Source organism: Haliotis rubra, unplaced genomic scaffold (genome assembly GCF_003918875.1).
Source record: "Haliotis rubra isolate DU_JTF1 unplaced genomic scaffold, ASM391887v1 Scf59, whole genome shotgun sequence".
Classification (NCBI taxonomy): domain Eukaryota; kingdom Metazoa; phylum Mollusca; class Gastropoda; order Lepetellida; family Haliotidae; genus Haliotis; species Haliotis rubra.
Window position 1 is genome coordinate 2,725,527 of NW_025767290.1, and position 134,026 is coordinate 2,859,552.

The window sequence follows — 134,026 nt, forward strand, 5'->3', positions numbered from 1 at the left end:
ATAATGCCATGCTTTGCCTCATGATGTATTTTGCGAGAACATTTTCAGGGATAGCCATTCCTAGACCCTAGACCATGTTGGGTGCCTCAGTTATTACAATATACCTGTTACAATGCATGCTGACCATGCTCATTGTAATACCACTGTCATTGCCATGTTATATGCATCGTATACTTGATATCATGCCATGATATGGTTCTAGGCAAACGTTGACAAGGGTTGTTTTGAGGAATACATTAGATTATGTCTGTTTTGAAATTGAAGAATTTGAAAATTGTATTATAGTGTGATATATCCACATCAGAAGAAAAAGAATTTTAAGTCGTTCATTTCAAGAATACCAGGTAAAAATAACGAAATATAGGCTCCTGAACCTTCTGTTCATATTTATCTATCTTACTGATGTTCAGAATTATCTCCCTTATGGAGAGTTATCTCCCTTTATCAGGTCCTGAATGTACCTTCAATGGCTTGAATTATTTTTGAAATCCTGAGTTATCCCCCTTTTTGATTTCAAGAATTATTTCCCTTTATGCAATACTGAATTATCTCCTTTTCTGATGTCCAAAATTGAATTGTTTGAGACTTACATCAGTGTAGGAATAGATGTAGAAAATCTAGCCTGTCCACAGGACTGGCAGGTCAAATTTTTTACCAGTCCTGCCAAAATCTAGCCTGTCCTCCAAATATAAATAAAACACCTTCGGCAGTAAATATTCAAAAAGGTTATAATCATTATATATATGTCATTGGTTTGCTAAAATTGACCCGACATGAGGATGGACTAGATATTTTTTTAACCCGTCCTCCGCAAAATTCACCCATCTCGGACATTGGGACGGGCTATCTTTCCTACACTGCTTACATGTATGTATGGTTGCTGGTCATGCTAGTTTGATCTGCATGCCGTTTTCAGTAGGACAACCAGATACAGTCCATTGACCTGATTTAAGGTTCATGATCATTTCTCAGATTTATAGAGGGTTTCAGATACACTGGAAATGACATGGGTCTGGAAATATTGATGTGAAAAAATGAGACATACACCCACCCAATAGTTACATTGGGAAATTGTGACAAAGGTTCTTTGGGCTTGTTTTCTTAGTGAGAATTTGATATTTTTGTTGTTGTTACCAAACACGTTGTTGTATGATGTATCATGTATTGTGATCTTTCGCTTGAGTAGGAGATAGGTTAGAGTGTTCATAAATAAAGTATAGCAATAAACGGCTGAGGGAATCAGTATATCATGAATCATGTTACAAGTCTGGGACCAACCATTCAATATTCTGAACACTGCCTGCAATGTTTGTAGGAAACACAGTGCTTATTTTTGGCAATTTTTTTGTTTCCTGAATGAAAACAATTATATTGTTTCACAGCATATACATTCAGGACATATGTCATATGCAGGTGACATTTTTCACAAAACATAAGCCAACATAATTTTCTGAAAAAAAATTTGGTTCAAAACGATCCCAGAATATCAAATGGTCGGATCCTTATCCTGCTGAATTCTAGCATTGGGTTAGTTGATGTGTCTAAATGATCTCATCTCATGGTGACAGATAAGTCGGTGTAAACTAACTGTGCAGGATTTGGTTTTTTGTTGCTAAACCAGCTTTGGAAACCCAAGCTGGAATATGACATACAGCACCATCCTTTAATTTCCACTCAGTTATGTGTGTATTCAGTTATAATACATTTCCTGACCCATTCAAATCTCTTATGTTGCTTTGAATCTAGCTCAGCTGACGTCAATTATGTTTATCTTTCTGGTTAGACTGCACTGTTTTGAAACGAACAAAATTACATGCCCTCGTCTGACCTCGCCATTTCGTCTAAAAAGCAACTGGGAACACCTGTTGCGCAGAGGGACTTCTCTTCCCAAGGCTTCACACCTAAGAAGCATCTGTTTCAGTGAAAGTTATTTGGTAAAGGTCAGGTTTAATTAAATATGACAAGCATTCGCCCTCACAGTGCTGAAATCTGTTAACGTCATTTGGATTGGTTATTGATTTCAATTCCATGAGTGATTGAGCTGATGATGGCACAAAGCTAGGGTTCAGAGAATTTATCATAACTGAATTGAAATCAATACAATGATTGAGAGAAAGAAAGCACCACTTACATTTGTTTGTGTTTCATATTTGATTAATCATCTCACTTGAGACAATGGAAGGAAGAAGTGTTACTTTGAATTGGATATCCGAGCAGAAAATAATGTTGATCAAACTTCATCTTGATGAATCTGGTTTCAAGTCATGAAGACGCAGATAATATTTTATGAAGACGAGCGGCTGTATCTTTAGTGCACAGGGACTTTGTAAACATAACGTGGTCCAAAAGACCTTTGAAATGTTTGAAAGGAAAATCCGGTGTAAGCATGTACGTCGAGGGGGCCATGTCGTAACACTGTTGTTAAATTTAGTGATTGGATACCCTAGATTGAAATACAATAGCCTCGAAGCATCCCGTTGATTATAAACATTATGTATAATTATATTTATCTATATACCCATGTAAATGGTGTTTGTAGTCAATAATTGGTGTAACACGTCGATCCAGCATCATTCTGGAATATTGACTTGATTTAATGTACACAAAATGTCTCACTTCTCAGTTTTGTTGGACAGTTACTGTGGGTCTTGAAAACTTGTGAAATGTGCAGGAATAGTGTTGTTTGATTGTGCACATAGTGTGTGTTAAAGAGTGAGTGAGTGAGAGAGAGAGAGTTTTAGATGTGATGACGTGTTTGTGAGGATGTTTCGCCCTGTCATCTGCGTTTTGTGTAGAGCCATGTAACAAGTGTTCGTATGTTGCTATGAGATTGTATGTTAGCAAGCATCTATGTTAGCATACACTGGTACTAATGTATTGTATATCACTTGACAGGTTACTCTGTAAGTGCAATATGCAGCCTATTACAGAGCTGTAACCGTGCAGTCCACACAGGGTCAGCTCAGCACATTACAACACTACCCGGAGACACCAGACCAATTCGTCTGGTACTATACCGTTTGATGACAGTCTGACAGACCTGGAGTCCTATGATATTCATTTGTGACATGTAATTATTTCCGAGACCTCAATCTGTGTATGATGGTTGCTATGGTGATGTTTCGTTACAGTCTTGTATTGTTGCACAGATATGGTATAATATGGCAATAACCTCCTTTATATCGCCCAGAAGGGCAAGGATATAGGTGACATTATTTTCAGTAGTTCTCACTGAGTGTTTTGACAATATTGTTCCATTGTTTCAATTGTTCGGGAAGAACCCACAGCTGTGTGATGTCATCCATTGTTCATGTAGTCAAGACAGTCAGATTTGATGTTGTTCCTGCTGTAGAGTAACCATGGTAACAGAGCTCATGTCTCCCGTTGAGTTCAGGAAGCGTATCCTTTAACCATTTCCTCAGAAAAAGACTGGGTAATATAGAAATACCCTGTTACATCAGGGAATAACTTAGTTTTAGTTTCAATGTGAAATAACTAAAAAGCTTCAAATTCCATTCACTCAGGACACAGAACCTGCCCCAGCAATGATATTTTCATGGCCAGAGTCACAGCTTGGGTAAACTCTTTTGCCGAGAAACACTATCTGTATATTATGTGATGAGGCGAGTAAAGCAAACACCTTGTGATTTGCAAGTGTTTTTGAGATTACTTGAAGTAAATGCGATATCATGCTTTATATCGATGTAGCTTTATCAGACGCAGCATTGCCAATTGATTCATGAATCGACACTCAATGGAGGTCAAGGCTGCTTGTGACATGTGACAACTCACTCACTCTGTGACAGTATTTGTTGAGTGAAGATGTTCATCAAGTTTAATGCTGACCTTGCAAGGGAAAGTCTGCAACATATATTTTTCCAGAGGTGAATGGAGTTATCTCCTTTTTGCATGGAAGCACATAAAATGTTTTTGTAATTTGAGGCATATGTCTCCATTTGGTAATCTGTTAGTGGGTAATCTGTTTGCCAGATTGGTTGAGATCATAACATTTGACTTTGAAAGTTAGAACATTTGACATAGGAGGTTCTAACACTTGTCTTTGAGATTGAGTAATCTGGCTAGTACCGCCATTTTGCTTACAATAAATCCTCCTTAAGCCAAAAGCAGAAGGAATATTGAGATGCTTCTTGGTGCTGCCTGGTTAAAGTACCGGTACTGGCTCTTACTTGTGGAACCAGCACTAGTGAGGACAAATGGTCTTGTATCCTTGGTAACACAGATCCATTTTTGTCCATTCTTGTCTAACAGAAAACAAAACTAATGAACTGTAAATGTGTAAAGTTTTGATACAATTGTATAGTGACAATCCTTGTGTATACGATTGCTGGTATTTTGTATATGTACATATATCCATTGTCGGGAGAAACTGTTGTTAAATGTAACATGTTCAGGGCATAAACAGTGATTGTCACCTTGTGATAATTACTTCCAGAGCTGTAGCACTGACATTGAAGATCCCACTTTATATATTTATCTAGAACTGAAATCAGTAGTCGAAATCTTAAATGACACATACTCACCTTGGAGTAATATGGTATGAATCTTTTAACTTTTGATTGAGACATTTTGTTTAAGTTTTTAGTGCATTCACTCCTGAAAGGAGGTCGCTGTCACAGAACAGGAAGTTCAGTGGGATGGCTTAATCATTGTTTCCTGGGACGCTTTGCACCGTTTTCAGCATGCCGTTAAAATTTACAATCTTTTCAAGTTATCCCATGTACCCTACATTCCTGAAGTGGCTGTCATGACTTATTGTGTCATAGATTCACACTGGTGAGGAAGTTCCATACTTTTGACCTGTTCTCAAAGTGACCAACTGTGTCAAGGTGTGTTAAAGATGAGAGTTATGGTTATCTTATTGCAAAGATCAGAGGCAGTGGGTTAGCATAGTGGTTAAAACGTTTGCTTGTCAGGCTGAAGACCCGGGTTCGTTAACCCTCATGGGTATAATGTGTGAAGCCCATTTCTGGCCATGTCCTGATATGCTGGGATATTGCTAGAAGCATGTAAAGCTAAACTCCCTGCTAAGGTCACTTTATGGAATGGGTCCTGGTCTTTCATCAAGGCTGACGCTTGTTGGCCTGTGGCTTTACTTTCAGACCTTGGTCCACTTACACCAAGCGATCTTAGTGCTGCGACCATCTTTAGGATATGTTAGAGCAAGGGAGTTACGATCATAGCGCTACGACCATCTTTAGGATATGTTAGAGCAAGGGAGTTACGATCATAGCGCTACGACCATCTTTAGGATATGTTAGAGCAAGGGAGTTACGATCATAGCGCTACGACCATCTTTAGGATATGTTAGAGCAAGGGAGTTACGATCATAGCGCTATGACCATCTTTAGGATATGTTAGAGCAAGGGAGTTACGATCATAGCGCTACGACCATCTTTAGGATATGTTAGAGCAAGGGAGTTACGATCATAGCGCTACGACCATCTTTAGGATATGTTAGAGCAAGGGAGTTACGATCATAGCGGTACGACCATCTTTAGGATATGTTAGAGTAAGGGAGTTACGATCATAGCGGTACGACCATCTTTAGGATATGTTAGAGCAAGGGAGTTATCATAGCGCTAAGATCGCCTTGTGTAAGTGGGACCTGGCCATTAATCACAGGGTGATGGTATATGGGATAAAATTAGTACTGGTCTTCACGTCATGGTTTGTGGACCTACCACCTATCCACATATGGAACAAACTTGTGGACCATTATGCTTTGTGCTAGAACTATTTGCATGTTTTGGTGAAATGATTTTTCTTCTGAAACAGATATCTGTCAGACTTTGTTAGCTCATACTTAGACAATCTCTGTGATTCACATGGTAACAGTACTTCTTTTGATGAATTATATGATTGAAACAGCATCTCCATTGATATAGGTGAGCTCCTGAACAAATGTATGTTCCAAATGTTTGTATGATATATTACTGGTCTGGAAATATGTACCATGTTTTGCTACGGGATGCCTCCTCGAAGTGTGAAGATTCATCCCTCAGTGATCATTTTCCGAAGAATTGATGTCAGATATTATTTTTGTCTTGTCAAGTCATCAACTTAATCTATCTGAGGATGTTCTAAGTGGTGATGATACAAACGTTTTGAGAAGGAACATGTCGATATTGAACATAGTGTATATTTTTAATGCACATTTTTTATTTTTAAATTTTTAAAGTATTAGATGTATTAGAAATTATTATCTTGTACAACTGTTCTGTAATGCTGAATTATATATGAGCATTAGGACACTATCCCTTAAAACATTTTTTGTTTCTTGTTATTTAAAATGAGAAGAAATAGTGCAATGGCTGTTTTTCTTTATGTGTGGTTAGAATGCAAATTTATGTTTATTTGTCCTAGATTAATGTGTAGCCCTGCCAGTGTAATGTGTACAGTCACATGCCCCAGTGTACAGAAGTAATTTTAATGAAGAAAAGTAGCCAGACCAGAAACGAGAAACCTTTTATGGGCCGGAGTACCATTATCACCTTTGCTTGACATAGCATGGTGGACTGCCATGTTGGTCGTAAGTCATACAGGTTACTTAGTTGAAGCTAGCTGCCATTGTTTCATGAAGCCTCCTGATAGGTTTGCAGGAGCAAGTCATGTGTTCTTGTATACAGTTATTTTAAGAGACATGATCAGTGTATGAGTGAGGATATCTGTTCTCTTTGCATAAATTAAAATTACTCTCATATTACATGGTTTCTTTGTCATCATTCATTAATTATAGAAAGCTGTTTATTTAGTGTTCTGGACAGAGTGTCTGCCTCGAGATCAGAAGGCAGATGGTCCTCGGCCTTGGCTTTGGCTTTGTGATGCTGAAACATGGTTCACGATAACCTTGTGGCATTCTGGAACTAGCCAACTGAACGGTGCCACAAGACTGAAACCGGTTAAAAGATGGCGTTTTATTGTTACCCTACATTGGACTCGGCATATAGCTGATCGAAGAAGTACTGGACAGCTTGAAGCCTACACTGAGTGGGGTATCTATGTTTAACTGTGTTTTGTGTGTTAGTAGGGCTGGGGCGGTGGGGTAGCGTAATGGCTAAAACGTTAGCTCGTCACTCTGAAGACCCCGGTTTGAATCCCCACATGGGTACAATGTCTGAAGCCCATTTCTGGTGTCCCCCGCTGTGATATTGCTAGAATATTTCTAAAAGCGGCGTAAAACCATATTTGCTCCCTCACTCTAAACAGGACTAGCAAACCAGGCATAGGTGTGCACTAGTACATAGCTAAACACACAGACACACACATTTTACTTCTGTGTGTGAGTGGCTCAGAATATAGAACTGTGAACGTGAGCGCTGCCAGCCTTACATTGTTTGCAGAATTTATGTCCTAAAATTAAAATATTGACACAGTTCACTATTTGTAACGAGGGAGGAGTGCATAGAAAGGGACAGCCAGTTGTTAGGGAAGCACATGCACAAGTGCCGACAACGTTATTGATTCATTAACCTGTTCTGTGCCGTCTCCATCCTTTCTCGCACACCTGGCTGTCCGTTTCTCTGCACTCCTCCCTCGTAACAAATAGTGAACTGTGCCAATATTTTAATGATAATTTGTTAAACAACTTTTTCATTTTTAGGACATAAATTCTGCAAAAAACCTCACAGAGTTGGTCTGACGTTTTCATTATGATCAGTGTTTCATTGAGTATTTATGTTTATTAGTTTTCGAGTTAGATTGCAATTCATCGGTCCGCTTTTGAGCCAAACGGACTTTAACTTTTACCAGAATCCCGTGCCCTAGATATCGCCCGATCTGGGATGTAGAATTGGTTCTAGAATGCAGTTATGGTTACCAGACGGACAGACAAACCATCGACAAAGAAACTAAACATACTGTTGAAGCTCACATCTGTAAATAATCGAGTCTGGACCAGACAATCTAGTGATCAACAGCATGAGCATCGATCTACGCAATTGGGATACGGTTACTCGTGTCAACCAAGTCAGCGAGCCTGACCACCCGATCCCGTTAGTCGCCTCTTACGACAAGCATGGGTTGCTGAAGGCCAATTCTAACCCGGATCTTCAAACCGGTGACTGGAAAAACACGCGAAGCGCTACATTTTGAATTAGAGATTTGAGTAACATTATGCTGTATTGCTTTGCGTTCGGATGCTTTTCAAATGCAACATCGTATGATGTCAGACAACATGTGATCCGGCAGAACGCTACAGTTCTCCAAGAAAAATTATGAGGGGGACCTCGAAAGTCATAGCACAGTATGCTTGACGTCTTCAGAAAATGTAACACGTCAAGGTTCAGGTTAGAATGAGCCCTCAGTAACCCATGCTTGTCGACTAATGGGATCGGGTGGTCAGGCTCGCTGACTTGGTTGACACATGTCATCGGTTCCCAATTGCACAGATCGATGCTCATGCTGTTGATCACTGGATTGTCCAGACTCGATTACTTACCGACCGCCGCCATATAGCTGGAATATTGCTGAGTGCGGCGTAAAACTAAACTCACTCACTTTAGAAAATGTAATATATATTGAGCTTAGGTTTACTACAACTCTCCAAGTAACATTGACGCTAACGAATGTAGGCCTCTACGTTTGTCAGATTGCACTGACTGAGGGGATGGTATTTCATAGAACGGTTCTGCCTTAAGTGTATATCAGACAATGCCTATGTTTACATTAATAACGGGGGTGGTGGGGCAGCCTAGTGGTAAAAGCGTTCGCGCGTCATGCGGCGTAAAACTAAAACTCACTTCATTAATAACGATTATAAACCATATTATGTAGTAACATGAAAATACTTTAAATGTATGCTAAAACACTGCATTGGAGATGGAGGTGTCTGAAGGAAAATAACCAAGTAGCTAAAATTCCAGACACATCTTTATGATGATCCTTGTTTCGTCAGCGTCCTGTTCGCGATCGTTGGTTACACAAAACGTCTAACACCAGTTGTGTCACAATGGAATATCTCCCACGTCAAGCTGACAGCAGCGAACAAGCCAAGAATTATGTGATAACATAAAAACAGAAAGCATGGTAACACGACACTACAAAATATTTGCCACAGGTTTATTGCACAAAATGTTATTGCAGTGGAGAGCTTTCTCTGTGCACAATACAGAGTGGTTGTCAGGGGTGACAGAAATCACCAAAAACAAAAGTTACAAGATGGCTGCCATCTTGTGCCATAACGAGGCTGACATCCTGTCATGCCCAACATTAGTTTTAAAATCGCTTCAAAGGGAGGCTTGGTAGGAAATTGAAAAGAACAGTGTTTTTTATAATAGTACTGAAAATAGGAGGATATGTGAAACTTAGCTTTGTTTTCATTAGATAACGACTAACTCTGGATAGAACAAGGTTTAGCCAATCTGGAAACGCATTTAAATACAATGTACTTTTTGGATGTTCTTGAAAAAAAAGATATATACATGTGTATGTGGATATATAAATATAGAATTTATTATCACAAGTATTTATTTAAATATTAGGGAATTATATAGATTCAAATTGATGCAAAAACAGAAGATGCAGAGGTCGGACTAGTAATATACACAATAATATTCTGGTCGCTACAGGTAGGAAGTGTTTGTCAAAGATTGATGTTTCGTGTTTCTATTGTCTTATTTTACATGCTGAAACAGAATTGGTAGACGTGGTAGAAATAGATGAGAATTATCACATTTGATCAACGATATGTACATGATAATAACAATTTCATCAGCAGCATTTGATCCTCTATAAAACTGTGTACAGCGGGTATCAAATATTTACATCTGTTTTAACAATTAAGACACGATTGATTATGCGGTTGCAATAAATAAGATATGAAACAATGATTAGGCAATTAAATTCCAACAATTCGTCATCATCATAAACTCAATAAAACGACAGACGTTTCACAAGCACTAAGACATAGAAAGTGTTTCAGTGAGTGCAGGTTGTCTCCCGATCTCATTACAATCAGATTTAAGACCCCGATTCGCTATCTCTCTGTGTGACAGGGATACTGTCTCCATAGAAGGTCGCGCCTCGTGAACCCTGAATGAACTGTGACTGTCCACTCTAAATGAAGGAAGCATACGATCCTGAGCCAATCACATAACAACGATTTGGCTTCATTTCTGTGCAATTTCGATAACAAATAGGAAAAAAACCATCCACACGAGACAACTATTCCTTTAATGTACCACCGTGTGGGTTGAGATGCCATGGCGCTCAGAAATGACAGGGTGTGTATCCATAACACAATTGTAAGGTCTTTATAATGCCCATTTGGGAATCGCTGTTTTCGCGATACAGAAATCAGATACGATGGTCTGAATATTTCGCCCACTCGTAAGGACCATTTAGAAGCCTGAAAACGACCAATCAGAAAACTCTCCAAACACAACCTCGTGGCAGGTATCCCAGGGTCTTCTTGCAGTGACACCTATCGGAGTTCAGAATTGAGTTTTGGGGTATGCACTTCGACTGCCAAACACTTTTCTGTCGCCACACTAGACTACTTTGGATGTCATGAAATGTTTATCTCTTACCCAGTTGCCAACATTCAGTGTTGCTGTCCTTGCTAAGCGATAAATGAATTACTAGCTCTGCCCTGAGCTTAAGATAAAGGAACGCCATGCACTCCAAGCGAAAATCCCAGTCTGATTTACATGCTCATGATGCTGTGTACACTGATACAAAGAGATCTTAGACTGAATACAAATTAACTGGTATTCCGGGTGCTTGCAGATTTTTGTAGTGCAGACATATTACGGCAGGTTATTCAAAAGATATCTTCGCCCAGATATGTAACTGGAGTCTGGATTCAGTGGGCGATATTAGCGCTAAGACGAGATTTATTAAAGCAACCAGTCAGTGTGACACAGACATAAACAAGATTTCCTTCAACTGTCAACATACTCGGACCTATTTCCCATTGTGGACATCTGTCCATGTTTGACACCCTACATACAGAGGTGAACCTTAGGCAATGACACTGGAACAAACATACTGAACACCAAAAGAAACGCAACTCTGGCTTTTTGTCAAGTTTTTAAACAGAAGACATAAACATGAACGCTTACTATTATGAGATTTCATTTTTTCGAAACTTGCGTTTCTTTCGCTGTTCAGTATAGGAGAAATGGTGCAATTTGGTTGCAGGGTTGAGATCTGATTTCATTCCTATTATGTGAAAGTGACAATTAGTATAGAAGAAGTCGTGCCTGTATGCTCCATGGCTATTGAATTTAATCGACATCGTGTGATATATTCTGATCCCAACTCAAGCCAATGTTTCAGATTAGTTTTGTCTAATAATAATGCTGATAAATATGTACAAGCGACATACTACAATGATGTGAGAGAAGCTACATCCCGTAAGAGAAAGGACTGGCTAAAACTTGAGGTAAACTTACATTCAATTACTTCCACTTGTGCGTCACTAAATTGTGGTAATTGTTGCTTGAAAGTAAAACAATGATGCACTAATAATTAGGATTAATGTAATGCCTGTATTATTTTATGCTTAATTCGAAACACAACGATAGCATTGCGATAAACAAACAGGCCTGTTAACTAAGAACAGAAGGGCGGATATCAGTCCAAAATCAGCTTGGACAAGAGAGTTAAGTCGACTTTATTATTTTGAAATAAATTAATTGCGTTCAAGTAACTACTTGTGAAACGAAGGTCAAGGACACATGAACACGGGAGATAACTCTCTTCAATAAAACAGGACGTAGATCTCTGGTGATCTCTGCAAGTTCAGTATTTCTACAAGAGTATTATGAAGGATTGTCAGTCTTACGTTTCATGTATCACATCAACACTGTAGAGAAGATAAATGCATAAAGACTGTTTTGATGGCCTTAGTCCGGACTCTGTCAAAATGTCAAAAATCTCTGCTAAAAAGTACCGGTGGTGTTTTCAGAATCGTTTTCAGTACGGAAGGAAATATGGACAAGTGATATTTAGGGTCTTCACCATCCAAATATTCCATTAGTCAGTCATAAGGGTTTTCTCAGGAATGCTTCTGTTCTGTAAGCATTAGCTTTCGTAGACTGACTAACTAGATTCACGCTCCGAATTGACCAGTGTCAATATTCCCGAACTCCACATGTTAGATCTAAATAGACATATTATATCATTATCTCATGAAAATGTATCGATCTTCTATATATACACAATAATATCACAGTTACTGATTATTTACAAACAATACATTATATACATAAAATCAATCAATCACGTATCAATAAATGCATATATGTATTGATTCTAGATTCGTAGTATTAGGCATCTTCGTTAGCAATGACAAAGTATTTCAATATAAGTGAATGTAGTAAATTATATAGTACACATTATTCTACATATATACAAAATGGTCAGCGAACCTAATTACAGAGTATGGGTAGATGTACATCAGTGTTGACATCTTCGTGGGTCCAGGGAATATTTATTGCCATGATTTTTACCTTTGATCTCAACAACGCCATGCTGGGAATAACAATGCCACTTTGAAAGTGTCAAATGTAATATTTGTTACATTTGGGATCACACTTTCTCAGTAAAGTACAGATTCTAGTCCGTTTTGGTTCAGACCCATCCGGGATTCGAACCAACACTCTCAGTGTCAGGCACCTAATCGTAAGCACAGAATGTCAACCATTCAACCCACTCAGCCATCGCAGCTTCCACTGTCGGTTAGTGCAGGTGTACTTAAGATACTGCCTATATGTGGAGGGTGTGTTGCTGCAAACGTGGATGTTTACATTACATGGCGGTCACGTGGTTGTCCCTGCTTACTGGGGCTACGGTTCACCCCAAAGTCTTTTTCGGCAGAACTGACCGTGAAAACCTCATGACTTTCTCAGACGTGAACAAAATGTATATTTGCCATTATATATAGTACCCAGGGCCTGTTTATCCAGACGATGCATATAGATACCAGTTCGGAAAAACGAGGATGTGTTAGGCTTGAACTTTTCTATACACTTGATAATATATGTCCATGTTGAACAGAACCAGTCTATTCAGGCCAAAAATATAAAAGACCACGTACCATTGTCAGACTGAAGGGTTGCATACATTCCTCACCACTCGCCCCTTTCCGTAACCTTCATTCGGCTTGTCCCGGAATAACACGAGTTGTCACGAATGGGGTTGCATACAGTTCTCAAAACGCAATACTATTGCAAACTTGAACAAGGTCATCGAGAAAAAAATAAATGGAAAACAATTGCATATATACAAATATATCTTAACTATGTGTAGTTTTTCTTGTTGCATATTAAGTATAGATATGTATAATTCACTCACAACTGCGACAAAATATGTTTTTTCGCCATAAAAATAATGTTGAAAAACACCCGCCATGCCCGGTAACTATTTTGATATGCCGTTCTTTTCCTTCTTCTCATTGTTAGCGGGTGGCTTGTTCTGCCCAGTGCTGTAGTCGTCTCCCTTGTCATCGCTCTTGGACATCTCGAGGTTGTTAACGAGGCCCTGCATAGAGAGATACTTCTGAACAACCATCTCCCAGTTGACGACGTCTTCGATCCCCTGCGGGCCGTGGGTACCGCCACCGCCAGCACGAAGAAACCCACCTGATGATGAAACAGGGTACGATAAAAAAAATCAGTACCATCTTATGATGGTTAAAGTTAATGGGGATTATTGTACAAGCATAGGTGCCATTCTTAGTTAACGAAACTAGTATCAGAATTCTTGACTCTATTTCAGGAGCATGGGCGGAAAATGAATGAATTTGTCCAAAAGTTTCATACGATCATTTTGACTTAACTACGAGTTTAATACAATACAAAACATATATAACATCATGGAAACGATAAGTGAGCAGACCAAAATGACAATCAATATCTGTGACTGGTCATACTGTACAACCCGAAACCAATAAGAGATTGGTTGGCAGTCCAATGACACTAGACGCCCGTTTCAAAGGAGTAGCGCAACTCACATAGTAAGACCATATTGAGTCACATACTTAAACACTGATTTATGACAGTTGTAGCGCTAAGATCACTTTGTTGAACGGACCCATGTACCACTACGCCGACCTGTACAGTATTTAGTGTGATGAGTGTGATTTGTTTTAAACTGTCGACCAACATAGACACATGTTACTTGGCTGAAAACAGTCCCCCAAACACAACTGCACTACCTGTATCACATACACCACCATCAAATTACCATTTTGTATTTGTTTCAGTTTTAGCACCATCAAACAGCAGTGTGTACTTTCCTTTGGTCCTGATATTTCGCTACCGCCGCCATATAGCTAGAATATTGCTGCGTTATAGTGAGGCGTTAAACAACAAAGAAACAGACACATCTTTGCCCTGCATTTCCCTAACTTATTTCCATGAGTATATGTAGGTAGACCACAGGGTTTCTGACCTTCAGGGGCGACTTGGGTGTTACGGCGGGCGATGTTGCGGAGCCAGTTGGCAGAGGATTGGGCCATGAGGTCAACGGAGCGGGCGTCGGCGTTGGCGTCCATATCTTCTTCTTCGTCGATGAAGTCGGACGCTTGTGAGGTACACATCTTGCCTGTAGCACAGAAAGGGGAGGTGTCACAACCTACACTCAATATTGCAGTTTCCAGGCCCATGATTGATAGTGATAATATTTTATGGCTAACATAGAAACATATTCGGGCCTAAAATTTAACAGGGTAAATCTGGGATTCGAACCAGATCATAGGTCTCTGGCACGTCTAAAGGGAGCAGAGATATATCTGTTGTTACTGTACAACGAATAGCGGTGGTTAAGTCAACTTCGACCCAAGCCTGTACTACGTGATGAAATAAGTTTGTTTTACAATCTTCACATCAATGGAAATGTGATAGACCCGCGTGAAGAAGAAGGAAAGTGGGCTTACTTCCATGCTTCACAGCCACCTTGATGTACGTGACCATTTTCGTCAGTAGATTCCAGGGCGATGGTGTGGCCGACGTCTTGTTCATGTTCCTGATCAGCTTGGCCCTCCCGAACTTCCACTCCGTATCCGACTGCTGCTGAATCCGCTGGTAGGTATCTGACATCATAGCAATGAGGAGATTGATGAGCACGATCAACGTCACCATCATGTACGTCCCGAACACAATCTTTACCAACGTCGTCACCCAAAACGGACTTCGATGAATAGGAGGCAAACTGTCGGGCTCCACCAGCCCGAACAGAGCAAAGAACAGATACTCGAAGGTGTCTAGAGGAGTCTGTATGACAGCCCCGGCGCTTCCATCTCCGTCGCCCAAAGACGAGTCGAGTTCCCGTGGAGCGTACACTGGTTGATACAAGGCTGCAAGGTGGAGCGTAAAGCCAATCATAAATATGAGGAGAATGACGAGGAAACGAGTCAGATCCTTCATCAAATCTCGGATGATGATTGCCCAAGGCCCAAACAGGTGGTGAAAAGATAAAAAGTCTAACAGCTGCACAAAACACAATAACAATGCCCATGCGAAGAAGTGGTTCCGCAGATATATACAAACGAACCGGTCATTGGTTCCAAAGGCAATCGCGATGAGATGACAGAAAATTCCTATTGCACATATTCCTATGACTACGACCCGGATCCAACCGAGCCCTGCACGATCTCCTGGGTTGGTCAGCTCTGACACCAGGAGCCCGCTCAGCCACGCCAGCAGCAGCCACTCGTACCAGTGCGGAATCAGAGAGCCTGACTGGTAGATGGGAACAAGGGGGGCAACTGTTGTCATGCAGAACAGAATCATCAGGTAGAAGTGAGACACGAGGTACGCCATGAATTTAATGATCGGGACCTTGTTAAAGCGATGCCTCAGTGGCATGCAGAAGATAAACCAGATTATAGGGATGAAGAGGAACGTGAAGAACAACATGATGATTTTCCATGTCGCCCATTGGAGGTTCCCCATCCACACGTCTGAGAGATATTTCTGGACGGATGGATGGGACACCACCTCCTTCTGTTCGTTTTCGATCAGCACATCAAGGAAGGGGACTCCATGAGAGTCAACTGACTTCAGCAGGTGCTCGGCGCTGTTGGAACTGGCTGCAACAGCCAGAAGGTCTGTTGCCATGGTTTCACAATAACTTCCCGCTGCTAACAAATCACGGGATCTCTCTTTTTCCTTGATTGCCAGAAGACGGAAGTTTTTGGACATTTTTGCAGCAGTGTCAACCGGCGCAGGCGACAGCAGTATAAACTCTTGTATACACACGTTGTCAATCAGCTTGCCGCACACCATCAGGTCGAACACAAACTGGAATGATGAAAGAAGAGACATTGTGAGTATGTATATATTATATATATTTAGAAATACATCAGGCGGTGGGGTAGCCTAGTGATTAAAGCGTTCGCTCGTCACGCCGAAGACACGTTTGATTCCCCACATAGGTACAATGTGTGAAGCCCATTTCTGGTGTCCCCCCGCCGTGATATTGCTGCAGGGGCGGATACAGTTTTTTGAGAAAGAAAGAGAGGGGGGGGGAAAAGAAGACACTTCATTTTCACGAGAATTTCAATGGTCATTTAATACAATTTCAGGACCCTATCCCTCCCCCCCCCCCCCCTCTGAATCCGCCTATTTGCTTGAATATACATGAAAGTGGCGTAGAATAATATTCACTCACTCTCATAAAAGTGCCTGTGTGAAAGACTGAATTCTCTAAAGTTGAGAAATGTGACGCTTTCATTGCAGTGAACATAGTTTTGATATTTCAATGCATATAACGCTGTTTTCTTATGAGAGTTACCTCCACGCAAATGATCTCCCCTTTATCGTTGGTCCATACGAAAAGCGACAGAATTTGCGTTAGTTCCACATTTGTTTCAGTGTAGATGCATGACCATCTGGCTTTAATCACAGATGGGCATACATCTTTGGTTATTTGGTGTATCTTCATACTAAGATTAATTTCCTTGAACTTCAATGCAACAGTTTGGTTAAAAGTCTTGATCATCAGACATGACAAAATAACCCTCCATTTAGAAGGTGCTAGAGAACCTGGATATTCCTCACAAGATGATCTGAGGTGAAGTGTGGCTTACCTTCTTGTCGTCCATGAGAGCCCTTGTATTGTGGTCCTGTTTCATCAAGTAGCTGAGGACGTCGCTGTGGTTGGCTGCAGCAGCGTAGCAGACAGGAACCTTCCCATCCTTCGTCTCGTTCATCGGGGTCGCCCCCGACTCCATGAGCAGCGTGACGACGTTTTTGTAGCCGGACTTGGCTGAGAAGTGCAACGCTGTCCAGGCGTTCTGCGGACACGTGAGTGAGTTAGTGAGTGAGCGAGTGACTGACTGTGCAGGTGGTTACTCCCTTCAACTCAACTGTGACTTCCGGTCAATGCGAGATACAAATCCCCTCCATAATGGTATATAATGGGCGTTCAACATTTATGTCGCGAAACTATGAAATGGGATCAAACAGAAAATGGTGTCCGATATTTTCTATCCGGCGCCACCCAGGACCACGCTCTTTCTCCTTTCATACCCGATCACAGACATTGATCCCTGTTCCTTAGCCTGACAGAAGCATTGACATATTGATGTCTACCGCTTACACTATCAGACATCAATGTCCGCCTCATATCCAGCTACAGACACAAATGTTCTATCCAGTTTCATACATTTATGTACACCTCAGTGTCTGCCCATTGCCCTAACAAAGACATTAAGGGACCGTTCAAAATTTATGTGTGTGTGTGTGTGTGATGATATGATTTTAAAAGGGGGCATCCATTTTGTTCTGGGGAGCTAGGGGTCAGCAATTTTGTACACACATACTTAGGGGTGGGGGGTGTTCAGCAATTTTGCATCAAAATATGTTTAAAATTATGCTTAGAAATTTTTGGGAAGGGGAGGGGGGTCATTGATTTTGTACATGACTTGCAGGGTGGTCACTTATTTTGTACTTAAATTTTAGGGGGGGGTCATCCACATTGTACATGCTTCTCCATAAAAATCATCATCCCCCCCCAAAAAAACCAACCAACAAAACAAAAAAAGCAACAAAAAAAAGCCATAAATTATGAACGGTCCCTAATGTTTGGCCCTGACCCTATCATACAAACGAATGTGCAGCCTGTAACCTATCACAGACAGACGCCTTACCTTATCACAGGCATTAATGTCTGCCCCCTGTCCCAAGAGCAGGGCGACCATCTCATAGTGTCCGTTTGCCGCCGCCAGGTGGAGCGCGGTACGGCCTCTCTTGTCCTTGATGTGGAGTTGGGAGGTGGACTTGCTGAGCAGCAGGCTTACCACGGAGGAGTGGCCACTCTGGGCCGCCATGTGCAGAGGGATGGAGCCCTGCACAACACAGAAAAGGAAGGTTACTTGAGAACGGATAACACTGTCGTATTGGTATTGGTTTGAGTGTGTGAGGTTGCCAACAAGATCCATCTATCTCAGCTCAATCACAAGTAGTTATAAACACATGTTTAAAAGATAATTGTAAAGTTGTAAAATTAACAAATATGAGTCGTTCCGTAATATATTGTATATACATGGCCTGAAAAACAGCATTCAGTCATTCATTTTGAGCAAATGAAGATATTCTCGCCCATGGGGTAACCTGTTTCGCCCATGAGCTAAATATGTTAATAACGCTCTAACTTAGCCTAATTAAGTCAAAATGAGTTAAATTTTGTGATCAGTAAATAGTTTAAGTTTTGAGTTTTCGAAAAAAAATATTGTTCATCCTTAGCATATATTCATGATAACTGCATGTTGAATTTTGTCAAATCCTTTGTCAGAAACTGGCCACAGAGCGGAGAGTGTCTGGACTTTGGGGTTTCCAGAATTACATTGTGACGTGTTATTGTCATGTCCTTGTTCTCTTCATCTGAGTTTGTCTCTTACCTGTATGTTCGTGGGCGTGTCCACCTGTACCCCTGGGCAATTGAGGAGCAGTCGCACGACCCCCCTCATGGCCGGACTGGGACGCCAGATGGAGAGGCGTCAAGCCGTACTAAAAATATCATAATACGTATTGTATATTACGTCCCAAGCTGGATGACCTGCTGAGCTCCACAGTAAACTCTGAACACTACCAGACTCAAATCTCCGGACGTTCACATGCAGCATGCAAGATAAATACCTGTTTCTCCTTTGCTACACTCCCATACTACCTAGAGTTACCTTAGCAGCCCTCATGCTTATCGAAACAAATCTACATACATCAAGATTTGTCATTAAACATATTCCGAAAAAGAGCTTCATGTTATAGATAATGTCCACACACGAAACACGTAGTTTCCGACAGGCATTTGGAAATGTGAAAAACATCATTGCATAAATACATTGTTCTATATATCAACTTCTATTTTTTTGTAAAATAGTTTGTATATAATCTGCCTGGCAAATATAAATATACATCCCTGTTTGGTTGATGTTAAAGGTGGCATAGATAAGGGGCTATATACATGGAACGGCTCTCAAACTTGTGTTTTGGACCTTAAGTTTGCAGTGATACGGCCACTCTGCAGTATGGTAACGTTTTCACAACGTTTTAATATTTTGGTCCAATTGTCAAGTATATAATTTCTTTTGAGCCCGGTAATTATTGATTGTATTACTACAGTCATTAACTAAAGGAGGCAACAAATAGCTCTGAAAACGTCATGATAATCGAAAAACATATTTTGGTAATCATAGTGGCTTCTGCAATTGATACGATTTGAAACTTTAATAAAACCGATCAATGTGTTAATAGTTACCAAAGTCAAAATTAATTAATTGAAATTAATTCAATTAAGATCGATATAAATGGGAAGGTTTCGATGATTACACTTCCATAAGACTGCAGTGACGTCATGCCGTATACAACATATACAACGCAATATAGACTGGTGTTTATTGTGATATATATGACTAGATAAACAGCTGAAAAGCCCAATGTCATATTTAACGATTCGAATATATAATACGTGTAGAATGCTAAGCACAAGTGATGGATATATTGATTATATCTGAGAGTGTTATGCAAGACGTATGAATACATGTGGGATTATATATGTGTGTGTGCTGAACAAACACTGAATATTCATTTGTGATATACATAAAAACAAACATCCTCTCTTAAATATACAGCTGAACATATTACTATAGTTATTCAGTTACGCAATGACGTAGTTGACAACGTTGGCATGAAGGTGTAACAGCTGACGCCGCCGAGAAAACACGACTTGCTGTGGGGTGTGAATCCGTTTATTTCAGAATCGTGTGGTCCTCAACAATGTGAGTACTTTAAGCCTGGAATAAAGCTTAATTACCCTGGTGTTAACCCACAAATTCGTTTTAGCGCAAAGATTACCTTCTGTAACACCGACATTCATAACCCTACGATCGCTTTGTGGACCCGTTAGCACAAAGCGATTGTAGCACAATGGCAAGTGCAAGTCAACGTTCACCAGATAAGCGTTGGTAGCTTTGTGAAAGAGGACCCTGGGGTTTCAGATGTGTATGTTGACTTCGGAACCGAAACCGGAACCGGAATTAAAGAGCACATTCACTAACATCAAGCATGTTTCTGTGCAAATTAAGCTAGCGTGGATGTCAAATGTTAATGGTTCATTTGTATACACCATACAAATGAAAGATGGCGATGCCATTTCAATAATGTTTGGTAAGCCAGTGCAATACTCTTACACTTCACCAATAAACGCATTCACTTCCGTACAATGCTTATAATAAACATTTTGTACATTTCTGGCATTCCACCCACACCGTGCCGTGATATTACTAAATACTGTTAAAAGCGGCGTAAACTAAATTCACTCCCCAACGCTTTCCAAAATAGCTTAGGTAGGGTAGCCAAATGGTTAGGGTGTTTGGCGGTCAATCGAGTTCGATTCCGACATTTGCTTCACGTGTACCCTCAGTGATACAGTTGACACTTAACTAACCAAAGTAAAACTACTGATGGGCAAAAGAAACTTTCTCCTCGTTCAATTTGATCTCACTTAAAAACAACAAGAAATCGAAGTTTGCAATTGATAATTTGTGAACAATGACATGGGCACGTGCTAAGTACAAACGTTCGATTTTTAACAAGGCTAGTGACTTATTGAACAGGTTATGGTCGACATGGGGTCAAACTAGAGAATTCACGATCACTGGGTCCATTCGGGAAACACAGCAAAACGTGAACAGAAGTCTCTAATAGCGAGTTTGTCCACCTCTGGATAGAATACATGCAAACACACGTCTTCTGACTGAAGTTGTGAGGTGTCTGATGACGTCAGCTGGGATTCGCCTCCATTCTTCGACAAGGGCTTGAGTCATTTGCTGTACTGTAACTGGTGGATTCTGTCTCCGTTGAATAACTCTATCAAGGTGGTCCCATACGTGCTCGATTGGCGACATGTCAGGAGAGCGTGCAGGCCATGGCTGGACGTTGACGTTGTTGGCGTGAAAGAAGTTCTGGACAACTCGAGCGACCATGTCTGTCTGTCAGCAGCGTCCCTCGGTACGGTCGGTAGGCCCTGATACCATAGGCCCGTAGTCTCCTTGACACTATCCTTCGACTCACTTGGTGACGGAGTGCTGTTGACGCTGTTGACGCTGATGACGTTACCGCCAGAAAGCGGTTTCTAAGGTGTAACGTCCTCACTTGGCGGTCTTCCTGCGCAGTTGTCACCCGGGGTTTGCCTGTCTGGGGCCTGTCAGAGGTCTGATAAGTCTGTTGGTAATGCCCCTATTCCACACCGACCACGAATCCCACGAATCGCCACGAATTTGAGGATTCGTGAGAATTCGTGCTGATTCGTGGAATTGTACAACTTTTCTGCTTCCATTCGTGATGCTCTACGATTCATTTACGATACAGGTAAGAATATTCGTGGGATTCGGCTGGAATCGCCAAGATTTTGTCAAGAATTCACTACGATTTACAAGAATCTATTACGAATACTGCCCGAATATTAGGAATCAGTTACGAATCAGTTAAGAATAGGCCGAATGCACGTACGAATCAGGTACGAATCAATGAATTCATGACTGCTCTTGACAATTCGTGGGAGATAGGTATAAAAGGGTCGTCACCCTTGTTTGGGTATCAGTTCCAGGTGGTGGGTTAGAAGACTAGAATATGGTCACTACTACAGACTGATGCAAGAGCTGAGGATGGAAGATGAGAATACATTTGCCAACTATGTGAGAATGCCAACCTACACGTTTGATGAGCTCCTCAGCAGGATTAGCCCAGTCATCCAGAGGAGGGACACCAGCCCTAGATGCCTAGATGCCGGAATGAAGCTAGCCATGACTCTCAGACACCAGGCTACAGGAGACCGGCATCACACCATCCGGTATGACTTCCGGTGTGGCTACAGCACAGTGGTATGGATTGTGCAGGAAGTCCGTCAGGCCATCATACAGGAGTTGAAGGATGAAGTCATGCCACTGCCAAGGACTCAGGAGGACCGGAAGGCCATTGCACAGCAGTTCCAAGACCCCTGGAATGTTCCTCATGCCCTGGGGGCCTTGGATGGCAAGCACATAGCCATCAGGAAACCACACAACTCAGGCAGTGTGTTCTTCAACTACAAAGGCTTTTTCTCCGTGGTGTTGTTGGCCCTGGTGGATGTGGACTGTAAATTCATCTGGATAGACACTGGTGGAGAAGGTCATCAATCCGTCGCACAGCTGTTTGGTGCTTCAGAACTGAAAGAGTGCATTGATGACAACACCATACACTCCCTGACAGCGATCCCCTGCCGAATGATGACAGAGACACACCCTACTACATCCTGGGGGATGATGCTTTTCCTCTGAGGACTTTTCTTATGAAACCCTATGGCAGGAGGGGTCTGGACAATGACATGCTGGTGGCCAACTACAGATTATCCAGGGGATGACGTGTGGTGGAGAATAGTTTCGGAATACTGGCCAACAGATGGAGATGCTTCCTGGGCACCCTGGAACAAGGACCGGATGTGGTGCGGCTACTGGAGGAGACAGGAGTCATCCTCCACAACTTACAGAGGATCAGATTCCCTGCCATTGGCAATGCAGATGTGGACCGGGAGGATGAGGACCACAACAATACCCCTGGTGCCTGCAGGGCAGACCAACAGGTGGTTCCAGGCACCCAACAGAGACAATCATGAGGGCAAAGTGATGAGAGACTATCTTAAGGCCTACTTTAACAGTGAAGCAGGTTCAGTTTCGTGGCAAGAAAGATAGGCAGGAGTGAATGTTAACTGAATGATAAATGTTGATATTTCATGTTAAAATTATGTTAATAGTGTTTATTAATGCTCATTGGCGCTAATAAAATGTTTATGAAAACAAGAGACCCAAGAGGGCTTGTATTGCTCTACTGACTACTGGCATAACAGCTCCCTCCTTCACTATGTTAGAATTTCTGCTTTATGTGATGAATTTTTTTTTGTTTTTGCAATCTTCACATTGCCCCAATCCATCTGTCAAAATTTTTGCTCGGACCACGCAAACAAAAGCAAACATTGTTCTTTTTTATATCTTTTATCAAGTTTTATTGGTATTATATAAAACTGAATGATAGAAATGTTTATCTAAGTACATTCATATCATAATCATATCATATCAAATAAAAACATAAACTCTTTGAGAGGCATTTTTAGACATAAACATATCACTAAGAGCACCCAGCTAAAAGCACACAGTCTAAGTTGCACACAGCTAAACACACAGTCTAAGGAGTGGAGAGGATGGACCTGCCAAGCTGAGTGGTTGCCGTCGAGGTCTGTGTGACCCGAGTGGCAACTGCTGTTTGGCTGATGTCCATCAGTATCTCAGACAGGTTGAATGATGCTTCCTGCTGATGCTCCGAGGCACTGGAGGACGACCGGGGCTGTTGGCTCTGGGCAGGATGCACCGGGTTGGTGTAAGTAGCTGTCTGTGATGACCTTTGACGGGGCAGTTCCTGTTGGCTTGGAGGCTGGCTGTATCCTGGGAACTGCCTGTCGACCCAGGTTGGCTCCTGTGAGTGCCACACCGACCGAGCTGGAGCCACCGGTCTGGACTACCACTGTGAGGGGTCTGGCTGCCACTGCTGGTACAGTTGAGGAGGTGCTGGTGCTGATCTTCCTGCTTCCAGATCTGCCTGCTTCTCAGCGTTGAACAGAAGGTCAAACATGGCCTTCTGTACGTCACGGTAGATTGACTTGGGCAGGTTCTGGAAAGCACGCCCAAGGTACTCCGCGAACTTTAACCTCTCTGGATGGGGGACCTCAGGCACAGCAGGCGCTTGCAGGATCTGTAACAGCTTCTCCTGGCGGTCCTTTCAGGTGTGCAGCTCCTGGTCTAGGGTTTTGGACCCCATTATTTTGCCTCTGGATCCCCTGGTGCTGGACACGGTCACACTCGTGCTCCCGGGAGTGGTGGTCACTGGATATTGTGGCTCCTCTTCCTGGAACTCATCACACTGGCTGGTGGTGGCGCCGCTCCGGAAGCTCTGGACTGTGCGTTGGGTGACATGTCCGATGTGGGGCATCAGGAACTGGAATCTGGTGCATATCCACTGTTGGCGGTCTGCCATCTCAACAGATGCCTGACCATTCTTCTTCCTCCTGAATTTCCCTATCTGGGCACGGATGCTCTCAAAAATGTAGTCAGTGCCTTCATCTCCTTCCCCTTATTGTTTTTAGAGGCACAGAGGTGGTCCAACCGCCTCTTGTTGTAGATGAAGCCATTCCTCTCAAGGAAGAGGGCCACATCCTCTTGTTTGTCCTCTGTGAGGTTAGACAAGAACCTGGCTTTCTTACTCTTATACTGGGAAGAAGCTGCTAGTTCATCATCACCAACATCACCAACATCACCAGCCACTGACTCAGCACCCACTGATTGAGCTGCTGAATCTGCCACATTGTTTTCCACTTCTGGACCCGGGTTCATCTTCCAGTGGAGGGGTAGCTACTCTTTGGGGGTTAGGGCTGAGGTGCTGCCTTCTTCTCCCTCTTCCCTGGTTCTCTTGCTTCTTTTCCCTCTCCTATTTTCCCTTACTTGCAGCTTTTCTTGGCATCTTGCTGATACGTGGATACGAGGCACAATCGTCAGCAGCTAATGACCGGAAGTGAATGTTAAACTCCTTATATACCCAATTTGCTGTCGTAGCTGATTCGTAGGTAGTTCTTACTTGCTTCGTACCTGCTTCGGCGTGTATTTGTCGGATTTCTGACAGATTCGTAGCCGATTCGTGGTCCATCCACGAGCTGACGAATACACGAATGAGTTAAGAATGCCTACGAATTGAGTACGATTTGGTTACGGTGCCTAAGAATGCACTACGAATTTGTTACGAATTAACTACGATTATTTTTAATCGGGAGTTCGTGGCTAAAATTTTGAACAGTTCAAAACTTTTGCCACGAATTCACGATTACTCAAGAAATGCAAGAACTGACTACGACTATATTACGAATTAGTTAAGAACTTCACGAATTGATTACGATTCAACTACGAATACTCTAATTTGTTAATTCGTGGCTATTCGTGGGATTCGCGGTCTATGGAATAGGGGCACAACGCCGACGAAGGTTCCCGACGGTCACGACGAAGCAATTGAAGGTTCGTGCAACGTGACCCGTTGTAGCGCCCATTTGCAGCATTCCGATGGCCCAATCTCGCTCTGCTGAAGTTAACCTCGTAATTGTAAAGTGGTTTTCTGCTGAAGTACGATCTGCTCTGTGCTGTGAGGTGGTTTTATACCATGCATGCACGTGCATTTTACCCTTACTTGTAAAGCACGTGCATTTTGCTGTTTTCGATGCAAAGTTGTCAAGAGGTGCGTTTGAGCGCTGATGTTGGTCAGAATCGAACCCTTGTTGTTGGCAATAACTATGGGGCAATTTGCATTTGATTATTTATTCTTATGTTAATATTATGAAATTTTTTGCAAGAGAAAGTTTCTTTTGCTCGTCAGTATATATTCTTTCCCAGAATTCGTAGAACAAAACGGTTCAAACTACTTTCCCCGAGACTACACTGACTGACTGAGTTTGGTTTTACGCCGCTTTGAGCAATATTCCAGCAACATCACGGCGGGGGACACCAGAAATGGGCTTCACACATTGTGACCATGTGGGGATTCGAACCCGGGTCTTCGGCTTGACGAGCCAACGCTTTAACCATTAGGCTAACACACACACACACACACACACACACACACACACACACACACACACACACAAGACTACAACCCTGAAATAGACATTGTTACGGTGACATACGTCGGTGAATAGAGAGATACACATGGATACAAGCGCGCAGTGATGAGCAACAAGGTGTCAAACACATGACGGATATATAATTGCACGTGGACGCCACGTTGTATATATATGCTGAAACAGGACAGAAAAAACATTGTCATTAGGCCACACCAAATTAATTTTTGTTCATTGAATAGCCATGAAACCTTTCAGCGGGTTTTGCTATCTCCTGATAAGATATCTTATCGTTAAACATTGCTGCGTTCGAAAAACATGCAACATATGAAATCTATGAAAGAGAGACGTGATGATGCCTCACCCGCGTGACACCCCCCGATCTTAAGGCCACGATATCTTCATGCCATTGCAAATAGGAATGAACTATCATGTTCAGCTTCACATTTTTCACATGATGTCTATGAAATGGCTTGTCGGTTTTTTGGGTACGAAATATATCCGCTTAAGCAGGGGTTAAAAAATCCCATTGCCCGACGCCCGGGACAAGTCAGTTTTCATTTCGGGCAATCAAATAATGGTATCTTGTCCGTGGGCTACTAGATAATTTCCACTTATGGTTTCAAACTGCAAATAAACTTGGATTTAATTTCATATCTGCTCAAAATGTAGCTATTAAATTTCGCAATGATAATAAAGCAGAGTTATCTTTCTTTCCTATTTATCACTTTTCAATAAATAGTCCAGTAAACATTAACATCAAATACTATGTTGATATTTTCTTTCATAATTACATCATCATGATTATGTCATAAAATCAGGGCAAGTGGAAAATTAGTCAGGACAAGTTACTTTCTTAAAGTCAGTTGCCCTGTGGCAAGTGGCTTTTAAAAAAAAATTTGAACCCCTGTTAAGGCTAAAACTATTGTCTGATATCCCATCATTTGAGGTAGCCATCGAACGCTCGCACTAAACGCTGCTTTAATAAAAAACGAGTGTTTTTTATATTGTTCCAGTCTTCGGTGGAATGTTCAACATAGACATTCCAACTGGTCATCAAAACCCAGGTTGTTATTTAGAAAAGTACTTTCACAATGAAATGTTCCCTTTTTTTAATCTATTTTGCGAACAATTCAAATAGAAAATATTCAAGAACAAACAATTAATTTGCAGTGGCATGTGTAACAGAGAACAATAAATTGGTTATATGCATATGGTATATTGGCATGAGCATTGGACAGGATTGACAAACATTTACACATGCTACTTGTCGACACATTTCTCACCTCACGACTGGTTGACAAGAAATTCAACCATTTCATGGCGAGCTGGAAAACGGGAGAGTCAATCTACAAGCATGCAGGGAGGAGAGGTCAGCATACACGGAACAGTCTACTTCACATACAGGTAATACTCTATCTACAGGGCTAAGGAGGCAATGACAAGGGTATTGAATACAGGAAGGTTATAGATCTATGTCTATTGTCTACAAGCCCCATGTCTATGTCCAATTGGAACTAAAGTATTCAGCTCTTCTTGAAAGTCGTTATGAAAATAATAGTATAAAGCTATAAAGTTACATGCTTCATGCTATTGGAAGTTGTAAAAATCAAGGCCTGCCACTACGATTTGAATAAATCTAACAGTTGGCATAATGATTGACAGATCTGATCAATAAAGGTGCACGTGCTTGCGCAGATTATTATGCAGTAAACGTTTTATTAGGAAATCACAAGACTCAGTGTGATATTAACAGCTTCAATGTTTATCTTGCGGCCCACAATACCGCGGCCCACAATACTTACAAATACATAGAATATACGAGTAATGCATATTAACATGTGAAGTTCACAGCTCTCAGCCAGTACTCGACCTGCATTTAACCCCAAATTATGCACTACAGGAGTATCTACACAGGAAACTATGCTCAGGTTCCAGATGTCTAAACTAAGCATGGCTACCATTTCTATCCAAGCTGAGGGATGCATGCAGACATATCAACAGCATTGACTAACGCACAACCCGTGACGGTCGCTCTGTGCCTTTGATAATGCATCCTCGATAATCTCCAGGGTATACGTTCCAATAAGTCTCCACTAGTACCCTGGATGCATCTGCGGCTCGGCACGATAATTATATTACCTCCCTTTGCTGGCTCCGCCTTCTCACAGTAGCCAATCAGATAAGCCGTTACAACCGAGCTTGCTAGTGTCAACAAAGATTGAAGCCGTAGCCGCGAAGGTTTGCTCGCTGTGCGACTCAGATTTAGGGAAACTGTCATATAAAGATATATGCAAGAACTCCTTCTGCCTCTTTCAGGGTACCTCTACAACAATTGTGTTGCCAAGTTTAAATTAGATAAAAGAAGAGGAAGTGAGTTATGATAGAAGCCTTGTGATTAGTACGCTCAACTTCCAAGCGTAGACACCTGCAGCTGATTGGATAAAAAGCTAGCAAAGGGAGGTAATATAATCATCGGGCCGAGCCGTAGATGCATCCAGGGTACTAGTGGAGATTTATCGGAACATGTACCCTGGAGATTATCGAGGATGGTAATGATGCGCGACCCTGAGTAACTAGCTGCGATCATCAGTGCATGTATCAGACTAGTTATGTGTTCTTGTTACCTCTGTGTCTTTAATTCCGCCTTCGCCGTTCGGAGGTTCACTCTTGACTGTTGCTGGCACCTTGGTCAGCATCTCGCGGACAAAGTCGATCTGGCCGAAGTGGGCAGCGACGTGGAGCGCCATCAGGCCGGTCTGTAGAGTAGACGTGAGTAGACGAGATTAGACGTGAATATACGAGAGTAGGTGAGAACTGCATGCCATATTTACGACGATGAAGATCATGCTTTTGCGGAGGAGGATGTCAAAATGTAACCATTAGTAGTACCAGGCTACAATGGTGGATATACGCTTATATCTCATCAAACTGACTTATTTGCAAGTGGAACTGTCACACGTTTTAAGAGAGTCAAAAACCAAGTCAGCATTATTCCAGCTATATTGAGGATCTGTGGAATAACAAGTCTTGTCAGGACAAACTAGCGGTTTATGGCTGGCATAAAATAGCACGCAGAGCAACCTCTTGATCCTTACCAGTTACCTGTACGTGCTCATGGCAGAGATTGCACTTGAATGCCACAGTACATCATGCATTACGCGTGAAAGTTAAATACCTAAATTATCAGTACGAACAATTGTTCTACTTTGCCATACCATAGCCATGAACTGTAAAAGATACTGAACTATACCAAATTTTCATCGGAAATACAAACATTTTCATTTAAACGTGTTTCTTTAACCTCGCATCAATATTCCTATATGAAGGAGGCTTGTAAGTAATTAAGTCTGTACCAGACAATTCAGTGATTGATACCATGAACACGTCCCCAAGCCAGACCATCCAATACACTAAATCGCCTATCACGACAAGCATTGTCTGTGGGCTCGTCACTAGTTTTAGTTGTAATTGTGATATTCTAGTTGTTTTACTGTCCTTTGTCGACAGGTTTTTATAATATACATCTATTCCATTTCAATGTCACATATGTTCTCGTCACGATATGGCTGAAATCTTGCCGATGTGACGTTAAATAATAACTCACTCACTCACTCACTGTGGGCTCGTATCCCAACAGTGGGCTTCATGTTGTTGGTAGCTCACCTTCTTGCTTGTTGTCTTGAAGGACACTCTGCCTTTGAGGACGTCCAGCACCGGAACGTGGCCGTGTTTGGCGGCGAGGTGAATAGCCGTCATCCCGTCCTGCAGAACAGAGTCAGCTTACAGAAGGTTACAGGAACAGCCATGTCATATCAACGCCCTCACTATTCCAAAGTGCTAATCACACGATGATTTAAACTTTCAATGGTCCTGACTAACCCTGACGATCCCGGGCCCTGTGTCCTCTACAACACTGATTCCATTCTAACATCTTTCGACTTCAGAATCACCAAAATAATATTATTTCCTTGCTTTGATGAGTGTATGTATTACACCATCACGTAAAAGGGACAATGTGTGTATCTTGTTTAGATTAAAGAGATACTCTTCTCATCCTTACCCCGTTCTCATCTGTGGGGGATGCACCCGCCTCCAGCAGGGCCTGCACCACCGCCTTGTGACCCCCTGCAGCAGCCAGATGGAGCGCCTGGGAGTCGTTGGTCTGTCAGGGAGAGACATGGCTATAGTAACACTATACATATAATGTGCTGTCTGGGTGGGTGGACACGTGTCTCACCACTATCAACACTGGTCATGAGATACGAATGGCTTTACTTAACATACGTCTTAAAAATGGAGGTGACGTGACTTCACACAACATAAGTCTTACTGGTGGATGGTACATGACTCACTCGAGATATGATCTAATAATGGCTATTACATGACCTCATTTCAGATATGATTTGATAATGGATATTACATGACCTCATTCGAGGTATGTTTTGATAATGGATATTACATGACCTCATTCGAGGTATGTTTTGATAATGGATATTACATGACTTCATTCGAGGTATGTTTTGATAAAAGGATATTACATGATCTCATCCGAGATATGTTTTGATAATGGAGTTTAGACGACTTTAGGAAAGATGTGTTGATAATGGGATGTGACAAAACTGCACGCAGACAAAGGCCTAAATAATTGATGCTACGTGACTTCACTCAACATACGGCTTAACACTGGATTTAACATGATGGCCATGAACATATATCTTCATAATGAGTGTTACATGACTTCGCCCAACATGTCTCTTAATGATGGATTCAGAAGTTTTTCTTGAAAGTGAATGTGGCATTACGTTCCACATTGGAAATCTTTATAATATATTTGATAAAAGCTGTGTATGAAATAAGGCCCGTCCGACAACCCGAGACGGTCTAGATTTCTGACGGACGGTCTACATTTACAGCTAGCCAGCCCGATGGTCTGGTAAAAATTGTAGATGTTCCATATATCTGAGTAAATTCACTATAGTTGGTCTGGTTAAATCCATTTTGGGCTGGTAACATTTTGAAGTTACCAGCCCTTATTTCTGGCTGGGTTTTAGGCTTATTTCATACACTGATAAAAGTACTCCCAGCTCTCCGCTACCTACCCTGTTCCTGGCCGTGGTGACGATGTGTTTGTTGAAGCGCATCAGCTCCTTCACGACGGCGACACTGCCCTTGGCTGCCGCGATGTGAGCACACGTCATGCCGTTCTGGAAGCAGAGGTCACGTGGTCAGAACAATACCCAATCAGAGAGCAAGCTGCACGGCCCCTGCGTCAGCCAGCACAGATAATACGGGAATAATTCTATATCATTTTCTTCTCGAAATTAAAAAATTTTGATGCTTCGGAAGAATCCAACTTTGTCACTATTTATCGGGTATCAACTTTGGCATTGGAATATATTGTTGAGGCTGAGATAAAGAATTAAAATGTTTCACTAATATTGAAATATTTGTCACTGATATTCAGCTATGGCGTGCAGGAAAAAAAATGCACTATGTTTAACCACTATGACAATATGAAACCCCAAACCCACAATAAACATATAGAGTAAAACCATGTACAGTCTCATTTGATTCCTTCGTTAAGATATTATAAACTGTTCACATATGGGGACACAATGCTATCACTTAAGTCGTTGTTACTATACAGTGTTCAGTTCCAGGACTGAAAAACAAACTTGACCCACACAAGATATGAATATCCATCATATCGATCGGTTGAAGGTAGATCAGAAATGTATTTCAAACCAAGAGGCTCATAGTAAAGACACTTGAGAAGTAAAGAGGGACTCGTCTCTTCGTAAAAGGATGGGCATGCTTCATAAATTTTCGTTGTGCGGTTACATGCATGGTTCAGTCTTGCAATACCTGTACATCCTATTACGTTTGAGACGAGACATTTTTAAGAAGGTAAGAAAAAGCGACAGTTCAATAAGGAACAGTAAAGAGTTACATACTCGATGAAAACATTGTAACGACACTTGAAATATGTTATGCCTTCAAATTATTTCATTGGAATTAATTCTGAAATAAATATATAGTGAGCATGTTATTATAAAACACGACATAAATAAACACATTTCTACACACAGATGCCACTACGATCTACCCCTCAAGCAGCAGCAATCTATCTACGGCTGTCTACTTCATCCTCGCCAGTCAGGGATATATTTATTACAGCTACAAAATCACAATGGATCTAATCACAACAGCATAACGATGAAAAACAACTCGAATCCCCTTGACGAAATGCTAACATTTGCATGCACAAGAGTTGTTTTGACTCTTCCATGCTGTGCCTTCCGGCTGCTTATCTCTCTTCAACCAGTTCCGTGGTGTTGCTATAGCAACGTCCTGTATAAATGAATGTGGTTGACGACCAGCTACTCTAGTGATACTGATAGAGGTTTCTACAGATACCAGCTAACCAATTCACATTCATATTTACCCACATCTGTCTACATACAGATTGAAGTACAGTTAAACGGTAAGTGTTTGATACTTAGATGAAAAGATAAAACGACGTTTAGTTTCCGATTCATCTCATGAGAAAAAAGTCATAACAAATATTTGTAAGATACACCCTAAGATCAATTGTTTGAAGGTGAAAGTCTTCATAGAACCGAAGCCCAGTCCTGTTGAAACTGCATCGGAGAGATGCAGAGCAAGACAGAGTGAAATAAGAAATGTATAGATGGAGGGAAGTTAATACTTTGAGGGTAAATTTTAATGTAGCATAAAAATCCATGTATGTAGGAAAATGATTTGAGAGAGCATAACTAGGCATGTGTGTAGATTTTATTTACATGTAGCATACATTGGCATGTATGTCGTTTAATATTTTGAGGTAGCATAACTCTGCATGTGGGTAGATTAATATGTACATATCATAAACTGGCGTGTATACAGGTAAATATTTGATTGCATCATAAATAGGCATTTACGTTGGAAAATTATTTGATGTAGCATGAACAGGCATGTACGTCGGTAAATAATTTGGTGTGGCATGAATAGGCATGTTCGTCGGTGAATAATTTGATGTAGTATGAAGAGGCATGTACGTCAGTAAATAATTTGATGTAGCATGAATAGGCATGTACGTCGGTAAAGTATTTGATATAGCATGAATAGGCATGTACGTCGGTAAATTATTTGATGTAGCATGAATATGCATGTACGTCGGTAACTTATTTGGTGTGTCATGAATAGGCTTGTACGTCGGTAACTTATTTGATGTAGCATGAATATGCATGTACGTCGGTAACTTATTTGATGTAGCATGAATATGCATGTACGTCGGTAAATTATTGGATGTAGCATGAATAGGCGTGAACGTCGGTAAATAATTTGATGTGTCATGAATAGGCATGTACATCGGTAACTTATTTGGTGTGTCATGAATAGGCATGTACGTCGGTAAATTATTTGATGTAGTATGAATAGGCGTGAACGTCGGTAAATTACTTGATGTAGCATGAATAGACATGTACATCGGTAAATGATTTCATGTAGTATGAATATGCATGTACGTCAGTAAATTATTTGATGTGGCATGAATAGGCATGTACATCGGTAAATGATTTGATGTAGCATAATTAGGCAATTACGTAAATATTTATATGTAGCATGAATAGGCATGTATGTAAATATTTTGGTGTAACATATCTAGGCATGGATATTGCTGACGTTTAAACAGGCATGTATGTTGGTAAATATTTAGATGTAGCGTGACTTGGCAGGCATGTGTGGTACATATTTTAAAAGAAATGATGCATGGAGAGACATATTGATTGGTGGATCGATGTCTAGATAGATGTCTAGATAGATAGATGTCTAGATGTCCAGATAGATAGATGTCTAGATAGATGTCTAGATACATAGACAGATAGATAGATAGATAGATGTCTAGATAGATAGACAGATAGATAGGTAGATGAAAGGCCACTGCAAACTTCATAAAACGTATAAACAGTTGGATTCGTAGGTCGATGATGAAGAAATCAATTAAAGCACGCGCGGCTATACGCTCGTCGTGTTTATTATGTCAAACAGCTTTCTGCAGGAAGAATCAATAGTTGTTATGAAACATAATAAACATCCCCCTTTATTACGAGTTTTCAGAACAACATACCCCAAATTTAGTACCCGAGAAAATGTTCAAAGGAGCTTTCATTCTACACAATATCTGGTGGTATACCGACCTCGTACATGTTTAAATACCACATTTAATACACATAAATACAATTCTAACACTCACTGGTAACACCTACCATCTAATACATGCGCACAAGATTAAAACATTAAAATAAGCACTCGGTACTACCGTTCACGGTCAGCTATGCACAACGCAGCATCATATATAAGTATATACTCACTTCATCCTGTGGGATTGGCACGTACAGTGAAAGGCATATATAGATTGAGGCACAACAACATGCTGGTGTTAGTGGTGTTAGTGCTATATATACGATAGATGGTTATATACTGATGAGCGGAAATCATGGCTATATATACAGAATTAGGAAACGGTTATATATTCAGCGATTGGCATGGTTACATATAGTAGAGATAGTTGCACGTAGGCCATACCCCATGTATTACTGAAACCATGTTCCTAAAGATACGCCTTTATCTCGGACAACAATTATAAAAATAGTTCTTACAAGACACCAAGAATTGTATGTAAAGATTTGTTATTCGGAATAAAACTGTATTTAATTTGTATTTGTATTTAAGACACAGTTTCGACTTCGACAGCTTAAGTATTCCACTTAACTTGGAGTCAACGAAAATGCTTTGTTGATATGTTTGTATTACCTAGCAACAACTGGTTTCAGATACACATGGGGTATGTTGTGAAGTTTACGGTTATACGAAAGTATATAGAGATGCCACATTGTATATTGTATTCCATCTGTATTTAGTTAGTATCAATGTACCTGCATTACAAAAAGCATAGCACACTTCAACACACAACTGGACTGCTGTATCGTTAGGAGCACAAACATTTGGATTTTTCTAACTGTTAATAACACAAAATAGGTAACTAACTGTCACTAAACGACAAAATACCTGGCATTTTGTAACTGATACTAGAACTAACTGTCGTTAAACGACAAAAAAACCCTGACATCTTTTAATGTAATAGTACAATCTCACGTATCTAACTGTCATTAAATAATACAATACTGGGTATTTGTAACTATTACAATAATGACAGAATGATTGATAAGTACAATGTAATGACAACATATCTGATATTTCTAACTGTAGCAAATACTGATACTGGCTATTATTAAATGACAAACTAACAGACATTCGAACAGTTAGTATTACAAAATGAATTGTTATTAAATAATAAAATAGCTGATCTAACTGTTAGTAGAACATATTACTACCAGGGTCAGTGTCTAAAGACGTCGACAGCAACTTACTACAGGACTTTCTCTGTTAGCGTTAGTATGGCTGGTACATATAAGCGTTATTGTTCACTAATAGCAGGTTAAGGGTTACCTGGATACCGACAAAACACTTCAGTAACATTACCAGGATGTGCTATATTCTAGTCAGTATGAGTGCGTCAGGGTAACCATTACTTACAGTGTTAGCCATTGTGACCAACTCGGGGCGATACTTGAGGAAGAGCTTCACAACGTCAGAGTGGTCACTTTCAGCCGCCAGGTGGAGCGGCGTTTGCCCTCGCTGGAATGTAATAGAGTGAGTGAGGTTGTACTATGAAGAGTTATTCCAGTTACATAGCTTGTCAGTTTGATATTTGTGAAACGTGATGCTTGTTTTAAGTAAAGTAGAAATCATGACAATCTGTTGATTCCGTGGCCGTAGTTAAACGTCAGAAACCGATTCTCTCCCCCCCCCCCCCGACTTTACTGTATATGTGATGATGGTTGCCTTTACCTTCCACGGGAGGATCAAACGGAATGGTACTTCATAACCCTCTATTTTCGCTAGCAGAACAAACCATATCTTATAGGTGTACTGCAAGGACTGTCTTTACAACCATACCTATTCTAGAAGTACATTTATTTAACTTAAAATGCTCCAGTTTTATGATTCTGTGGGACTATACCGTCCGATGCCGTTACCTCGTCTGTAGCGTTGGGGTCCGCCTTTATCTTGAGGAGTGTACTGCACACCTCCATCTGACCGCTCTGGGCCGCCATGTGCAGAGGTGTCTTCTTGGCCTGGGCACAGGGGAGATAAATGCTACAGCGCTGCTTTTTTTGGATTTATTCATAAAATTTAGCTGAATCTTCAGACTTAAATTAAACATTTAATGAAAAAATGTTATTCGTTATATATGTATTTCACATGTCTGCAACTGAATCAACTCATTTAAAATTTTTTTACACCATATGAGGTATTGTCTCATCTTAACTGATACTTTACATTTAAGGAATATTAGCAAAAATAATTTGCTTTTTTTTCAGATCCTTCCACATATCAAAGTAACATTACTACCTACCAGAGAGAGTGCGTCAATGGTGGCGTTGTGTGTCTCGATGAGGAGTTTCACCAGCTTGTTGTAGCCGTTCTGTGCCGCCAGGTGGAGTGGTGTGAAGCCCTGCTTGGATTTGGCGTTCACGAAAGCTTTGTGCCACAACAGAACATCAGCTACCTGGTCATGGCCGTTCTCCCCGGCCAGATGGAGCGCTGCCTTGCCGTGCTGGAGACGTGGATGGGTATAGGATGAACGGGTGAGTATTGCTTTACGCAGTAGAATTGTGACTCAATCATTGTACGCGTGTTGATACTCGATCGTCGGTATTTAAAATAGGCTACAGTTGATGATGGTTTTTCAGTGATGTTTCTTTAGCATATATGTATACACCATTGTAATTAAAATTGTTGTTAGAGTATTTGTAAAACTAATGGACGAATAACTTGCAAACGGCAAAAATCAAAACGCAGTATTAATGACCTTGGTCCATTCTTATAATTATTCTTAATTATAAATAGAGAAACTAAGGTATACATCGGTGACCATATGCTGTCATGCGTAATAGATGTTTACATACTTCCTGTTATGCGCAGTAGATGGTTGCATATACCCCGTTCACTGTCCTACCTCATCGAACACGTCCACCCTAGCATGGTTCTTCAACAGGATCTTGACTATCTCTAGGTGACCTTGCTCACTCGCCACTAGCAACGGGGACATGGAGTTCTGGAAGGAAGACAGATGTAGATGCATATATCCCCTCTCACGTACTCACACAAACATGCAAACAAGTTCATTCAGTACATTCATTTAGAGATCATATCATTTGTGTACCGGCTCATACAACTATACACCGCCGCCATAGAACTGGACTATTGCTGAGTGCGGCGTTAAACATCAAACAAACAAATATACAGCTATACAAAAAAATGGGTCACTACAATTCAGAAGGTGGATGAATTCATATTTGTTCGATGCCCATGGTTATTGGTACGATATTGTTGTCTTAACTTATATTAAGAAATTAAACATTTACAGTGATTTCAAATGTATTTTGCACATTTGATATACATTGAAAACTGCACAATACTATTGATTTGTCATAGTGAAAATACTATGTTTTAGGTTTACAGTTTCTGGTGGAGGCGACTTTGTGGCTGTCGTTTTCAGATGTGCGTATGCCTGTGCGAGTGCGTGTGCGTGTGCGTGTGCGTGTGTTACCTTGGCCTGTTTGTTGACTGCGACCTGTAGACTGCTGGCTTCGATGTGTTTGACGATCTCTAACATGACGTCATCGTTTCCGGCGCGGGCACAGTAGTGAAGTCCTGACTCGTGGGTCTGTGGGGAGAGGGGATAACTACTGTTATACACCATCATCAACAGTGTCAATTGGGAATAAAATTGACGTTCACTTTTTTATTTTAGTCAAGTCCATTTTAAATGTAACCTGAAACAGTTCATGTTTAACTATAATCCATCAACGCCTTTAAATCTGCATGTCATAAAATAAAACGTTTTCAACAACAATATCTGTATTCTGATATTTTTCAGTTGAAAAGGAATTTTTAACAAACGCATGATACAAAGCCATCATGTTCTCACCAGTTTGGTCTGGAGATTTGTGTCGCCATCAAACTCCAGCATCAGCTTCATCATGTCGGAGTCCTCGAACTCGTCGTGGGCCATGTTCTTGGTCAACTCTGCCGCGTAGTGTACCGGGGTCTCCCCCTCCTGGCGACACAACGACACACACCGTTAGCAAATCTACGCCACTTTCACAAATATGTCAGTTTCATGTCTATATTTCAAATAATACTCCCACATAACAACCCTATGTGATTTCTCAACCTTCAATATTTTACACATATATTTAACATTATAATTCCACTTTCGAGGATAAAGGCTCATTTATTGACAACCTCTATCTCATTTGGCTTCAATATGTTCTGTTTTCAATTGCTTCGTGTGTTTTATGCGTATGTGAATGATAATAAATCTCCAATAAAACATACATACTCCTCCTTTACATCGAGATGTCCATTATGTTGTGTTTTCGAAGTTTCTTCCATATGCTCAGGGTCATTAATGCTATTTTCACACAGTACGTTCACACGAAGAAGGACAACAGTATATGTTTCTGGTTAACATCCCCACAAAATAAGAACTGTAGTTTTCTGATTTTCTGAGTCTAGAGAAAGACCGCATTGGGTAAAGTGGTTTAGACATTTCCCAACACTGTACATACAAAGTTTTGCTGGTTGACCATCATGACGGCGTCTATCCGGGACTTCTCCTGGCAAACAAACCGGAGGATCTCGGCCGCCACAGACAGATGACAGTAGCGCACCGCCACATGGAGGGCAGTTTCCCCCGCCTGCAGCAGAGAGTGGGTATACATCGTAACACCAGTAACGTCATCAAGCAGTGAATACAAACATAAAGCTTAAGAGAAACAAATGACATGCTTAGGGTCCCATTGTAATTGAGATGCCCATGATCTCATGAGTAATTTTGCATTTAAATGTGTCATGCAAGAGATCGATGCAAACCGTGACCACCATGACTCACTGTGACTCAAATTGACCCACCTTGAAGACCTTGACTCACCATGGGTCACCTTGACCCACCTTACCCAAACAGTTACAGGTTGATCGGGTTGATCAAATATGCACACACACAACACACAAAACCACACACCCACACACACACATTCTGATGTACACTGATATTTCATGAGCAACAAGAGTTGTCTCCTTTTGGTCGTGTCACTATATATAGACGTATATATATATTTGGCTAGGTTTTGTAAAAGCTTTATATAGGACACTTTGATGAAAAACGTGAATGGCAGAAGACACTGGAGTTAAATATCACTCTATCCCTCGGTCACCCACTTACTCACTCACTCACTCACCTTAGAGTGTTGAAGGGGGTCTGAGCCTTCATCCAGAAGTGACGTCACCATCTTGATGTGGCCATATCGTGCAGCTATGTGGAGGGCCGTCTCGCCGTTCTGGCAATACAGAGACACATATAGTAATTCAACCACAAAATACTACAACTGACCTCAAATGGCTGTCTTGACCAGCATCTCCAGATGCAAATACTATACGTCTGATAGCTTTTTGGGGGCGCTGACATGTCTTTTATACATACTTAACTTTATATTACGTATACCATATCTGCTGCAAATTGGGAATTTCATTGTTACGTAATCTCGTCTCTGATTACTGTTGGTCTTCCAACATTGATGCCTTGAAAGGTATTATATTATTAACAGTTTAACTTGCATGACATGATAAACAAGATGGGAAAGGGCTGTCGTAGACGTAGATGTGACGTCATTACCTCTCTGGTGGCGTTGACGTTGGCCCCCGATCTGAGCAGCATCTCCCCACACTTCTCTCCCTCCACCGTCCTGGCAGCGATGTGCAGGGGGGTCTCGAAAGCCTGTAAGGGTAAGGAATAGGTGCGTTTTGAAGAGGCCAAGGCGAAGGACACTCTAACTTTGAAAGTACTGACATATGGATTTGTTTTTCTTAGTGTTAGTTTGGTAATTACGTCGGATAATTAAAGAGGCGCCGGCGTTAGAAATGAGAGTTGTTCCTCTTAAATTTGCCCAGTAGTGTTTCACATGGTGTTGCTAAACACATAATCCAGTTGGTTTAATTTGAGCCATCCCACAGTTACATCATGGTATGTCAGACGTGGCTTGAAAGTCCAACCTGATACAGTTTTTAAACTATTAATACATTGGTGAAACCTACTATCAGAAATATGATGCTGATAATATAGAAACATGCTCAAGGCAAAGAGAGATTCGAACCATGGTCATATATTTCTGACACGCCAAAGGGACGTAACTGTGAACTGTAGTCCCTCAGAAGACTGGGTCACCCTTGTCCCCATAATGCAATACAGTGTTGTGAAAAGCGACAAAGCACCAGCACCTGGACAGCTTCAGAGACGCCTTTACTCATGATAATGTACATTTAATGTTACAATTAAGCATATCCAGTATCTTAATACCTGAAAGGTCCTTTTGGAAAAACCATCACCAGCAACATACTGGCGATGTAGTTCACCTTAATACGTCAATGTACTTTATTGTACGTGAATGCACTTTAGCATACGTCAACGTACGTCGGCGTACGTCAATGTACGTCAAGGTATATCACTGCAGCCTACCTCTCCTCCCTTGAGCTCCACCTGCGCACCGTATCCTAGCAACGTCTGGACGACCTGAGGCTTGCAGTGTTCTACCGCCACGTGAAGCGCTGTGGATCCGTCCTGAAACGCACAAGGATGAGGTTGTTCTCGTTATTTACTGAAATTTTGATTTAACATTTTTCAAATTCATTTTGAACACAAAGATTTTTTTCGAGCAAAACGAATAAACCTTACGACGTCAAGGTGTGTTGTCTAGCAATGTTATACCCAGATCACACAACACTACACTCACAAGCGTGGGAGAGCTAAATTTTTTTTTCAATGACTGGCTTCCTTAAAAAGCCCTGTAAGCCTGTGGTTGTTGTTCCCTTCTAACGGGCGGTGGGGTAGCCTAGTGGTTAAAGCGTTGGCTCGTCACGCCGAAGACCCGTGTTCGAACCCCCACATGGGTACATTGTGTGAAGCCCATTTCTGGTGTCCCCCGCCGTGATGTTGCTGGAATATTGCTTAAAGCGGCGTGAAACCAAACTCAGTCAGTCAGTTCCTTCTGACCTTGGTTTTAGTGTCCACGGGCGCTCCTTTCTGCAGCAGGGCCTTCACCACGGCTGTGTGGCCCTTCGTGGCGGCCGCGTGGAGGCAGATAGCGCCGGACTGAAAACACATCAAACATTTTATTTTCGTTTGCACGGCATTTTACTACTTGATGGTTTTCAGAATCTTCTACCCTTAGAGGTTAGGTTCAGCTTCACGTTTCACTGAATAATAATTGTCTGAGCGTTACTGTCATCAGAGGCGTTCTATTGTTGTTTTGAATGGTGTCTTCACTGCGTACCTTATTTGGCATCTGTAGAGGCACGCCCTTCTTGAGGAAGGCCAGTGCTGTTTCTGGGTGTCCGAACTGGGAGGCTATGTGCATCAGGGTGCTGCCGTCCTTTGTGCGCGCGGACACAGACGACTTGAACTTGTCCACCAGCAGCTCCACGATGTGGGAGTTGCCCCTCTCTGCCGCGATGTGGAGCGGGGTCCTGTCGAACTGCAAAATACATGTCATGACAATCAGTGGAACGTGAAAACTATCATCCCTAAAAAGCATTTAAGACGGTATAATGTCATTGCCTGCTAATATTGGCTCTCCGTTTGTCTCAGATTGCATGAAACCAAATACATCTTTTCTAAAGTCTCATTGACATTGCGGTACCGTTTCTTCATTGTAGGTGCCTTAACTATCAAGCATGTCACATATCCATTCATTTCGATATATAGAGTTTAATCATCACCAAACCCTTTCCAAGTGTGATGTTCCATCTTCCCCTTCACCAAGTAAGCACTTTGTTCACTCTCATATATAATCACGATATCAATAAGTGAGTGAGTGAGTATGGTTTTACGCCGCTTTTAGCAATATTCCAGCAATATCACGGCGGGGGACACCAGAAATGGGCCGATATCAATTAGGATATAATCCTATTGTGTTTACATTTTGGAAGTGATTATAGTTGGTTGAACGCTGCTAAATGTCATTTAAAACCGAACGCGTTAAAGGTTGTAAATGAAACATTTAGCAGCGTTCAACCAACTATAATCACTTCCAAAATGTAAACACAATAGGATTATCTCCATTCTACCATGACATATGCACCATGAATAAAACGCGTTTTAAATATGCACTCATTACCCCTTGCGTAGTGTTTTGACACTACGCGCAGTGAACCGGCTCTCAGAAGTGGTTATTGACATTCTTTCACTTCTAATGGTTTAGTAACAGACAATCAAAAATGAACAATGTCATGGTAGAATAAGAAATCAACAAACGAGATGTTATTGTTTTTGGTTTTTTTGGGTTTTTTAATTTAATTGTTTGTTGTGTAACGCTGTGTTCAATCTTCTGGTGGAGTATTCTTTACACAGTGTTCAAAATGATTACACTGGATATATCTAATAGAACCAGCGGAAGTCACAATTGTACGTGTTAAAGCTGTGTTATGGTCATTACGGGTGGAGATAAATTACATCAGATAACATCGATTGTTCTATATATAAACACAATTCTCCACTTATTCTTTAGCCGTGGTTATAATTCGAGCACCGAGACACCATGCCGCAACTTAACACAGATTCCACACTGAGGTAAAATAACTCCAAGCCGACCAGTACTTGTTTTATACCCTTGATATGCCAGGGTAACAACAAGTACCATCTATTCACGTCGTTTAGTATGAAATGGGATCGAACTACGGTAGACAGTCTGTCCACTAGACCATGGAGGTCGGAGTATAGTTAACACGATATCATATTTATATATGATTACATCTCGAGAACATTGACAATGGCTGTCCGGCTCGAGAGGTGAAGAAATATGATTTATCAACTTTTACACTTCATGACAAATACTTCCAAATTATATTTCAAATGACATTAATGGGCATGTATTCTCAGGGTGACTGTTCTTGTATTAGAAGGAAGCTGATATTGCAGTATTTACGTTGTCGGGTGTGTTTGGGTTGGCCTTCATGTTGTAGAGGAACTTCACCAATGGTTCGTCTCCTTCCCAGGCCGCTAGGTGGAGCGCCGTGTGACCTTCAGTCTGGAAACAACATAACACACACAATATTGGTATATCTCAAATGTAAGAACAGGACTTACTTGTATTTCAACTGTGAGTGATGAGCTGTTAAAACGGTTTAGTATTCAGCTTTTAATGTTATAGGTAAACCGTGACTTATATAACTGTTGATAGTTTGCAAATATTAAGAATAACGTAATTGATGTGGTAATTACCAAGGTGCCGTTGTACAAAGAGATGTTAGCGCTAAGGTAACCGTAACTCCCACACCTTAACATAGACTTAAGGTAGTCTTGTTTTGTACAACAGCAACCCCATCAATACCACGAAGGCAGAGAGATACCCAACTGTAATGATTTTACATACTGTTATCGCTGTATTTTAAAATTAATTACCAATTACGAATGCTACATGTCTACATTTGGAGGCATCGCTAAAGAACTGTTATGCACGGAGCTAATACGTTATCTACACATGCTTATCTCGGCGAAGTGGTCCTCTTTAATCGATAAATACGAAGAAGATATACCTAGATGAAATATTGTGTTAACCTGAAAACATTGCGCAGAGAACTCAGAGTAAATACATAACACATTTTGCCGGTTTTGATTCCACTCCGGCTTTCATACTAAGACATATTGGATCAGTAAGAAAATTCGAGTTAGTGAGTGAGTGAGTATGCTTTTGCGCAGATTTTAGCAATATTCAAGCAATATCAAGTCAGGGGACACCAACAATGGGCCTCACCCATGAGGGAAATCGTGACGAAGGTAACCACTGGGATACCACACAAACACTTACAAAATAATCAAAACCATTTTTTGTTTGTTTATAAAAACATGTTTATAAATTCGAAATTCGTTTCTGATCCGAAAGAGCTGACATTTATATTCACGATGGCCAGTATATTAAAATACTTGTCGAAATCACTCGATGAGATGAACACGTTATTTAACAACAATTAACCTCTGTAATGTTTATAAATGTGACATTCTGTTAACCGTTAGGTTTTCAGAAAGCATCTGTTGACGTGGTACAGATGGTGGCGTTGTCTCACGTTTTGATATTCCACGGGAGTCTTGCTGTCCAGGAGCAGCTTGACCAGGTCAATGTCTCGCCGCCGTGCTGCGATGTGTATAGCAGAATCCCCCGTGTCCTGTAAACAACGAACGTCATCAACATTGACGGCAACATTAAAGCGTTTTCTAAGTATAACTTGTCACACAGGCCCTGAAACAAATATATCCAAAAAAGCCCATACAAGGCTGTACTATACGACAAATCTAGATCACTGTTCATTCTGAAAATTAAGAAGGTCTCTTGGCGACATTTTAGATAATTAATCTAAACAATTTATCTGTGAAATATGTTTTCTTTCCAGAGACTAGAGTTTGTGTGTTTGCTGTTTAACGCCGCACTCAGCATCCAGAGACTAGAGGTGAGTTAAGGTTCTTCATAAGAAAATTAAAAACCTTAATCTTTTATCTCAATATTGTACACATATTTGTCTCAGATACCCGTTCATCGGAACAGTACGTATCTACCATTTTGATGCATGTTCTTTTTAATGAATAGTTCGTAATCTGTTGCTGTTGTACCATCTTACAGAAAGCCTTGAAAGGTCTTGAATTTGGACATAATTGCAATGCCCTAAATTTGTCTCGAAAATGATTTAATCGTTGATTAAGGCCTAAAATGGCCACCGTGTTTACTCTGCTATTAGAAAAAGTATTTACACATTGTTTTATAAATAGAGAGTGGTGATATCACGAGCAATTGATTAGTCCGTGCCACGATCGTTACATTATATCGAAACGCTTATGTGTGAGGGCTTGGATGTATATGGATGGCACAGAATAAGCAGAGCAGCTCTGGCACTGACGTCAAACAGCTGGAAGAATGTCCTAGTTATGCAAACATTCTTGGGTCCTACTTTTAGTCCTGGAAAGTAGGCTTATGGCTTTTAAATGAAAGATATGTACAAAATGCCCTGAAATGAACATAAATCTTGTGTATTAAACCCTGTAGTGTTATGCATCACTCGTGCACCTTCTTACACATGCATATGCCCATCTGTGTTCACGGGTTCAATTGTAATTTGAATAGGGTCACGGGTCACGCTTGTCACCACATACGCTTTCACTGGCATGAACAACGGGTGATCAGATAGCTGGGACTTCTTCGGTCCAAACATACATGCTTTTTACTCTGATTTTTCACCCATACTGTACCCTGATAAAGACCAATGAATTAGCTGGTCTGTCTCAACTTCATATACTCGGCCGCCATTGTCACTGGCCGCCAATCACTCATCTCTGAGAGTATGATACAAAACCATTCTTGTATTGGGTTTTTTACACCGATTATACTTTATTACAAAACACATTGGGGGAGAGCGAACTTTACATCTTTTCTAAGATGCTAAATTTAATACTTTCTAAGGATAATTACGATTAATCTATGGCAGAAAACAAACGACGGTGTCGGTGACCTAAATTAGGAATCCTCGCACAGGGCTAACTGGTGCGCTCTTCTATTGATGTGTCTTCCCCCTCCGTTAAGACGAACGTTACCAGATAAAAACAAATGATAACAGTTTGATGACGGTTTACGTTCGGATTAAATATCTTCTCTGAATTATTTTAATTACATCTGTCATTAACGTAAACCATATGGGGCAATATGAACGTCGCATTTCTACTACCAACGTAAGTTTAGATCAGTACATCCAGATGAAGCTGAGTAGTCAAGCGACATTCCACGATTGCATTGTAGACAGATGTAGGAGGCCGTAGGAGGCGATGAAAACTGACATGCATCGTGACGTCACTTACATTGTGACATAATGTAAAATAATGCGATTACGAGGGGGCACACTAGAATAGCGCAGTGACGGGATAACGTCATTCAATTGTTACGTCATCAAAAAACTATACCTTTATTGTCTGATAATGTATATTTTTTTCGATTGTTCTAACCGCTAGGCATCTTAGAATATATGATACAAATCCATTCTTGTATTGGAGTTTTTACACCGATTATAGTATTATTCCAGCAACATTGAGTCGGTATACTACAGAAATGGACTTCACACATTGAAATGGACATAACCATTAGGCTAACCCACCGCCTTACTTGCAACATAAAATACTTCGTATTTTCTTTGTTATTTTGTTTACCTTTCTTTTATGAAGAACCTGTTGTTCCGTAGACAGCAACAACAGCTCTCTGCATACTGCCACGTTGCCCACCTCGGCTGCCAGGAACAGGGGGATTGACCCATCCTGTTGAAGAGAAATACAGAGTGATCGCACATACTCGATGATAAGAATAAAATAACAGTATCCATGATTCATAATCTCAATCTGACAGTATACGAACCAATATCAAATAGTAATGATGCAATTTGTTCACCCAAACGAGGACTTCCTACCCCACCATTGGCTGCCACAGATATAATCATAGTAATATGCATAAGAAATATCTGCTGGAAGCAGTGTAAATTGTAGAAATCTGATCATAAACGTTTGCTATTAAATCAATTGTTGATGATTCCAGGTTGTGCCCTATCCTGCCATACAGGTGGCACCCGTTACAAACACACGCAAAGACAAATCAATCATTCATCTTAAGAAACACGGGAAAGTGGGACACAAGTGAAAATAGGAACTGCTTCCGGCATAATCTTCGTTATTGATGTGTCAAGTTTGGAAATGCTATCCCATGTCGTCTTTATATAGAAGCAAAACATATATATCGCTTGTGAGAATGATTCCACTGGGTTGGTATTTATACCGTAGTGTCATTCGTATAGGGCTCAAAAGGAAACAAAGACAGCGAATGGGTCAATGGTATTTATTGTAATTGAACTGCGATACTGATAAGAGGGTGAATATCTGAAGGCAAATGTGAAACAATACGGACAAATTCTAACAAATACGGGAATTGACGATGGTGCCGTTTTAAGATCAAATACATTCACCAGTGTCGCAGTGTACCTGTGTCAGCATGTTGTATCATTTTGCCGATTTCATTTCTCCATGTCTGAACTTACTAGTTGAGATAGTGAGTCATTAGTCTCGATTAGGAATTGATAAGCATTGTCATCTATCTTATAAATAATCTCAATTTCAATCTCTCCTGCTCAGTTGTGGAATTTGAATGAAATCCTATTTTAATGTCATGCCAACGGGGGTTTACAACGGCTCTGAATAAGTCCAGGGTCTATATAACAATACGTTAAAAATATTACACCCTGCATACACGAAGATGTGCATGACCAAAAGAGGTGCATTTTAGAACGTATATATTGTGCTATTTCGCGGGTTGTGATTGTGCTAGTATAGTTGGGATCAGACAAAGGACACTGCTTTCAGATTATACTGAAAAGGGTTTTGTAATTTATATTTTCATCTCCTCGACTGGTTGGTCGAAAGAAATTCGTGTATTGCATTTATCTATATAAAGATCTGCATGCTTACATTTGATCGTTAAATGGACATATATGGCAAACAGTTGAAGTGTTTAGAAATTCTTTTAATATTTTTTCTAAGTTAAACAAAATGTTTTCACAACGTTGAACGTTGACACTCACTGAGAGCTACCAACGATCACTTTACAGATGACGTTTAAAAAGCTTCTTAGGTCTATTTGGCCTTTGAAACTTTCCCACTCTCGCAGTGCCCTTGGCTTTGTCCTGTCTAACGAGAAGATCAATATGCATCAAGTGCCTCTCTGTGTCCAGTCATTGAACGTTTTATGCTTCAAGAAACCTCTTTCAGTGATAAAAAAGTTGTCAAATTCTGTCATGTTCAAAATCCAGAAATCATGCAGTAAGAGACAATCAATGAATTGTATTTTCGAACATGACTTACAAACTTTAAAAGACTCCGAAAATCAATGAAGTGTTTTGTGAGAACATGACATAGCTGAAGAGCACTTCACCTCAACATTGATCGTTATGGTTGTCGCGGTTACACGAACTTCCTTTATAGATAACGCACACCCTATGAATATTCCGTTATGCTACAGACTTAGAATCAAGTGTGAAATCAATTTTAAGGACTTTCAGATCATTTCCCATCGATTACTTTTCTGTCATGTACGTCATTGTGCAATATCGAAAATAGCCGAACAAATACTCTCCTAAAGGTCTTTCAACATAGGATTGTTCCTTTGTAACCTTCCGATTGTTTGTATTTATGACAATATTAACGTCTCTCGGAAACTGGAGTTTATGCCATGGGATGGACCAGTTGGGGCAAGTCCAACTTCCGGGAATGTCAGCGTCTTAAAGTCTCTCATCGGTAGAACTTTGAAATTGTTTCATTGCAGAAATGTGGAGGATCAAAATTTGACGTATTCATTGCCATTTCCTATTTTGACTTTTACTAATTGTTCATGTGGTTGTTCAGATGAAAACTTGACATGCCTTTGCACGTGTTTATACGGCAGGAGACGAGAACACCCAGTATCATAACTAAATGAGGTGGAGATCTAAAAGTACATGTTTATGATAAAGTCAGAATCGTATAATGGATTTTGCTTTTCGCTGATTATGATGATTATTGGAAAGGTGTTGTCGCTTTTGTTTAAGATTGTATCCGTTATTTCGATACACGCTAGAGGTCAACACGTCATCGTCAGATATGTAACAGTCAATATGTAAATGATGATTTAAGCAATTCATAAAATGCCTAAATATACTAGGCACATAAAGAAACTGTGCATACAAAAATTAAAAATCTAAATTTATCAAACCTGTGTAGACACATAAGGATTTAAACTCAGAGATTAGTGACATGTATCCAACATGCATGCACGTGCCACGTTCCGTGACGTCAGTGGGTTCGTCCTTGAGACGTGCAATACGTTGTGATACGTGCATTCCGGGAAAGAGAAACAGAGCAAATGAATGCCACACAATACTGTCACTTTGGAAAGCTCAACCCCTGCCCTTGCGATCGTTCAAAAAATTGAACGGCTATTGAAACGCATAGCATGCCAAGGCTCACGTCTGCACAACGTCCTGAGGCCATTGGGATAGTCCGTGGGGGAATGTCTCAACGACAAGTGGCTGCACATTTCCACTGCCACCGGAACACCATTTCTGCACTGGTTACACGCTACCAGAACACAAATGACGTCATCGATCGGCCACGTTCTGGACGTCCACGTGTAACAACGCCAAGACAGGACAGATGGATAAGGGTGACCCATCTTCGCCACAGGTTTCAGACTGCAGTGATGACTGCCCGAACCATCCCAGGACTTCGCCGTATCCATCCCAACACAGTTCGACAACGTTTACGTCATCACGGGATCAGACCACGACGTCCCGCCATACGGCCTATACTGACACAACGTCATCGACAAGCTCGCCGAATGTGGTGCCGAAATCATGTCCGCAGACCCTTGTTTTGGTGGAGAAATGTTGTTTTTACAGATGAGTCCAGGTTTAACATTTCCCATAGTGATGGACGTCAACGTGCCTATAGACGCGTGGGAGAACGTTATGCACAGGCCTGTGTCTTGGAGAGGAATCGCTTTGGTGGTGGTTCCGTGATGACTTGGGGTTGAATAACAGCACGCCAAAGAACTCCTTTGGTGATTGTTCAGGGAAACTTACTACTGGTGTGGACTACAGGGATCAGATTCTTCGACCTGTGGCAATTCCTTTTCTGCAACGTCATGGCCCTGGGTGAACATTCCAAAAGGACAATGCCCGCCCTCGTACGGCAAGGGTTGCTATGGATTTCTTGCAACACCACAACGTTGACTTACTGCCTTGGCCTGCAAATTCACCGGATCTCTCCCCGATAGAGCATGTTTGGGACGAGATGGATCGACGTCTACGCCGTCTTCCTCATCCGCCAGAAAACGTCCTTGACCTTGCAACAGAACTTGAGAGAATTTAGCGTGACATCCCACAAGCCTTCCTTGCACGTTTGATAGGCTCTATGCGTCGTCGATGCACTGCTGTTCTCAATGCCGATGGTGGACATACCCGTTATTGAGCTTGTGACATGGTCGTTTGACCCCTGTCCCGCTTGTGGACTCGTGACGTCATTGTGATTGACTTTTCAGTTGAAATTCTCCCGACTTGTTATGGTCTCATGATCCCCCCATTAAAGTTTATATGTACCTTTGACATTGTTATCGTACTTATCAACTGGGATAATATTTTGACAATGCACAGTTTCTTTATGTGGCTAGTATATTATAATCATTCTAGACATTTAATGAAACATCTGTCCAGTTAGTTGAGTAACACTGAGTAAAAAGTATTAATAATTTCAAAAGGACTTAAAACATCAAATTAATTGAATAATTAATACTAGGACGAGAAACCCAAACAAATTGAAAAGTTTCGTTTCGTTTTTCTTAATGTCAGCATTTCAAAGACTGGGTGAGAAAGTTGTTGTCGATCAAAATTTGTTGTCATAATTAAATAAAAGGACCAAGTTTTCAGTCAATTTGCAAAATGAATAAAATATTTAGTTGTTTTGTAATTTGCCTATGTGACAGTTTCAGATGTACAGATTGTTGTAAGATATAGTATTGATGCAGCCTGTCCACTTTCCATTGTTATTTCTTGGCTACAGAGGCGTTGCCATAATTCTTAAATCATCAGCCTCTGATCTCAAGTCACGTTCCCTGCCTTCTACTTTGGCTTTATTTATATAACACGTGGGTAGTTCTTGGTTGTTGTCACAGATACATGTGTAAACATTTCATTACATCGTTGCAAATGTAATTTTTATATTTTTCATTGTACATCCTTCTCAGTTGCACAAAATGTCCACACACGATTAAAATAAAAACTTTCAGGAAATAGAATTGGAATTTCATTGTTTTTATTGCAAAAGATTGTTGGTATTGGTGGCCTATTAACGAGGTAAAAACACTATTCCTTTTGAATTCAGTAATTCAAAAACTAAAATCGAATTTAAAATGGCCGCCGGATATTGTTTTTGAAAATGAGTGTAGCCACGATAAATGCGTTCGTTCTAGATGACGTAAAGACGAAGAAGTCAACACATAGATGAATGATATTTTTAAAAAAAATGATTTTCTCTTCCATTAGCTATTCTGCAATAACAGTCTTGTATTTTTCGAGCAATAAGAACCGCCGGTATAGGCCGACTTTCTAAGGACAAACTTCGCGCATTTGAGTTCAGTTTTATTTTCACACAAGGTTTATTGATAGTGCAGGAATCACCAAAGAGCTGGAGGTATTTATTACTCGCATGTCAACTCTGCACAGTCAGTGATAACATTGACATACCGCATGGTATATTATTCAAACGTAAGTTTAAACTTGAAAATGATATTGATTAAAGAACAAGGGCAGGATGACCCCGTGAAAAGATACAAGATCCTTCAGAAGAAATCGATCAGCTACAATATTTAGTACTCGTCTAAAATGATTAGAAAGCTCCTTACTGAACCAATACATGTTGATTCACGAATAGACGGGATTACAAAACCATTGCAATTGGCCATGTTCATTGTGATGCAACACTCGCTTCATAAAGAAGTGCATTTTTATTGCAAAGCAAGAATTAATATTCCAAGACAAGAACCAGTCTGAGACACACCACATCCGGTACTGGATGTACCGAAATTACATTAGTCTTACTAACTGATATGTTATATTCCCTGATTCAATACCCGTGCTGATTCCAAAGAGAATGTGTCAATTATTGACAACCTAAAATCAAAATAATAGAAATAGATTGTTTATATCGATTTTATGCTATTGAACAAAACCGAAATGAATATTCGAAGACGGGATCGAGATGTGTATTTATGGTCGCAAGGGAATTAAAATGTATTTTGTAATAAATAACTAACGATCTGCCATAAGCAATAACTCGTGATCAATAGTTATACTAACATATTTTAACATGTTCTTGTCCCATCTATACGTATCCATGGTGACGTATGTACGAGCTGATTTGCAGGTCAACGTTTGTTTGGCGCTGTTTCTGTACCTTCTTCGTATCGACATTTTATTCTTATCCCATATATAGTCCTGTCACTGTCAGTATTGAAAGGAATATTTCCGTATTCGAAAAAACAATGTATCTGATTCAGGTTTTTTATCACATATTCCTACTGGTGACCCAGATTTTTTTGAAGTCCGTGACCACCGAATCCTCTAACTTCCTGTTTGTGACGGAAAGTACCGATGGACCAGGATCCTCTCACCTCACCTGGTATAGTCGGCATTTGGTTAGGATTCATTTACATGCTCAGAATATTATAGTCGACGTTGCTTTTAGGAGATATTTCATACGAAGATGGAAAGTTTTTGTTTGGTATTTTCATTGATATCTCTTTCTCATCAGTGTCGCCTGTGAATCAAGTCAAGTAAAATTGATTTCCGCCATTACGTGATGTTGGAATCTCGAATACAAATATTTCGTGTTTCGAGTCTGTTTGAACAAGGTTCTACGGGTGTATATTCTATTTAACGTTCTGTCAGTATGTGCCAAATGGATGTCTCAGACTTCTACCACTTTGGCAAACCCAGAATCATAATTGGGACGAACCGGGATCTGAACCCAACACCGTAGGTTCCTGGCATTCCCAAGGGACTTAACTCTGTAAGCGAACTCCGGCTCCTTAGGTGACTATTCAACTCGTGTCACCAGAAAATATAGGAAGAAGATGCCATTTCCAAGTATGCCAAGTATGGAGAACATGAAGATACGTTGACAAGTGAACTTGCTGGTAAGAGATAGTTCTTGGGAGACGTGGTTCACAGTGAAGACAGAAAACACCAAAACTGACAATCTGAGCAGGGACTATCTGGTAGAGAAAAATCATCCTCCTTGGAGGAACTGTATTCTCTCTTTTTTTAAACACTAACTGCGTGTTTATTCTAGGGGACGCTTATTAGAATATATATGTGCTGTCTCCATGTTGGCTCTAGTGGCGAGGCAAGGTGACTTGGCTGATTGCTATATTGCTGTCATAGAGTCAGTGAGTTTAGTTTTACGCCACTTTTAACAATATTCCAGCAATATCACGGCGGGGGACACCAGAAAATAGGCTTCACACCTGGTCTAATATCTAGACTTCATCGTCTAAAGGTCGCCATCATATGAAGTGTGTGGCGTGAAACAAGAAAGAAAGGACAAGATATGGTAAGGGTCATTTGGGGCCACAAAATAAGCATAATTAAAATGTAGCAAAACTTTTTGGAAACGCTGTGAAGGAAAGTAACACTTTTTCGCTGGAGCTTGCATGTTTTGCAATTGGAACACCCCAACAGCGCCTAAGGTATAGGGCATGCTTAAATGTGTTGAAAAAGCTGATTTCAGGAAGCTCATATTTCTAATGTTTGAATATGAGGTGGATTTGACCCAGGCAGTCGAGCTTTTGCAGAATCGTCTTCCTGGAATCAGAGGTTTCCTGACTTTGCGAAAAATATGGCGCTTTTGTTAATTTATGCTACTCTTGACATTGCAAGAAGTCCAAATCTTTTGAGCATAAGATGCTATTTCAGACGTTAATTATCTGTCCCTTCATTTAAACACATTGTCGTTAAATCTGCAGTTGTGAATGTGAAAGAGACGAACATCGTCTTGTGAGGAGAATCGTTACTGGGTCGTACCTTGTCCTGGGAGAGCCGTCCATCTTTCCCCGACGCCCTGAGAAGCAGCTGGACCGCGTGGACCGCCCCTGACGACCGGGCACACGCCATGTGGATGGGCAGCTGGTCACTCGGCTGAAACACACGGACAACAGATACAGTTACTATTGAAAAAAATCACACATCTCTCTGGGTATTGGCTGCAAAACAACTGAAACCACGCCATTGTGTTGAAAATGGTTTGATGGGAAGTACGCTTACTTGGTCTTAATCTTACATATTGATAGCAGAGTCCGGGTAAAAGAGGTTATATGTTAAGATACGTTAACATCGCCGAGATGAACGATGTATGGATATTCCCTTGCCTGATACTGATATATTTGGAAGATGATTCTGGAGAAAATCTTTTGCCTTTAAAATTAAAATATTTTAATCGTCAAACTTACACCATCCTTGCTATTGCAGGGTTTAATAGTTTCATTTATTGTGGTAAATACCATCGACATTTAACATCATAGCTTCGTTTCGGATGTGACGTCACCTCCCCTATCGCACCATCGCACAAATCTACTCTGGCCCGTGAGTGCGATTTGATTGGTCTGTTTTTCCAAGCGTCATTCGGATCGACACAAAACGGCGACTATGGTTTTACGCCGTATTTACCAATACTCCAGCAATATCAGGACAGGGGAAATCAGAATGGGCGTCACACATTGTCCCCATGAGGGGACTCGAACCAGGTCATTATAATACAAGGGATAATTGACATTATAATTAAATTACGCAACGAAGTCTTGTTTGTTTGTTGTTTAACGCCGTACTTTTCCAGCTATATTGCGGCGGTCTGCAAATAATCGAGTCTGGACCAGGCAATCCAGTGATTGACATACTAGTGTTGGGAATTGGTTGAAATCTCACTATTGATGATTGCTTCATTACCAACGAACAATCATCGAAAAAAATTGGTTAGCGTCATTTTTCAGATTTTCCTACCAAGGTTGTTATTGCAGATATGTATAACATGATGCAACTTGCTACTTTAAAGTGATGACTAATATATCATGAATATAAACTTCCTGGAGTCTTCAAGAAATATTCAGTCATGACTTTTCAGTTAGTGAAGTGAGTTTTCTAAGAATTAAACACGTTTTCAGGCCCTGACAACTTCTAAGATATGTTCCATCTTCAAGTGTTTCAAACACTAAAACAGCAGTTCCAAAATCGTTTGTGTTCGATTATGAGAAAATCTGATCGATTGCTTGGTCGTTTGGTCACTTCGACCAATCTTCGATTATTTCAACTAATGGGAACACCACTATGATATACTGACCCTCGATCTGCGCAATTGGGATACGATGACATGTTCAACCAAGACAGCGACCCTGACCACCTGATTCTGTTACTCGCCTCTTCCGACAAGTATGGGATGCTGAAGACCAATTCTAACCCGGATCTTCACGGGTAGATATAGTTATTTGGGTGCAATCAATATGTTATCAGTGGACATAAATTTAAAGTAATACAACGAATACACGACACATAATTTATATCACAGTCATGTTCATCTAGTACCTGGATCATTACCAATATTTATTCAACAACAGCGACGGGGACCAACATCAAGTACAGGACGCAGGCTTTGACGGTAACGACGAGTCTGCCTGACAACGTCAGGATTGGGTATTTTAACCCAACGTTCGCGCGGAGTAAGTATGATAAATAGCCCCCATAAATGATGAGAGTCCTCGACCCCCCAACCCTTGATTTCCGCTGTGACATTGTCAAGCGTCGACTAGCTCTGCGGTGAGACAGTTTATGGGTATATGACAGCAGTGATGGGGTGATGGAGGATATAGGATGCAGACACTGCTTTGAAGGGTAGCAACCACGGACACTGGAACGTTAGCCAAAGCTGGTTAATTGGAAAACGGTTTACTTAACGGTAAATCAACCCACTGGATAACTGGTAATAACCCATTGGCTGTAACTATAGCATATGAATGGCGGTATGAATTTTATCAACAAGATGTAACAGATTTTTTTTACATTGAGAGGTTCTGACAATCTCTGATAGCGATTGTCGCCAGGACAAACCATTAGTCATACACGGGACAATGGGACTAGGAATTTTGTCTGTGTATTTAGTCACTGCTGAATTAATAAAAATCGTAAAATTGGAAGTGCGGACGGTATGGATCGAATCCTTCAACTCTAAACAAACTGTTTTCATTATCGACATACGTACTGGTATGATTTTGAAAATGCAGAAATTAAATCAGTTGTAATAAGAAATATTCATATCTTTAGGCTTAAAATAATTTAGACAACAAAGTAACCATAAGTCTACGCAGTGAAGTTTTACGGCGCTTTTAGTACTTGTCAGTATAACGTGGTTTGACTGACAGACTGAGTTTTCGTTTTACGCCGCTTTAGCAATATTCCAGCAATATCACGGCGGGGGACACCAGAAATGGGCTTCACACATTGTACCCATGTCGGGATTCGAACCCGGGTCTTCGGCGTGACGAGCCAAGGCTTTAACCACTAGACTACCCCACCGCCCCTAACGCGGTTGGAAAACCCCGAAGTGATGCAGGTCTGTTTTTCCAGTTCCACCTTGGGACTGATAGCGACTGACTGCTTGGGTGAGTGAGTATTGTTTTACGCCGCCGTTAGCAACAACCCATTAATATCATGGCATGGTTAGCTGAAATATGCTCCACATAGCGTAACCTGATAAAGGGACTCGAACCTGGTTTTCGGCGTCACTATGCTACCCCATTGTCCCCGACTACATGGAAATGTCACCTGAGTGAGTGAGTGTAGTTTTACGCCGCACTCAGCAATATTCCAGCTATATGGCGGCGGTCTGTAAATGATCGAGTCTTAACCAGACAATCCAGTGATCAACAGCATGAGAACCTATGACATGTGTCAACCAAGTCAGCGAGCCTGACCACCCGATCCCGTTAGTCGCCTCTTACAAGCATGGGTTACTTAAGATCAATATTGTACCCGGATCTAACGGGTAATATGTCACCTGAATAGTATTGCGATGAAAACATTGTCCTTAGTTTCCTGGCACTATGGAATACATATCCCTATGTAATGCTGAGTAGTATACATACTTTCCATACTTTCCAATGGTCCAAGGGTGTTGGAATGGGACAGAGTCCTCATCCCCAGTAATGGTTTGTGAAACGTAATTATCAAATCTTTATTTTGTGCAAATGCAACCGCGGTGATGTATATTAAAATAGTTGTTCTCCGATGAAATGCGTCTTCCAAACAACCCCCACACACACACACACAACCAACCAAACCCCAACCCCACCCCAAACACACAAAGATTCTTCTTGTCCTACACAGCTGAACAGACATTGTTATGCATGAGACATTTAACCCGCTCTAGTCTCAAAACAACCATCACAAACATCACAATGCCAACGCTCTATGTGTGACAATGCATACCAATCTCTATGCATGATGATGCACTTAAAGCATCAGTGTACGGCATCATTCGTGTCTGTCCTTGCAGTACCATTGTTATTCTGAATCATGATACCCTTGTTCCATAAGTTGAAAAAAATATCACCAATCTATCATGAATATTTAAATCAAGTACATTGTTACAAGACTGGGAAACATATCACACAACCTCTTATGAATATAAATCAATCAGCTATATTTTATTCAGTATATCACATAACGAGTAAATGCGGATTTAATTGCAAACTGTGTATGCCTGAATAGTCAACTACCTGCGCGTCCGTCCTATTCCCCTCGTCATCCAATCCAGCTACCACAACGAGGCGTGACGCCATGATGGCGATTAACGTTATGTAATTAAATAAACGCCGAATGTCAATAGACGTTGCAGCGTCGTTCACAAAGAGAAATTGAAAACCCATAAAACTCTTCTGTATATTTCCTGCCAATTTCCGTACAATTAAAGCAAAATTGAAACAACTTGTTTCGTTCAACCGGGAAAATTCTACCGAGTTTGTCACTGCTGCGGAGTTGGAGTCCTGTTGCCCCCATTTTCGTTCACCCTGCTCGAAGATTAAGGCCTACGCTCGTGGTGGAAGAAATTAATTGCACAATAAGTGCAGTTTTATCGAGCCTTCATTTACATTAATATGACCAGTGAAGCGAACGTTAAGTGTGAATATACGTAAACGCTGCCTTGTTCACTTGGGTATCAGCTACAAAGGCAATTGATCTTGGAATACATGTTATGCATCCACAGCAGACTCGGTCTGTTCACATCACACCCAGCCTACCCAGAGAACAATCCTTGGAAATAATCAATTTCTTAGAAACCATTGAGAAGGGCCGTGCTCGAGTTAATGCATGTAAATCCGAACACACTCACGTCTCGGGACGCTGTTGATAAACACTTCTCTGTAGTAGATAAAACAGAATGCTTAAGGACCTGTCAATGGTGACTATTTTTGAAATTGCGACAGGATGTAACAAATCTAGACGAATACTTTTGTCATTTATCACAAGTGTCGGACTCCGTGCGGCTTTAACTGCGTTTCAGAAATCTTTTGAATGAAGAACCGCATTTGTTTTGTTAGACGGAGTATCCAACATAACGACATTAGCTTACTCCTAATTACAGAATGTTTTATTATACTCCAGATCTGAAATGGTGTAATTAAACATTTTCGGGTTATATCCATACATCGATAACTGGGTTATACATTGTGATAAATACCCTCGACCCATTTGCCAGGTCAGTGACGTCATAACTCCATCTACACTGACGGACAAAGGAAAGTACACCTCCATGCTTGAAGGAAGTTAAATATGGAACAAACAAGAAATGGTTGTTTGATTGTGATGTATTGATACAGGATATCACTCTTATGTTTTGGACATTAAGTCTGCAGTGTTTTGGCAACTGAATAGTATCTATTTAGACATTTGTAATGTTTTCGTCAAAGCTATACTCATCAGCTAAAAACTCCGTCAGTACGAATTCAAAATTAGATGGGCACTGTAATCAAATCATTACAGAAATGGAAATAATAAGTGGATCAACAACAGTTTTGTGTACAATATCTTGACACATCAATGAATAACTCAGCACAATTTCAAGACATTACGTGAACGTTTGCAGTCCATTCAGACTCTTGACTTCAGTATCTAGTGTGACCACCACGAGCGGCAATAACTGCAACACAGCGTCTATGCATGGAGTGCACCAATCGATTGATGAAGGCCATTGACACCTGGAACCACACTCTGAGAAAGGCCTGGCGCAATAAATCGGCTGTGTTCGGCCTTGGTATGACATTATTCAGTCTCCTCTCATTTTCATCCCAAAGATGTTCAATTGGGTTTAAATCACGACTAAGGTCTGGCCACTGCATAATGTTGACAACGTTCTGCTGTGGGAAGTCCCCTGTAGCTCTGGCAGCATGGGCCCGGGCGTTATCATGCTGGAAAATGTTGTTCCGGTGACGTGCGAAATGTGGTATTACGTGGGGTCTGAGAGCTTGGTCGATGTAGCGCACCGCTGTGATGCCGCCTCCTCTCCCTGGACCAAGGCTCTGGAACACCACAGGACCCACTCTCAGGTTCAGGCCTATTCCACCCCATACCCTGATGCTTGCACCTCCCCATGAGTCTCTTTCCATAACACATTGGTCTGAGTAACGCTGGCCACGTTATCGCCATATTCTTGTTCTGTCATCTGCAGTTGATACGCAGTACCGACTCTCATATGTGAACAGAACAGTTCTCCATTGCCTGTATCGCCAGTTTTTGTGTTGGAGGGCAAACTGTAGACGTTCACGCCGATGACGAGGGGTGAGGATAGGTCCACGGTAAGGTCTACGGCAATGGAGGTTCCCACTGTTAAGACGTCGGCGTACTGTATCAGTACTGATTGGTCTTCCGTGTGTTCCCACTGTCTGGCGTGCTGTTTCGGATGCCTGTATGAAGGGATTCTGTAAATGCTGTCGCACAACTTGGCAGTCTTGTCGTCTTGTCACCCTTGGTCTGCCAGTACGGGAGTGATCATTTGTGCTGTTGGTGGCACGGAAACCTTGCTGCAGCCTGTAGATGGTCCGAACGTTTACCTGGAAGTGATTGGCAACGTTTTGTGCAGTATGGCCAGCTTCAAGTCTTTCTAGCGCCTGGTTCCTCTGAACTGTCGTGAGTCGTGGCATCCTGCTGACGTTGTAATGTGAATGTTTCAACCAGGTTTGGGGGTGCATTTTATAGGGCTTGTGAACAGCACGTGCAGCATGAGTTGCATGAAAAACATGGAGAACACCGTACCATCTCCGAGATCAGGTTGCGTTTTTGAAACCATTTCCTGGGTTCAAATCTCTGAGTTTGGCAAATAATGTTTTTGCTCAGGTAAAGTTGGAGATGTTGTCAAAAATATACAATCAAAACATGAAATGAGTTTACAGTCATCCGTTTCTGCGAAAGAAAATTCCAAAATTTTCAAGTATATATAGTTAACTTTATCAAAAACTTAGCACATTATTCCTTCCGCTCATCAGAGAAATTTGATTGGGTGGATGCATATAGCGTCCTGTTCTACATAGTCATGGAGGTGACCAGGTCTAGGGCGTTAATGTAATAGAATCAGATATAGTTTCTTGGATAAAAGAGGTAATTGATAGTTTGTGAATACTCCACCAAGGATCTGGTTCAGTGGGACTCTCATTAGGCAACCTAGCAAAGGGAGGTAACTCCCATCATCTCCTTTCAAACGAAAAGAGAAAAAGAGCAGAAAAGATACATTCATGTGCATTATTGCTTAGCTAGTTCTCAGAAAAAGACAAATGTCAATCGTGTGCTATATTAGTGTTAAGACGCTTCTTCTCTTTCTGCTTTTGAGAAACGTGTACATTTTGTAACCGGTCAAAGAACTAGCCTCTTTAGGAGACAGTGGCCCAGTGGTATAAGATCCAGCAATTTCCTGTACAAAGTTGCGTCCCTATGGGTTCGACTCCAATTTCATCCCGAAAACACATAACAGCTTCCCCCCAAAAAACATATGTTGTATATTCTGTGTAAACATATCCAGATATTTGTAAAACATCTGACCAAATTTAAGGGCCCCCAAACCTCGTTCATTTTGTCCTCAACTAAAACTAGTATGGTCCATAGGCGGATCCAGAGGGGGGGTGCAGGGGTGCGCATCCCCCCTTTTGACCTGAAAGTTTATTAAATGACAATTGAAACTCGGGTGAAAATGAAGTGTGCACCCTCCCTTTTCTCAATAGTGTGCATCCCCCCTTTCTCAAAAAGCTGTATCCGCCCCTGTGGTCTGCACCTCCTCCACCCTGAAGTTTGTTCTGCAAAACTGGGATACACCTACACATAGCCGTGGTAACAACAGCGCACATTTCTCAGCACCCACCGCCATTTAACCAGTCAAACCTATCCTCGATAATCTGACCTTGAATGGCTCGCCTTCAGCTTCCGGTCTCTTAGAATATCCCCAGAATGAGAAAGGGTCGTCTTTGTTAATGCGGGGTCCGTGGACAATGACAAAAACTAATGCGATTTGGATTTACATATATTATCAAGCTCGAGTTTGATTAGATTCTTGTTATTCCATTGATAATAAAGACCTGCTTTGTCATTTGTTGTGTCCAAATAGCTTAGGTGTAAATATCGTGTAGTCAACACTAGTATCCAATCTGTATATCAATAATTTAGGATAAAACCAGCTGAACAAATAGCCGCCATATTTTCACACATACAGTTTGCCATTACCTATTAAGGCTAACGTTTGTATCAGAATCGATTACATAGGGTTTATGTGTGATTGAAGTGGTTCAGTTCGGTTCTATTTCGGTTCAGATAACATCAAAGTAAACTAATTTCATCGCTTTTGATTACACATGATTAGGGCAACTCTGTTGCTGGACGGTAGCGTGGGTAGTGCAAGTACGTACAGTAATACACTACCGGACGAAAGAAAGTACACCTTTGAAAATAAGACTTGAACAAAACATTTACAAAATTTAACAAAACTTTACTAGTCTGAAAAGGATGTCAGGTCCAGACTCCCCAATTACAGTTTATCTTCAAACAGAACTACCCCCGCAAACTCTACAGAGACGTATTTTCATACCGACATCAGATCGTGTGACCTTGACCAAAGACAAAAACTTTCAATCAGATTTGATGACATATTTCTCGGCATATCCATAAAAGTATCTAAACATAAAGTAAGACAACTAGGTGTCAAATATATTCCACTTTTATATTCATGACCACATTTCTTTGATCCGGATATTTAAGTAATATGTAATGTGGCAATAGCTTCTTAACATAACAATAAAGAACTTTCACCCCTGATACCGTCTTAACTTGCAGGAACGCCTCTTCTAACTGGTAATCTCCATGACTAACTTGGAACTACTTAATTTACGATTCTGATCGATCAAATTACAATAACACGATCTGACGACTACACCACCGCGGATTCTGATAATTGCTTGAAAACATTTATCTTTAATCATTGCCAGAAGATCCTTTGAAAAAAAGATACTTACTATAAGTTCGAAATATGTAGTACCTAAAATATTCTTTTAATTAAGTGTTAGGTGACTATATCGCTGTCAGCTATGTTGTTCTTGGTATTTAACAACTTTTATTGACTACATGTATCTATAAACAGTGAAAATATGTTGAAGTAAAACATTGTTTTTTTGTATACTGAACAACATTTGAAACGCACCACACTAAAATGCACCGACGATGCTCAGATATCATGGGTACATTTCAGTCTGACGGGGATATTTCGTATTATATGGGTGGTGCGTTTCTAATGTTGTTTAGTATATTATACGGTTATCGGTGTTTTTTTATATATCAACCTGCTGAACACATTCAACCCGATCACATATTTGACGCATATCGCCCTTTACATCATAACTATATCAAGATCTACAGTAAGATACTGTATACATAGTGTTTTACCACCCAATTAAACACCCTCAATTTTCATTTCTTTGAGGTTCCAAGATGCATCTTCTCCTCCTTGTTACAAACTGATAAACTCTTTTCGTAGAAAAAGGCATGATATATTTGTATAACGTCATCACCCTTTGTCTTAGCTGACGTCTCAAGCATTCGTGAGACGTCATGGTGACCTTAACGTATGCTCAGTATAGTTTGGAATAACAGTATCTAAACCAAGCACCCATGACGACCAGTGTGTCTGCTGGATATACCGGAACTTATTATGTGGAAAAACTTACCCCTCCGGGTATGCTGGGATCAGACTTCCGGTTGAGCAGCAGTTTGATGATGTCATCTTTGGCGTAAGAGGCAGCGTAGTGAAGCGCCGTGCGACCGTCCTGTATGGGCGATACAGACATTAAAGGTTAGGTACACCATTTAATACAAAACGCCAAACCCTGAGAATAATCAATCTGGTACATACGCCGAAACAGATTCAATTCGGCGTAAAAGGCAAATTGTGTTGAAAATTATATTAAAATGGAGAATCAGGATTGAGAAGTGTCCTGAACTTACCATTCACCTTGTCCATTAAGAAAGTTAGTAAACATATATGAAGACTGTGTAAAGGTCAAAGCAAGAAATGCATTGCTACACTGTGTGTTGGTTTTGTTGTATAACGCCGCAATCAGCAATATTCCAGCTATATGGCGGCAGTCTGTAATGAACTGAGTCTGGACAAGACATTGATTGATTGACACAAGATCCTCGATCGACGCAAATGGTGACAGGTATCAAACGAATCAACGAGCCTGAGCAACTCGAAATCAATTAGAAATTTTGGGGGATGTTGATATGTTGAAATTTCAAAATAATCTAAAGACGAACTTCCATAGTTGCCTCCCTTCCATGGGTCAGCTGGAAGTACGTCACTGTGCTCACAACAGATCTCTTCGAGCATCAAATCCGTCAAGACCCAGTCACATAACTGACATAATCACTTAATTGAGTTGGGGTAGGTCACTTTGAAAAAAGACCAAGGTTAGAATATTCACGACCTAAGTAAAGCTTTCCAAAAGGTTTATGGTAGACATGTTGAGGCCATTTCTAAATTTCATGCATCATTGCTGCCCGATGCAACGATCTGTTTTGACATTCCCGGTTTTATTCGGGTCAGCAGTTGACGAGCCTTTGCATGTGTCTATGACAGGTGCCGCCGGTGGGGCAGGATTCAGTGGTCGAAATAGCCACTGGCTCGCTAGCCCGTGGCTAGTAAAAATCCAGTCGGGCCAGTAAATCACCACTGTCATTGGCTCGAATCCCTAGTGAATTTTCATGGGGTCATTTTGTAAATACGTGTATATCACTCTCTCCGACGTACAATACAATACGAAGTTACAATACACTTTTAAATCATAGAAGATTATGACCTGATAAAAATGTTAGCATCATATTAGCAGCTTAATGACGAAACCCGTGTCCACATTCAAATTTCGGGCCAGTGAATAATTTTGTGGGCTTGTAACTTTCAGGCAAAGCTAGCCCGTATGGCTAGCAACATGTGGAAACTATTTCGCACACTGAGCAGGATAAGCTATTTTCGCGAACACCTGGTATCATCACTATTTCATAGTGATTCATAACACATGCTCGTCGTATCTCATGGTGTCAATCACTTGAATGTCTGGTCCTGTCTGGTCTGTTCACAGACCGCCTGACCGCCTCCGTGGTGTAGTGGTGAGAGCGTCCGCCCGGAGAGCGGAAGGTCGCGGGTTCGATCCCCGACCGCGTCATACCAAAAGACGTTAAAATATGGTACTTGTTGGTCCCTGCCTGTATCTCGGCATTAATGGGTACAACAAGGACTGATCGGCTCGGAGTCAGTATGATGTGTCTGAGTGGGGTATTCATGCTTCACTGCGGCATGGCATCTCAGTGAACTAGCACTATAAAACCAGCTTCAGTCTGGGCTAGTTCAAGCTGCCGCACATACACATACACACGCATGCACGTCGTCATATGAGTGACATATTCTCAAGTACGACGCTAAACCCAATTTCACCTCACCTCACCTTACCTCACCTCACCTCACCTCACCTCACAGACCGCCTCATACAGCTGTAATACTACTGAATGCAGCGTCAGTCGTATCTCATGATATAGTCAGATCGACTCTGCTCTTAGCAAACATTTCTTACGGATAGGGAAAGGGTTTCGTCGTTCCTATTTTGAGACAGCATATGTTTCGAACAAGGAATTCATCTTTTCAGTGTAATTTGAAATCTAGTCTTCCCGTGTGAAACAAAAGTCAACTTTAGAAACGTTTAACTCGTTGTGTAATGAAATCTTGTCAAAGGTAGTGTTATAGTATCGGACACGCCAGTTCTATGGTGCATCCACTTCAGGCGCATCACAAACGCAAGGCCACACAAAAGATACATCAAACCGTGACACCTAAAGGATAATCGCACGGTTTTATATCACAGCCCTGTTTATCACTTTCCGCAAGTAAAAAAATAAACCCAAATTGAATGAGTGAGTGGGTAAGGTTTTACGCCGCTTTTAGGAATATTCCAGCAATATCAAGGCGGGGGACACAAGAAATGGGCTTCACACACTGTACCCATGTGGGGAATCGAACCGGAGTCTTCCGTGTGACGAACGGACGCTTTAACCATTAAGCTATCCCACCTCCCATCCCAGATTGAATAACGAGGGGTTTGTTTGATGAGCAAGGGACGACAATTTGTTTATGGTTACAAACTGACTGACTGACTGAGTTTGGTTTTACGCCGCTTTTAGCAATATTCCAGCTACATCACGGCGGGGGACACCAGAAATGGGCTTCACAAATAGTACCCATGTGGGGATTCGAACCCGGGTCTTCGGCGTGACGAGCCAACGTTTTAACAACTAGACTACCCCACCGCCCTATGGTTACAAACATTAATGTTGATACATACATTGCGTTTTCACCGTAGGGAACAGTAGGATAGGAAAACCTATCCCAGTTCATATGAAACGATCAAATTCGACAGGTTGTTTTTGTTTGTGTTATAGAAGAATGATTACATAAACGCACTTGTAGACTGTCAGTAAATCCCCTGAGGTCAAGCCGTGACAGTCATATCATATTTACACAAACTGCCCACCAGGGTGAAGCGAGTATCGATGAACAGAGCGATAATTTCAGTTTTCGATGACAAAATTGCACACACGTAAAAGAACAGCACAGGATATGAACAAATGAGAAACAAGTGCCAATATTTGTGCACACAACAAATCACTTAAGTCCAAAAAATATTTTAATAAAAATTCAAAGTTTCGTTCTCTAAAAGTTTGAAACTTTACATGGGACAAGATAGCATTGAATCGTTGCTAGGGACGTTTAGCAAGTGTTATTGTCAACGGTGTTTCGTCAATATGAAATCATATCTTCTCGCTATGTATAATTAATAATCCATTCCCTGAGCTTCGTCTTTTTGATTGCTCATCACCTTGCAACAATATGTCGTAAAAGTACAACGTTCAAACGAGTGAGCTAATTGAAAACTCATGTCGAAGCCAGAAGCACTGCTCACTGAATCCGAGCTGAACCGCCAAGTGCTGCTTTCAGAGGAACACACACCTTCTGAACAATCATCAACACAAATACGTTCTGCTGAATTTCACCCGCGGCTCTGTTTACCAAAAAGTGGTTTGTTTCGTATTTCCGGAACGAAAAATCCGGGAAAGGTGTTACACTTTTGGGAACAGTGTTGGTGTATTTGCTTGGAATCTTATTCCTGTGTTTCCATGGAATTCTTCAAACACTACGATCTCTGTGTAAGGAACGCTATGAAAGACGATAGTGTTTGATCAATAACCTGCTGATGGCGACTCCCGCCGACTACCGCACGTGGGGTGTCAGTTTTCACTTGATGTTAACTACGTAATTATCATCGATGGTGGTTGATTGTATTTAATGTCTTCTGAGTTTATTTTGGCTGCAGTGTCACCTAGCTCACTAAACCGTGGAGTTTGATTATTGCTTTAGTTGTAAACGTTTATAGCAAAATCATTCTGTAATTGGCGTTGTTTGCGTAAAAAAACTTGAAATAAATATATTTTGGCTTGAATTTCACCCTGAGTACTGAAACGGGCGTCGTGATTATTTAGACAGTGCTCAACATTTATAGCAAAGGGTAACTGCACTTGTTTGTAATTTGTATAACAAAAACTTATTTCAACAAATGATGGCAGTTGTGAAGAAGTTGTTTGAGCTGGCAGTACAAGTTTAACAGGCCTATTCTTTGACGGTGTTTGTTAATGAAAGGATACAAGTGGTGTTATGAGGCTTGGTGGTGGTGGTGAAATTGGGTTTAACGTCGTGCTTTGAGAATATTTCGATCATATGACGACCTGCATGCGTGTGTATGTGTATGTGCGGCTGCTTGTACTAGCCCAGACTGAAGCTGGTTTTATAGTGCTAGCTCACTGAGATACCATGCCGCAGTGCCAACTCAGACACATTATACTGACTCCGAGCCGACCAGTCCTTGTTGTACCCATTAATGCCGAGCGCCAGACAGGGACCAACAAGTACCATATTTTAACGTCTTTTGGTATGACGCGGTCAGGGATCAAACCCGCGACCTTCCACTCTCCGGGCGGACGCTCTAACCACTACACCACGGAGGCGGTTAGATGCTAGATGATGACGAAACATACTGACATGTTTCTTAAGACATCAAACAAGCCCACAGACGGACACAAATGCACAGTTCGTATTACTAAGACACAAGCCTTGGACTATTAGTATCCCAATGACGTTTACAAACAACACACACACAAAAAAACAAAGCAAATTCCATATCATATGTCTTCTGAACGCAGAGTGTATTGTATGAGTCCTACCATGTCATGTGCATGTCAACCAATATCTAAACCTAATCACCCCCCCCCCCTGATAAAACCACACGTACGTACGTACGCACGTACGCACGCACGCACACACACCATGCAACCATGCCCGTACTAGGATGTAGACCAATGAATGTGATCGTCTCATAGAACAATCATAATCGTTTTCCGGATCATGTTGGAGATTTTATCCCTTGCGAAGGAAACCAACGCATTTGGTTAACACCATTCCTGCACAGGAGTGAGTGTTATTTTACGCCGATTTTTACCAATATTCCAGCAGAGGATTCACACATTGTGAATATGATGGGATTCGAACCTGGGCGTGACGAGCGAACACGTTAACCACATGGCTAACCCAAACGCTATACTTCAGACAGATAATCGAAGAAAGCGGATAAATAAATCTATAACCGCGTGAAAACAATCAAAGACGAATGTCGGAATCTTAGACCAATATCATGGATTAAATAGAGCGTTGAGATAGATTTTCATACACCCTGATACAGACGGGTCCAAAAAGGTGGAAAAACTTTACCTCGTCGTCAAGGTAACACTCATTTTGTCAGTCTCTGTTGTTAATGAAATTCAAACTCCTTACAGCGAAACGGCGTCGCGTAAAGTGTATTAACTCTGAATTCAGATGTACGCGTCGCACAGAGCCTTAACATGGCCAAACCGCCGTCTCGAGTTCACTCGGCAATATGGCGACAAACAAAGCTTCGCATCACATTCTGATGGGAAAATACCCCGTGTAAAACAATTCAGATGGAACTTTTCAGATTGACTGACTTTACTGTAAGCACACTGGAGAATCGTTTGCCTCAAATTCTGCTTTATTCCGGCTCAGTAAAAATATCAACCTAGTTGGTCCAGTATATCAAGCATTGTTTGCAGAACGAGTATCAAACTTGTCTGCGAGCCTAGAGCATATCCAGATCACTGGACAGTGACTAATGTCAGTAGAAAACTACATCAGCTCTTCACGGGTTGCTGATTACATACCGATATTCATATATCTTCACCGATCATTACTCAAGTTTTTAAACATATGTGTTATGAAGCACATCTGCCCAGGACTATGTCAATAATGAAGAAAACCTGTTCAGGCGTTATGAGGCACACCTGACAAGGCGTAATGAGGCACACCTGACAAGGCGTAATGAGGCACACCTGACAAGGCGTAATGAGGCACACCTGACAAGGCGTTATGAGGCACACCTGACAAGGTGTAATGAGGCACACCTGACAAGGCGTAATGAGGCACACCTGACAAGGCGTAATGAGGCACACCTGACAAGGCGTAATGAGGCACACCTGACAAGGCGTTATGAGGCACACCTGACAAGGCGTTATGAAACAAAAATGGTAAGGCGTTATGAAGCACTCATGTTAAAGCGTTATGAAGCACACCTGACAAGGCGTTATGAGGCACACCTGACAAGGCGTTATGAAACACAAATGGCAAGGCGTTATGAAGCACTCATGTTGAGGCGTTATGAAGCACTCCTCGAAAGGCGTTATGAAGCACTCATGATAAGGCGTTATAAAGCACTTATGTTAAGGCGTTATGAAGCACACCTGACAAGGCGTTATGAAGCACTCATGTTAAAGCGTTATGAAGCACACCTGACAAGGCGTTATGAGGCATACCTGACAAGGCGTTATGAAACACAAATGGCAAGGCGTTATGAAGCACTCATGTTGAGGCGTTATGAAGCACTCCTCGAAAGGCGTTATGAAGCACTCATGATAAGGCGTTATAAAGCACTTATGTTAAGGCGTTATGAAGCACACCTGACAAGGCGTTATGAGGCATACCTGACAAGGCGTTATGAAACACAAATGGCAAGGCGTTATGAAGCACTCATGTTGAGGCGTTATGAAGCACTCCTCGAAAGGCGTTATGAAGCACTCATGATAAGGCGTTATAAAGCACTTATGTTAAGGCGTTATGAAGCACACCTGACAAGGCGTTATGAAGCACTCATGTTAAAGCGTTATGAAGCACTCCTGACAAGGCGTTATCAAGCACTCATGTTAAGGCGTTATCAAGCACTCATGTTAAGGCGTTATGAAGCACACCTGACAAGGCGTTATGAAGCACACCTGACAGGGGTTATGAAGCACTCATGTTAAGGCGTTATGAAGCACACCTGACAAGGCGTTAAGAAGCACACCTGACAAGGCGTTATGAGGCACTCATGTTAAGGCGTAATGAAGCACTAATGTTAAGGTGTTATGAAGCACTCCTCGAAAGGCGTTATGAAGCACTCATGATAAGGCGTTATAAAGCACTTATGTTAAGGCGTTATGAAGCACACCTGACAAGGCGTTATGAAGCACTCATGTTAAGGCGTAATGAAGCACTAATGTTAAGGTGTTATGAAGCACACCTGTTCAGGCGTTATGACGCACGCATTGTTATCCATGTGAACTGAGTTCACCTGATGAAGGGACCTGGAATGGTTCCGAAACGTCATGAGGGAAATAAAAAAAGACGTTTAATCCATAAAAATATCTTGGACATCTATGTACAACTTCTAAATGCCATTGAAAGACATCACGCATGGTCAGTCGGTATGAAGCACACCCGGAAACAAAGATGAAGCAAACGGGAAATAAAGACTCGGAAACAACGCGTTGTCAGTGCCGTGTTGCCTACAGAATCGTATGACAAGACTTGATTACATTGTGTTTGTGCCTCCTCCATGTTGTGTTGCCATGTAATGACAGAACCTCTGATGGACCAGAGTTGACATGTTGTTCTATTCAAGTGATTGTTGAACGTGCAGTAATTCGATTGATCTATGTGAGATATGCTCTCCCATTGTCGAGTCCATCAAAAACAATATTGCTATCACACACAGCTGCACATAACGACTAGGTATCTTTATTGCCATTGCACACTGTCGACTATATTTTGGGTCATTCGTATGGAAACAACCTGCTGGACATTTGTATCTTGCGGGAAAAAAATACAATTTATTGTCATGGCTCAAGACTTCCTCTGATAAGATACTTCGTAACTCCTCTAAATGAGTGAGTGTAGTTTTACGCCACTTTTAGCAATATACTCATTGTAACCATGTGGGGAATCGAACCCGGGTCTTCGACGTGACGGATGAACGCTTTAACCACTAGGCTACCCCATCGCCCCAACTCCTCTAAAAGTAGTAGTTGCAGTAGTAGTTATAGTAGTAGCAGTAGTAGCAGCAGCAGTGATAGTGGGGGTAAGAGTCGTAGTAGCAGTAGTAATTCCCGTCGTCGTCGTCGTCGTCGTCGTCGTAGAAGAAGAAGAAGAAGAGCCCTCAGTTCGACCACAAGCGAGGTATATACTATATTGCATTGAAATCCCTCCACTGGTCAAGAATCAGAGAAAGAATAGAGTTTAAGATTTTAACTCTAACTTATCAAGCACTAAATGGAACTGCTCCACTCTATCTTCAAGCCCTTGTCTCACCGTACGTCCCACCGAGGAATCTCAGATCTGCCCATCAATCACTTCTTGTTGTGCCTCCATATAAACTCAAAACTTTCGGACATAGATCCTTCAAACATTCAGCTGCTTTCTTGTGGAACTATCTCCCTACAGACATTAAATCTGCTCCAACTCTCTCAAGTTTTAAATCTCATCTAAAGACATTTCTTTTTCTTCGCTATTGACTGTCTTGTGTTTGCGCTTAGAGCATGGCCTAGTGATGTTGAGTCAAGCGCATTACAAATGATCTATATTATAATTATTATTATATTATTACCCACTGTACGGGGCACACCCTCAGTTTCAGCTAAACTTGGAGCCGACAATGCTCCCTTCACCGTACGTGACTGACATACAACGGTCCAAGTCGATCCATATTTGGGGATTTCACCTGTTTGAAGCCCCTAAACTCCATGACATCCATGAAACCCAAGAAATCCATGGAACTCATGCTTGTATACATATTAGTTTCATCAATGTACATGAAACAAGTTGTTATTGAAAGTGATACTAGTATTACTTATTAATAATATGGCATGTAAAAGATGGTAGACAAAGATATAAGAGACGTATAATTTGATATACTGGGATTATTGGCCAAGAAGCGCCCGAAGACGTATACTTTAACTTTGGTATATGATACCGAATCTTTTTTGGGACTAACTACAGTGTTTTGTAACATCACCCCATATCCCAAACCCTACAGCCTCTCCCTCCCATCTTCCCCCGAGGAGAGGAATGCGACACAAACAGATATCTATGAATAATTGATGTTTAAACATTTCTTTCGAACACTCGCTGTCATCACTTTTTCCATTGATTCTTTTACATCTTATCATCGTTATTTTGGCTTTTACGCCCAAATGGAATCTGTTTTGTACGATAATCATGACTACTTATTCTTTGGACATTAGTAATCGGCATCCCGTATTAGCGAACATCCAAGACGATAAGGCGATTTGTAACGCCTACAGTGGGTTAGTGCATATCAAAATGCGGGTATAAATATGCTTGTGTATGAACACTGCAGGAACTGTTAGTCTAGCATGCATTCACCATGTTGCTGCATTGTACTACAGTTTATTTAGTCCTGACGAGTTTCGCTACAAGCCCGCTCCATAGCAACACCACTCAGCGGTACATTGGCTGCTCTCATATTACACTTCTTTAATAGAGAATAATCGATTTTACCAACAAAATCGTTGAAGTAGAGATGATGGTAAATTGTGAAAACTATTTGAAAATGTCGTTGTGAAAACATAAAATCTATATTTTCTTGGACAAATATTAACTTGAGGAAAATATTCTTTGTGAGAAGAAAACCGCGACTTATTTAAACAGAATCGTAATTTCAGATAAATTTGTATGTGCTTGATAGTCACTGTGATGTATTGAACGGGGCTAGGCACTGTGAACCTGTCATGCAACACGCTCTGAACATTCAACACAAGCAACAAAGACACTTTGTAATGTAGAGATGGATATAACAGAGAAAACCAGTGTATTGATTGTTGAAGTGCAGGTATCCGACATGCTGAAAAAACAAACAGTGCCTAATACACGGGCAAACAGCGGACAATGAGAAATTAACAGATTTACCTGCCTAAACAGACGAGATGATGACGTCGGCACGAACTCTGTTGTTGCAGTCAAATGGATGTTTATATCAGTCGATCCGCGGTGGTACGCACAATAATGTACACATATTTTCAGATAACATGACTTGATGAAGAATTAATAAAGTATTTTTATTGAAAAAGTAAGTTTATACTTCCAGCAGTGTGGAAGTAATTGCCTTCAGTTCAGCTGATTTAGAAGCAGGATCGGGATTGGCTACGTGGGTTAGATGGGTAGTGGAATCAATATTGTCCAAGCAGGTATTCAATATGGGTTGGTATTCTGTTATGCGACGAGTACGTTTCATTAAACACATGTGACATCGTGGGGAAAAAGCGACAAAACCCTTATCTATAATCATAAGAAAATTGAATTCATTGTACGATTCTCAATATATCGAGAGAACGTGTTTATTAATCACTGTCAAAGAGTGACGATACAGAGAGTCGGAGAAAAGAGGCGCATATCGTGCAAAACACGCTAGGGCAAGTTAAAACTTTGGTTCACTGATTTTATGTTTTTTAAAATTTAGAAACATTTACCATGAAATATTGGGGAAGTTTTGCTTAGGCGTAATATGTATGGCATTCTGTGTAAGTTCACTTAATGTGTATGACAATCTGCCTAAGTTCACTCAATACGTATGATATTCTGTCTACGTTCACGCAATACGTATGACATTCTGTCTGAATTGACTTAATGCATGTGGCAATCTGAATACGTTCACAAAATACATGTTACATTCCGTGTAAAATCAGTTAATACGTATGACATTCTGTTAAAGTTCACTTAATTCATCTGATATTTTGCCTTAGTATGTCTTTCTGTGTGATTCATTTATGTATATGACATTCTGTGTAGATTCACGTAATATGTATGACATTCTGTGTAGATTCACGTAATATGTATGACATTCTGTGTAGATTCACGTAATATGTATGTCATGCTGTGTAGATTCACGTAATATGTATGACATTCTGTGTAGATTCACGTAATATGTATGACATTCTGTGTAGATTCACGTAATATGTATGACATTCTGTGTAGATTCACGTAATATGTATGACATTCTGTGTAGATTCACGTAATATGTATGAAATACTGTGTAGATTCACGTAATATGTATGCCATTCTGTGTAGATTCACGTAATATGTATGACATTCTGTGTAGATTCACGTAATATGTATGTCATTCTGTGTAGATTCACTTAATATGTATGACATTCTGTGTAGATTCACGTAATATGTATGTCATTCTGTGTAGATTCACGTAATATGTATGACATTCTGTGTAGATTCACGTAATATGTATGTCATTCTGTGTAGATTCACGTAATATGTATGACATTCTGTGTAGATTCACGTAATATGTATGACATTCTGTGTAGATTCACGTAATATGTATGTCATTCTGTGTAGATTCACTTAATCTGTATGACATTCTGTGTAGATTCACGTAATATGTATGTCATTCTGTGTAGATTCACGTAATATGTATGACATTCTGTGTAGATTCACGTAATATGTATGTCATTCTGTGTAGATTCACGTAATATGTATGACATTCTGTGTAGATTCACGTAATATGTATGTCATGCTGTGTAGATTCACGTAATATGTATGAAATACTGTGTAGATTCACGTAATATGTATGCCATTCTGTGTAGATTCACGTAATATGTATGACATTCTGTGTAGATTCACGTAATATGTATGTCATTCTGTGTAGATTCACTTAATCTGTATGACATTCTGTGTAGATTCACGTAATATGTATGTCATTCTGTGTAGATTCACGTAATATGTATGACATTCTGTGTAGATTCACGTAATATGTATGTCATTCTGTGTAGATTCACGTAATATGTATGACATTCTGTGTAGATTCACGTAATATGTATGACATTCTGTGTAGATTCACGTAATATGTATGTCATTCTGTGTAGTTCAATTAACACTAGAGTTGCAACAGGTCATCGGTGCACGGTAATAATTACCATTTGTTCAGTTTTCCATTCTGTTGTTATTTTCAGTTCAGTCTGGAATTAGCACAACGAATAACCTGATAATACCACGAGCCTCTTGACTTGTCAATTCTTTAGGATCTGACAATCGTTATTTATCTTATTTAACAGTTGATCGTTGACTTATTGTTACCAAATATAGATATTTGTGAGCCAAAATATTGTGTTTCTCTTGTCTGTAGGTGCTTGTGTATTGAATCGAAATATACGGAACCGAAATGTCTCTGCCATTATTGTATCGAAACGATGGTGTATGATTGGAACTCTACTTTCTGACATACTAATTGATTTCACTTAATACGAATGACATTATGTGTAAGTTCGCTTAATGTGAATGCTATGCCTAATACGTATGGCATTCTATGTTAATGAGCTTAATATGTATCACATTCTGTGTTAGTTCTCTTAATACGTATCATGATATCCAGTATATGCTACCCATAATACGTATCCTGTGTAAACTTTATTAGACAAATGTTCAGTAAGAACATATTCAATAAGTAGACCAGGAACGTGAAAATATCAAAATATTATTATCAACATTGCAATACAATATACCTAAAACAGTTTCTTGTGTATTTCTTGAGGAACCATGCTCTATAACCTAACACATTTAGAACACACGCCTTACTGAAACGACCGCCTCCGTGGTGTAGTGGTTAGAGCGTCCGCCCGGAGAGCGGAAGGTCGCGGGTTCGATGCCCGACCGCGTCATACCAAAAGACGTTAAAATATGGTACTTGTTGGTCCCTGCCTGGTGCTCGGCATTATTGGGTACAACAAGGACTGGTCGGATCGGAGTCAGTATACTGTGTCTGAGTGGGGTATTCATGCTTCACTGCGGCATGGTATCTCAGTGAGCTAGCACTACAAAACCAGCTTAAGTCTGGGCTAGTACAAGCAGCCGCACCTACACATACACACGCATGCACGTCGTCATATGAGCGAAATATTCTCAAGCACGACGTAAAACCCAATTTCACCTCACCTCACCTCACTGAAACCAGAATAGTGATGACACCATTAAGATGGATTATTGATGCTGTGTACCAAAAACACTAAAATCATAGCGTTTATCTTTCGCTGTCATTGAAACTGCGCTCCTCACATGTATGTGTATATGTGACACACAATATCATGTTACTACTGACATGTATAGTTTGAGACTTTCGAGTAATATGCCTTGAAGAAAGACAGGTATCTACCTAGCTGCGTAAAGGTAACATACTGGTGGCGCTGTGTATTGAAATCAGCTTCGTATGTAACGCTGACACTGTCAAAGCCAACACTGCAAGGGAGAGCTATAGCTATTTTACGACATGGTCATCTTAGTTTCGAGGGTAATGTGTTGAAGAACCTGATTAGTGGTTGAAGTACATACAATTTGTGAAGGAGGCGACAGGATTTATTTTACTCGATTTAACATTTTTGGCATTATATTTTATATTACTTACGATAAAGAAAAATTAATAAGGTCTTTAATATTTTCAAAATGTTAGGTCTTTATCGGTTCCTTGCTCATGTGAATGCTTACATTTAAAGATATAATAACATTCATCTCCGATATCATCCATGATGCGACATGTATATTTCCTCTCACATTGTGTCTTTTATTCCACGTTTTCGACAGGCGGTCAGTGGCATTATGTATGAAAAATACTAATTGCATTGCCAAACTGAATGGTAACAGTGCCAGACAGAGAACGATGGGATTTTGTCTAATTCTACTGACAGAATAATTGTCGTTGAACAAAGTTTCAATCAACCTTTTTTAACGGTTGGATCTGTGGAATGTTGTTTGCAGTAAAGTACTGATACGAGTGAGTGAGTGAGTGAGTTTAGGCTTAGTGTTACGCCGCTTTTAGCTATATTCCGGCAGTATCACGGTCGGGAACACCACAAATGGGCTTCACACATTGTGCCCATGTGGGGATTCGAACCCGGGTCTTCGGCGTGACGAGCCAACGCTATAACCATTAGGCTACCCCACCGCCCTGTCAACGCTAAATAATGACATTGCTTTCAAGTATCGAACTGAGAAAGTGACTCGGTAAGAAGAACGTGTGGTGAAATAGACAAATGAAATTATATAAACAGTTTATTTACTGTCATAACATATAAAAAGCTCGCGCCTGTGAGATATCAACAAAACATTATGAAAATAGCTCACACCAAAGCCTTCACCGAGTATTCACCAGACAGCCCGCTTCCAAGTTGCGCGAACCTATTTCACTGCGCACGTGCTATGAGCGCAGCTCAGCTGTTGAAACCCGTATTCCCCAGAAAAGTCTGGGGAAAATTAGTGAAACGTTTGAACTCCGATTTCGCGCGTTTTTTTTCATTGCGTTAATTTTCAACTTTATAAGTTGAATTTGCATTTTTGAAGCTTTGTTTCGGTAAGTCCATACCGAAAGGTATCAGAATCTGCAAAGTTGTGTTTTACGTTGCATGTGATCTTTAACTATTTCCACATACATGACGCCGGATTGTAAATAATCGACTCTGGGCCTCACAATCCAGTGATTGGCATCATGAGTATCGATCTATGCAATTGGGATTCGATGATATGCATGAACCAAATCGGCGAGTCAGACTACCCGATCCCGTTAGCCGCCTCTTACAAGCATCGGTCAACTGAAGATCAATTCTAACCCCGATATTCACGAGTTCTTGGTTACAAGAACACTAATTATGACATGTGACTGTAGATGGGATGGGAGAGTTGTATTTATCAACTTCACAATAAGGAGAAAATGTACTATAATGGTAAATAATCCGGGAAGAACGTTAAGATTCCCAGATTCTCCTTTGAGACAACTTATACTCTATTATCACATATGTCATTTTGCCTTTAGCGGATTCCCTTGAGATAGAACTATCACACATAGGGCCTGTAAGTCTCGCGAGGCGCTACTTCCGGTAGTTCCGTGCGCGCCAACTTGCGATATGCGAGACGGAGCCAAGCTAACTGCCGATAACAGATTTCCGGTGACAAGCGTATATTCAAGAACCAGTTCTGGTTCCAAATTGCGCGACCGCCAAATATGACTTTACAAGACCAGCCCATGTTTGGCTCGTAATAGTTGGCTAATTTGGGGATAGTTAGATTGGAAATTTGTTATACCTGCAAGGATTATCGGTTCCTTACAATCATGATCTCATTAGAAAAGGTATGAAACGTTGTTTGTCACCGGAAGTACGAAGGTCTCGCGAAGTGCCGTGACCTACTTACGGGCCCTATGACTTAAAGTGACAAACCTCTTTCATAAAATAACCCGGACTTGATTCCCTACATGGTACGAAGTGTAAACCCATTTCTGGTGTATCCACACTGATATTGCTGGAATATTGCAAAAACGGCGTAAAACTATACTCACGCGCTCACATTTCATGAAACAATTCAATCCAAACAAAGAACTGCATATATTACCTTTATCTGGAACCTCAAACCAAAAGCCGACTTTTGTAGAAACAACATGTTATTTTTTTACTGGTTTCGAAAAATCGTTTAGAATATTACCCATTTGGGATGTTCCCTGCCGTGATATTGCAGAAATGTTGTTATGTGTCGCGCAACACCATACTCGCTCAATCAAAATATATTTGAAATGTCAGCATCTCTTTGACAAACTTCTTTCCTTTCATAGTTCACAGCACTACAGAAGACTTATCAGACCGTTCCAGAGCACCTTTGAAATAACAATACTAATTGAGTAAAATCGATACTAAATTATACCGGAATCAGTTGTTGACATCATTTTGTGGAGGATAACGGTCGATGATTTCGTTGTGTTGCAACAAACTTCAAATTCAGACATTGTCGTCGCTAGCTCGTTATTTTGACCCCCCAACAATGAAATACAAACGTCTAGAGGTCTCCCACAAACAACTAAATATCGTTTGAAATTGTCGTTTGCAAGCTTGATTTCCAGTAATCATACTCGAAGTTTGGTCGATTATTAATGTTGCATAAGTGAAAATCAATCAGCATTTTTATCGATCGTAGAGAGCGGCGTCTCTACCTGTATGTTGCATGTGTCAATAACTCCCTAGGCTAAGTGAGGTCTTTTCCTCAAGTCAATAAAATGAACCTACTCATCTCTCGGGTATGTTAAACACTGAACACCGATATGTAAGCGGTGGGAAAGTGTTTTCAAGGAGTCTCCTCCCACGTATTGAAACGCTCAGATGGTTATCCTCACATCGTCAGTTTCCGTCGGAGAAATTAAAATGCTTTTAGTTCCATTGAAGACGTTGTCCCATTTTAGATCTCTTGGAGATCCAACTTTGTCATCGATACCGCAATTGCATTATATATCATTGGACCGATCAGCTAAATTTTTATAATGATGCTGGTTAATTATTCACATAATCATTAAAACGTACCATGGCTATGAATTCATTCTTTGGCGTTACCTTGACAAAAACTCACCTTGGCCTTAGCATTGACGTTGACCCCAAGGTCAATGAGACGTTCGGCAATTACAAGCTTGTTCTCTCGTACAGCAACCATAAGAGGGGTCACACCCGTTTCCTGGAACAATAGAGGGGATTCTATAGCACCATGAGCATCATATACACCATACTACTCAATTTCTGGTAGGGATAGTCACATAATGCAATGATCAATCAAACGAAATTCGCATTATTTGGATGTTACAGTCTTTGACGTGGCTGGAAGGTTAATATATATCCCTATCAATTTGAGTAGTGTGCGTCTTACCTACTCAGCACATGATGCTATCATAGATAAAACGATAATGTAGAAATGAGAAAACTTGCTTATACGATCTATAAAGTTTGTGGGGAATTACAGCCCCTTGCTTAACGCAAGGTAGGTTTTACTACTACTTCGATATATAAATACAACACTAGATAAGAGCTCAGTACGAAATACGACAGTTGAGGCATTAACAACCAACAATAGATCAAAGTATAATTGCGTACATTTCTGTGGATGAAATTACTGTACAAATAATTTAGACCGCCTCCGTGGCGTAGTGGTTAGAGCGTCCGCCCGGAGAGCGGAAGGTCGCGGGTTCGATCCCCGACTGCGTCATACCAAAAGACGTTAAAATATGGTACTTGTTGGTCCCTGTCTGGCGCTCGGCATTAATGGGTACAACAAGGACTGGTTGGCTCGGAGTCAGTATAATGTGTCTGAGTGAGGTATTCATTCTTCACTGCGGCATGGTATCTCAGTGGGCTAGCACTATAACACCAGCTTAAGTCTGGGCTAGTACAAGCAGCCGCACATACACATACACACGCATGCACGTCGTCATATGATCGAAATATTCTCAAGCACGACGTTAAACCCAATTTCACCTCACCTCACCTCACAAATAGTTTAGATATGTCGTTGATGAAATGACCGCATATTGCAACACGGTGACCGTAAAATACAGAGAGAAATCTGCCGTGGTATTGTACTTTATCTCTATGTTTCTTATAGCACCGTTAGAATCCAATAGGAATCAACGGTAGGTGGTATTGAAAAGCGGATACAATGTATGTATTATTGTACCAAAATACAGATGCTGTTATATGACAATCTTAGCCTGTCATTATATATGATATCTTTATCAGTCATATTTCTATCCCAGATATATAATAAATGAACGCAGACATTGACATAAGATGGTGGTGAAAGCGTTCGCTCTTCACGCAAATAACCGGGTTTGATCTTCCGTAGGCGCAAAACCATACTCATTAAAACATATTTTTGCAAGTCAATATTGAAATTATGAATATCATTAATACTGTCCTGTACCTAAAGCAATGTCAGGCGTGAAGGTGAAGGTCACGAGCCACATGTCTGCAGCAGCCATAATTAATTTTGTCATTTTGTGTTATAACATCGAACGTTGCCCTCTCAGTTATGATCAGAATAGTTGTGTATTTGGTGATCATATAAGCAAAATAATGAATAGTAATCTATGACAGGGAGTCCTCGTCAGTTACGCTTTTAACGAAGGTATCGGCATTTTTTTTGTGACAGCAACATTATAGAGAAAAGACAAAGGGATAGGATGGACCCTTGCTGTATACCGTCTGTCGGGATTGCTTGTATACGTGTGTGCTGCCCTTAATCCCACAATGGTCTTAAGTCCACATCGACTGCTGGTTGAGGTGGTTCCGGAATGCCAAGGTCGTAAGTAATACAAGTGTACTCACAGAGCTACACTGCCAATATCGACATGTAATCCCAAGTATTTTGTCTATATTTTCAGAGCAAACAGACTCCAATAATAATAAAGTTCAATTCTAACGTACATAGACAAATATACCTAGCTCATATGTGGTGTTGGTAAATATAACGGATGTGTAAATATTGGTTGTATTGACCGAGATGTCCAGATACATATACAAAAGGTCAATACAAATGGTCAGTCACATGATAGGGGATGAAACAATGCTGCAATCAATTGTACAATTCAGCAGCTCTGCTTCAAGGATGTACATGAGGATGTTCCTTTGTGTACTGATCAGTATATCACGTTGACAGGAAATCTTTATGGATGTGCTTGACCGTTTCTTCTGGGATTAACAGAGGCGATTCTTCGATAGGTCTTGTATTTCTGAATGACCATAACGGTCGATATTGGATCAAGCTTACAGCACGAGCACGAAACTATCGAATAATGATGTGACTATTTCTTATAGATTGGTAGGTTCAATATCAGAGAGCGGATGGAGAGAACTGTAAGTTCAATGACACAACTGAGTCAAAAAATCAAAATGAAAAAAAAAATACAGTGATAAGATTGCACGGGAAGCTGTGAAGTTGTTTGAAGTTATTTCAGATAATGTTCACTAAGAAAACTGTCCGTAATTCCTAGATTATCTGCAGTACATCAACGCACCAGGAAGGACGTCTGTACCGAATACGATTTCTTTCATGGAAATATATCTGTTTCCCATTTCATGAAAGCTAAGAACGGTGTTAGATTAATGGCGTATTTATAAGTATGACAGTAAGAAGAAAATACAGGTATGGTTTTAACTTAATCGTTGTGGAGCGTAGTGGATCAAAGGTTCATCTCAAGACACTGGAGCGATAACAAATATCATTTTCGTCAATGGTCTTTCGTCGTTGCCTGTTAAAACGGTGTCCAATGAACAAATACTAATGTAACTATCTTATCAGTGCCAGGTGGCAAAGTCGTCAAATGCTCAGGTATCTACTATACAGGGTTGCGTCTCTTGGGCACATCAAAGCCTTTGCTTGTGGGTTCGAATCCTAGTTGCCAATGTTTCTAGGTCTGTAAGCAACACATCCTGGTTCGTGGGTTTGACCAAAGACGTTAATGTCTGATACCTGCAATACTTCGTGATTTTCTCCCACATTAAGCTGACACACAGTGATATAACTGGAATACTATTATATACGGCGTTGAACCAAACTTACTCTGTAAATACCTGTCAGTACTAGGACAGATAGTCGCATACAACAGTGAAATCTAAGGTTTCGGGCAATACAAGTTTAAAATGTTCCACCAAAGTGTTGAATTTATTGCAAGGCCAGAATGTGTCACCAAGTGACGTCATTTCATTGTGACGTCACGATCAGAACTCGTTACCTGTAGATTTAACCGCGCTAAACTGATCGTACGGATTTATGTGATTGCACAAACAGATCCCGACAATGACTGAAAAATAACAGCGACATTGCACGTGTTCATAATCATTGTGCTACATAACAGGAATGCACAGCGAATTTCACTCTTTGATGTCAAGTATTTCAACTAAGGTCACAGATGATAATGAGTCTTTGGACAACTATCAAAGAAAAATAATATCAGATGCACACGAAAAGAAATTATCTAAATATTTGTTTCTTTGGAAATGTAACCTTTAAATCAGATATTTAAAAAAGGTAGTTATTCTGATCTGCAAACGCTGATTTGTCAAATAGAATAATATACATTCAATATTTGATCACGTTGTGCATGTTCTATACATCCGATAGAAGCAGAGCACGTTTCATGATAATATTTCTTTATGAATAAATATATATATACTCTCCCCCCCAAAAAACGCATCATGAAAATAGTAATTTCATGTAGCAATGAATTAAAATGTGATTCATTTTACAAAAGGTTTTGCTCTGTTTATGAGTCATATGGTGTTTACGTTTTGAAACATCACAACAAAACGCACCATCCGTAAAATACCCGTATTTAACATCATAATTTTCAATTTCGGCGTGTAGTGTCACAGAATACACAATTCACATACAATGCACGTGAAAGTTGGGGATCAGATAGTGTCAATGATGGGTATAAAAGGTTGATCGCTGTCTGTCGATTATTCACTGTATTTAGAATATTGTTGACGAACGCAAAATGCCACGTCTAAGTGAAGCCAACAGTCATATCGCCATTGGTATGCTTGAAACTGGCCAGTCTCAACGTGCAGTTGCCCGACGCATGAATGTTCACCAAAGCACCATTTCACGGCTCTGGGAGATATATCGCCGGCAGAATGCGGTAGCAGATGCCCCTCGTAGTGGGCGACCTCGAGCGACCACTGCGGCGCAGGACCGCTACATCCGGGTACATCACCTGCGTCATCGAACAGCTACGGCGACCAGTACCGCTCGACAAATACCCGGATTGAGGAGGCTTTCTGCACAGACCGTCAGGAACAAGTTGAGAGAGGCTGGTTTACGTGCCAGAAGACCTTATTTTGGCCCTGTGCTTCGACAACAACATCGTCGACATCGAGTTCAATGGTGCACCAACGTTCAGGCCTGGAACCTACCGAATTGGCGTAGAATCTGGTTCAGTGATGAATCACGATTTCTATTGGAACGACGCGATGGAAGAATGCGGGTGTACAGACGTCGACGTGAACGTTTCGCCGACGCTTGCGTTCCCCAGGTGGACAGATTCGGCCGGGGCCGTGTTATGATGTGGGGAACGATCACCTGCCGTAGGAGAAGTGATTTGGTGATGATCCAGGGCAATCTGACAGCTCAACGGTACTGTGACGAAACCCTACGCCCACACCTCCTTCCAATCATTGATCGCCAGAGGGAGTTGTTTCAACAGGACAATGCCAGGCCCCACACAGCACGTCACACTAGAGACTTCCTCCAGAACCACAACATCAATGTGCTCCCCTGGCCCTCAAGATCACCGGATTTAAACCCGATCGAACATCTGTGGGATGCCCTGGACAGACGGGTGCGACGCCGTAACCCTCAGCCCCAGACGATTCAGCAACTCACACAGGCACTACAGGCAGAGTGGGCTGCGATTGGGCAACACGAGATTCTGAGACTTATTCGTTCGATGCCGAGGCGATGCCGTGCAGTTCTGGATGCCCACGGTGGTCACACGAGGTATTGACTTCAGCGCCACCACACGTCTCCATGTGACACTCAAACTGACTTTCCTCGAGTTGGTGCCAAAGACGGATAAGTCTGCATTCCCAGTGTGCAGTTTCGCTATATTTCATTTACTCATAAAGCCTACAAGATGTTTCAAAATAAACATAAAAATACAGTTGAAATTCCTATGTGCGTTTCTTTTTTGGGAGAGTATATATTATGGGCCGGATGATATTATCTTTGGTGTGATGTTCCATATCTATTTCAAATGAACCATCGACTTGATTTGAAACATTATCACACTCAATTCTGGAAAAGCGAATAAATCTCTTAAAAGAGAAACCAATTACACGTATATTTAAAGGAATCAGTTTAACGCCTGTTTTCCCTTGAATCATCTCGTTCCTGCACTGGTCATTATATTGCACTGGAGATGATGAATGATTATCATTTGATGGCTTTGTCTCACTAATATATCAAATCATGGAGACGAATAAAGGAACACACGAAAGTGCACGTGTTCCTGTAAGCTACTGATTTTCGGGTTTCTTGTCATGCACAGTGGCTGAAAATCTGGAAATAATAAAGGAAAACTTGTACTTTCATGTTTCCCGTATTCGTTTCCAAGAGTACATATATGACCTTTGGCAACCGCCATGAATTACTGAGGCCATTGACTCATTGTATCACAAATGTATCTTGGTAAATATTTCGGACACCTTCGTCGCCATCGGCCCTATCAGGTAACCTAGAGTTGTCTCCCCGGAAAACCCTCCAGTACCTTCGAACAAGAATGAACAAGACGGTAGATGATTGCGTGACACCTTCTAATGGATGTCGGCTACTTAATTCTTTGTATCGACATGATGCCTTCATCGGTTTATCCACACTGAGCGAATACATATACATGCTGATATGTTTCTATATGGTAGGATAACTAAATAAGAACATAATGACAGGGGTTGTTCTGATATATGGTCTCTTATAATGACCAACCACGATATTTCTTGGCTTCGAATCGAAATTCCAACCACGATATTTCGAAATCACATGCAGTATACAGTATATCAAGTGCAATATACTGTATACCACATACACAATATACTGTGTGCCACGCGCAGTGTGCGCCGGGCGAATTCCCGGCTGGGTCGTAACACCGATAGTCTCCCCTCTCCCCTTAGCTAACACCGCATGGGGATGTAACGAGGTCACAGGTCAAGCATGTACTGGTCAGCTGTTTGGCCGCTGGCCTGATAATGGGTGCATGATTTAAACATACTCTTGAAATTCTGAGACTGTGGCTTTCTGCTATGGTCTTATTAGGTCAAGAGTAGGATGATCCAGATGACCACTGCACGAGAGGCATGTGGGTTGTGGACGAGGTTCCACATGGTCTTGCCATAATACCATTTTAGGAAGACAGATTATCAGATCTGAGATATAGTCAAATTAATGAGCGTTGGTTAGTTAGTTTGGAACTGGGAGCTGAGCACTAAGCTCCTAGTTAAACACAGCTCACAATAAAACGTTGTGGACCCGCAGACGGACTTGTGTTGTCACTTTGAGGAATATCCGCCAACACACAACAACAACCAACACCTACAACAACATAGTAGTAGACAGCCTGAAACGTCTACGGACTGGTCCTGCTACGGCGGATATATTGGTGGAGACAAGATCTTCGGTACCTCCAAGCACCAAGCACAAAAATAGAAGTTATAACAAGACAAAGTCTTCGTCTCGGCCCACAACAACAGCAACAACAGTGTAAACACAGAACAACAGCCACAACAACACGCAACAAGGCATTCTCAAGGTATTCTGTGTGATCTGTGCTCGTCATTGTATTTTCATCATTATCATCCGTCCTCGAAGCTATTGTGATTACCCTAGTGATCATCACATGACCACCCCCATTGCCGTTTGTTGGACCTGGAAACCCGAACGTATACCAAACAAACTGCAAGGGGAACGGAGGATCCGAAAGCTACTTCGGCCTGCACCAAGCCCCTGTGTACAGTTTTCACAAATAACTTCGGAACGGATCAGCAACAACTCTGTGACAGGGATCGACGACCACGTCATTACCTGAACTTTTAGAACTCTCTGCTCCACTCCTTACTGTGTGTTGGCAGAATAACCTACCCGAACACTTCTCAGGACAATAGTGACATTTGTTTTCAAACAGTGTGTTTGTTATTTAATTCTTTGGAACACTGTTGGTAAGAAATCTTTTCTGTTACCATTTTGTTTGCATTAAACATGGATGTTCTTTATGACCCATGGGGCTACCCATACAGCCCGATAACATCAGAATTTAACTCCTGCTCTTCAAGAGCGCCTGCTGGACGTCAACCGACCCCACATCCACCCACATCCAATACACACCAGCCCTGCGTCACATCCATATTGCATTTTCTTTTGCTATTGTGCATATGGACATACTTCACAATTATTGTACACAGTTAACCACCTTCTTTTAACATCTCACATATACACAATGCATCACCTCCGTTCACCGCCTCGGTACATTAATATTAATTAGAGTTGATTGTATAACCTTAAAGATATGTTTCCATATCTGAGCTGTTATTCCTTGATGATTTTTATGCAAATAAAGTTTAGATTTCTTTAGGAGATACTCATCGCACGATCGTGTATTACATTAATGTTATCTCTTTTGAGTTTGAATGTTAGTAAATGAATGGGAACGAGTGTAAGGTGATTTGATCGATTATGATGATTGGCCGTATGTACGATATCCTCCTCTGTGAATTATAGTTGTGATATTGATATTGATTTGCCCAAGTATAATATGATATGTTATTTTCAATTAAGTTGTATTTATAATGGCGGACACTGCGTGTGAGAGGATGGAGAAGAGAGAGAGCAAAGAAGAGAGAAAGAGAGAATGGAGAAATACGTTTGTGAGCAAGAGAGATACACATATTTTTAATCAAGCTACAAACAAATGCTTTTTTCTAATGGTCAGCGTTGCACTCATCAAAATATAACTTGAGTACGAAAGTAGGCAATAAGTAAATTAACCAAAGAAAAGACTCAGACTTAAGACATAATATATTGCACACCTTAGTTCACCTACACACAAATACATGACACATGAAACTTTGTTAGTATGTACTTGTTTCTTGGGTCGTGGTAATTGTAATTCCATGTTTGTTTGTTTGTATGTAATGTATTTGTATTATAATTTGAAAACATTGTAATTATGTTTATGTACGTATGTGAAAGTTACAACCATATTTACAGCCTCGAATAATGAACAACAATGTACCAAAAACCTATAAGCCATCAATAATTTGACATGAAATTAGATATAATACCCAAAAATGTCATTTAGTTCGGTTATATGTACTATATCTATATTCAAGTATGAAAGTTAGACGGCTGAAAGATTAGCGCAGTTTTGTGTCTCGTCCGGGTGTTATATTTATGAGTAGTACAGTGAAGAAAAATAATAATGATGAAGTTATCGCCATGGTAAATGTTAATGTTTTGTAGTGTTATTGTGTGTTACTCACAAGGCTGCGCTAAGGAAGGCGAATGAATGCTAATCATTTGTTTTAAGCACAATGTGAATGCCGAGCGTGGTTGGGTGGATGCAAGAGTGACGTGAGTGAGTGTACTTTCATTAAGAGGGTGTGTTTTGTTAAAACACAAGATGACTGATATACTATATAGGTCACATAAACACTAAAACAAAACAGGTTCAACATTTGGCATTTTCCTCGCTAGCGGTACCCAAATAGTTGTAAAATCAGCATTAACAGATAAATCTGTATATATTTATTTGAAAGACTGTATATCTTGGCTGTTTATGTATGTAAGTCAACGTCCTTCGTGTTTTATATATTATTAATGAAAAAAAAGTGGTCCACGGCAAAACATTGTACATTACATTAAATCTGATTATAAATCCATGTCCATTTCTAATAATGTCTGCTTTACCATTAGATTATTTTTATGTATGATTCATTTTGATGTGGTATATCGGCAAACCATGGTACCTCATTCACAACCCTCAATAAGGACGTGAGGACACGTCCTTTGTCACGATAGGATCGTATATCACATGCAGTATACAGTATATCGAGTGCAATATACTGTATACCACATACACTATACTGTGTGCCACGCGCAGTGTGCGCCGGGCGAATTCCCGGCTGGGTCGTAACACCGATAGTCTCCCCCTCTCCCCTTAGCTAACATCGCATGGGGGATGTAACGAGGTCACAGGTCAAGCATGTACTGGTCAGCTGTTTGGCCGCTGGCCTGATAATGGGTGCATGATTTAAACATACTCTTGAAATTCTGAGACTGTGGCTTTCTGCTATGGTCTTATTAGGTCAAGAGTAGGATGATCCTGATGACCACTGCACGAGAGGCATGTGGGTTGTGGACGAGGTTCCACATGGTCTTGCCATAATACCATTTTAGGAAGACAGATTATCAGATCTGAGATATAGTCAAATTAATGAGCGTTGGTTAGTTAGTTTGGAACTGGGAGCTGAGCACTAAGCTCCTAGTTAAACACAGCTCACAATAAAACGTTGTGGACCCGCAGACGGACTTGTGTTGTCACTTTGAGGAATATCCGCCAACACACAACAACAACCAACACCTACAACAACATAGTAGTAGACAGCCTGAAACGTCTACGGACTGGTCCTGCTACAGCGGCTACAGCGGATACTAATATTGAAATATTTTTCTCATCACCAATATATTTGACACTGAAAGGCACACTACTATAAAACCAAAGATGTTTAGCGCAGGATTCTTTTCAATTACTTAATCGAATTCTTTGTAAATAATTCTCATCCTAATGCCGAAGTGGACACTCCTAAATATGTACATATCGTGCATAGGCGGATCCAGTGGGATGGGCTTTGGATGCACAGCCCTCTTTTGTCCTGAAAGTTTATCAAATGACCATTGGAATGTGGGCTGCAGTATCAAAATCAGGGAAATGCATTTTGCCTAGTTATTTTAGACAACTCGCCATGTTCAATGGTAATAAATATTTCGTTGAACATAACAGACGCAGATCAACAATAACAATGATAAATATGATGGAGCAAAAGTGAAATATTATCCTTTGAAGGACAAACATGTTTCACAGGATGAAAGTAGTGGGACACGGTAGTTCAGACAATCCAAGGTGAGGTGAGATGAAATTGGGTTTAACGTCGTGCTTGAGAATATTTCGCTCATATGACGTGCATCCGTGTGTATGTGTATGTGCGGCTGCTTGTACTAGCCCAGACTGAAGCTGGTTTTATAGTGCTAGCCCACTGAGATACCATGCTGCAGTGAAGCATGAATACCTCACTCAGACACATTATACTGACTCCGAGCCGACCAGTCCTTGTTGTACCCATTAATGCCGAGCGCCAGGCAGGGACCAGCAAGTACCATATTTTAACGTCTTTTGGTATGACGCAGTCGGGGATCGAACCCGCGACTTTCCACTCTCCGGGCGGACGCTCTAACCACTACACCGCGGACAGTCCAAGGTATCTCAGTGGAAAGGATTATGTTAAATGAAGAACATAGCTTCGTTTTGAGCTCAGTTTTAAAGAGAAGGCGCTAAAAATAACCACCCTATCAAATTACGCAAAGTGAATACAAAGGGAGGCAACTGGTATGGGGGATAGGGATGGTGACACTTCCCAAAAGACGACTCGGTTGCGCGCTGGTGTGGGATATATTTCAAAACGAAAGGTGATATAGTGCTTCGGGTAATAGAAAGTGCTTCTTATGTTTATTAATTATGTTGCTCTTTCATTTGTATATGCCGTATATTGTTTAAACAATACAGAGTATATTATAATAGTTCCCAAGGGAAGATAACTCTAAACAAGAACCCGTGGTCCCTGACAAGCAACTCGAGCATGGGAGGCAACTGGGATTTGGGGTGAACAGTCATAGTCCAGACCTCTTCTCACCATTGTTTAAATGGTTGTGTCATAAATATTTAACCGTCCATCTCAAAGTAAAACGTTCTGAGTTATAATGACCGACCAGTACAGGAACAATCTGTCTAAATTTTTAAAATTATTTTTATTATTATAGGATATTTATATAGCGCACATATCCACGCACTAGTGCATGCTCAAGGCGCTGGTATTTTTTATTATTTTTCTTTTCGGTAATATTGCAGTAAAACTGTCCTTATGTTCGTCTTAAGAATCGGTCTTCCGCAACCCATGCTTGTCTTAAGAGGCGATTAAGGGATTGGGTGGTCAGGCTCGCTGACTAGATTCATACATGCCATCGTATCCAAGTTGCGTAGATTGATGCTCATAATGTCAATCACTGAGTTGTTTCTTCCAGACTCAATTATTTAGTGACCCGTTCATTTAACTGGAAAATTGCTGAGAGGGGCGTCAAACAACGGGCATTCAATCCATTGACCGTATACTTTTGGATAGCTTCAGCGAATCTTCAAATTTAGCCTTAAGACGTGTTCAGTACGTATTTATTTGTGATCGACACGGTGGTTTTGTTTAGTTAATTCAGTCATTGCTTTGGATGTTTATGGGATGTAGTTCAAGGTGAGAAATTGAGACTCGGGTCAGTAACATAGATGATATCAGGCATTCTGGGTGAAAACATTAGACTGATATTGATAACTGAGATGATATCAGGCATTCAGTGGGAAATAGAGAATCGGATCAATGACATAGATGATATCAGGCTTTCAGGGTACAAAATTGAGACTGATATTAATAGCAAAGATGATATCAGTCATTCAGGGTGGGAAATTGAGACAGTAGTAAAATAGGTGGAAATCGGGATTCAGGGTTAGAGAGGGTAATAAAAAAGATGGTATGGTCGATTCAGCAGAGGGGTTGCTACCATTAATGTTCAGAGTTTAATGGATAAAACACCTGAAAGTTTTGATTGGGAGGATGCATTTGGTCCGTGAACGAAATCAGCCAAATTCGTGAGCAGGTGAATATTATTTTCTCCGCAATGTCACCAACCCAGCTACATCACTGCAGTCTGTAAATAGTCGATGTATTGACTGAGTTGAGATCAAAGGCGCAGTTCCACCCCGATAAATACCTTCACATAGTGGTGAACACTGGATATTCTTACGTGGGATGCGATGGCATGCATGTTTACGTTATAATTTCGGGTATATATTCTTTTACTTCAAATATTGGCGGAGCGGGGCATCCTACTTCAGAATTAGGCAGTATCAACGCAAGCTGATTATTTCCTGTAGAATTTCTGAATATTGGCTAAAGTGGATTTGGTTTGTGCTTGAAGTTGCATTCTATGACAATTTTATGTCGGACCAGTCAACACACAGTCCGCAATTTTACATGTCAGAACCAACCAATCCACAGTTCACGTTGTTCTGACATCAAAACTGGATCTGTGGACTTCCTGGAATCGCCATCGTTGACTATTGATTGGACGAGAGGTCTGTGATGTGCTTACCATTACTGGTTCCTGGTTTGTGAGGTGACGTGTTAGTGGAGATGTTCCATGTGAACCAACGACTGACTGAATACATGCAGGTGTGCTATTGTATCGAGTAAATCGGCTGTTGTAATCAGAGGCATGTTATTGTAATTTGATACCGGTTGGTTGGTCGCCACAACGTGGCTGCGACAGAACGGTCGTTTAAAGTTGATGAAACATCGCTACAACACTGGTTTATGTTCCTGCCCACAATGTCTTGCTCGGAGAACACGTTTAAAGCAATATGAAAATTATTGGGTCACTGAATGTAGAATTATTAACGCTTCTGATGACGAACGGATAACAGTGCTTTAAAACTCGCAATAACCTCGGGAACTGCCCACAAACTACAAAAGATTACGGATTATCCCGACTGAAATATTGAAGCACTTTTGGGCCTTTATACACAAAGAAAAGACACACCATACCTTCAAGAGTAGGGTATTCATAAGATAAATTCTAAAACATTTTTCATATTACCTGTTGTATTTTTAGTTACCCGAACTCAACATAAAACAGTCTGTGACGTCATGAAAATTCGATGACATCATCTCCAAGTTTATGCGACAAAGCGTTCATCTATTGTCACATGGCTATGCGCCTCGGCGCAATCGATGAAACAATTGGAACGAACTAGCCAATCAGGGTAGAGAAAAAAATATACACTTAGAATCACTAAAAAAGTTTTAAATAATGATGATTATGATGCGAAATGGAATAATGTGAGCATCGAACGTAAATTTCGCGAGAACAAATCGACATTTCAACAACTGTGTAGCATTTGCGTACAATATATTTGCTGATCTTTCTTTTATTGCGAGACATTTGAAACACAAACAGATTGATTCCCTTTTGTCAATAGTCTTCCCGTATTAAAAGTCAATTCTAAGTTTATCGAACTCTCACAAAACGCAATAACTCACAGAACAAATATGCTTTATTTCCGAATATATTTACGATGCAGCGAGCGTTTTAAGTTTCCGTGACATCTATTGGGGAACAATATTGTGATTGTTCAAGAACCGACGAGCATGTGCATCAGAAACACGTGATGGTGCACATCAAGGGACACAATTACCATCTTATCTAGTAGGTAAACAACTCTGCTATCGACCTATTGATGGTCACAGTATTTTCGAGGTTCTTTAAACCGTTCATATTGGATATGTATGTAAAGAGCAGAGATCAGATGCTGAGAACATAAACTGACGTACAAAACAAAGTATACACTCGGGGCTTTGGTATTATTTTCCGAAAAACTAAATATTTTGAAAAGTGTTTTGATTGTGACTTACAAGTCACAAACATTGTGTACCTATTGGCAAAACATCACATCTATAGTGCTCAATTGCGACGTTGCCAGCGTCTCGCGTTCCTCGCCCAACTGAGACGATTCAGCCGATGTGGATGGCTTCATAATTGATCTCTGTCTGGTCTGTAGTCCCGGATGCCAACATCACGTTGTTGTCTCGTCACTGCCTTCCTACTCATGCAGATCCGTGAGGATTAGAATTGGTCTTCAGTAACCCATACTAATCTGGTCGTTAAAGGCGACTAACGGGATCGAGTGGTCAGTCTTGCTGACTTGGTTGACATGTCATCGTATCCCAATTGCGTAGATCGACGCTCATTTTGTTGATCACTGGATTGTCTAGTCCAGACTCGATTATTTATAGACCGCCGCCATATAGCTGGAATATTGCTGAGTGCGGCGTTAAACAACAACCAACCAACAAACCTACTGATGCGGTGAAATAACCCCTCTCAAATCTGGGACCGTCAGATGTCAGGACTGTCTGGTTGACGCGTCTCCGCCATCGGTGAGACTGACGATGGTCTGCCTTGTACAGCCGAACGTTCTGGCAATATGGTTTTTTGAAGTCCCCATCTGCGACATTCCAAAGGCTGGTTTCCACTGATGACAATCTTGGCATTTTGACATGTGCCTGGTACTAGGGGTGAAACGGTATACCGCGGTATTTTGCCTTCGGTTCGGTATACCGTAATGCAATCCACAAAATCGGTATTTTCGGTTCTCGTACCGTTTTATGAACCTTTTTAAACCTTTTTCAAAATGTCTAGAAATTGTCAAAATTTATGCGTTTCTTTTCATTTCTTATGATCATATCTCATATACCGAACCGAAACAGACCGAACCGAAGGTCTTGTACCGCAATACGTACCGTACCGTGGTAAGAGCGTACCGTTTAACCCCTACGAGGTACGTCGCTAACTTTCTCAATCGACAGTGCGTAGGCCTATAGCATGCACGTATCCTTCAACACATTCATGATGTTCATGAAATCTCACGCCAACTCTCTAAAGGATATCTGTGGGGTTTCGGCAATAGGGACAAAATGTTTGTGACTTGCAAATCAAAATAAAATACTTTTCAAAAGTTAACGTTGTTTTCTTAAAAATTAATCCTAAAACACTAAGTGTGTACTTCTTTCAGGTATTTAATCAAGGAGAAAGAGATTACAATACCGAATTCAAACATTTAAAAATAAACATCAACCGGTACAAAAACGCTTCTAACCTTGGAGTAACACGTGGCTTTTACAGGTGGACATTTTCTTTGCACAGGGCACCAAAATTGAAAGCAGTATTTACATCAACGTTACAAGGGCTTGAAATTCGATTTAATTTACTATTCTTAACGTAACGTTCAATAACAGCTCACACAAAACACGAACGACGGGGAAAAAGTGAACATAGTGCATCACATTAATCGAAATGTTCGGCTAACAGTAATGATTTTTCATTGAATTTTGTTTAACAAGTTGAAAAGGTTCTCCGATTCCAATATTTGTGTTGTTCGTCCCCAGCTAGGTACTGATCATGATATAGTTGCGCAGTAAGTTAGATTGTTACTGTGTGGATATGGTAACGATTCGTTCAGGGCCCCGTTCCTCAAAGCGATCGTAGCGCTAAGATGATCGTAACTCCCATACTTTAACAGAGACTTACGACTGTCGTAGCGCTACGATCGCTTTGAGGAACGGGGCCCTGGTGTTTGTGAACACACCATTACTACAGCGTATTACATATAGGTGTTGGTCCTGTGCCCTTCATGTCCTAGACGTACTCAACAACAGGCAAGGCTGAGACCTGAAACACACTTAAGCATGCCCTGAGATACACTTAAACATGCCCTGAGACACTTTAAATATGCCCTGAGATACACTTAAACATGCCCTGACATACACTTAAACATGCCCTGAGACACACTTAAACATGCCATGAGATACCCATTATTATGCCCGTAAGTTGCACTTAAACGCGCCCTGAAATAAACTTAAACATGCCCTGAGACACACTTATACATGCCCTGAGATACCCATTATTATGCCCGTAAGTTGCACTTAAACGCGCCCTGAAATAAACTTAAACATGCCCTGAGACACACTTATACATGCCCTGAGACACACTTAAAAGTGCCCTGAGATACACATAAACAAGACATGACATACACTTAAACGTGCCCTGAGATGCACTTAAACATGCCCTGAGATATACTTAAACATGCCCTGAGATACACTTAAACATGCCCTGGGATACACTTAAACATGCCCTGAATACACTAAAACATGCCTTGATAATACTCTGATATACACAAACACATACCCTGATATACACACAAACATACCCTGATAATACTCTGAGATACACATACACATACCCTGATATACACACAAACATACCCTGATATACACACAAACATACCCCGCTATACACACAAACACACCTTGAGATCCACACAAACATACTCCGATATACACAAAAACCTTGAGATTCACACAAACATACCCCGATATACACAAAAACCTTAAGATTCACACAAACATACCCCGATATACACCAAAAAACCTTGAGATTCACACAAACATACCCCGATATACACAAAAACCTTGAGATCCACACAAACATCCCCTGGTGTATACACAAACATATCCTAGTAGCTACATAAACATACCCTGATATACACACAAACATATCCTAGTAGCTACATAAACATACCCCGATATACACACAAACATATCCTAGTAGCTACATAAACATACACCGATATACACAAACAAAACATACCCTTGATATACACACCTTGAGATCCACAACAAACATACCCTGATATTCCCTGGTGTATACACACAAACACATAAACATACCCCGATATACACATAAACATACCCCGATATACACATAAACATACCCCGATATACACACAAACATACCCCGATATACACATAAACATACCCCGATATACACATAAACATACCCCGATATACACACAAACATACCCCGATATACACATAAACATACCCCGATATACACACAAACATACCCCGATATACACACAAACATACCTTGACAGACACACAAACATACCCTGATATACGATCAAATATACCCCGAGACGTAGATAAACAGACCCCATCATTCACATATTCATACACCCAGTTAACATCATATGATGATACAGTATCACAAACATTCCTGAGATAGACCCCAACATACGTCAGAATATATTCTTGAGCTATTGTCCCTCACAAACAAAGCGAGACATTTGCCCTCAGGACAAGCACGTCCACGAGTAGGCTGAAGGAACCAGAAAAACAAGCACCATTGATTTCTAATGTGTGTGCTTACTGCCTTGGGCCCCCATGGGATCGAGATCCCGGCAGGAGAGTACTGGACACCTGGTTTCTATCGGTACATCACGGAAATTACCTTCACACTAACAATAAAAAGATGCTACATATAAACGCATTGTTATTTTATTGAATTGCATAAGCAAGATCTTGTAGGTTTGAAAAGAGTTCATCAGTTATAAGTGTGTTGGTCTGATACTGAAATCCGGTCCTGTGATCACCGGTGCATGCTTAGACCATCGAACATCTTAGTAAGGCACTTGTGTGAAGTGTAGGTGTTTTTCGGTGAAGCCCAAATATTTGTCTAACTAATCGTAAACATACGAGTTTATATTTTCTATGGATTTTTTTTCCTTTTGTTTTGACAAACGAAAACCTTATATTTTGCTTTCGAAGTTACCATTATTACATTTATGAATACAAAAACTGCCTGTTAAATTTCATCATGAGTTTCAATTGAAAACCACTTAGCGATAGCAATTATTGACATTGAATGACAAGAATAAACTCTAAGCACTCAAAGAAAAACTCTGCATATATTTTAAAATATAATTTAATTAATAGTTTTTAAAATTTACAATAGTCGCATAATACTCATAAAAGAATTTGTCTTGTCGGCATAAATTTACATTTCAACATGGCGGTTGTCAAGTGGTTGCAAATGTATCTCTTGCCTCTGTTTTCATTTAACCGTTTTGTTTGAAAAAATACCCTGGCAGGGTTACTTTTTGCAAACTGTTGCAGGAATGAGGGCAAAATAGGCATAATCAAATTTACCAAATGATAAAAAGACAACGTCGGTATATTCTTTATCCCCTCAGTTAACGTTGCTAAAAGCGACAAATGCATTTCCATGGCTGTTAGATAAGCTCAGGGAAAAGCAGACCCCCTTGTAAGAATACGAGTGTATCTGTGGCGTGTGTTAATTAAAGATTCACAATCAAACAATGAAGTTTTGAATCCAGGATTATTAATATGAACAAATACACAGATAATCTCACCCGATTGTATTTTGCTATCAAATATATAAACACGATATATATAATTATATCAACACGAGAAGACATATGTTTGAAACTCTGAGGCTTGGGGAGGAATTTTAAACTTACATTGATTACTCGTTTTATCGTGGTATCAATAGAGACAAGGGTGAGTTTCTGTCGACAATCACAGACATTCTTATTAACAAAATTCAGTTACTAAATAATAAGTGCCTAGAGAGTAAAAGTAGACATAACCAGCTCCACAAGCACAGAGGTAACTGATGCCATTAGACTGTGACGTTAAGGTTACAGGTGATGTTGCATAGCTTTACCAACTTGTATATCTATATTCAGCTTACAGATCGTGTGACAGGATGGATCTTAACAGCCGGAAAAAGCCAGTTTAATATCTTAATATATATGTTTATCATTAACATAATTTCGTCATTCAGTTACAAATTCATTCTTGATCAACGTCCTTTAGACTTTGTTCAGCTTTAGACTTTGTTCAGAAACCAGTGGGTTCGAAGGGTGGTTCGACCTGATTACGGTTCGAGGTTCGCCTCCACGGTACCCGTTCTCGTAGATGTTTACTTACGTAGTATACGTCTTGGACCTACATTATTTCGGGTTTTACTCCCACAATAAACTGACCGCTATTACATAACTGTTAAACGCGGTGTTAAACCAAACTCATTCTCTTATTCTTCTTCGACATATACTCATGCCAATAATGGTTGTCACCCCCTTCAATGTATTTTATTGGAGAGGGGATGTGGTGTGGGGATGTGTGGGTGTGTGTGTGTGTGTGGGTGGGTGGTGTGTCAACCATTATTGGCATGAGTATATTTCATTGAGAATACATTCTGACCTTTATATTTTATTGTTTGCAAGCATTTTTCTATCACGTTTTCGATGTGATTGTCGTTAGCGTTGTTGCGGCGTTAAATACATTGCAGTCCATGTCGGGAGGCCGTGTCTTATTTTCCCCGTCTTGGGGTCTAAACAAGACGCACCCAAAGACGTGTTATCACAAAAATGCACTCGCTGTCCCCTTGGGGCCCCGTTTGCATGGTAACTAAAGAATGTTCAGCGACAGTGGGTGTTTTAAACCACCTAGGCTAGTCGTGAACAAATATATGGGTCACCCACGGATAGAAAACATGCGTGAACTTTTCCCTGTGAACACATAACCGATAATGGTTCATTTGTACTGCGGATCTGACACTGAAACATGAAAACACGGAAATGGAACTTTCTTAATACCGTTAATAAACCCCACACCCGTTCTCACTTTTAAGGGGCAACAATATGATATCTGTAACATGACTTGCTTAATGTGTGATTTAAAGGTTGGCATTCGACAGAACTACAATCCTATGAAACAACGCCGTACTCGTCTCCTAGATTAGTTGTCTTTATCATTCATTCATCACGGTAGTAAAGAACAGCATGTAGAGATGTCATGTTGTTAAACCAGCATAATCCACTTCGCGCGAGGAAGGCTTTGTAACAATATGTTTTGGTTCAATTTGCGTCTGACCCAATTATCTCAGGGATATCTTAGTTACACCACTTCCTTCATTTGATAGTGTAACACGTAGTCTTCTTTATATCAAAACTCTTCTGTTCTGGTATAAAACGATCTTGATGAATTTCTGCATTCTGATGATTTGTTTCGAACAGAAACATTCTCGTTGTAATGAACTTGTTAAGGCCGTGCCGTTCTCGTGGGTTCAATACGATGTCAACTTAAGAAGAGTTGAGTACAACTTAAGTGGATATGTTTAGATGCATACAGCTTGTCCCATCCACTCGAAGCAGCGGTAATTTGTCTCTCGGAATACTTATAAAACCAATCAAAGGTCGATGGTGTGACAGTTAACAAACTGGCCGTTGACGTTTCATGGGGGATTTGATTCTATCCATATCAAGCATCGCCGAAACACTTATTACTATTACTGTTGGACTGGTGGTTTATTTCAGAAAAGTAATAGGTCATAGGCCCAGGTTAGACATTGAGAATTACGGAGTGAGAAAGTATATATATGCTTATAAATATTTTAAAATGTCCATACGTTTTGGTCATGAGACTATGAGTTACTATGGTTATTTAAACATAAAACCCAAACCAACAAAACAGAAGTTAGTGAGTGAGTGAGTTTAGTTTTACGCCGCTTTTAGCAATATTCCAGCAATATCACGGCGGGGGACACCAGAAATGGGCTTCACACACAAAACAAAAGAACTGTCTTACGTTTTAACGCTCTAACAACAATATACTTCATAGCATGACGCTAACATACATACATGAGTTTGTAACTAGGACACCGTTTTGGATTAGAAGTCTCAATTAATGTTTAACATTAAAAACAAAAACTGATAACAAGTTCAGTGAACTCATCATAGCTCGTCCATTTCTGATATTGTTCTATCTTTGTTGTCCTATTGTTGAAAATGTTTAAATGGTTTCAAATGTATATATTTAACGATGTAGTTATTTGATGACTAATGTTAGTTATGTGACAGATTGCTTAGAAACTGTAAGAATGTTTTTTGACATTTACCTCATCCGTAGCCAACAGCTGCGGGTTGGCCTTGTCCATGTTTCTTAACGTCTGTTCTAGTATCATCCATTCACCTCGGTTACACAACCCGAGCAGACGATCAGAAGTACCGGAAGTCGTCTGCTGGTAGACACCCCCTGAACTGAGGGACGCCGTGTCCGACCCCGACTCTGACCCCTTGCTCGAAGTCCCACTTCCGATCCCACTAGAAGTGGCACTTGTTCTTCCGGCATTGTCAGTTTTAGGGTCTGCCTCCCTAATTTTGTAATCATTGTTGTTCATGGTGGATTCCGGACATCAAACGCTGCCCCCCTCATCACTAATCATAGTCAACATCTACACACACTCTCTCCCCAACGTTGTTGACATTGCTGCAAGTCGTCCAAGACTTGAAAGAAGTCGTTAGGATAAACTCAACGGTCTTCACAAAACAAATCGACAACCAACTCCCTTTGGGAATTCAGCAGGTACCTTCCACTCCGGAAAGAAGGGATTCGAATTTCAAACAGTTTTGGATTTCAACGAATTACTCCCTCGGAGTCACACAGAGATTATTCCTCCTCATCAGCCAGCCATTAACTTATCCTAGCAATTTTCTTCAGCCTTTCTGATTTGGTCACATGTGACAATAGATCTGTCAGAGAACCAACAGCACCATGGAAACACCAAGCGAATTCCTCTACTGATGGATGACGGACAAGTCCATTTTATCAGAGGGGCAAGGAGCATAACTGTTCAAATACCCGAATATCCGAACAAATACCCGCCACCCGTCTTGTACGTGCAGTTAGTAGAACGCCTAATGTAGCCGCACTTCACGTCTGTTTATTATAGGATAAGGAAATAATTCAAATCCGACGGTAGGAATTATTGAGCGGCTCCCTCCCGCTCTGAAGTCGATTGTCCCGCAGTAAATAACACCACAGTCTTCGTCAGTAGCTAAGAGGCCCCGTATCCTGTGCTGGCGGTTCCAATAACGAGATTGGAAGATGGTCGAATAATTGGAAAATTACTCTGTAACTATCGCGTTGTTTTGACGTTTAACTGCGAAAATAGTTAGCGAAAATTACACCACTCTTCCTTCTCATAATCATTTTCAACTATTTACCCATGTCTTGCTGCAAATGTTGTTTCACGTCATAAATACACCCATTGAGGGTAATTGGCGCTGGTTCATATCACACTTGTCACCAAGAAGTCGATTATCGATTAGGCTTGCTATTGATACTGCAGAGAACTATTCCTTAGACCACACTCCACTCAGTCTCCTATGGTCAGCAAGTAACGCTAAAAGGATAGCTAGATTTGTTACGAATAACGGAGGCGTGTTTACAAAACCGCGTCTTTACTCCTGTTTGTGAACGCAGGTAGACCATGACGGTTTCAGGACGCCATTTCTGCATCCTGTTAACCAGGCCCGTGGAATTCATCATAAACAATCATAAAATTATATCACAGATCGATAAGCTCTATAACTCGCAGTGGCCGATAGACATAAGAGTTAAATGATGTCACGTGGCTTAATCAATGACAACAATGGAGTGTAAGGAACCGCGACTTTGTTCCGAAATCAGTCGATAAAGCATACGATAATATAAATTTCATTCCTGGATGACTCCCTATTAAAGATTAATACACATCGTAGCTGGTGAGAAAGCTTTGTGCTGCAGGCGACAGAAGATGCCCATATTGTTGATGTGTCATCGCTGAATAAACGTACGTTTGCAACCGCAACTAATTTACTTTTACGAGGTTACAATGTACACAAACACCAACTCGATGGGGTGTTATGAAATATTAATTCATACTTATAATATGCGTCCAGTTAGACCTTAGTTCGTTGATGGGAGGTAATTCGTCTTGGTCTTCATAATGACTGCAATTGCTGAACGATAAAAGGGTAGGCTGATACGTAATGTCGCATGAGCTATTTAGTTGTGTTATTCAGATGATTAATATTAAGGCGTGTTGCTGATCAGAATAAAAAGCACAATGACAGGTGTACGCCAGATATTAAAAATAAACTTGATGAAGGAAATGACAACACACTTGGCATTCTGTGTGGGCTCATTTCTGGGAGTGTTTTTTTGTGGGCTTAGCGTATTGCTTTAATGAAGTTGTCATGCAATGCTCTTATTGATATATCATAAAATGCACAATGGAGAGTTGACAAAGAGAAATCTGGTTATTTGCAGTACAGATTCGCCGGGGAGGAAGGCTTTACACATGGGAAACTAAAAAATGGAAACCTTTGATAGCGTTCTGTGCATTGCTTTGAGTTGGGACGTCCCTGGACATGTATGGGTTGGCAAAAAGCGAAACGCTCTTTGTCTGACATCGATTTTTGTTGTGGGTCTGATACGTGTGTGTAACTTGTACTGTCTCTGTGTGTGTGTGTGTGTGTGTGTGTGTGTTTGTACAGTGTACATGTGTGTGTGTGGTTTGCACAGTGTGCACATGTGTGTGTGGTTTTTACAGTGTGCCTGTGTGTGTGCTTTGTACAGTATGCATGTGTGTGTGGTTTGTACAGTGTGCATGTGTGTGTGCTTTGTACAGTGTGCACATGTGTGTGTGGTTTTTACTGTGTGCCTGTGTGTGTGGTTTGTACAGTGTGCACATGTGTGTGTGGTTTGTACAGTGTGCACATGTATGTGTGGATTGTACAGTGTGCACATATGTGTGTGGTTTGTACAGTGTGCATATGTGTGTGCTTTGTACAGTGTGCACATGTGTGTGTGTGTTTCTTACTGTGTGCCTGTGTGTGTGTGCTTTGTACAGTGTGCATGTGTGTGTGTGTTTTACAGGGTGCATGAGTGTGGTTTGTAGAGTGTGCATGTGTGTGTGGTTTGTTCAGTGTGCATGTGTAGGTGCTGTGTACAGTGTGCATGTGTGTGTGCTTTGTAGAGTGTGCACATGTGTGTGTGGTTTTTACAGTGTGCACATGTGTGTGTGCTTTGTACAGTGTGCACATGTGTGTGTGGTTTTTACAGTGTGCCTGTGTGTGTGTTTTGTACAGTATGCATGTGTGTGTGGATTTTACAGTGTGCCCGTGTGTGTGGTTTGTAGAGTGTGCATGTGTGTGTGTGTGCTTGTAGAGTGTGCATGTGTGTGTGCTGTGTACAGTGTGCGTGTGTGTGTGTGCTGTGTACAGTGTGCACGTGTTAATGTTATATTTATACTCTTCGCCGCTAAGTCACCACACCCTTATTTAGAACTTCACACTTGTTAGTTAATGCTGTCGATCACTGGGTTGTCTGGTCCAGATTCGAGTGTTTACAGACCGCCGCCATATAGCTGGAATATTGCTGAGTGCGGCGTAAAACAACAACTAACCATCACACTCGTTATTCTTGACAGTACACCAAACCTGTCTCTAAGGTCTATACTGCCGACTCTTAAGTCGCGAGGGACACGGCGAGCGTTGTAGAACACCGCATTGTTCCATCACGACAGTCTGTAAACAATCGCACCTGGACCAGGGCCCCGTTTCACAAAGCTATCGTAGCTTTACGACTGTCGTAAGTCTATGTTACAGTACAGGAGGTACGACAGTCGTAGCGCTGCGGTAGCTTTGAGGAACGGGGCCCAGGAGGTACGACAGTCGTAGCGCTACGATCGCTTTGAGGAACGGGGCCCAGGAGGTACGACAGTCGTAGCGCTACGATCGCTTTGTGAAACGGGGCCCAGGAGGTACGACAGTCGTAGCGCTACGATAGCTTTGAGGAACGGGGCCCAGGAGGTACGACAGTCGTAGCGCTACGATAGCTTTGAGGAACGGGGCCCAGGAGGTACGACAGTCGTAGCGCTACGATAGCTTTGAGGAACGGGGCCCAGGAGGTACGACAGTCGTAGCGCTACGATCGCTTTGAGGAACGGGGCCCAGGAGGTACGACAGTCGTAGCGCTACGATCGCTTTGAGGAACGGGGCCCAGGAGGTACGACAGTCGTAGCGCTACGATCGCTTTGAGGAACGGGGCCCAGGAGGTACGACAGTCGTAGCGCTACGATCGCTTTGAGGAACGGGGCCCAGGAGGTACGACAGTCGTAGCGCTACGATCGCTTTGTGAAACGGGGCCCAGGCCAATGGTTGACAGTGTGATCACTGCCCCACCTTTCATTTATTCATTAGCCTATACAAACACCAATAAGGAGCTGAGAACTGATACTAATCCTGCTCCCACTGGTTTGAATACGGATTGTTTTGGAATGTGTTTGTGATAAAACATTATTTATTGATACAGGGCTTTGATGTCATGCACCTATAAGCGCCAGTACATTGAGAAGCTAACTGAGTCACGTGACAACACAACGGCTGCTCCCAAGGGGCGAGCCTCGTTATCAATGTTTAACCACACAACAATAAGCTCTAAGAATCAATCTCTTTGCCAACAGGAACAGTCTGTTTATGGTTACAATAGCAACATAAATAAATGAAGTAAACTTTGATATTTACGCCAAGAAATGTGATGGTATAAATGCATTAACACGGATCAATAGTTTGAACCTAAGTATTTATTTTTGATGAAGTGTTGCATCAAGTTTAATGCAGCCATTATACTCATTGTAAATATCAATCGCACACGTTTTTGACAATAAAATCAGTTTAGTCATTGTAAATGTTATTTTTTATACGTTAAGTAACATTGTATTAGTATATTATATATGAAAAACTACATTTGTCCTTAAAAATACCGATATTTTATGTGAAATAATACTTTATTCAGGAACTACTTTCAACCCGTTGGGATTTTTTCACACCATAAACACACAAGTTATATATAATAGATAAAATGTTTCCTTTTCCTTGTCCAATATGTCTGTCAGTTCCCGTCACCAGACACAATGACATTGTCGGTTTTGTTAGGTCACCAAATGAGATAGCGCTCTTTAAAAAATGAAATATCTTCTAAGCCTTTCATTACTTTTAAGTCAATGTATTTGTTAAGATACAGAGGATAAAAGGATGTAAGGCATTTGGGATATAACATTTCCGTTACATTGTTATTGGTTGCAACGAATCATTGTAGATCCTTAAAATGCAGAAACGCTGAGAGTCATCGGAAGCTTTGATCACCAGTACAGTTTGGTCGTCGCTATGCGAAGGTTCACACTTCATTGAATTCACAAAGTGGAATAAAAATCTTAATTAGCGTTATTGCATGCAGGAAGGGCTTTGATCTTCCTCTGTTTCATAATCCTTTTTTTGCGTGTTCGAGTTGGATCTTCATCAAGTACATACAACTAGTGCTGTGGCTGGTATGATTTTGTTTCCATGTTATCATCATTGTGGAGAAGAGGTATGCCTCTAGCCCATACCATGTATTTGAGCATTTTAGATGGCAGTTGATCATAATTATTGAATATATCATAAATATGTGTGCCAAAACAACGATTGTTTGATCTAAACTGTGTCATATATAATAAATATATCTGTAAGCTATTGTTTGATCAAACCTTTATCATACATAATAGATATATCTGTAAGCGGTTGTTTGACAAAAGGGCGGTGGGGAAGCCTAGTGGTTAAAGCGTTCGCTCGTCACGCCGAAGACCCGGGTTCGATTCCCCAAATGGGTACAATTTGTGAAGCCCATTTCTGGTGTCCTCCGCCGTGATATTGCTGGAATATTGCTAAACACGGCGTAAAACCATACTCAGTCAGTCAGTGTTTGATAAAACCTCTGTCAAAAATCATAAATATATTTGTAAGCGGTTGTTTGAAGAAACCTACGTCATAGATCATAAATATAATCAGCTGTTGTTTAATAAAACCTGTATTGAAGGTCATAAATATATCTGTCTATAAGGGGGAGTTTGTACAAACTATATTACAGATCATAGCTCTCCTTTATTAGGTGTTTGAATCAAACTACAGTATATAGTAGTCCGTACATTTCTGTGCCTATTAGTGTGTTTGATCAAACTATATTATGGTTCATGAATATATCTGTCTGAATGCAAGTGTTTGATCGAATGTGTATTACATATTTTATAATTGTTTGATGTTGCTGTTCCAGAGAAGTATAGAACACGGATTACAACGTAAACATCTGAACTGGACTGAGATACAGTTCATCTGGCTAGTCATCACACTGAGTGTTGTTCTTGATTATCCTTCTGGTTGTTGTTGCAACTGCCTGTCTCCCTGGGTGCTGCTGTTCAAAGCGATCTTAGAGCTAAGGTGGCCGTAACTCCCATACCTTAACATAGACTTAAAGTAGGCTTAGTGCTAAGGTTGTTTTGTACAAAGGCATCCTGGACGTGGCATCCCGGGGGTAAACTGTCGAGTAATACGCAATCAATAAAAGAAAGTTTGTTGCACAGCAAAAAAAACACCTCACCTCAACTCCAGGTAAATATTGAACTTGAAACAAAGACTCATGATGAGTAAACACGGTCGCTCTCCCGACAACACTGCCGTGGTCGATGGCAGTTGTGTCAGCCCTGCGAGTGAGTGAGTGAGTGAGTGAGTATGGAGCGGTCGGGTGAGTCAGCGAGTGAGTGGGTGGGTGAGTGAGTGAGTGAGTGAGTGAGTGAGTGGTCGGGTGGGTGAGTGAGTGAGTGAGTGAGTGAGTGAGTGAGTGAGTGAGTGAGTGAGTGAGTGAGTGAGTGAGTGAGCGAGCGAGCGGGCGGGCGGGTGGGTGGGTGGGTGGGTGAGTGAGTGAGTGAGTGAGTGAGTGAGGGGTCGGATGGGTGGGCTGGTAAGTGTATAAGTGAGTGGTTGGGTCTGTGAGTGAGTGATTACGTGAATATCGAGTGGGTGGGTGAGTGAGTTGGCTTTAGATCTGAGTTGCAGAGTGTTGAAGCTTTATAACGGCGTAAGAATGGTCACTTGTAGTGGGGTAAACCAAACAAATACATAAACAGTCATATGACGTATACACTCGGAAACAATTTCGAAGGCATAGCAGCTATACATCACGTCCTCTGAATATAATATTATGTTAGTTGGGCAGATTTGAGTTCAGAGCTACTGTCATGGATAACCTCATCAGCTACAAGTAGTGTGACATGACACACCATGACGTATGGTGTCTTACCACTGAGTCTAACCTCAAGGAACACTCTAACATATACCCGGTCATGGTGAATCTGCAGACACGCTGAAAGGAGTAGCTAGCATATAGTGAGTAAGTGACCAGACAATCCAGTGATCACCAGCATGACCATCGATCTACGCAACTGAGATACGATGACATTTGTCAACCAACTCAGCGAGCCTGACCACCCGATCAGGTCAGTCGCCTCTTACGACCATCATGGGTTGCTGAAGACAACTTCTAATTCGGATCTGCACGGGTCAGAACCCGACGGTGATGGTAGTTAACCTCAGCATCGTCGGCACTACATGATGCGTAACGTATAAGGAGACCCAGTTGATTATATAGACCATGCACCTTCTGTGGCCTTCTGAGGAGACCGCCTCCGTGGTGTAGTGGTTAGAGCGTCCGCCCGGAGAGTGGAAGGTCGCGGGTTCGACCCCCGGCCGCGACATACCAAAAGACGTTAAATTATGGTACTTGTTGGTCCCTGTCTGGCGCTCGGCATTAATGGGTACAAGGACTGGTCGGCTCGGAGTCAGTATGATGTGTCTGAGTGGGGTAGTCATGCTTCACTGCGGCATAGTATCTCAGTGGGCTAGCACTATAAAACCAGCTTAAGTCTGGGCTAGTACAAGCAGCCACACATACACACGCATGCACGTCGTCATATTTAATATTTTTAAGTGCGACGTTAAACCCAATTTCACCTCACCTCACCTGAAGAGATCTTACACAAAAGCAAAATATGAATATTTTTAAGGGGGTATAATCCATCACGGAGTTATCTCCCGTACGCCGTGCCAACCCTGACTACGCCAATGTCAGTGGCCTTCCTGAAGTGGTACACTTACATATGAAACATATGTTGTGTTTAAGAATCAGGAACCCCGAGGAATAAATTCCCATGGATTTCCAGGAATCAATAGAGAAATAGTCCAAGACAAACACTTATTCTATTTTTGAACTAACAGTGGATGAAGATACTCAATACTGTTCACATGAAGCTGTCATCCATGTCCAAGTCTCCAAGCCACCGCCGTCATTACGCCCTCGCCGTTTTCATATGAAAGCCGGACTCCCTCATTGTCAGCAGTATTTATGAATACCTATAATTTCCACATTCATAGACTATAGATGGTCAGGGATCAATAAGAAGACATAAACATTGTAATGTCCGATGATTCCCGTGCTCCACTTGTTCACACTTATCAACCGTTACTGTCTCGTTGTATAGTATATTTACCTAGCTTTGTGTTTTTACGCTTGAAAAACGTTTATTCTCATTCGCACACTATATACTATCCAAAGGGAGCATCGGCACTCGGGGAAGGGGTTCGATCTCACATTTAACATTCATTGAACCCTTAGAGCTGAAAGACATTTGAGACTGGTTCGTTCGTTCTCAGTCTTAGGTCAGTGTCCTCTGTGTGTGTGCCCATGATCGTGCGCGCGCGTGTCCATGTGCGCGCTCGTGTGGTATCAAATGTCTAGTCCTAGGTCAGTTTCCCTAAATTTCATGTGCCAAGTCCTAAGTCCCTATTGTGTTTGTTTGTATGTGCGTGCGCGTGTGTGTTCGTCCTATCAGACATGTCTAGTCCAAGGTCAACATCCCAGATGTGTAATTTCAGGCCTACCTAGAGCTAGGCAAATACCCATGTCACCATACCTTGTTCTGACTTATATTGGGGGCAGGGGGAGTAAGGGTTTGGGACTGGAACCACGGGTGGAAAGCACGGAGACATTTACACGCTGAGTTATTTTTTAGTTTTACGCCGCTTTTAGCAATATTCCAGCAATATCACGGCGGGGGACACCAGAAATGGGCTTCACAAATTGTACCCATGTGGGAACCGAACCCGGGTTTTCGGCGTGACGAGCGAACACTTCCACCACTAGGCTACCCCACCGCCCAACACACATCAAGATACCGTTACCGAAATACTGTTTACGAGTTGTTAACTGACTGACTCATTCATAATGGAATGGTATTTGAATGGCATAATGGAGGGCACTCTGTGAACCTGTAGGAACATTCCTAGATCCGTGCCACCCACGGAGTGTCAGGGGAGGAAACAATGGTGTTTCGTATTTCAGAGGAAACGTCCCCCACAGTGTCAGGTCGAGATGAAATATTAACAAGACAGATCAACTGGTCTCAGTTTACTGAATTACCAAAGTGTTGTGTTATTAATGTGTACTTACATACTGTTACTGTTCAAGCTTATCAACCTATGGAAAGAAACAAGCTTTGCGATGTCAACGTTCTCCTCGAGCACGCCATGTCATCTGATGCACAACAAACACTAGCTACGTATACAGTACAGGGCCCCGTTCCTGAAAGCGATCGTAGCGCTAAGGTGATCGTAACTCCAATACTTTAACATAGACTTACGACTGTCGTAGTGCTAAGGTGATCGTAACTCCAATACTTTAATATAGACTTACGACTGTCGTAGCGCTACGATCGCTTTGAGGAACGGGACCCAGAACAGGTCGTGTTATACACTCAAAACTGGGTTTCGTTTGGTTTGCTGTTTAACGCCGGACTCGGCAATATTCCTGCTATATGGCGGCGGTCTGTAAATAATCGAGTCTGGACCAGACAATCCTGGGATCAACAGCATGAGCATCGATCTACCCAATCGGGATACAATGGCATGTGTCAACCCAGTCAGCGAGCCTGACCACCCGATCCCGTTAGTCGCATTTTACGATAAGCATGGGTTACTGAAGATCAATTCTAACCCGGATCTTCACGGGTCGAAGCTAGGAGTCTATCACATGGGCTTGTGGAGAATGGTAAAGAAAAGTAAACAAACTGCCAGCGCGTATACATATGTCGTCGACAGGGGAATTAGCTCAGAATTATACGTTGAATAAGACGAAGGAATACATTAAGTCCAAACTCCTTTAGCTGGTGATACAACAGATTACATTAATAAATAAGTCGAGCAGTGATTTTAACTTTACTATGATGGGACAAGTCCAGCGAGCTAGTGTATTCTAATCACGACCGTACATGTGTAGTCGGAATACCAGACCGCCTGACAGTAGGTCATGATGATGATGATGATGATGATGATTTGAAGATTTAACGTGAGCTTTCCGACATAACGAGTGCTCGCAGCAATGGACAGATACAGAAACAAAAGCATTGTCTTGTACTAAGTGATATGATGGCAGACACGACCGAGGATAACCAATTAAAGTTATATATGTAAAAAAAAAACATTGTTGTGGTACAATGTAAAGTAGAAGTCTAAATTACCCTAACGAGTTGAAACTCAACAGTTTACAAAAGTGATGTAGTCGAAGAGCTAAAATCTTGAGAGATGATACATTGTCAAAACAGAGCGTCATAAATCCATTCGTGACAAAACGAACATATGCGATTACTTTGTAACTAAGGACTCTCCGTGAGCCAGAATACCGAGTGAGTGAGGGACTGAGCGTCACCATCAGCACATCCTGCTGCAGCCGCCTTGACAATCTCAACCAAACCCAAACTTCCTTGTCTCCCTTGGATGTTCACAAATAACGTTCACATATGTCTGATTTGACGACAAACTGGGGGAAGCTATTTCAATATTTGGTTTTTAATGAATCATTAGGATTTATGACAAATTTACTAGTATCAAAACCAAGGATATTGTATTAAGTACTCCAAAAATAACTGGAAATTTCCGAAAGAATACCTTTTTCCTTCAGTGGCTGAATTGGTACCGAACTCGGAATCAATAAGGGAATGTTATGCGGTGTACGGGTTCGAATCACAGAATCACTCATGTTTTTCGTAAAATTTGATTTCTGAATGACAGGTTAGTTACAATATCGACGATACATTGTTTGGAAAACTCCTCTAGACAATATACTGGTCATTGCAATGTTGTTGTTATTGTTTTGTTTACTGTTTAACGCCGCACTCAACAATATCCCAGCTATATTCCAGGCTGTAAATAATCGAGACTGGACCAGACAGTCCAGTGATCAACAGCATGAGCATCGATCTACGCAATTACGATATGTGTAAGCCAAGTCGGCGAACCTGACCACCAGATCCCGTTAGTCGCCTCTTACGACAAGCATGGGTTACTGAAGATCAATTCTAACCCGGATGTTCACGGGTTTCTCAAGTGTGAAGACAAAGCTATAAGTCCAACACGAAATATGTCAGCACTGAATGTAGAGTTATGTGAGGACATAATTTATCTAAAGGTTAGGATGACTTTCAGATGCCAGGAATGTCGTCACTAGAACCCGGAATCTACAGGCATAGACAAACTGAATACTCGTATAGTTACTTCCCAATCGGGTCCACTCGGCTTATTCCGGACTCTATCTGATCCCTCTGAAAACAACGGAGCTTGTGGTCAGACTCGCTGACTTGGTTCATAGATGTCATCCCAGGCAAACTGATTAGGTCTTGTAATCTAAGCCAGGGATTGCGGGCGGTAGGGTAGCCTAGCGGTTAAAGCGTCCACTCGTCACGCCGAAGATCCGGGTTCGATCCTTAACACGGGTGCAATGTGTGAAGCCCATTTCTGGTGTTCCCCGCCGTGATATTGCTGGAATATTGCTAAAAGCGGTGTAAACCATACCCACTCACGCACTTACTCGCTCAGTCAGGGGTTTGCCGTGTCCAGACCCGACAATTTACAAACTGCTATCATATATCACCAAACAAACACACTCAAATACAAAGTCACAATTATGAATATGGTAATAATTATTATGTCAAAGTGGGCGATGATTATCATTGATGGAAATACTTGTGTTGCTACCTGAAGTTGACAGAGCTGTTGAAATAATACACGTTGCTATAGGTGGGGACACCCCACGTCGCCATTATACACAGCGCAATGCCTTAGTTCGGTAATGGGAGAACAAATCTATACATTTTCCATTTCATGCGCATATGTCAGATTGTATTGTGTAATTACACTACAGACATGTATTAATACATGATACAGCTTGGCACTGAAGCAGGCAGCCCGGGTTCATTGTTGTAATTCTAAACGCCGGGAGAATGCCCTGTACTTTCCGTGCTTATCAAGCGAAGCGTCCGAGAAATATGTCAATGTCGGTATGCTAAATAACGATCACTAACCGCCAGGAAATTGGAGCTTAAGATTCGTCAATACTGGCGTATTTCTACGTACAGTCGATGACAGTGCAGTTTCGGGCGTGTGTAGTATACATTGGGTATTTGCACGTGTAGCTGAACTTCCACTGAATTGATATTCTATACGAGTACTCTCTCTCCCTTTCTCTTTCTCTATCTTCTACCTTTCTCTCTCCTCTTCTCTTTCTCTTCCCCTTTCACTCTCTGCTCTCTCTCTCTCTCGTGGTCTTTGATACTTTGCATCTTATCTCCCAGTGTCTCTCTCCCTCTCTTCCTATCGCTCTCTCTCTCTCTCTCTCTCTCTCTCTCTCTCTCTCTCTCTTTCTCTATTTTCTACCTTTCTCTCTCCTCTTCTCTTCTTTCTCTTCCTCTCTTCTCTCTCTCTCTCTCTCTCTCTCTCTCTCTCTCTCTCTCTCTCTCGTGGTCTTTGATACTTTGCATCCTATCTCCCAGACTCTCTCTCCTCTTTTTCTGTCCTCTCTCTCTCTCCTTTTCTCATTCTCTTCTCTTTTTCTCTGTCCTTTTCTCTCTCTCTCTCTCTCTCTCTCTCTCTCTCTCTCTCTCTCTCTCTCTTCTCTCTCTTTCTCTCTCTTCTCTTTTCTCTGTCCTCTCTCTCTCTCTCTCTCTCTCTCTCTCTCTCTCTCTTTCTCTCTCTCTCTCTCTCTCTTCTTCTTCTCTCCTTTCTCTCTCTCTTCTCTTCTCTCTCTCTCTCTCTCTCTCTCTCTCTCTCTCCCTCTCTCCGTCACTGTATCTCCAACTGAGGAGGTTGTCAACAAACGCACCAGATTGTTATATAACACTCAGTACAATAGCTGCATTATCTGTAATGCAAGACAATACAAAAAATAAATACTTTCAAACTATTGATCCATGTTAATGCATTTACACCACCACGGTTCTTGGCGTAAATATCAAAGTTTAATTCATTCAGTCATGTTGCTGTTGTTACCATAACCAGCCATCTTTTTGTCATCAAAGAGATTGATGTTTAGAGCTTATTGTTGTGTCGTGAAACATTGATAACGAGGCTCGCCCCTTGGGAGCAGCCGTTGTGTTGTCACGTGACTGCCAGCGTGTGTGCCAGATATGTCACTCATCAGTGCATGACGTCAAAGTCCTGCGTGAATAAATTGTGTCATATCACACCAAACCTGTCAATACTATGAGCGTTTACGATAATGGAGACCAGGTAAGATTATCCTCAAAACTACTCCTCATCTCTCCATTGCTTGTATGGACAATTAAACTCAATTCAGTAGTCACGTTGGTAGACTCGCTTGGCATCTTACTCAAACCATGGAGGGTGGCGCTCATACTATCAACCAATGATCTCGGCCAGATTTGATGGCTGTACACTCTTGAGACATTTGAGGATTGAGAGTTTCCCTCGGACTATTTCGCCAAAAAGGATTCGAACTTTATAGCATATATAGTTAATTTCATATATAAATGTTTGACTGACAGATGGCTATATATCTGGAGGGGTGGGGTAGCCTCGTTGTTAAAGTGTTCGCTCGTCACGCCAAAGACCCGGGTTCGATTCCTAACATGGGTATAATGTGTGAAGCCCATTTCTGGTGTCCCCCGCCGTGATATTGCTGGAATATTGACAAAAGCCGCGTAATACTAAACTCACTCACTCACTTTATTCCACTTGTCACGAATGGATGGAAAATTGCTGATGCAGCATAAACCAATATTCATCCTTTCTTTATCCCACCTTCAGGAACCATATCATGGGTAGATGTGTTGTTTTGGTATAACAATCTACATCGTGGGCCATGTATACTACGGGCACATGTATGTTAAAAGTGTATGTTTGCACAACATGCTCAGGAGGAACCGAAAGACAACGGGTAACAAGAAGTCACAATAGAACCTGCAACTGTCAATCAATAACTACTTTTGAAATAAATGCCTTTGTTCCTTGTTCCCCACAGTCAGCTATTGTGTAGTTCACGCAACATGTGTATTTTATTTTTTTCCTTCTTACTTTTGTCTGAAAAATCTATCTGACCAGTCATGCTGCGTTCGACGTCGGTGACATCGGGGTGGGGATGGGGTGGGGACGTCACAGCCGGCATATCTGGCATTGAGAATTGATTTGAGGCTCTCTTAGTTTACTTTTCAATTTGATCAAACATCCTTTAATGTTTCCAACAATATGTTAAAGTGTGTTAACATGTATGGCTCACAGAGAGATGTACATTGATCAATACTTTGTCGATTCTTGTACAACACTCCCATTGTGAGACGGCTGTACGAGTGTACAACAAACACGATTATCAAGTATAACAGTGTGACATAGCTGTATACGAAGAAATCGGAAAAAATACAAATAAAACACAGTAAATCAAACGATATTTCTTACGCGAGTATCCTAAACTAGCAGGACAGAGAATAGATTAGCATGACAGGTGACATGCATCGCCTTTTGCAACGTAACTGGAAACTTGAGGCCGCTGTCGGTTTCAAAGTACTTGAGGCCGCTGTCGGTTTCAAAGTACTTGAGTTAGATTATCTTGACGCTAAGTCCATGTTTACGGGAGGCTGTCCTCTTAGAGCCTTAGATTGTTGAAGCATTGGAGATACCCGATCGTAAGTAGCGCTATGTGTGCTGAAGTGTGAGAGGTTGTCCTCTTAGAGCCTTAGATTGTTGAAGCATTGGAGATACCCGATCGTAAGTAGCGCTATGTGTGCTGAAGTGTGAGAGGTAGTCCTCTTGTTGTAAGGAGGAGTGAATATGGTTTTACGCCGCTTTTAACATTATTCCCGCAATATCAGGGCGGGGGACACCAGTAATGGGCTTCACACATTGTACCCATGTGGGGAATCGAACCCGGGGCTTCGGCGTGACGAGCGAACGCGTTAACTACTAGGCTACCCCACCGCCGCGCTAGAAGAGAAGCATGGGAGAAAAGCGATCGTAAGAAAATCGTATTAAATTGTGATAGTTATGGTTTTCTTATCGCTAAGGCTATGTCAAAGTATGTTACGATCGTCTTAGCGCTAAGTCAATGTACAGTTTGAGAGTAACGACCCTCTTAGCCCAAAGGACCGCCTCCGTGGTGTAGTGGTTAGAGCGTCATACCAAAAGACGTTAAAATATGGTACTTGTTGGTCCCTGCCTGGCGCTTGGCATTAATGGGTACAACAAGGACTGGTCGGCTTAGAGTCAGTATAATGTGTCTGAGTGGGGTATTCATGCTTCACTGCGGCATGGTATCTCAGTGGGCTAGCACTATAACACCAGCTGGGCTAGTACAAGCAGCCGCACATACACATACACACGCAGACACGTCGTCATATGAGCGAAATATTCTCAAGCACGACGTTAAACCCAATTTCACCTCACCTCACCTTAGCCCAAATACTATACTAAAGTATGAGCATTAAAACTCATCTTCGTCTTTGTTAATGTTAGTAGTTATGATCGTTTTAACGGTACATCTATGTTAAATACGGAAGTTACAATCTTCTTAGCGAAAGACTATACTACAGTATGAGAGTCAAGATCGTCTTAGCGCTGCCTGCGTTAAAGAATGCAATTTGCTATCATCTCAGATCGTCTATGTTAATGTAGGGGAATTACGGTAATGTATTGGAATTTAGCAGTAACTCTGCGTTAAAATATTTGAGTTGAGATCATCTTAGTGATAAGACTTTGCTAAAGTGTGAAAGTCAAGATAGAAGCAAGCGTTAAAGCGTGAGAGTTGCGATCATCTCAGGGTTACGTCTATAGTTCTTATTGGGATACTCTGGTAATGGATGGTAACTCGGCAGTAACTCGTAGTCTATGTTAAAATATGTGAGATCATCTTAGCGCTAAGACTATTCTAAAGTATGAAATTTAAGATCGCCCTAGTGCTGTGTGCGTTAAAGCAAGAGAGTTACGAACATCTCAGGGTTACGTCTACGTTAAAGTAGGGGAATCAGGGTTAATGTATGGGAATTAGGGTTAATGTAGGGGAATTAGGGTTAATGTAGGGGAGTTAGGGTTAATGTAGGGGAGTTAGGGTTAATGTATGGGAATTAGGGTTAATGTATGGGAATTAGGGTTAATGTAGGGGAGTTCAGGTTAATGTAGGGGAGTTAGGGTTAATGTAGGGGAATTAGGGTTAATGTAGGGGAGTTAGGGTTAATGTAGGGGAGTTAGGGTTAATGTAGGGGAATTAGGGTTAATGTATGGGAATTAGGGTTAATGTGTGGGAATTAGGGTTAATGTATGGGAATTTAGTGGCAACTCCATGTTAAAATACGTGCGTTAAGATCATCTTAGCAGTAAGATGGCATTGTGAATTAACCCACAGAGTAACGTACCTGAACAAAGAAATATACTGCGACATGCATTTCAAAAACACTGTGCTTCGTTGTTTTCACCAATTTCACAGTGTATATATAATAAACAAAAGCACTTGAAGAGGCACAAGGGTGCTGGATTCATCTGGTCATGGTGTGAAGGAAAGTCTACTTTAGTTGCTAAGGACTCTAGAGAAAGACATTGTAATGGTACGTTTTCTTTCATTCTAAATTATTTGTTAGTAGTTTAACGCAACACTGAACGTAAACAGGCTCTATATTGATGGTATGTACCGGATTTGCACCAGACAAACCCGTGGTTGATGTTGACAACAACACCCAAAGCTATGCCGTCAGTCATACCATCGTTTAATCATTATGTCAATTTTATCTGCAGCTTGCATCATCTGTAGCCAAGTTTTAATCCAGTATCCAATTGGGATAGGGAGGGCACATTAGGGGTAGTTGGGTGTTGATGTCTGGTAATTAAACAAAGGACATGCTAAACACTTTAAATTCGAAGCCTTCACATTCCCAATGTTAGACTGTTTGCCCCGCTCTATAAAGCAATTATCGAACATTTCCGTTAGGTAGCGAGGGAGATTGATTTATTTCTTAAAACATATGTTAATGAAAGTAATTGGAATATGCCTGGCACTGCAGGAAATATACACAGGGAATCAAGTATCGCAACACCCCATAGGTTTCATAGCATCAATGCGTTACCATAAACCATAGGAAAGGAGGTTAACCAAACCTCAATTTAACTTATTATCTGGATAGATTGACCCTCAAGGAATAGTAAAGTGGACAATCTAGGCGCAAACAGAACTAGAACCTGTAGTTATTCTCAGAAGCAAACATGAGAAAAAGCTGACTCATTTTGTTCTGCTGTCGTATGACATCAACAAGTACGGCCATTTTGAAGATTCTGGCGATACATCAAAATTTTGTCCTGGAGGATTTCTCTGGCGTATTCTGAGACCTGGACTGCTGGCGGACCAAGGAAGAGTCACTAATGGCCCGTGCACAATGTTGCCCAAGCAAAGAGACTGGCCTTCTGTTTAAAGGATGGTCATTAAGATGTGGTACAACAACCCTGTCTAGGATTTCAGTGATGTACCGTTGTCCATTCTGATTTTGTCCAACACTCGTTCACTGATATCCATCTACAAGCAAATAAGTAAAGGGGTGTAAGGCACACAAAGTTGACAAACACCCCCTCTCGTTTCTGGGGGAATTCTTGGTGGGACATTATGGAATACACAGCCAAGGAATACGCACCAATGACGAGCTGCTCTCAGAATACCTTGGACGTATTATTTTCAGCAATACAAGCCCTTGTGTCCTTAATCTCGTTATTTCGCTGGTGTTTTCTAGTCAGACGGTGGATGACATGTAACATCGCCTGCAGCAGCCAACAATGATATACCAGCATTCTACATGCCAACAACCCGCGATGTTGAGCAGTTGTCAGTTGAGGAGGTGTTGGTCCGGGGAAGCGAAATTTCAATATTCCCTATTCCCGGTAAAGCGAAAACCAAAGTTGTGCTAGAAGTGCCGCGAAAGCAAATTGCTATGAAAACATCGGATTACCGTACTTCAGATTAGCGCGCGGCCCAATACTCGATCTGTTAGACTCTTAACTGAGATGAAGTTTCAGTTGTTTCAAGTTTCAGCACTTGATCTATGACAAGTTTAAGCATCGGTGAAGGAAAACCCTCCGAGAAAAGAAGTATTGGAGCTGTGTAGTAAAATTTGTTTGTTGTTTGACTTATTTGACTATTTTATTTAATCCACCGTGCAAAGACGGTTGTTCGAGCAGATCTCACTAATTCTCAGGTAACTGGGACAATGGCTGTCGCCGACATTTGATTACGTCGGTAGAGTCAGAGTAATTTACGTTACGTTGTGTTTGTTTACATCTTTTCTTGTGGTAAATCATCGCACAGACCCACAAGATAATTTTTCTTGATTGGCCTGTTCATCTATTCTCGATATCTAAAAACATATAGTTTCGTTAACATTGATTTTTCTTACAAAAATATGCTCGACATCAGTAGAGATTTTTTAAGCAAGTAATCATACGTTACCGTTATAACTCAAAATCTAGCATCCCAGTAATAGTCTTCATAACTGTACATTTGGGGTCAGGCGGTCTGTTGTTATACATGTGCCCCAACCAAGCATTCTGTATTTATTCATCTTGCCATAACATTATTCATTACCAGAACTAATTTACGTTACTATAATTTACGTTACCGCCATATTTGGAAATTTGGAAAGTTTCGCGAAATGTTTCTGTTTTGTTGTCTGGCATTGCCGAAATATCAAATATGAATCAAACTTTGACAAATGAAAGTAGTTTTAGGTTGTCTATGCACGGTATTTTCAATTCCACCTCCACATGATCCATCCATGTGACTTATCGGTGAACAGTCTGTGGCTCAAACAGTTATTGTTATTTATATATTAAATTTCTACCATGACTACGGTATCAGACGACGATTCACACTTCTTTGTTTTTCTTGTGTATTGAGAGTCCCGGGAACGCGAAATTCAGTGTTCACTGTAGCTTGACCGTTCCCGCGAAAGCGAAACCTAAATTGAGGAGGTTTAGTCCAGATTTCGGTTTCCCGGACCATAAAGGTTGAAGAGGCCCCATATTTGCAAATCAACAACTAAATGAATGGATTTGTGTGTGTGTTAAATTATGCGAGGAACAATAGTTATCACTGATATCGTTTGAGAATTGAGACCCAACATCGTGTTCTTCGTTTTCATGAATCACACGAATGGTGCAGATATGAAGGAAAGGCTTAACAAAAACTGACCAATGAAATCGACGTATTGTCTTTGTTGCTTATCCACTTCCGCCGCGAAATGGAGGCTTTTAAAGACTGCAGAAAAGGAAAGACACTATAGACTCCATACAATCATTTCTCGCATTTACATAATATTAATTATAATACAACAGTCTGCTGTTGAGGCGATCTGAGCTGTTGAATATCCCACTGTTGAGGCCGACTGACAATAACTCGCACTGTGTACCAAGGGACATAACCCCTACTCAGTCACAATGAGGCAACAATAGGCGGAGGTTAATTACTGCTCAGAGTAAAATGACGCTCAAGGGGATGTATTTGGTCGATGTACATTATCCTGGTCACCGTGACAACCTGCAATAACCAAATACTGCAGCAATGATATTAGCATTATTTTAAGCCCATCAGTTGTTCTCCAAAGCTATAAATTCACCTTGAATGATATTTCATAGAATATGTTCTTCATATCATCATCGTCGTCGTTAGGGTTATTTCCAGGTAGAAACATATACATGCAGCAAAGAGGGTTCGGGTGATCCTGGCACAGTCAGGCAGGTTAGGATCACCATAGGTACCCTTGTGCATTTACAAGCAGCTCAGGCAGCGAATGGGTCTTATCACAGGGAACGCTGCCCAGTCGAACCAAACACGAACTTTCCGGAGAATATGGACACCCCCCTCCCCCCAACTCTGCTGCCTTCTGCATTGGCCAGAGTTTCAGAAGGGCTGTGATTCTGGTGGCAAACCCGGGTCCTCCGCCAATGTCAGTCAACAGATGTAGAGGTACCAAACACTGAGCGGCACCCCGGACAATGTCGGACAACTGTTTCCTGAACCTTGTCGGTGACGGACGGAAAAAAAGGGGACGGAAAATTCAATGATATAAATAATTTCAGTGATTTGATCAAACAGGACAAGTTCAGGTTATCTAGATGAATGAAAAGTTTCCAAAACTATGACATCTTTTAAACCTGGTCAGAACTGACTCTGAAATGACAGTTTTTGTGAATTTGTATATGATTTATTGAAACCCAATTTTTCATGTTATATCACAAACTTGGAAATTGTTCTGTTTATCCGTTTATCATGCCACTGCCTTTTTTCCTATTCACTCTGCGTTTAAATAGTTTTCATCACTATTTTGCCCTTTACGTCCAGTGGAATATGTTTGAGAGGGAAGTGTGTTTATACAAAACATCTTCCACTGTCACCTGATGTCACCTGAAAACGTGATGACTTTTCGATTGGAACAACGGAAAAGTATCACAGGCATTGGATTTAAAAATCCTCAAGTATTTTTACTAATTATCAGAAAACTAAAAGGTGAGCTTCTGAACCTCTGACACTAAAATATAATGTTGTAAATTCTTTCACTGACATGACTTCATTGTTAATAGTGGCATGGTTATCGGCGAAGCTCATGGAGTTACAAGTAAAACATTTAATAATCGGTTCTTTATCGTGGAAATTCAAAACGTCAACTGAAAATAATACTTTGCCAAAACAGACTCATAGAGAAGGTTGATTAACATATATGAACTGATGACTGAAAATCAGCAATGACAATCGGTGTTTGCTAAAAATGGAAACCACGCTCTGCTCTTCCAGTTTGAATTCGCCACTCATTTAATTTCTTTATACAAGTAAGTGTTTGCCTGTTGCCTCCTCAGTCTGCATTCAGCAATACTCCTGCCACAAGACGGGAGACTATACCTAAGCAAGTAGCAAGTATAAAACAAATCCAGCCATTGAGTGAGTGAGTTTAGTTTTACGCCGCACCCTGTAATATTCCAGCTATATGGCGGTGGTCTGTAAATAATCGAGTCTGGACCAGACAATCCAGTGATCAACATCATGAGCATCGATCTACTCCAGTCATTGATGTGATGAGCAACGAGCCATATCGTCGGGTTACCAACCAATTCACTCAGCCCGATCATTAAACTGGTATGGAAAAAGGGTATAGATGTGTGTAGGATAGCCTCATGCACGTTAAAATAGTCGGGCTGTTCGGTTTTCGATCAGGATTTTAGCATCGGGAGTGTCACCCCTTGTGTATTTTATGTAATAAGTGTAGCGGTAGAATCTTCTAAAATCTATGTTTCTTCGCCGATTCCGTTCAAATTTGAAATATATGTTAATCATAACATATAAAAACAACATAATATAAGATTGCAAAAGGCTAGATTTTTATTTTATTTTAATTATTGTCCAGACAGTGATTCGAACCTCTGTGGCCTCATGCGTCATTCTGACGTAGTTGGTAACTTCATTTGAAAGTCTATCATACACTTTGCGGAATGGCTTAACAATCAGTTGATATTTGAAATGATTTTGCTGAACCCTTCTGTTAACGTTAGTGTTAAAAAATATAAGTCATTTCCGCTACTCCCATTACAATCTAAAGTATATATGACACTATTTTTAAGCCATGTTTGATTAAACTATTTGGCAAAGTGTTTGGTTATTAGCTAAGTGTACAGACACTACTCATCAAATATGTTCCGCTGCTTACAGCACGTCAGCCGTAACGCTGGAGCAATGAACGTGAAGCGGCGGTATGGATCTATGCTACTTTATTCCATATCGTTCCACTTCATGCCAAAGAAATCAATATGAAAACATACAAAATACGCCCACGGTTAGGTTTGTACAACCATAGAACGTCAGTAAAAAAACCACCTAGTCGTAACTATCATCAGAAACAAATTACATTTGGTGTTATGGAAAATAGCTTTGAAAAAAATATGAATGGATCGCTGAAAATCAGTGATGACAATTTGTGTTCCAGAAAAGGGTAGGCTCCGCGACTGGGGAGAACTTATCCCTACTGGGGAGAATTTGTCCTTTCGAGGTTTTTAAATAAACAAAATCATAAAGAGAATTTGTTAAATAATTCCACCAACCTTCTACACAGCTAAGTGAGTTCTAAAGGTTATTTGAGATTTTGTAATCAATCAAATTTTACGTTTATTGAAATGGATTATATAGTAATCTTAATGTGCTTGGTCTGCCTTATCTCCCGTTTAGATTCTGAATCAGTGCCATTGATGGAATAATATAGGAAATGGGCCAGCGTTTGATAATCATTGTACACAGTCGTTGTTTTCTCTCCAGCTTCATGACAATTACTTGCCGCGTATTGCAGGAAATGTTCCTGACAATACAGTCTTTAAAAACGGAAACGCACAAGCTAACATTGAAACATTTTACTGTTTTAAACAAAATTTCCTTCATTGTGATTGATAACAGGAAATAACTTAGCACGATAATAGTCACATGTTGTATAATGGCAATACTGATTGTCCTGTCACAAGACACGTATGTCCACGACCAATACTTGGACTTTATCCAAAAGATGCTCTATCGGGTTCCTGGAAGACCTGGATATTGACCTTGGTGACGTGCGGTTATCGAGTTCATCCCATAGATGCTCTATTGGGTTCAGTTGCGGAGACCAGGAAGGTCACGGCAAGATATTGACGTCTATGACGTACGTTTATCAAGTGAGGTGAGGTGAAATTGGGTTTAACGTCGTGCTTGAGAATATTTCGCTCATATGACGACGTGCATGCGTGTGAGTGTGTATGTGCGGCTGCTTGTACTAGCCGAGACTGAAGCTGGTTTTATAGTGCTAGCCCAATGAGATACCATGCCGCAGTGAAGCATGAATACCCCACTCAGACACATTATACTGATTCCGAGCCCACCAGTCGGTGTTGTACCCATTAATGCCGAGCGCCAGACAGGGACCAACAAGTACCATATTTTAACGTCTTTTGGGATGACGCGGTCGGGGATCGAACCCGCGACCTTCCACGGAGGCGGTTTTATCAAGTTCATCCCATAGATGATCTATCGGGGTCAGATCCTGAGAAGGCCATGACAAGATATTGATGTTTGACGTTTGAATTTGAACTCTGTCGGATAATCGGAAGAGCGGGCGTTGACGAATACGATTTACCGACTTGAGATTAGATTAACTCGAACCGTCACCTCGTCAGTTTTACATACTTGTTGTATGTGGGATGCCTACATCGCGTCTGTCGAACTGTCCAAAGCGGTTTCGGCTCAAAACGTTCACTTTGGCGTCAGTAGACATTTCTTCCATCTCAACGTTGAAACAATAATCGACGCCATTTCCCCAGATTCTATGCTTGTATAGTGACGCTCCGTCAGATTGCAACCTCTCGCAGACAGTTCCTGGTCCGATACTCTCCCCAAACCAATTAGATGTCCAACGGTCTCGGTGGATACACAGATCCCATATACGATATGTACCTTGAAATGATGGGCAAATGCAGACAGGAAGTCTCTTGTTTCATGCATCCTGTGGCTATTAAGCAGCATTCAGTCTCGGTATTTTCCAAGTTCCTGTAGATCGACAAACGCTCGACAAAATGCTGATTGGATTTTGATCTTTAAAAATCATGGTCACTGCACAGGATTGTCACAACTGACATTCCCATTCTGCTTTTAATTTCCTTACCAAGACATTTTTGTGCAGTCGACGATGACGTTTGTGCACTACGTCAGTGAACGAACACGTGACCAACATCGTTCAATCAGAAAATCGAATTTGTATTGAACGTTTCATAAATAAACAAAATCAGCATTCTCATTATCTCCTATGAGGGTTTCATTTTTTGTGAAGAGAATTTTCACAGTGCAGTGCGCATGCTCATTTTAACTCTAACGTTCGAAAAATGTGACGGTTCATTGCTGCGGAGACAGGCATCCATATTTGATGACGTCGGCAGCATCACCAAATGATGCGTAAATCTTCGATCTTCTTGTCAGTTTATATGTCCCCAAGTACACGTAAAGGGAATATCACCTGTCTTAACACTAAAGGGCAAGGGCGTCTGGAAAATACGATTCACTTAGTAACAATGAGTAAATTTGTTTTTCATTCAATCTGTTTCAGGCGATATGAACACATTACCTCATCAATACTCGTTACATAATCAAATTATTTGGTTTGTTTGTTGTTTAACGCCAAACTCAGCAATATTCCAGTTATATGACGGCGGTCTGTAAATAATCGAGTCTGGACCAGACAATCCAGTGATCAACAGCATGAGCATCGATCTGCGCAATTGGAATACGATGACATGTGTCAACCAAGTCAGAGAGTCCGACCGTGACCTATATCATGACGTTTTACGCGTTTGACATGACGTCCTTAACGTTGCCATAGTACTAAAACGTTAGATCTACATATGAGCTACTAGTTCATAACTAGCAAGTATCGTACGCTCGACCTTTGGCCTCGTGGTTTGTGAGGAAAAGAACTAATTATTATACACAATAATAAGAAAGAGTTGCTGAATAGATTGCATTCCAAATATCATAAACATGTGTTCATGAAACATGATCAAATAGTGATGATATCAGGTGTTCGCAAAAAGGTCAAGGTATCACACGATGGGAATCGTAACAAACACATGCAAAGGCTCGGCAAGTTTTCACCAAAAAAAACCCCGGGAATATCCAGTACAAATCAAAATGGGGATTGTTAGTATTTTTGTCACTGATGTACGAGATTTGGAAACTTTCTCACGAAACATTTTGAAAGCATTGCTAAGCCTTTCCTGAAGACATCTTGATCAAACAACCATTGAACCATCACCTCATCTTTACTGGAAATGATAAAAAACCCACTGTTTTTGCACACAGGTGTGATGCTGTAGAAGTGGTGACAGTCACGGGGTGCTAGGTCAGTAATGTAAAGGAGGTAGTAAACCCAAATCTACATACCTTGTCTTATGACGTTTATGGAATGTTGGTCAGTGAGTGAGTTTAGTTTTACGCCGCTTTTCAGCAATATTCCAGCAATATCACGGCGGGGACACCAGAAATGGGCTTCACACATAGTATCAATGTGGGGAATCAAACCCGGGTCTTTGGCGTGACGAGTGAACGCTTGAACCACTAGGCTACCCCACCGCTCTGTTGGTCAGTGAAGGGACTGTTGGGAAGGATAAGGGCCTCTCATTATCATACAGCCTTGGGAAGAGTTTTCCGTTTGACTTTTTTAAAGCAGAATAGTTAGTTTCACCGGTTACACACAGTCCCCTGCAGTGATGTATAGTCAGCAACTGTTGTGTCGAACTCACGGATGTTTCTAAGTAAAAACTTGGTCAGATCGTACGCTTCATTGTCGAATCTTGGAAAACTCGAAGTCGGAATATTTTCGTAGGTCCTTAGACAATTTCGTCACAATGGCGTTTTACATACTTAACTCGTGACACCAGCAATTATTCGAGAAGTCACAGACATGTTAATGTGACGACGATCGGTGGGTGGTTGGGTAATTTGAAACCACAGTTTGCGCCTGCAGCCATTGGCACTTGTGACGTGCATATGTTGTCCTAAAGCAGTAACACATCTGGTGTATGATTTCTTCCACTGTCAACGGACGTGATTCTGCAGTATTTCCCATTGGCACTATAACCTTATTGCCATAAGTCCTAACTGAAGACTTTTTGGCATCGGGCAGATTGTTCATGTCTTGAATGGATTGAAAGTTGATTCACGCCGTGTCAGCGACACGTTGAATTGTAAAACGCCAGTTTGTTCATTAAAATCAATTTTCTCAGCCGTTGCAGATTCTCTTGATAATGTCTCGTAAACAAATGCAGTTATCAGTCTCTAATCTGGTGACATGCCTTGCAAACGATGGTAATCGTCATGCACGTGTATATGCCTCACAAAAACATCTACAGAACTATAGAACGTAAATACATCAAAAGGAAACCGTCCATAAGTAACACCTCTGATATTCTTTAAGAGCTCTCGCTCTCATAAAACTAAGAAATTGTCCATAAGTAACACCTCTGATATTCTTTAAGAGCTCTCGCTCTCATAAAAATAAGAAATTGTCCATAAGTAACACATCTGATATTCTTTAAGAGTTTGAGCTCTCATACAGAATTATTCGAGATAATATATAGCATGGTCCTCCATCATTTCTTTTGGTGATTTTCCTGTAAGCATATATTCGAAAGTAATATGTCGAACAGAAGAAAGCATTCACCAACTTTGATGTCAACAAATGAAACAAACGAGATATTTTTGATCGGCGTTCATATAGTTGAAATGCATATCACGGATGTGTTTTCGATCTTACATTTGAGTGCATCGGGACCTTTTTCAGCCTCGTAGCGTTTTGACAACGACTATAATTTTTTTGGTTAAATCTGATTTTAAAGTGTATATTTTCTTTCGCCCAGGAGTATGCAATAAGGTAAACATGCTATGTTTGTGCTCCGTAAATGCACGCAACATCATTCATCAGGGTGTACAATTGACAAAAAGGGTGTTTTTGTTGATCATCAACTGTATGACCACAAAAATCTGTGTGACTATGAAATGATTCACATTAATAATTGATTCAATAATCGAACACAATAAATACATCTCAATGTCATTTGGCCGGAATAGCCACCCACTTGTGACAGAAATATGACACATCTTAGTGTGTAAACACGATCACCTTAAGGATGAAACCTGAAACGAAGGTTCAATAAAAGGTTGATGATCCTGCAAGTGGGAACATTCTAACAGAGCAAATATTCCACTTAAACCAGTACACATGTCAGAACAATCAAACATCATCGTTAAAGTCACACTTGAACAAATAAATGTCGTAAATTTCTTTTGATCAAAGTTCAATAAAGCCAATAGGCTGTTTCTGTACCTACCGCGTCTCCGGGAAACCGTCCCTCGATGGCCGATAAATCCATAGGCAAAACTCATGAGTTTAGATACTTTCACGATTCCAAAGTGAACGCTTGATCATATTCCTGCCCGTCTGGTTGTTATCCTACTATCCCAACTCATGCTACCTGATAGTGTGACACAAGATTCCTTCCTCGGATCAATATCAGTAAAAGTGCGTATTTGCCCGTGAAGAGCCGGCGGGCTGTAGCGGTTCTATCTGACGGGTGTCATGATTGCCGAGCATGCCAGCAGACGTCATTTAGTTGGGCAGACGATAAACCAGTGCAGCTGTTTTGAACCAATGAGATAGTCCCTGGTTTAATGGAATTTCGCTGTCGGATTATAGAATGCTAAGCCGATATCTGCTTCACGCTGGCCTATAGAAATGTTTGGGAGGAAATTGGAAGAACAATTGAGTAGTAATAAAATGTACAAAAGTACAATCATGATTGTGGTCAGATATCACAGTGATTATGCATCTAAGCATCACAGCATTAGTTATTAATGAATCGCTACAATATTTATGTAATAATGCAGATTTAAGTCCAGTATAGAGACTGAGGAACTCCATAATCATCTCTTGGCATAAATACATGTCCATTTCTCTTTTGAGATTTTGTTCCACCAAATCCCTGTCTCACTGGATAACCACAATCATTGTTTCTGACATTCACAGAAGGTATTTCAGACAATTGGTATTAGAACCATGTGGATTTTCAAAACCGCAAAGGATTTGCTTGACATTTTACAATCCAAAAAGTTAAATACAGTTGCATATTAATGGCTTGTGGTTCAAGGCAACTTGTCAGAAAAGAAAGTGAAATGCCTTCGACAAAGCTGGACTTTTTCTTCGATGACTTCTATGTAAAATGCTGGGGATCAGACATTTAGGCAACATGTATTCATCCCATTGGCACCAATTGTCTTCTTCTTGCTGACTGATTTTGTTATTCATATGAATAGAATTTTCTGCTGGGATTGGCAAAGTCAAAACAAGGCAAAACACTATCCGCTCCAGACTGTATTGCGATGGAGATAACGCTCATCTCGTCGCGACCATCTCTCATCATCAGTATCCGATAATCATTCGTAAACAGATACTCATGACATCACAATAGTACAATACATCTTGTGGCAGCGAATTCTAATTTTTATCTTTCATGAATTGTGTCGCATTTATAAAGAAAGGAAGTGAAAGTGTATGAATCATAATCCAAAAAGTTTCCATTCTTTGTTTCAGAAGGCAAAGGGTCAACGTCAACTGTAGCCTTGTGTTTGCAACCCCCTTTGCAAACATCTGTTTACCAAGTTGCTAACAACACCTATCTCTAATACATTTAGGAACATTTCAACAGAATGTACGTAGTGGTCGTTCGTTCCCATACAAAGTCAACATGGTCGATCTGTAATACTTGTAGCGGAATCAAACAATACAGTTGTCTGCCAGATGTTTTGTTTAAACAGATAAACTTGCTCAGGCTCTGAAGCATCCTGTAAGAATCCTAAAATACATTTTCAATCGATGTGATCATTTAATTCATAACCAATCGTTAAACAAATCCAACTTTGCTGCAAAAATGCATTGAAAGGGAGGTCGATGGTGTATCGATATCATCCAATGTTCATTTAATCGACAAACAACGGTTGGTTGTTCTTAAAAGATTTCATCAAATTGATGATAACTGTGGACTAAAATCAATCACACGAATGAATAAACAAATGCCACAAGCAGTTTAAGATTATTGACATTCATCTCAAAAGGCGTAAATGAAAATTCAAACTTTAATGAGCGAACATTTTTATTGGAATTTCGTTCAGTTTTTCTATTAGAACAATATGAAAAGTTTGTCGTTGCAACGGACGGTCTCAAACATTCGGTATAGTTCGTCTATTGTGTTTGCCAGCCAGAGAAACTGAAGTATTCTATCAATAGGGTACTTGAACGAATTTTGTATACAATTGGAGGTCGAGAACAGGGGCTTTGAAATGCTGAGCTGGTCTAAACCGCTGGTTTGTGTGATGCTAATGATGTATTCTCTACCACCGGATTCTGAGTAGGAAAAATGAGTTTGTGAGTGAACTTGGTTTGACGCCGTTCATGCTTGCGTGCGTGTATGTGCGTGTGTGTGTGTCTCCTCATCCATTTACTCCTCATGACCAATGTATCTTTTTCTCTTTCTGTTTTTTTCCTTTTTAGAAATTTATTTCAGACTACAGATCACATGTATGCTAACTCCGCCCGATCCTGTAAGAATTCCGGATTCGAACTCGTCCCTTGCAGCCCAGACTCATTGTAAGAGGCGTCCGAATGGAACAAAGACATAACACTTCTCAGAAATATAGTAATACCATCTCATATCTGACGGGAGTCCTTTCAAAATGACATACTGATAATTTACATATTCATTACATGTAAATTAGGCTGATTGGATCTGGACGTCATGGAACGGAGGTATTTGAGTACTGCACTGAAACCTGATAAATCCCTAGGGTATACAATATATATTAGCCAAGCAAGGGACCATCAAGTTCTTTACAACACAACCGCTACCTATGACCACTCGCATTCAATCACTGGTCAATACTGCCAGTCATGCTCTAGTTGGTCACTTTCCGAAATATTGTTGAAGCTATTTTGGACAAATGGCTGATTTCGTTCTGGCTATATTGGTACTGATTTGTTAATCGATCTCCGCTCTGTAAAACACAGCCATTAAACATCCTTGATGGCAAGTTAGCATTGGGTACCTCAAGCTTTGCAAGACCCAAGCACAAAAATATATCTATATATGTATGTATGTAAACAAATGTATAAAAACAATCCATAAACTTGAAGATATAAGTAGTAAGCCCTTAGATACAAAAATACAGAGAGGCAAAGCGGTCCGGTCATCTAAAGCGAGAGAGTAAGTACTGCAGATGTGTTTACTTCAAGTATTCACGATGTACCTACGCGCAACGGTTTGTCCAAAGTAATTCACGTCTAAGATTTGGATTTCTTCGTGTTTACCTCCCGCCCCAACCCATGAAGATCCGAGTTAGAACTGGTCTTCAACAACCATGCTTGCCGTAATCTTTAGGCGACAAACGTGATCGGGTAGTCACACTCACTGACTTGCGGACACTTATTATCGTATCCCAATTGCGTACATCGATGTTCATGTTGTTCATCACTGGATTGTCTCCAGTCTCGATTATTTACAAACTAGAATATAGCTGGCATAGTGCTTACAACATTCCAAACAAAAACAACAAGGCAATGACCAGTATATTGTTTTCCGAATAATGTATCTTCAATATTGCAACCACATTGATGCGCATGATGTTGATCAATGGATTGTCTGGTCCAGAATCGAATATGTACCGACCGCCTAAATATCACTGGAATATTACTCTGTGCGGCGTTAAACAACCAACCAAACAACCAACCAACCTACCAGCCTACCGCTCCATGATGACAGTTCGCCATATAAGCTAAGAACGGCCCGAAACAACGTAACACACTCAAACACAGCGGTATCACTGTATTGGTACGTGTCTTTATTGTCTCACGCCACACTCTGCAATATTCCACCCCGGGAATAAATCAAATCACCTCGTTACTGTCTAGTTCAGTTACTATTACCAATCAACTTGTATATTACCATTAATTATGTATTTAGTGTTGAATAATGTATTTTCTTCAACAAACACGTTATTTCACAAGACATCTGAGTACGAAAATGATCCGTAACTCTGCATATATAAGTCATTGTACTTGTTCATTTTATATTCAAGAAGGAACAGTATATACGATCTTTAGGTATAAATAATACATGATCATAATTCGTTTTAAATTCGTATTTAATTAATAATAGTATCTTTGATGAAAGGGCATTGTAGAAAAGATCAATTCTGTCATGGCTGGCATCTTTCTATAACATGAAGGCAATAAGGGACTTCTATGTATTATTTCACGGACATATGGCACTACAATGAGTTCACCTATTATATACTAGGCACATAAAGAAACTGTGCATACAATAATTTAAAATCTAAATTTATCAAACCTGTATAGACACATAAGGATTCAAACTCAGAGATTAGTGACATGTATCCAACATGCATGTACGTGCCACGTTCCGTGACGTCAGTGGGTTCGTCCTAGAGACGTGCAATACGTTGTTGCACGTGCATTCTGGGAAAGAGAAACAGAGCAAATGAATGCCACACAATACTCTCACTTTGGAAAGCTCAAACCCTGCCCTTGCGATCGTTAAAAAATTAAACGGCTATTGAAACGCATAGCATGCCAAGGCTCACGTCTGCACAACGTCATGAGGCCATTGGGATGGTCCGTGGGGGAATGTCTCAACGACAAGTGGCTGCACATTTCCACTGCCACCGGAACACCATTTTTGCACTGGTGAGACGCTACCAGAACACAAATGACGTCATCGATCGGCCACGTTCTGGACGTCCACGTGTAACAACGCCAAGACAGGACATATGGATAAGGGTGACCCATCTTCGCCACAGGTTTCAGACTGCAGTGATGACTGCCCGAACCATCCCAGGACTTCGCCGTATCCACCCCAACACAGTTCGACAACGTTTACGTCATCACGGGATCAGACCACGACGTCCCGCCATACGGCTTATCCTGACACAACGTCATCGACAAGCTCGCCGAATGTGGTGCCGAAATCATGTCCGCAGACCCTTGTTTTGGTGGAGAGATGTTGTTTTTACAGATGAGTCCAGGTTTAACATTTCCCATGGTGATGGACGTCAACGTGCCTATAGACGCGTGGGAGAACGTTATGCACAGGCCTGTGTCTTGGAGAGGAATCGCTTTGGTGGTGGTTCCGTGATGATTTGGGGTGGAATAACAGCACGCCAAAGAACTCCTTTGGTGATTGTTCAGGGCAACTTAACTGGTGTGGGCTACAGGGATCAGATTCTTCGACCAGGGGCAATTCCTTTTCTACAACGTCATGGCCCTGGGTTAACATTCCAACAGGACAATGCCCGCCCTCATACGGCAAGGGTTGCTATGGATTTCTTGCAACACCACAACGTTGACTTACTGCCTTGGCCTGCAAATTCACCGGATCTCTCCCCGATAGAGCATGTTTGGGACGAGATGGGTCGACGTCTACGCCGTCTTCCTCATCCGTCCTTGACCTTGCAACAGAACTTGAGAGAATCTGGCGTGACATCACACAAGCCTTCCTTGCACGTTGATAGGCTCTATGCGTCGTCGATGCACTGCTGTTCTCAATGCCGATGGTGGACATACCCGTTATTGAGCTTGTGACCTGGTCGTTTGACCCCTGTCCCGCTTGTGGACTCGTGACGTCATTGTGATTGACTTTTCAATTGAAATTCTTCCGACTTGTTATGGTCTCATGATCCCTCCATTAAAGTTTATATGTACCTTTGACATTGTTATCGTACTTATCAACTGTGATAATATTTTGACAATGCACAGTTTCTTTATGTGGCTAGTATACATGATGCTTCTGAGCGCCGTCCAGGTTCCACTGCACTAAATCAGAATCACATGCTCCCTGAGCGAGCACCGTATGTAAACAACTGAAGAGACAGACACCACTCTCCTACCCAGAGTTCCATGCGGCAAGCCAGCATAGTACCTCTGCCACAGGCCAGAAATGTGACGATTCGTCACATTTTGCAATGTCCATTCAATATAATCTACAGATTTATTTTACTCTTTTATTTTTGACGAGTCTACCCATGTAACTAAACATCTTTAATAGAATGGTTTAGTTTCACTGAGAAAATATCCAAAAACATGTAACACTATTTCGATTTGCTATTGCCACGAGAGGGGGTACGAGACGCCATCCGGCTTGCCGGAATGACACGAGTAATTACGAATGAATTTTAAGTATTTAGTGCTGTCATTTTTATCACCATGACTTATACTTGTTGTGTGTAGAGATATTTTCCAGTAGGTGACATTTGGTGCGGAACTGGGGTTGATGTGTTCCGCTTCCTCAGCTCGCAAAATAAGCCGGACAAGTTGGCCAGATATTGTGTTATATTGTAGTTTATAGTCCCAGAGACCATATATCGGTATATGGTCTCTGAAAGGCCAGAGTGTACCCATGTGTACATGGAATAGCTGTTGATAGCCCATGATAATTTTTGGGCATGCTCTCTGGATGTGTCTCCCTTTAGCATTATTTGTGGATTTATCTCCCTTTGGCATCCTCTGTAGTTTTACCATATTTGGGCATCCTCTGTGGATTCATCTTATCTTGGCATCCTCTGTGGATTTATCATATCTTGGCATCCTCTCTGAATTTATCATATCTTGGCATCCTCTCTGCTTTTATCATATCTGGGCATCCTCTCTGGATTTATCATATCTTGGCATTCTCTGTGGATTCATCATATCTTGGCATTCTCTCGGGATTTATCTCCCTTGGCATCCTCTGTGGATTTACCTCCCTTGGGCATCATCTGTCGATGTATCTCCACCTGGTGCCCTCAGTGTATACATCTCGCTTGAGCGCCCTCTGGATATATCACCACCTTCCTCTGTAGATGTATCTTCCTTTGGCGTCCTCTGTGGATTTATCTCCCCCTGGGCATCGCATGTGGATTTATCACTCTTTTATGCAAGGGCGACCTGTGGCTCCAGTGGAAGAGTTCTTGGATCAAGCTTCCAGCCACACATTGATATGTTTGTAGCTTAAGTAAACTACCTAACCAAAATCCCTTTTTCAGATTTCGACAATCTTGGTTCTTTTCTGAGACTGATGAATTCAAGCATAGCCATCATTCTGTTAGACCCCACGTTGTCTCCACGTGTCTCTCCTTGTGTTTAATCCTGTGAGACATGGATTTGGTAGTACCTCTGCTGGTCCCAGCACGAGATGTTACTTTTGAATGAAAAACTAGCATGACTATAGTGTAATATTGACGCAGATACGTTACCATAGGTGAGGTGAAATTGGGTTTTACGTCGTGCTTGGGAATATTTCGCTCATATGACGACGGGCATGCGTGTGTATGTGTATGTGCGGCTGCTTGTACTAGCCCAGACTGAAGC

At 41.0% G+C, this 134,026-nt stretch overlaps 1 pseudogene; it reads right to left on the bottom strand.

Moving 5' to 3' along the window:
* Positions 1–13,091: 13,091 nt before the first annotated feature.
* On the bottom strand, positions 13,092–101,191 carry LOC124254982 (annotated as a pseudogene).
* Between the last annotated feature and the right edge of the window lie 32,835 nt (positions 101,192–134,026).